The sequence below is a fragment of the Vombatus ursinus genome, unplaced genomic scaffold, assembly GCF_900497805.2.
Source record: "Vombatus ursinus unplaced genomic scaffold, bare-nosed wombat genome assembly UNPS02014818.1, whole genome shotgun sequence".
Taxonomy (NCBI): Eukaryota; Metazoa; Chordata; class Mammalia; order Diprotodontia; family Vombatidae; genus Vombatus; species Vombatus ursinus.
The window spans coordinates 6430248-6574426 of NW_020954596.1; the positions used below are offsets into that span (position 1 = coordinate 6430248).

Sequence of the window (144179 nt, forward strand, 5' to 3'; positions counted from 1 at the left end):
GGAGGTAGGTGCTGTTACTATCTCCATTTTAACATTGAGGAAACTGAAGCCAACAAAGGTAAGGTGACTTGCCGAGGGTCACACAGCTAGTAAGTGTCTGAGGCTGCATTTGAACTCAGGTCTTCCACTGTTTTATCCACTACTATTTATAATTTTTTTATCCCTACTATTTATAAGTATGCTTGGGTGTCCTGCTTCCTTAAAAACAAAACAAACAAACATACAAAATCCATCCCTCCAAGCAATGGTCTAAAACTCCTTTCCTTAACCGGTCAACTCCCAGAAAAAGTTGTCTACGCTTCCTGCCTCCCCTTCCTCTCTTTCCCACCACCTTTCAGCCCTCTGCTCTGTGGCTTCCCATCCCTCCACCAGAATGAAACTTTTCTCTCAGCTTGCCATTGACCTCTTAGCTCCTAAATTTCAAGTCCCATCCTCTTTGACCTCTCAGCTACTTCTTGGGGGCAGGGGTTGACCACTTGGATACTCTCTCTTTGTTCCTTGGTTTTTACAATCCTGCTCTCTCCTGATCGTCCTCTTCTGATCACTACTTCTCTACCTCTTCTGCTGTCTCAGCATACATCTTCCTTTCTCTTTATACTGGGTGTCTTCCAAGGCTCAGTCTTTCACTTACTCTTTTCTCTTTGTCTAAATTCTCCCTTGGTTGACCCATCTACTCCTGTTGGTTCAATGATCATCTCTGCTCATATGATTATCATATTTATACATCCAGCCCTAACCTCCCTCATGAGCTCAGTCTTGCACTGCCAACTACCTACCAGATACCCCACTGGAACTTCAAATACAACCTGTCCAAAATGGAATTCTCCATCTTACCCCCTAGACCTGCCCCTTTTCCAAACCAAGTCAGTCAGTCAGTCTATAAGCATTTATTAAACAACATGTGCTAAGCAATGGGGATACAAAGAAAGGCAAATTCATGGTACCTGCCCTCAAAGAGCTTACATTCTAATGGGAGAGACACATACACAACTATACATACACAACAGAATAGATGGAAAGTAATTTCAGAGGGAAGGCATACCCTTAAAGGGAGGCTGAGAAAAGCTGCAGAATATGGAATTTGAGATGTCTTGAAGGATGCCAGGGAAGCCAGGAGGTAAAGCTGAGAAGGGTGAGCATTCCAGACCTAGGGGACAGCCAGCCAATGAAAAGGCATGGAAATGGGAAATTGTCGTGTCCAAGGAACAGTGGGAAGGCCAGGATCGCTGGATCACAAGACTGCTGGTGGTACAATGGATATACCACTAGACCTGGAGTGAGGAATACCTGAAGTCAAACCCAGCCTCAGATACTTACTAGCTGGGCAAGTTATTTAAGCTCAGTTTCTTCAACTGTAAAATGGAACTTCCTCATTGTAAATCTACCTTCCGGGGTTGTTGTGAGGATCAAATGAGACAAGGTTTGTAAAAATCCTTTAGCACAGTTCTAGGCACAACATAAGTGCTTATCACCTTCCTTTCGTACTGGGGGGGAGTAAAGTTGGGAACAGAAGAATATTTGGGGTGCAGCGGTAGGGGGAATAATGAGTTCTATTCTGGACATGATGAGTTGGAGATGCCTACAGGGCGTTCTACTTCAAGATCTCCAAAAAGCAGTTGTTAATGAGAGCAGGGGTGTTAATGGAGCTCTGGAGAGAGGTTAGCGCTGGATCTTCAAATCATTTACATTGTGATGATAATTGAACTTATAGGAGCTAAGATAACCAAGTGAGACACTATAGAAGGAGATGAAAACTGGTCCCAGGACCATCTTAGACTGTAGTCATGGTTGGGAGATACGACCGGGATGAAGATCTAGCAAAGACATCTGAAAAGGAGTAGACAAGTCAAATAGCTAATAATAGCTAGGATTTATATTGCACCTACTATGTGTCAGGTCCTGTGCTAACTACTTTACAAATATAATCTCATTGGATTAGGAGAGTGCAGTATCGTGAAAACCTAGAGAAAATATTCAGCCCAGATTTCAAGGAGTAGGATTGAGAAAAGGCCATTAGATTTGGCAATGAAAGAATCATTGGTGACTCTGGAAGGGGAAGCTTCTGTGGAATGATGAAGTCAGAAGTAGGTTTTGGAGAAGGTAGAAATGAGAGGATTTGGAACCGATCAGGTATGTGAAGGCAAGGAGGAGTCAAGAACTACACTAAGATTATGAACCTGAGACACTGGAAGGATGGAAATAGGAAAGTTTGGAGGAAGAGTGGGTTTGGGAGCGAACCCATCCATGCCTGCTCATCCTGTGCTACTCACTCTTTCACAGTGAAAAATGAAAAGTGTATACGGGGTGGGGGAGGAAGGAAGGCTTATTCCCAGGCACAGGGGTGGCAGTTGAGGGGTGCCTGCTGCAGGCTCAAGGTGAAGCAGAGAGATGGGGGGAGGGTGTAAGGACGTTGGGGAGTAGAGGGGCTGCAGGGTACCTTGCCTCCCACAGCTGCTGCAGGTGTCATGGTTGGGGGTAGTTATAACTGCCCTGAGAAGCCCACATCCTTAACCTCCAGAAAGCCAGCAGTGGAAGGGGAATCGGGGAATTGGGGAATCTATCAGAAGACTAGCCTATGCAGGGAGGGCGGAATTCAATGCATGTTCCCACCCTCCCACTGGTTGATCACACACACTCCTTGTGGGTGAAACCATGGCCTCAACTTTGGAGACCACCATCCAATGGTACTTTCTCTGCATCTATTTGCCTCTATCCCATTTTACGTGTGTGTTGTATCCAGCCAGCTCTGCCCTCTTAAAAGAGGGAGTCATTTAAAAAAAATATTTTTATTCCAAGCATTCCAGCAACATGTCTTATAGATTGAGTCAAGGCAACAAGCATTTACTGAATGCCTACAATGTGCCAGGCATTCTGCTAAGTTACAGGTCATGAACGTTTGTTGAATTGTCAGGTCACCCTCCCACCTCCCAGGATACAGGGCTCTGTGGCTCCGGAGGACCTCCAAAGGCTTTTTACAGGCAGGTGGCATCCTCAGGTGCAAACATGACCTAGATGGGGCCTCCGTGAAATTTTCAAAAGCTGCTGAGCTCCAGGCTAGCAAACCCAGCTGGCTTCCGGTTTCAGGGATGATTTATACAAGTATCATGAGGTTTCCAGTAACAGGCGATAGAGAAGCAGGACAATAGCTGTTTTCATTTCTAATTATAATGTGCCATACTTCCAAATTGGAGAACTAGTGAGAGAGAACCAGGTTGCTTTATGAACTGGTACTGGAATGAGCTTTTGTTCAGCATTTTCAATCTAGGCTCCTACTCCTGAACGTCAACAAAACTTTGTCGTAGCTAATTTATATTTTCTTGTGCTGGGGCTAATTGTGTCCCACAGCTAAAGCTTCATTCAATGTCATTTATGCAGCAATCACTAGGCTCCTATTGTATGTAAAGAGCCATGCAAATTTATTTCAATTTGCATTTATTAAGCACTTACAGTGTGCAAGATGCTGTGCTGTGGGCCATGGGAATACAAGGACAAAAAAAAGAAAAGAAAAAAGAAAAGAAAGAATGAGTCTCTCTGCTCTCAAACAGCTTACATTCTACTACCGACCTACCAGTCAAACAATTACTAAGTCAGTCCTAATGCCGTGCACTAGGGGTACAATGTAGATAATCCTTGCACTGGCATTCCATAAATTAATGATTGCTGACCATGCCTAATTAAGGTGTTTGTGTGGAAGGATTTACCATTTTTCCAAGTTGCAATGGCAGAAAAGTTCATTTGTCATTTCGAACTTCCTACTTCTCCACCAGGGGTTTAAAAAATTAAAAAAAAAAAAAAAAGACAGCCAAGTGCTCTCTCTTTGGATTTCTCCCATGCATTTGGATTACGGTTGTGTACTTTGTTCCCTGGGTTCCAGATTGTAAATTCCTTGAGTGCAGAGACTGACAATTTTTTTGCCTTTGTATTTTTTGTATGTGCATTACTTACAGGAAGGGGCTTAACACATGGTAGGGGCTTAATACTTGTTGGTTTGGATTGCTGGGGTGGGGGGCAGGGAATAAAGCTCTCTAACAAAAGATTCTCCAGGCAAAGATCTAAGAGCTATTCAAAAACCTTTCCAGCCACCTTCCCAAGGGAGAGCTGTCATGGATGGCCTAGAAACAAAGGTGTGGAATTGTCATGGATGGGATTTTCATGACTTCGGGAAGGTAGTAGACCAGATGATGGCGGGGGTACCTTGACGTTGTAAGTCAATCAATGAGAGTTTTGTTTTGTCTTTTTTTTTTTTTTTTTAGGATCAAATGAGTTACTATGGGTAAATTGCTTTCCAAATCTGAAAGTGCTACATAAATGCTACCTAAAATCATTATTTCTCAATGACAGGAGGGGAAGGAGGGAGAAAAAAATAATGTTAATTGAAAAAAATTAAAAAACTATAATCTATGATTCTATGATCTTCTTTGCAAAGTTAGCAAGAAAGAGAGCTGTGGTTAATAAAGAGTAATTACAAACAAATAGACAGTATGAAGCTATGTACTCATCTATGTGCCTTTCAAACCTCTTTGTCTACATTTCCCCTATGTTCTTACCATATTGCTTATCGGTTCCTGGTTGGTCAGTCAATAAGCATTTATTCATCCTACCATGTGTCTGGCACTGCATTAAGCAACAGAGATACAAAGAAACAACTATGTACACGCAATATACAATTTACATGATAAACTGGAGATATTCAATAGAGAGAAGGGAGATCAGGAAAGGCTTCTCAAAGAAAATGGGATTTTGGCTGGGACTTAAAAAGGAAGCCAGCAAGAGGCAGAGATGAGGAGGGAGAGAATTTCATCCATGGGAGACAACAGGTGAAAATGTCCAAAAGAGGGAGACTGAGTGTCTTGTGTGATGAACACCAAGGAGGCCAGGGCACTGGATCACAGAGTATGGGAGAGAGGAAGGTATAAAGAAGATGTAAGAAGACTGGAAAGGTTGGGGAGGGGGGAAGGAAGGTACAGTTTATACAGTTTATAAAGGGCTTTGAATGCCAGAGGACTTTATATTTGAGCCTGGAGGTGACAGGGAGCCACTGGAGGTTACTTTTGAGATGGCAGATGATATGGTCAGGACTTTGCTTTAGGAAAATCATTTTGGCTTCTTAATGGAGGATGGAAGTGGGGGTGAGACTTGGGGCAGGACAACCCATTAACGGGCTATTACAACAGATACGGTGTGAGTTGAGGCCTGCACCATGCTGGTGGCAGTGGCCAAGGAGAAAAGGGGGGCTATTCAAGAGATTTTCAGAAGGCAATGTCAACAAGACTTGGCAATGCACTGGATGGGGGTGTGCGTGAGAGTAAGGAGTTGAGGATGACACCTAGATTGTGAGCCCGAGTGACTGGGAGGATGGTGATGCCTTCAACAGGAATAGGAAGGCTAGGGAAACGGGCGAGTTTGGGGAGAAAGACGAGTTTGGTTTGGGATAGAGAGTCTAAAATGTCTACGGGACACTCAGTTCAAGATGAAGATGAAACTGATGGATTGATAAACTCCTATCTGTATCTCTTTCAAGTCTAAGCAAGGGTCCTTAATATGACTGTTGATTGAATGAAAGGGAGGCAGAATTGTTATCATTCACGCTTTTGTGACACTACCAGAACTTGCTGTTTCTAAGACCAATATTAAGGTCAAAATGGCAGAAAATCAAGATGGCAGAATTATGCATGATGTAATTCAAAGTATCATTGCTAAAAGGGGCTTTAGATACTATCATCTGGTACAATCATTCCTTTCCAAGAGGAGGAACAAAATCAAGTGGATTTTAAGCGTTCCATAAAAACAGAAGATAACACTGATCTATGAAAGTCCTACTGGAACTCCTAGCCTGGAGGTTCCATAGCAAATTGAGGCAAATAGCTAGACACTGCCTGGGGAGTGTATTAGAATGAAAAGCATAGAAATGTGTCACTCTCAAAAATGCATACAAGCTGATAACATACAGCTAAAGCTTTATCAGTGTTTTAAGGTTTACAAAACAGAATCTCATTTGAGTCTCCCAACAACTCAGAGAAAGAGATATTACAAGTATTATCCCCATTGCGAAATGAAATTCAGGGAGCTAAAAGCTAAGTAGCTAACAGTGTGAGAGAGGATTAGAACCCAATCCCACGCCCAGCAATGTCCCCCCCATTCCTTGTGGGTAACTCTGTGAAGTTTACATAGTGCTTATAGTCTATGGCACCAGAGGTAGAACCGAAACCAATGAATAGAAATTATTGGGAGGTAGAGGAATTTATAATGAAAAAAAAAATCACTAAAAATTGGAAATGGTCAATAATTAGAGGGGCTAACCACCAACCCTTCATTCAAGTGCTGTGGCAGAGGAAAGAAAACATTTGCAGAATACAAAAAAGGATGCTAGATTTGGGGGGCTCAGATCTGATCCTTGCTTTCTTACCTGCATAACTCTGAAGTTACTTTATCTCTCCGGGCCTCAGTTTCTTCACCTGTAAAACGAAGAGGGTTGAATTAAACGGCCTCTGAGAGCCAGCAAGAATCTTCCCTCTGGTAATCCTTTCACCAGGTCCCTTTCCAGCTCTAAATCTATAATCCTACAACCTCTGAAGTCCGTAAAGAGGGGTCATACACCGAGGGGTTAGAGGAGATGCTCTTGGAGGTCTCTTTCCAACTCTAGGATGGGGAGGTGGGGGAATGAAGTAGAAGGAGAGTTCTAATGGAAATGGAACTTTATGGATAAAATGGTAATCATTTCATTTCTTTTCCCTTGGAGGAGAAAAAGAACCAAAACTAGAATGTAGGATATATCCAAATGTCCTTTTTTGGAAAACAAAATGAAACTGTAGGCTGGGGGTTCTTATGGATTCTTTTTCAGAATTTTTTTTTAGTTCATAAGTCAAAGAAATGCTAAATTTCAGCTAGAGATTAGTGAAAACAAAGATGTAACTTTTTTTCCCCATTCAAATTCATGGGCCCCCTAAAATCTATCCACAGACCCCTGCTTAAGAACCCGTTATGATATTTGTTGTTGGTTTACTATACCTCCAGAGGAGATTATACACTCCTCTCCTAGAGGTGGTAAGAGAAAGTGCTTTATTTGCAAGAAAAATTAAATGAACACAAAAAATTCATTTATTTAAGTCCAAAAATATGTCAAATAATCAAGAAAAGTCAAGAGAAGTAATCAAGTGATTTTAGGGCAACAGTCACCCATCAGCTAGACGAACTGAAAATCAGGCTCGAAACCAGGCCTCAGATACACAGTAGTATGGAAATACCATTAGATGTGACACAGATGAAGCAACTTAACTGGGGGGTGGGGGGAGGAGGGAGGCAAGCTCAGTGGCATTGAAGAGTCCAGCTCCTATGGTCAAGCTTTTGTGCGATGCCAAGCGTGTATTTTTGTTCCATGTCATTTATAGTGAGCAATTTCCCTCATCAGCTTCCCTTAAAAGCTGAGTTATTCGTTCCACCCAATAGGTGATTTTTCTGATTTTAATCCATTAGCAGATACAAAGCTTCTGGTTCTGACCTAATAATTGTGTTAAAATCTTGGTGTATAAATAAGTGCTTCTTCTCTTCTTCTTCTTCAAAACAGGAAGGAAGTCTTGTGTGGTAGACTGAATTAGAAATTAAGTCACGAGTACTTCTAACCTTCCCACCCATTTTAACACCACTGAAGCCTCAACCAAGTTAAAGACCCCCTTTCAAGGGAGGGGTCATTTAACACCTTCACTACATTTACATCTTGGCCTAGCTGAGTTAATAAAAATACATGTCAACGATGACACTTCACATTTTCTTTCGATAACCAAGAAATATTTTCCAGAGATTTTTCAGAGATGTTGTTAAAATGGTCTAGACACCCCCACCAACAAGCCTCTCTACCCTCAAACTCCACCCCATTTCCCCTCCTCCCATCATTGCCCCCAATTTCATAGTCTTCAGAGACTTTTGGGCTCAGCTCAAGGGCTGTCTAGGGCAGGGCCCTGTTCTAAATGTGAAAATAAAAATACATGCTTTGTTCTTAGGTTGAACAAAGCCCAGGCAAGGTCAAGTAATCTTACTGGGGACTTTTAAAAGAAGTACCATTTAAACCAAATTAATAAGCAGAAAGCCACATATGCAAAGCAAAAAGTCTTTTATTGAATTCAAGGACTAGGTTCCGTCTAGTATTGCTCAAGGGATCACCTCCTGGGGAACTGGTCATTGCATTACAAAGACCCCGTCTAAAAGTTCAAGTGCTCTTTGTCATACATTCTTCGGAAGCACACAAAACATAACATTGACCACCAAGCAGGGAAGCTACTTGAATTTTTAACCCGACTGAATTAGCATGGCTTCAGGCTAGAAAAGATCCAAGTAGTGAAAGCTGGGGGAACATTAAACCTGTAAGGTCACCACTACATTCTGATCAAAAAGTCTGAATGTAGGGGGAAAAATTGTCTCGGCTCAAGAGGTTTTGTAACCACTTGAAGTAATGATGGACAAGCACTTCTGACCAAGTGTCAACCAGAGACTTGAAGAGTTCTGATCACCAGATAACTGATGTTTGTTACCAATTACATTACACAACTCAGTTTTTCCCAGTAAGCATTTGAACAAAAGGAACGGATACCTGCACTAGAATCACTGTAGGCAGATTGACTTTAATAAAATGCCCTTCAGAAAATTCATTTCAAAATAGAGAAGCTTTCTCCACAACTGTAAAAGCCATAAAAATGCAAAATACTTTTGTTAGGAAAATTTTAATCAAAATTACTCCTTAATGTTCAAAATAACATTTAACCTATTTTTGTTCTGTCCATATACTGATTAACAGACTATAAACAGGTGATACCACTTCATTTCCCATTCCCCCCACCTGAATTTTTTTTTTGGCTTTTTTTTCTTTTTTTTAAACACAGCCCCTCAACAATGGCCACTACAGACGTTCGAGGACATGGATTACACATGGCAAAGGCAATCCACTATCGCTGGAAATTGAGAAGAACTCATAGATTCTAACCCCAAATCTAGGACTGACTCAGTTGTTCTCAATTTGCTCGAGATCTAGGTCCCCACAGTCCAGAGGAAATATGCCCTCCTCGGCGCTCTCACAATCACTGGGGTCTTCTTCATCGCTTTCACATCCTGCAGCTGCTTTCGTACAATCCCTTGTGCTGAAGCCAATTTGGCATGGTCCGTGATGTCTAACTTCATCCAGCTGCTCTTTCACTGGACTGGAACCAGGGGTGATGATGCTCATGAGGTCATTTGAGTCACATGGGGAGGACACAATTGTCTTCATTTGGGTATCATCTTCATCATCATCTTCATAATCAAGGGAGCAAAGACTTTTTGAATTTTTTAGAGTCTGCAATAAAACAAAACACAAAAATTGATATGTTTTGCTGCACATACAGAACAACAGGTGGCTAGTTTTCTTGATCTGTCAAATTTTCCACTTTGACCTTCCCTAGTGCTCAGCAGTGTACAACGGGTGCTGGTTTAAGTGAGTTTTCAGTTTTCTTACTCATATTTCCATAAGCTCATATCTTAACGAAAGCTCTGAATAGCCAATCTTGTTTATTCACACCCCCCTCCCCCCCTTTTTTTAACATTGTTTAGGATCGGCGATTTAGAACTTAAAGATTTTCTAATCCAACTCACTCTTTTTACAGATGAGGAAAACAGAATCAGAGAGTTGATCACATATGCCCAGTATCATACATGTACTAAATGGCAGAAACAGATTTGAACCCAGGTCCTAGGATTTAAAATCCAGTGTGCCTTTTTGACTACACCAAGCTGCTAGTGTAAGAATGAAGGGATGATGGTGTAGGCTTTACTTGGAAACCCAGGAAACAAAATGAGAAAGAAATGTGTTTATTTTAGAATTAGCAACACTGACCACTTAAAACTGGGAATATCTGAAAAAAAACTGTCAAGAACCAAAATCAGTGAGGTCCTTACAATTTAAGAGGTTTATTCCCTCCCAACCCTAATTCCTCAACAAAGGGTTTGATGCCTAGAATATAAAGATTCCCCTCTGGTTACAAAATATCTCATCCTGCTAGAAAATAAGGAGCCTATTAATCGGGGTCAATTCCATGAGGATGACAAGTGAATGAGCCCGAATGTCTGATGGCCTTTTACCCCAATCAAAGATCAATCCACTGCTATTTTCAGATAAAATTCTATTTTGCAAAAGGAAGATCAAATCCTATTTGAGTCAATAGGACACACATAGTCCATAAAATGTCCTCTGTTTTTTCATCCACATTTTCTAGTCACAAAATTGGGACATATCCAAAGGAATACATCCTTCATTCAAATACGGCAAAGGAGACTAGAAATCCTACATTATCTCTTGAAGTTCATGAAGCTACATACATACTTAAGGAACAAGATTTTACCCTTTCCTTTTCCAATTCTTTAAAAATCAGATGATAAATTTGTTTTATATTTAAGCTTACGTTTTGACCAGCAGTTAAGACATGACTATACACACAAAAATAAGACACATACATAGGATTTAAAATGAGTATGTATAGGTGGAACCCAAGTTTAGCATATTAATGAATTATCTTGTAAATATATGCATATAAATTATTTCTTGTATGTTTTAATATATTTAAAATTCCTCCTTCTAATACTCTATAATTAAATAATTGTATCTTTTACTATAACTCTGTAGATTCAAAAGACACTGGACTCAACCTTTTATGCATGTATGTACCTACTTGACAGATGGTACCAATGACAACTGCTGAGATGTCATTGTAACACATACCAAATTCACAGATTGCAACTGTGCAGCTTAAGCACTACAAACAGCAGGCTCCTTAATGACTTCCAGTTTATGTAATTTATAGAAGGTGTTCTTGTAATAGTTACCATGTCATTAATACTAGTAAAGGAAAAATGGAATACAGCTAAAAATCCAATAAAAAACTCAACACAGAACTAAGGATCCAAAGCTTCCAGAGACTTGAAAAATAAATTACTTTCTCTTCTTGCTGAATTTAAACAATACATACAATTTAAAATCCTGCCTGATGGAAGCTGATGTTTTTTTCTCCCTACAATATGCTTATATAGATTAACAAGGAACATTTGTTTCCTTTGAAACATGAAATCACAATTCAACAAACATTTATTCAGTATTCAGCTAGGCACCAAGTATACAAACAGAAAATGAGATAGCCCCTGACCTCAAGGAGCTTCCCTTCTACAATGTTAGAGCTGGAATTTCCTAGGGACCATTTAGTGTAAACCCTTCTCTCATCAAGGAACAGAGAAGGAAATGTGAAACCTAAAGATGTTTAATGGCATGTCCTCGGTCACTGGGCTGCTATGTGGCAAAGGAGGGACTGCTAGCGCCCTATGTGCACATAAATAGGCAAGTTTAAAACTTCATATATAACAGGTAAATTTAAGAGTCTCTAAATTATTAAGCCGATTTGAATAACTTTACCCCCTGGAGACGAAGCACATTTTTAAAGGATGTTTATAAGTAAAGTAGAAAATAGCGTGCTAGCCACACTGCACTGAGTGAGCTCACTGGCCTCAGTCTAGTTCTCCACCACCCACTTGTCCCAGCTACTCCAGACTAAACACTGGTGTACTCTCGGAAGCTCAATCACACACTGAGCAGGGAAGGCAAGAGCAACCTGTTCAATCACCAGTCTTCATACAAGATGCTAGATCAGACAATAGGAGAATCTAAGGCTAGCAGTGGCTAGAACTCAAAGCACTCAACATATGTCTTTGTATGTTAAGATACATAAAGAAGCCCAACAAGTTTCCAAAAGGAGTGGGATGGTAAAATGGCTGAATATTCGACTTTCTCCTGGAAACAAGGACAGTGAGGGGAAAAGAAAATCTCCCCAAAGCCTTCTTTTCCAATCAAACAAGTCAGGCTCACATTTAACTGAAAGCAAGATAATGTCTTAAGTGTTCTACCAAACTTGTGGCTCAGAAATTCACAATGAAATCACTGTATGGACCCGGGAGGCACAACAACTCTCCCAGGAATTCCACGGGTATATTTGCCACAGAAGGTCTTAATCACATACTGTCCACTATAAAATATGGATTATCTGCTGGTCACCAGCATCATCAAGAAGCTTTTGTGAAGGTTTATTTCTTTCAGGAGAAACCCACCAAGGACACAGTCACCGAAGCTCAAAAAAGAGCACATTAACCTTGCAACGATCTATATGAAAGCGAAGCATCTTGTCCAAGCCAACTTTTCATAACCAGAATGCTTACTTCTCAAAGTTAAAATCCTGAGGTTCCACATATCCATGAACTGAACTTCAAAGAAATCCCCAAACCTAAATGAATGACTGTGCAAAACATTTCAAAGGAAAAAGAAAACTGGTCAAGGACTGTCTGCTCAGATTTGTCACCAAGTACACGAAGGACCTGGGTCTATGCCTAGAAAAGCCAAAGAAGTTTTTCTGCATTTAAGGACAAAAGTGTGGCTCCAGCTCTGAAGAGGAAGTCAGAAAGGTGTAAGAATTCTGACAGAGACTCTGCTACACAAAGAAAGTCAGTCTGGCTTCCTTTCAGAACATTTTCATTGTTGCTGAGGGGAAAAGTAAACTTTGGTAATCAGCATACTAAAGAGAGAAATACTAGCATAAATAGCTCCAATTAGAACTTTCTATGGAGTAAACACATTTTCTCCCCATCAAACAAAACTCATACTCTAGAATCTAACCTCTTGTCTGCCCACCTCATGAAACTCACTGAAAAAATATTCATAGTTAAGCTTCCTGAAAAATCTAGTTAGTGGAAAAAAGACGAGGTTAATAGCTGCAAAGATATATTTTCTAAAAAGCTATATTTTTTGATTAATAGAATTACGAGCACTTCTTCTCAGGGATGGTACTTTCCAGGGCACCTTATGCTGCTAGAGGAAAAAAATTTTTTAAAACATATGGCCAACAATTACCCAAACTCTACTAACTAATGTTCTTTCTTGGTATCTTGAAGGGTTTTTTCTTTCCCTTTTTGGGGGGGAGGAAGGGAGATGGTAGCGGTGGGGGACACAAAAAAAAAAACCTATCCCAAATGCCAAAATAAAACAAACACAGGGAAAAGTCTGAATTGTATTCCAGCTGACTCTTTTGGTGGGAGGACAGCATTGTCCTCCTTGAATAAATAAAGGTTCCTAATAAATCTTCATATTATGTCAAGACACAACGAACCTGAAGATCTGAGTGCAATTTAATTACACTCACTTCCTGCTTTAATTTGGCACAGATTCCTTCCGGTGCTACAATCACTGCTAACAAAGAAATTAATTACCATCTTAAAGAACGCTTTTTTTCTTTCTTTTTTTTTTTTTTTTTGCTGGCCCTGTTACAATATCCTAATTAATTCATAGTATCATTCTTTATTTAAGCCTATGAATGCTTTATTCATATCCTCTACAACCCTGAAGCAGACTGCTTCAATGCAGTTCTATTTCTATATAAAGCATCTGAATGTCGGTTTCAAGGAAGAGGAAAAATTAGGTACCTGGACATTTAAAACAGTTTAGGGAAATTAGCTACTCCCCCCCAAGAATTCAAACTTCAAAGAAGGAAAATAACACATAAGTCCTCATGCTCATATTGCACTTTATGATCATAAAATGTATAAAAATCAATGTCCTCCCTCCCTTCTATCCTTCCCACTTCCCAAATCAAATGATAGAGACTCTGCTCCCATAAGATGTGAAAGTATCATATCCAAGTTTTTTTTTGACATTTTCCAGAATAGAAAAGCTGTTAGTTAATAAAACTCGGAATAAAAGCCAGGTGCTGGCCTAGTTGATTGACCACAGCTGATCTGAGGGTTGCATTTTTGTATCCAGGAAATCCTGAGGCATGCTCTTCTCAAGACAGGAGCTAAAACAAGCTGTGATGGTGATCGTGAATGTGGCAGAATGAGAAAGATAAAAGGCAGAGATGAGAGGTCTGGAAGAGAAAGAGGGTGCAAGCAAGCTGTCTGCAGACGCTGTCTAATTCTCCTTCCTGCTGCCATGACACATTTTATCTCAACTGCTCCAGAGGGATCAGGACACTACTTCCCTCAGTAGCAGCAAGAGAACCTTTTTCCTCCCTTAAGGGCCCAGACTCATACACCAAAATAAACCAAAAACACCCACCTCAAACCCCAAGAGTATGTAAGAAAAAAGCAACTTTTCCCCTTGGAGAAATGTGAGAAGTCAAGCTCATAAGCTTTTTAATACCAGGTAACATAATGTCTCATTTAATATATTTAAACATATACCACCACCACCCACGGCAAAAGATTGATACTTTACTTCCCCATTAAGATTAATCAAAAGAGGAAGATTGGTAGGAAAATGGGATGGGCAAAAATGAAGAGAAGGGGGAGAAAAATGGAAGAGAAAGAGGGACAAACTAAAGATGAGGAAGAAAGATGGAAAAGAAGAGGCCCACAGGGTCGGGGCAAGGAAGAGCAGGACCAAGCCAGACACAGGGGTGTGTCATGGTTTTTGAAATGGAGATGAGAAGATAAACTGCCTTTTGTCACATACTCAGTTAATCTAGGGTCAGTTTCACCACTCTTTCAAATAGTAATGAAATGAGCCACTACTTAAAAGAAATACAATTCAAGGTCCCAGTCTAACCAAAATCTTACAAATTACCAAAAATGGCTTTTCTGCAATCTGTTTTGGTATAGTCTATTCTAGTAGAGCATATACTAGTGTTTTCCATCACCGAACCTGAATCTGTCAATAAATTCATCCAGACCTCCTATGTTTCTCTGTGCAGACTTATAAACATCAACAGGACCAGGTGCCCAGTCCCTAGCCCCTAGGTATTTTAGTTTCAAGGAAGAGATGAGATCTGAATAGTCTCTGCTAATAAAAGTTTATTATTTTAAAAACATCTTGGTTTATATATCATCTTCATTTCTGAATATATCCCCTGCCCTTTCCCCTATCCAGAGAACCATCCTTTGTAGGGGAAAGTTTGGAAGAACTAACCAGCACAGCAACCAAATATGAACATGTATGTGATGCTGCATTCCCCAGCCTCTCCACCTCTGCAAAGAAGGGAAGGAGGTACATTTCCCCAGGTCTACTCTGGGGCCAAGCTTGGACATCCCAATTCAATGGTGTGGTCTGTTTGTTTTTAAATCTCTCCCTTTATGCTGCTGCAGTCACTGTGCACACTGTTTCCTGACCCTGCTTTCACTCTGCATCAGTTAATCTATCTTCTGATGATTCTCTAATGCCATCACATTTAGGTACCACAATTTATCTAGCCGCTTCCGAGTCAAGAAGCATCTTCCTTTGTTTCCAGTCCGTCCTTACCACAAAAAGTGTTGCTCTGCCTGCCCTTGATCCTTACTATCTGCATGACCCAGACCTCAGGGGTCATCAAATCCTCCTACCCCTGTCAGAGAGGCATACTGCCACCTCTGTCCATAGGAACTTAAGCAAGCTCTCCAGTCTTTCAGTTAGAATGTACTGTCTACTCTGGTTGGGCTCTGGTCATGCTCCTTCAATTCTTTCCTCCCCTCCCACAAACTCTTCTTCCTTCTCCCTCCTTTTCTAAATTCAGCTCAGCCTACATTCCACTTCTAAGCTCTCCTAGACCTGGGCTTCTTAAACTTTTTCCACTCAAGACCCCTTCCAAACTTTTTTTTTTTTTAAGGCAATTGGGGTTAAGTGACTTGCCCAGGGTCACACAGCTAGTAAGTGTCAAGTGTTTAGTCTGAGGCTGGATTTGAACTCAGGTCCTCCTGACTTCAGGGCCGGTACTCTATCCACTGCGTCACTGAGCTGCCCCCAAACTTCTTAAACTGTGCATTGCGACCCTATATGGGGTTAGACCATACCCTGGCCTAGTCTTCTCTTGGCTAAGTGGAAGATAAAACAGTAGCATCTGATCAGTTCAGCACTGGACCTTTCACGTGGGCTCATCTTTTCTCTCCAGGGAGACTGTGCTTGAGACAGGGGAGATAACTCTACACTTCTATCGGACCGCAACAACACTCAACTTGTCAGATTGGCAAGACAGGGAAAGGGCTATATTCTTTCTGCAGAACATGAGATTCTGTGATTGTCTTCACAAGAAGTAGGTCCTTAAGTGGTATGGACTCTTGAAGGGTGTGTGGAAAGAAAGCCATGACCTGGATTCCAATCACTTCTCTGCCATTTACTAGCTGTGTGACCTTGGCGAAGGCATTTAACCTCAATGGGCCTCAGTTTTCCTCTGGATAGCCTAGCTTTTTTAAATTAAACATTTTACTAAAAAACACTGACCATCAATACAAACTTGCTTAGTAACAACTACATTTCATTTCCAAGTAAAAAATATCACAGTATTGGGGCAGCTAGGTGGCACAGTGGACAGAGCACTGGCCCTGGAGTCAGAAGGACCTGAGTTCAAATCCGGCCTCAGACACATAACACTTACTAGCTGTGTGACCCTGGGCAAGTCCTTGAACCCCAACTGCCTCACAAACAAACAAAAATATCACAGTATTAATTTACAAGCTCCGAGAAATATCATGAGAGGCAGCATGGCATATTGGTTAGAGAGCTGGCCTCAAAGCCAAGAAGATCTGGGTTCAAGTCCCACCTCAGCTACATATTGACTGTGTGACTTCAAGCAACTCACTCAGAAGAGGTGATGATCTACATTGGTAGGAGTTTCCTTCTGTAAATTTCCTGTATCAATGAAATCACAGGTTCACTCCCTATCCCTAATGTTATCATAATGTTTTTCCATTTACTCTCTCTAGGATCTTATTGGATTCTTTGTCCATTCATTTTCATTCACTGATCTTCTTCTTGTTCCAATTAATGTGGATTCTTTGCACAGTTTCCTCATATGTGCTGGACTTAATTATAAATTCTCTAACATGATGTACCATAATTTACTAAACAATTACCCCATTTGTAGAACATTTATTATTATTTAGTTTTTTGAAATTATGTTACTATGAAAATCTCTGAACAGGTAGATCTTTTTTGTGTTTTTGGTAACACCTGAGGCTTTATTTCCCAATAGTAGAAATATCAGGTCAAAGACTATGTTTCTTGTTTTTTTTTTTGGTAACTTACAATTATCATTTTTTTATTTGGATGACATGATCTCTAAGGTCCCTTCCAATTCTAAATCCTATGATCCTACAAAGTAATCACCCCAGAGGACTGCTCTGTGTCTCCCGTGTCTTCATTTAAAACAGTGACAACAAAAACCCTTCAATATGTTGGATGACGAATTACTGAATTGAAGCATTCAAGTCCTTCAGAATGGAAAGAGGAATGGACTTGAAGTCAGAGGATTTGGGTTCAAATACTGCCTCTGACGCTTACTCCTTCACTTAACATCTCTGCGACTTGGTTTCCACATCTGTAAGAGGGGAACGATGACCTCCGAATTCTCAATCCATCGATGTCTTGGCTCAAAGTGTTTTTCTCGAAAGGGACTTACTGTTTCCACATGTTCATGCTGGGAATTTTGTCAACAACAACAATAACAACGACAACACGCCATGATCAGCAGTCACTAAGTGCCAAATATTTCCCATAGTAATTGGTCTTGATTTAATGATTCTCTCCAGTTCTGCTCATAGGCAAACAGATTAACAAAGCAGATAGAAAGCCATTCAAGCCTCAGGGACATTATAATTTTCACCAAGTCATTATAATTTAATTATAATTCCTAAACAGAGAAGAGGTGGTGATGGTAGCTATAATAATTAAGAAAATTCATTCCTATACATTAAAGCAGCTCTGATTTGGAGGCCAGAACTTGAGAGCAAGAAGGGGCCCTAGAGGGGCAGCTAGGTGGTGCAGTAGATACAGCTCCAGCCTTGGAGTCAGGAGGCCTTGAGTTCAAACTTGCCCTCAGACACTTGACACTAGCTGTGTGATCCTGGGCAAGTCACTTAACCCCGACTGCCTCACCAGAAAGAAAAAAAATTAAATTAAAAAAAAAAAAAGAAGAAAAGAAGGGGCCCTAGAGATCATCCGGTAGCAACTCCCTCATTTTTATTTATTTACTTTTATTTTATTTTATTTATTATTATTATTATTATTGTTTATTTTTGCAACTCCCTCATTTTAATGGTAAAGAAACTAGGCTACAGAGTTCATAGCAGAGCTGAGACTGAAGCCCTACCTCCTGATTCTCAGGCCAGACTCTTTCTAGTGTGGCTGAGTCCTGTTTAGAGAAGAGGCAGCAGAACTGGTGATGAATGAGTCTGGTTCCTGCAGAAATAAATTCAACAAGTCTAACGATTACTACTCCAACTGCCATTTGGCCTCAGAAATGGATAAACTGAGAGACTACAATACATTATTACTTAAAATTTTAGTGGACATATTGGAGTTTTACAAATGTTTGTAGTCTAAAACAATGGTGGTAAAATTAAATTTTGGTTACTTTCTGTTGTGGAAATTTAAAACGTTGCAACATAAATCAATCTATAATTCGACACAGTAATTCTTTAAGTAGGTCTATAAATGTGAGCAATTATTAACAATGATTAAACTACTTTCAATGATTATGGAAAGTAATAGCTTGTTTTTTGCTACCTATATTCAAAAATAATTACACAAAACACGCTTGTTGACCTAAGCAAGACAAGGAAAGTCCAGAAAAGGTCCACTCTGCACATTTTCATTCCTGAAGTAAACCATTAAAAAAAAAAAAATCCTACTACCATTAAAGTAGATTAGAGAATATAGTAACTTGATAAATTTTCCCTCATCCTTACTTATGAAGCCTTTTTTTAAAAGTTAACAAAAAGTTGTTGATGGAAAGCATACTGGAAAAATAAAAAACATTCAGATTCCAAAATTTGATTTTTTTTCCAGTTTAGTACTTTCAAATATATTTAAGTCCATGGATACTTTGTCCCAAACATCAGATCTTAACACAATGTGCTATCCAGTTACAGTAATCTGTCAATTTAAAAACTATCTGCCTTTTAAATTTACGCATTTTCCCCTTAACTTATTTTTCCCTTTTCCTAAGTAAACAGAAATCAATAGATTTTTTTTTGACTTAATGGAAAATGACTGCTTTAATACTTTATAAAACTACTTTAAACTGTTTTAATGGGGCCTTCCTTTCCCCACCCCCGACCCTGATTCAAGGCCATTGCACACCCTTCCCCCTCACTGTAAGGACACATCTGGTCTTACACCCATGACAGCTGGTTATATTCTGTCATCTACAGACTGAGTCCTCAAAAATAGGACAGAATGAAAGGAACAGGAGAAGTGTCTTTCAAAATTAAAACTTCAACTTTTCCATCTGTTTTGAAACCTATGCTTGGGTGAATTTGTAGAGAAATAAATCTTTCATTATGTGAACATATTGAACCACATAACAGTCAGTGAAGTAGCCAGGTCACCAGATAATGGAAAGGCTTATTTCAGAGAGAAATATTTGCATTTATTCAGCTTTGATACAGTGAGTTCTATCAACCAAGAATATCATCTAAAGACCAGCTGTTACCCTGAAGTGTCTTTAATGATTAACATACTGATTATAACTCCAATTCCCTTAAAGACCAACAAGATAAAATGTTCGTGGGGAGGGAACTATTGGGAGAAGGAGAAAATATGGAGGGAAAAATTTTGTTAGTTGGTATTTTGCTCAACTTTTAATTTACATTATAAGATGGTGCTACAAGGTTTTAAATAGTATAAGTAGTAGAAACATCTGCCTGATTATTACAAAACTGACTCATCTTGTTTATCTGTAATTGCTTAAAAGTCAACTCCTCTTTCTAACTCAAAACAAAAGGGCTACTTTTTCTAGTCATTAGGACGGGAATAATAGCTATAGGTTTCAATGAGGCTACATATAAAACAAATTTTTTTTTGGTTCTTTTTAATAAAATAAGCTCAATGACTGTCTTTATCTATAAGTATCCTATGAGAAATAACCTAATCTATAGCTTTTTGAACTAAAAGAAATCAGTCAATGAAATTAGTCTCTATTAGTCAGAACACGCTTTGCACTTCTCTACTATACTACCCTACTGCCCCATCAAAAGCAGGAAAAATGGATTACACAGAAATGGTCTGTTCTTAGCAGAGGTCCAGAACTAATAAAAAGGATCCTGAGGATGGCCACCATAGGATTAAACCTCTTATGACAATAAAATTATGCCTATGTTTCAATGCTTTGTATGTAATATATATTCAAATATTTGTTGAATTTTTTTAAAAAAAGGGTTCTTTGGCTATTTCCCCATTTATCCTGGACTTCATGGATTCTTCATGGAGGTAGAAATTCCAGTCTTGGGCTTGAATGTCAGTTTGGATAATTATTACCTACAGAAATTTGGCCAAGTCACTCTCCAACTTGAGGCTTCAGTCTCATGGGTAAAATGAGGGCACCAGAGAAGATCCCTTTCAGCTCTGAACTCTTTGATTCTGGGGACAATCCTCACCTGCAAAGGATGGGCCATCCTTCTTTAAGTAGCTAGGTTTTCTCTGCCTTCTGTCTCAAGCAGAGCCTTTCATTTTTATTTTAACAAATACAGTCAACATTGACCTTCCTATTTTTCTAAGTCTCTGCTCATTCTGGGTTTTATACTTGCTGGCACAATTCTTGCAGAATGGTGTCACTCTCTTTTTCTTTGGGTCACCTACCTCTCCTTACACCTTTTGTATGTGACCTTTTTAAGGTCTAAGCTGATTGGTTTAATCATTTAATCAGATTGCTTTTTTCATAACACTTAGATCAGCTGTAAAACAGGAACAGCAATGGGGGTGGGGGGAGGTAATTTGGGGGCATGAAACATTCGAAGGGGAATAGAGAACCAATGTGGGTGACATAAGAGACTAAGTGGGGGTGGGGAGTAACCCAGAGGAGAAGGGCATCAGAAGGTTGAGAAAAATACAAAGTACAAGGGAGAGGCTGACACATTTCACTGAAATTTTGCCTCAGAACTGTCCTGCACCCAGGAAAGGATGAAGAAACTTTCCTTTGTCCACTGTCCTCTGTTCCCAGAATTGAGGCATGTGCTAGTTGATAGCATAAGTCAGTTATATTATGGGCGGAAACACAAGTTAACTTAGGAACCTCACCACTTACCTATCATTTCTGTGGGAGAATGTGTTCCGAGACCCAAACAACTTACTCAAAATTTGTTTTTTTAACTTGTATATTTCTCTTTATAGCAATTTACTCTTATTTAGAACAATGTTAAATATTAATTTCCCTCCTTCTCAACAAGTCCCTAAAAGTTCATTAAAACAGCAGTCAGTTTTCATAGCACATCATCTACTAAAAAACACATGCAATTTGTATGTTTCCTAGGTAGGGTTAACTTGCAGTGACAGAAATTTATCTTCATAAAGTTTCATAGTCTTGGCAAGGATAAATCTTCAAACCTAACATGCCTTCAAAACAAGACAATGGTCAAGAAAACAGTAAAGTTACCCTTCCTAATACTGATCTGACACTGGCACCACTGATTGAAAAGGGATAAACAAAGTTTATAACAAAACACACTTTGACGCTGGAAAGAATTCCAGAGATGGATCTTTTAGCCCAAATCCCTTATTTTACAGGTCAAGTAACTTTTTTTTTAAAACCATACACACAAATTCATATGTGTAGTAACATCTGATTAATTTGCATTATGCTGATGTTGAATGTTTTTTACTGTGATGCTTTATAATCATGGCATGGAGGGGATCCACAGCTGGGGTCAGCCAGAGGAACATAACCTCCATTAAGTGCTCCTCAGCTGTCAAGTTTAAGCCCAGGGTCTGATGGCAGTGTGTACCCGAAGCAGGGCCTGGCTAAATATAAGGAGGCTTGTCACCAGAAGGCTGGCCACTATTGATTAATTCATTCATATATTTATCTACCATAGTCACTCAAACAGACCATTTCTAACAACTTTCATTGATTTAAATACAATAGAACAAAAGACAGACTGAATTCTAAGTCAACAAACTACAGTTCCTTGAGGATTCCCTATCTGCACCCACAAAATCAATCCTTGCAACACTTTTCCTGGCAGATTTGCTCAAAGTGGAAAGTCGCACATTCCCAGCTGAGGTCGAACGCTTGAAGGCCTTCTTGTTTCAGTTCTCACACCACCCCCATCAGTGCCATGTTTTTCATTTTTTTTTCACATTTTTTGTGCTTTCTGTTGGTGATGTTGCTATTTGAAACGCCTCCCAGCCAAATCAACCAATAAATGAAATGGTCCCCAACCATTCCTCAGCACAAGAATGCTGTAAGGGGCCCAGATAAGCTTCTTTCAGGCACATCCAGAATAAAGAAAAAGAAATTCAGCTACCTGTTAAGTGAGGCTGGCTCAGGAAAATATAAAATGCTCAAGTAGATGTTGCGACCAGGTACCTAAACCTGGATCTTCCCCAAGGAGCACTGGTTCAGTATTCATTAGTTCATGGTTCATGGTGACTTTGTAAAAACATAACTACCACAAATGGCAAGAATCAGCCTACTATTATGTGCAAGAATCCATATTAACATCCATTTAAGCAATAATTAGAAAGAACAGATCTGATCTACCAAAGAAAAAGCGATAGGAAATTACTAAATTGTCTAAAAAACAAACTTACGGCACCCTCAAGAATTCTAGAAATACTCACTGGGAAACAATACAAATGATAACTATGCTCTCAATCACAATTCAAATTCCCTTAGGACACCTCATTTTTTCCCCCTTAAACTAGTTCATGTTACACTGTAAAGGAAAACAATGACTGCTTTTCTTTAAAAAAGTTCTATAATTCTATAAGACTCAATGCCCCTCTCACCTAATGATCAGATTTGTTGTTGAGCTTTGTTTTGTTGGGGGTGAGGGGGCATGAAAAGCTGTACTTTGCAACTATATTTATAAAATATATTTCCGAGCTGATCAAAAAAGTTTAGACATGTTTAGGAAAAATGAAAGTAAGTACTGAGCAAATGAGACATTCACATACATTTAATTTCATTAGTATGCCTATTCCGGCCAAACCTAGGCAATGACCTAGGGCTAATTCATTTGTCTTTCCCAGAAATACTAAAATATGTGAACTTGAATGACACTTGTAAGAATGGCAAAGAATCATAAAGTCACTAAATGATTATATTTTAGAACGCTTGGGTAAAGAGGACCTTTATAAAGTAGATCATAAAAACCTGGTCTCAGTTTTTAAAAAACACATTTATGCCTGTGAGCCACTTTGTCCCTCATTTGTAAGATTTTGCTTTGTAGTTTTTATAGTATACAGCCTCTAAAAAATGAGAAAGATGAGCTCAGGTGAGTATGTCAACCACAATCAATTAATAAATATTTCTTAAGTGCTTACTATGTGCCAAGCACTGCCCTAAGTGCCCAAGACAGAAAACAGAATGAACAACCAGTCCCTGGCCCTAGTGGAGGAGATAACTGGCGCATAAATTGGCATGGCAGAAGATGAAGAGAACCTTCAGGGAAGGCTGCAAGGACTGGGAAAGGCCTCTGGTTGGAGGAGGGATTCTAATTATGTAGAATTAAAATCTCAGTTTTGATCAGGATAAATAACGTGCAAGAACCTTTAGAAGACGGCAGCGTTAAACCAGTAGAAAATGTGGGAGGGTCAAGAATGAGGACACAGGTCTGAGCCCAAGCTCTGCCACACACTTCCTGTCTATGGACAAATCATTAGCATCTCTAACCCTCAGCTTTCATATGGCAAAAAATATCAATCTGCCTTGTTAATAAATTCATAGGAATACTGTCAGGATCAAACAGGAGCCTATAGAGCGATAAATAAAAGGTATGTATTATCCTATCAAACTGGGGTTCTCCTAACAAAATCTTTCACTGGGATTCTTCACTGTGGCCACTGAATCCAAGGAAAAGAAGAGCAACTGAAAAGTCACAGATGGACCTGACAGATAACATGTCTGCTTCTCAAGGGCCAGTCTAGTTAAGGGCAACAAGAATCACCACTAGAAGACAGGCAGCAAAGTGGTGTAACCTTTTTAGCCAACAATTATTAAGCACCTAATATATTCAAAGTACTGAGACAGGTACCGACTAGCAAAGACCAAAAAAGAAAAAAAGACACTTACCACTGTTGTGATCTTAATGGAGGAAGCAATACCCACACATATGAAATCATGACTCAGTGGAAGACATTTGGTGACTACAAGGCAGAAAGAAGGCTAGGGGCCATTAGAAGGCTTAGTCTGGAGTCCCAACTATGCTGTCAGGCAGCTCCCTGGCTGCACTCAAGTTACCTGGCCTTTAGGAGACTCAATTTCCCTTTCTATAAGACAGGAAAGGCTACTTATACTGCATAATGCTCAAATGAGACATAAATGTCAGTTATTACTTTAAAAAAATTGTGCTTTTGCTTGTTGGTATGCATTAAATTTCTTCTTAAAATGTTAATTATGTATTGATAACCTGGACAATAACTTCACCTTCTATCTTCACACTTGCACGCCCCTTATACCCACCAATGCCAGAAATTTACTCCTTCCTTACTTCAGCTTCCTTCCCAAGATTTAATCTCTTCCCCACTGCTATTAGTGTTGGCTCTCTCCAGAAATTACTTTGGATTTATTTACCGAGGTAACTGTTCAATGTCCCTACTAGAAAGTAAAGGTCTGGAGATGCAAGAATTATTCTGATTGATTGATTGATTGGGTGGAGAAAAAGGGGAGAGAAATCTTTGTGTCCTATGTATCTCAGCACAGAACCTGGGACATAGACACTTGTCCCAAGTGGACTTAGTTAAATAATGAGACCACAATTGTTTTATTCTTAGGTACCAATATGTAAGAACTGAATCATCTTTCAGGCATTCCCCTCTCTTGATATGTTTGAATCTAATACCTGGAATTTTAGTGTGATGCCAACTGAAATGCTTTTTAAAAATCTAAAAATACAGTTTTGCATAACCCAGCACAAACATCTATCAAATTACTCTTCTGAACAAGTTCATATCAAATACCATCTCACACACACATTTAGCATTTTCACTGTTTTGGTGATAACGTGCAACATTCATGCCATAAGCAAAGCTTTGCAACTCTTATATTAAAGGTGATGGGTCATGCTAATGGGAACTCCCATTCTTCACTATCCCATTTTTAGACTGAGTAGATCTGTCAACCCTTCCACAGAACCTCTTTTTTCCCTCCCCTTCTCTCAACAGCCACTATAGTTTAGGTCTGTTAGTACTGATCACTTGGACTAGTTTGATAGGGTCTCTCTGACTCAAATCCCACCCCTCTTCAATCTATGCTCCCCACAGTTGATAAAGTGATAGTCCCAATCCAAGCTGTGAAGACAAGAACTACAAGAACTCACTTTATTTGACAAAAATTGCTAGGAAAACTGGAAAGCAATTTGGCAGAAACTGGACCCAAGATAAGGTTATAAGGTTAAATACATAATTTAAAGTACATAATTTAAACATAAAGGTTGATATCATAAGCAAATTAGGAGAGCATGGAAAATTTTACCTGTCAGATCTATGGATAAAGGAAGAATTTATGATTAAACAAGAAATAAAGAAGATCATGGTAAGTAAAATGGATAACTTTGATTATATTAAGTTTAAAAGGTTTTGCACAAACAAAACTAACGCAGCCACAATTTGAAAGGAATCGGGGGGGGGGGGATTTTTACAACAAGTTTCTCTGAAACTCATCTCTCAAATATTTTGAGAACTGAGTCAAATTTATAAAAAATGAGTCATTCTCCAACTGATAAATGGCCAAAGCATACGAACAGGCAGTTTTCAAAAGAAGAAATCAAAGCTATCTACAATTATATGGGAAAAAATGCACTAAATCACTATCGATTAGAGAAATTAAAACAACTCTGAGGTACCACCTCACACCTGTCAGATTGGCTAATATGACAGAAAAGGAAAATGATAAATATTGGAGGTGATGTAGGAAAACTGGGACACTGATGCATTGTTGGTGAAGCTGTTGGACCAAAATGGTCCAAGGACTCAAGAGAACAATTTGGAATGATACGCAAAGGGCTATAAAACTGTGCATCCCCTCTGACCCAACAGTACCACCACTGGGTCCATATCCCAAAGTGATCAAAGAAAAAGGACCCACATGTACAAAAATATTTATAGCAGTTCTTCACGTGGTGACAAAGAACTGGAAATCTCAGGGATGCCCATCAACTGGGGAATGGCTGAACAAGTTGTGGTATACAATTGTGATGGAATACTACTGTAAATGCCAAGCAGGATGGTTTCAGAAAAATCTGAGAAGATTTATATGAACTGATATAAAGTAAAGTGAACAGAACCATGAGAACATTGTTACAATGACCAACTATGAATGACTTGGTTATTCTGATTAATGCAAGGATCCAAGACAATTTCAAAGGACCCATGTTGAAAAATGCTATTCACTTTCAGAGAAAGAAATGATGGAGTCTGAGGGTAGACTGAAGCATAATTTTTTCACTTTGTTTTTCTTTTCTTTGCAACATGGCTAATATAGAAATATGCTTTGCATGATTTCACATGTATAACTGATATCACGTATCACTTGCCTTCTCAGTGGGTGGAAGGGAAGGGTGGAAGGAAGAGAGAGAATTCAGAACTCAATTAAAAAAAAAGATGTTAAAATAAGTAATAAATTAATAACAACAACAACAAAAGACAGAATGATAGCCCTAAAGCACAGGTCCAATCCGGTCACTTCCCTGCTCAATAATCTCCAATGGCTCCCTATTGACTCTAGGATAAACTACAAAGTTCTTTGGCATTTAAAGCCCTTCACCACCTGGCTCCACCTACCTTTCTAGACTTATTCTACATTATTCCCCTTCATGCACTCTGCACCAGTCAAAGTGGATTTCTTACTTTTCTTCAGCACATGACACTTTGTTTCCATGCCTCTGCCCCTACCCCCTTACCCCCAATACTCTGAGTACACTCCCTTCTCACCCATACCTATATCCCCTAGCTGTTTTTGCCTTCCCCACCTCTAAAATTAGCTTGTATTTACTTTCTACATAGTGTGTAACCTTATACACATGCTAGTTGTTTTCTCTGACAGACCATAGGTTCCTCGAGGGCAAGGACCCTGTCTCAGTTTTGTCTCTGTGTCCCCAATGGCTGACAGACAACAGGTGCTAAAATAACTGCTTGCTGACTGATTTCCCAGAAATATCCAAATGCCCTATCTTCAGGAATGGCAAAGAATTATAATGCGGTCAATTTTTGTTGTTTTGTTTTAAAGAATGGATAAAAAGGGTCATGCTCAAAAGAGAGATTCGGTCACCAGAGTAAAGCACAATTGTGTTTGTTTTTTTAAACTCTGGACAAATTTAAGTTCCTGTGCATGTGGGAAGAGGTGGTAATAAATGACTAGCTAACATTTTCCAAAATGGGAAAGTCCAACTCTGCAATGAGACGGGCATCACCAGCTAACTTGTTCCACTTTGCTAAACGTCAGACATCTGTTTTGCTTTTATCACACCTATGTACCAGTATCTATGTTTAACAGAAACTGGTCTGTGCAACACAAATCTGGCAGAAAGACAGACAGAAGTGACAGTTAAATTGATTCAGCTGTGCAGTGAAAAAGTTTTACCCTAGGCTCTCATAACCTCAGGTTTTTAAAAACCCCTGACAAATATACATAGAACTAAATAAACGGAGAAGTCAAAGCCAAGCAGCACAGAGTAAGTTTGCTTTTAAGTTAGGCAGAATTCACTGCCAATAAGGCTTTAATTTCAATCCTAAAATGTAAAAGCCCTGAATGTACACCCCTTCCTCCACTGCTCCCTGGCCCCTAGCACTTTCAATACCACCATCCTTTGGAAACCTCTTTCCTTGGTGGCTGGCCATCGTGAGAGGGCTGTGGTAGCACCACTAGGTCTAATAGAAATACTGCCTCTAATAATCTGGAGGGGGTAAAAGGCAGTGCACAAATCTATCCAGCTGGCTACAAGTGCGCTTGGGGTGGGTGGGGTTAGGGGTTATTAGACAACCCAACAATGTGAAAAACCTGGTCTGCTCTTGCTTAACTATTCCAACAGTGAGTGTCACTGAAGCTAGATAATCTGCCAAAGAGGTCAAATAAATCTGGAGTTGATATTAAGCTTTCCAGTCTTGCCAGTATGTAGCAGAACAAGAGGAAAAGACACACGTCAGTTCTGAGCTCTGGAGGCGAGGCAATGGTGTGTCTGCAGAGTACTTCTGGAGGGCAGAGTGTCTGTGACAGACCTGACACTGGTAGAGAGAGTGGCAAGAGCAAATGGGGACTGGGGGGGGGGTGACCAGGAGAGGAGGGACCCAGAGAAATTGCCTCAATGAGATTTTCCTTTTCTTGCCTGTCTTGGGGCCTGCTTCTGAGCCCTCTGGCGTCAGAGCATGGGGAGCCTGCCACCCCGAGGCTCACTTCATTAAATGCCATTTTGGGCCTAATTTCACATTGTGATCCCCTCCGCTGAGGCAGGGAAGCAAAGCACCAGATGCTGCCGGGGCACCACCTTCAAGCACCCATTGAGAACTAAGTAGCCCCGGCCTGTTCTCTCCTGTCAAAGGACAAAGTGCAGGCTTGTCTTCAGCCTACTTCGGATGCTTGATTATCATCTCCTAGCCCAGCCTACAGCTATCGCCTTTCCTTCTTCCCAAGCCTGCTGGAATTTGAACTTTAAATGGATGTCCTCCTTGGTAACAATAGATAAAAAGGGGGCCTTTGATTGTTCATGCGTTGCTGAAAAGAAAAGGCCCAAGATTCATCCTGGCTGAGACCTAGCAGGATCTCATCAAGAGCTGCTCTCATTCCATTCCAATGGGACGCTTTAGCCTGTAGCTACTCATTCAAGCTCACTGTGTCTATGTTTCCATTTCAAAAGGGATGAATTCCTCAGGTTTCCCGTTAAGAAATGAAATGTTGATCCTGTGAATGAAGGGCAACACCAAACTTGGAATGCAGCCAAGAGACTCTATAACCCACTGCAGTTTGGAGTTAATTCAATACTTATTGATTGCTGGCAGGATTTATAACCGCATTATTCATAAGGGGAGGGGGGAGTAGCCAGGCAATAGGGCTCAATAAAAAAGGAGTTTGGGGCATTTTTGTATTTCCTGCCTTTCCAAGGTACAAGTTCTTTGTTCTACTTCTCAAGTACCAGCCTAAAACTTTTACAGAGAATAGTTTTAGTTCTTTGTCCATGGAGTGGATGAGGTCAAACAGCCCCAATCAAGGTGAAGCAGTATTCTGGGTTCAATCTTTTTCAAATCCCTTCATCTTTTGATGCTAAAATAAATCTGCCTGATAGAAAAGTGACAATCTGAAGGCATTGCAAATATGCAGAGTCTTCCCTTACAAACTTGAACAGAATTTAATAACCTTTTCACAAAGAGCAATACATTTCATACAAAGAATGTTACTCTGTGGAAAGTAACAAATGCTCATTAACAACGCTAAGCCATCTGAAAAATGCTCACACTCCCTGGCAATGTTTTTCTGGGAGATAGTTGCCAAGTTTCAACCTCATTAAACCCATAGATATTTTGTAACCAGTCCATTCTGCCAGGCCCTCCCGCCACCAGGAGGGAGAGGGGGATGAAAGGGAGGAGCAGCTGCTCCAGGCACCTAGCCCCCCCAGAGGAGCCTTCATGCTGCAGCTGCCACCCAGGCCAAGGGCTCCGAAAAGCCACCAAATTAACTCTTCAAACTCACATTGATATTCTGCTCTTAGCGTGGGACCCAACACTGGTGGCCTCCTCAGCATGACAAGAGGGATAAGCCTGAAGGGCTTGCCGGTTTCTTGAATTCTGATTAAAGTCATGCTTCGGATACCTGCATACTGATTAAGTTCTCAGAAATGCCCTGCATGGCAGAAGTACATTCAGCTTACCCTCATAGGCCACGTCCATGTTTCCTTTATAATCAAAAGAGCAGCCATACATAATACTGAGGAGTGTGTTCTCGGTTAAGAAGTCTGGTGCTTTTCATTTTTTTTTTTTTTAACTGTGTACAAAAATTCATATATTCTGGTAGTTTTTACTATACTTGCTTATGTAATTTAAAATACTAACACTGTGTGTACCTAGATATACACACATGAAATGTTCACATATTTACAAGCTATATAGAAATAAGCACTTGATGCCTGCAGAAGGTCTTTCCCAGAGCTGTCCCAAAACTCAATCTCTGGTACATGCTACTTAGCTAACTATTTAAGGAGGTTCGGCTCTGTTACCCCCAAATCCTTTGAAGGTTTAAGAGCTCATTTTGAAACATTCAATCACTCTCAGGAATCATTCTATAGATACTGACCAGAGAGGTGTGAATGAAAAGTGTCCTCCCTTTCAACAACTATATGAGGGCACTGAAGTGGTCCCATGTCAAGTGAAAAGATTGTCTTGCTTTTCTCACATCGACGGTATGGGGAACTCAGCATTCGAACACAGACAAATCCAACACAATATTGGACTTCTTTTGTTGTTGTCGTCGTCATTGTCGTTCCCAAAATGTAAATTACAGCACAGTCATTTGTGGCTGTTAAATGCTTCTCTTTATAAAAAATTATAATAGAATCCTTTTAAATAGCAAGATCCCTAGTGCATTTATATATATATACATAAATATTTCTATTTATTAAAACAGATGTATTCACAAATCTTGAGATAAAGACACCTAAAGGAAAAAGGTGGATGCTTTCACCATTACCAACATTTAAAAACCAAGGACTGTTGAATTTCTGCTAATATTTAAATCACATGTTCACATATAGCAAGAAGTCACACAACACCTATTTAAAGAAAAATCAAAAAGGTAAGAGATATTTATACGGTCTTGAGTAGTTAGCCAGTATTATGTAGCACCTTTTTCAGCTCCAAAGTTCTCTGGGTCCTATGAAATAGTATTTGGTTTCACACTTAAAATAAGAATCTCTTTCTCAGAAGACCCCTTCTGTCCTACTAGACCCTGAAGTGCAGCAAGACAGGTGTGGCCACCAAAAAGGATTACAGCCCAGAGGTCAGCCAGATAGGCTGATATCACTGAGCTCCTAGTGCCCTAGAAGACATTTAATACAAGTCTGTTAAAAGGAACTGGTGGATAACATAAATCAAGTGGGTCAGGTCCATGTTCCAAGAGGGCAAGGCTGACTCCGGCAGGGAGAAGTAAGCAGATACCAGAGGCCCAGGCAGGCAAGGGTCAAGTCTAGGAAGATTAGCTAAGGCAGGGATCAGGAACCTAGACTGAAGATATGGGAAACCAGGGGTCAGGGAACAAAGCCAAAGAAGCATCTGGGCAACTGACACTGGGGAAACAGATAAGGAGTTGGGTAACAAACAGGCACAGGACACTCAGCATCGAGCATACAGCATGAAACTGAGCCAACAGCTTTGAAAGGCGGCGGATCCTCTTAGATCACCGATTCAGAGTGTAGATGAAGGTAGAGAAACCAGGCTACAGCAGAAAAAAAGAAGGGGGTGGGAGTGGCAGGTGAGAGAGGACACTGTTTCTGACAAATCCACTCTCAATGATTCCCTCTATCTCAAATATGCACCTCCAGTCCTGCCCCTCCAAAGGCTCACTAGATACGTTCATTTGGCAGTCCTGATCGCCACCAAATCTGTACCCCCCACCCAACTCCTCCATTTTTAATGATAATCTTCCAGCCACCCAGGTACCCACAGAAGGGCCCAGAGGGCAGAATGCTGATTTGTACATCTGCATTCTGGCTCAGCCCCTACCTACCCCATGGAGTGCTGGGTCCCTGATCTGTTTCCTCCACTATCAATTGAGAAGGTTATACTAGATGATCCGATGTCTCTGCTGCCTCTCAATCCCGTGGTCCTTCTCATCCTATCTCCTTATTGTGTCTTACATGTACTCCTTCCTTTGCCTTCCAAAAGCCAAAGCACTCCATGATGTCCTTCTGTCCTAACGCATGCCAAATCCAAATTTCCTACCTTCTTCAGTCCCGATAACATCCCGTACATCACTCATTTGGCACTTAATAAAATACCGTTTTCTATTATTATGTTACTTTTCATACAAAATCATCTTCCCGACCAGACTATAAAAGAATAAATGTAAGGATGGCACCTCTTCTTATGTAGAATAGATGTAGAATAACTGTTTACAGAAGCAAAAGAAAAAAAAACACAAGGATTAATAGTAATGTGGCTCTAACATCTTAAATAAGATATATAGTTCATTAAAACAGATACCCAAATTACTATTTTTTGATAACCAACTAGTAAAATTAACATTTAAGAAAAGTAGTATGTAGGCAGGTTTTGAAAGAGCTCCCACAAAGTTAGTAATCTACTACATAGAAAACTCTTATCTATATTTTTGATTCTGACCTGTAACCAAATTATTTAATATATAAATAGGAGGAAACAGGAGGAAAAAAGTGCTCAATCCACTTTTCCCCAACGCTGTGACTAACTTTTCAGCTCTAAGTTTGCATTCCTAAATTTGCAGGACTGTGTTTTGAAGAACAAATGGGGAGCTGGGGAGGTGGGGGGCAAAGAGGGACACAGCAGGAGGCAGAAGGCTGAGAAGCAGGCGCATCTGAGAACATCTGCATTAACCACTTCCAAAGATGTCTAATTATTAGGCTGGGCACATAGCACTTCAATCCAGGCTTAGCCCTGTATCACAAGCTGGAGTTTAAAGTGAGGTCACCTATTTTGATTCATTCAGTTGTTTAGCTACTCCTAATTAAGTTGTGTGCCAGCATTCATTAATGCAGCAACTGATACTAGACATTGGATGGCTGACAACTTATGAATGGCCTTCTAGATATTCAATGTGTACATTAGGGCATCTTATACCATTATTTTGCACCTGCCATGGTCTAGAAATTTTAAATTATTCCCATTTAAGGCCAACACTAGCATGTGCCTGCAACTGATTTAGAAATACACACACACAGCTTTAGAAAGGAACAGGGAATCTAGTGTTCCTATCACCAGAAGACAAGCATTGCAATTCTACAAAGCAATGCACGAAACTGTTAAACCACAAGACACCTGTGATAAATTGATGGTTATAAAACATTTTCTAATACTCTGGCAACTCGGCTAGAAGACTTGCTCTTTTAATACATACAAAGTAATGTCAAACAGAAGTCTGCTAAATTTTTAAAGCCTATTACTACCACCCTGTCCTTTCTACCCCAATCTTAATTTTAATTAATCTACCCTCTCTTAAAAATATATATATATCTATATGTGTGTGTGCATATATATATATGCATACATACATATATATGAAAAACACATTGCAAATTTGTATGTCGCCCTTGCACAGGGGCCATGCTGACCTACTCTGCAGGGAAGGTTCACTGACAGAATATTAAAAAAGAATATTCAAGTGGCCAAAGTAACTTCCTTCAATCAGTACTACTAAACAAAGTATTAGCTTTTTTAAAATAATGCCCTCCATATCACCAAAATATAGAAAGGTAATTTCAGGTACCAAAATGAGAACTGCATTGTCTATTACAATCAATAAAGGAACCGGACTGAAATAAGGAAGCAAGACACAAGGACAATTAGCAACTGTCCCATCTCCAACACAATAACCACCCAAATCTTATGAATTCACCAAAATATATATAGGCATTAGTTTACAGCTAAAATACACATCATTTTTTTTTTAATACTAATCAATGCAAAGTAACTTGGAGTTTTTTTCTCAACATCTTAACTGAATAGTTTCAAAAAGCTCCCATAAAAGTACTTTTTCTTACTCCTCTCAATGTCTAAGCACCGTTTAATAGTTTTCTCCAACTGTCTTTGTCCCCAGTGCCCAGGCAGACTACACTTCATAGAATGGATGCTGGCAAAGTGTACCTTATTTTCCCAATGGTAACCATCACAAAGTAAGAGGTACATTTCCTGGGGCGGGGGGGGGGGAATGTGAGGATGTGAGGGTGGGGAAGGAAACACCACATTCCAAATGGCTGGGCTAAAAGCATTTGAGGTAAAAGAAATCAAGTGGTTACTTAGTATCATGACATATACAACCAGATTTGTCTCCAGAATATAATGCGCAATTCAGTATTCTGACCAATAACTACCTACCATTAACCACCTTATCTTCCCTCCCCCTTCTCTCCTATGCTTTAGGAGGTATTCTGTACACTGCACAGGTCCTCCGAATATAAGGAAAAACATGCCCTCAAGGAAATGCTATTCGAGCAAACAGACAACATGTGCACAGACACATGAACACAAAATATATGCAAGTTAAACAGAAAGTCATTTGGACAGAAGGGAGCACTAGTAACTAAGGGGAATCAAAAAAGGCCTTGTGTGGTAGACTGCACTTGAGCTAAACTCTAACAGAAACTAAGGACTCCAAGAGGTGGAGTCTGGGGGCCTGAGCAAAGGCCTGGAGATGGGAGAAAGGAAATGTTTGGGAGAGCATGAGCAAGAAGGTTAATTTGTGTAGAATGGGGAACGTGCAGGAGGGAGTAATATGTAATTACCCAGAAAAGTAGGAGAAAGCCAGACTGGGAAGTGCTTTAAACGACAAAAAGAAGAGTATTTCACCTCAGAGGCAATGGGGAGCCACTGGAGGTTTTAGAGCTGGGGAGGGACATGCTTTATGAATATCACTGTGGCAGCTCTGTGGAGAATGGATTGGAGAAGGGAAACACTAGATGTAAGGAGATAATTAGGAAGCTATTGCCATAGTTCAGGTGACAGGTAATGAGGATTTAAACCAGGGTGGTTGTGGAATGAGTGGGGAGAAGGGGACAAATGTCAAGGATATTATGGAGACAGAATCCACAAGAAAAACAAGACTACATTTCATCCAAAAACTCCTTTAAGTCTGAATTGAAAGTTACACAAAATGTGTTAGTTTCCCATTTTCTCAAACAGAACTTTTGCATTAAATTTTTTGATCAAGTCAATGGCTTCATTTCTTCTGGGACTTCTGGTTAGTGAAGAAACTGTAAAAAACCTTTGGGCTCCACTTCTAATAAAAGTATTGATTCTTTCCCCCAATAGACAAAATTGACCATAATTTTCAACTTACGGGTAGTCTTATAAATAGAAAGAAGTGTCTTCTATCCTTACTGGCATATGACCAATATGTCATCACTGGCAATCTTTTCAAAGTTAATGAAATTACTAAAGCTAACAGAAGTTAATAGCTGCAGTGTTAATGAAATGATCTTCCACTTTATGAAGGACACAAGATTCATTACTATCTAACTCAACAGATACATGAGTAACGAATATTCAGTTTACATGGAAACTATCTCCTCAATACAAAGCATGACAAGTTTCACTGGAATTTAGTAAACAAATTGTTCTTTTCTCTTCCACTAATACTTATATAACGTTACATATATAATACAGAAGGCCTAAATGGCAGTTTTTGGCAGAAGAGTTATCAATCAGAATCTCCAGGTAGCTACACAGTAAATAAAGAAATATTATCATTACAATGAGATAACCAGTTATTCATTGTATATATGTGGTTCTTTTTCAAAACCTATCTTTATAGGCTAAAAACCTTTTCAAATTTCAGTATGGCTCTATAAAATCACACACGAATTTAACTTAAAACTAATCAATTAAATTAATTAATTTAAAACTCTATAAAATCACATCGCTTCTGATGGCCCTTGTGTCAAGCTCCTTCCCTACACAGGAGAGTGTGAGCTGACCCTCCCTCCCCCCGATAAGTTTGAAATACTGAATAGATGTCGCATTGCTCGGGCCACCTTCTCTTTTACATAGAGGTCCATTAAAACAACTCTCCACTTTAATTGAGCACAGCTGTAATAAGCACAACTCACAGGGGCTCTTCCAAGGGTCTGCCTCTCTTGGACAAGAAAAAGAATTAGGATTATCCTCCTGGGAACCAGAAAGAAAGGTTACACTTGTTCCTTAAAAATAATTATTGTTCCAAAAGCATATCTTGCAAAAATTAAAAGTCATGGAAGTTTCCAAAAGAATTCTGTTTTTAACTTTTGTGTATAAAAGTGTGACTATTAAATGAAGTCCAATAAAAGCTTATTCAAAAAATCTGGTCCAGGTTCACTCATGAATTTCACAGTGTTAGCAAGCAAGCAGCGGGGTGTAAAGGAGAACAAAAGACTCAAAGGCAGAGGCCTCAGACCTCGATGCCCGCTGTATGTACAAGATGATTGCTATGGTCCCTTCCAATTTTAAGTCCTGCAATTCATTATACAAAGTTAGTATTCTTTTCCATTGTAAATAAGTGATGGAACTTGATCTCTTCAGGTACAAGCCTGGCTTTTAAAAACAAGGCAGAAAGAATAATTAAGTAAGTTGGCCCTCAAATTAAAAAAACTTCCAAATTTATTTCTCAAACTGGACGCAGGGAAAACCTTTCAGAGAAAAGACAGACTACAGATTTTTATGAGGTTATTACTTAAAATTCTGAAAATGGGGGCAAAGGGATTTAGATGGAAAGAATGATTTCACTGTATCTAGTGTCACTACAGTGATCCACAGTGTGACTGTGAAAGCTAGAAATTAAGCAGAAGCTATTTGCAGTGCCAACTGGTAACAAAAAAAAAAGTTCAGTAAAACAGGATAAAAATTCATCAAATTAAAAAAAAACTTTTACATAATTATAAAATTAACTGACAAATAGGATATGCAACATTTGCCATTCAATTTAAACTCAAAGTTTTTAAGAATGTCCCTAACAGATTACCAGCCCCCCCCCCCACCAAATCAAGTCTTGAAAGAACTGTTTTGGTTCTTACACGTACTTGTCATGGCAACCAATTTAATTTCCATGGTCCTGATGTATGGTTATAGTTATAGTAACAGATCTCTTGTTTCACCTGTTGGTTAATGGAAATATTCATACTGGTCACTGTTTTGTGTACACAGTTGGTACTTAATGTCTGTGAACCAAAGCTACAGGCATACTCCGTTAGCATATGAAGGAAAGCAAGAATCAAATGTTCCCCCTGGAGCTCTATGCACAGGGCAGACAGCAACCCTATGCCTGGCAGAATTAAGTGTTCAACTCCCCAAGGACCAGGCGCAGCACTCAGACCTCTGGAATACGACGACCACATCCTTAACAACCACCAACCACTCAGTCGTTACTCAAACCTTAAGCTAGCCAAAAGCACTTTGTGGGAAATGTATAATTTAAAACAAAAATCCTACTAAAAAGACAAAACTCAATTACCTAAATTGATCATTTTACTCAGCATGTCAAAACAACTGCCTACTCCACGATTTTCCTTTCATAAACCAAATCAGTTTGCCAAAGCAAAATTTCGCATTCTACAATTCTCTGTTCTAAAATTTCAGTCCTCTGCTAAACACCATCTCTGTTCTTCTCTGCTAAACAAATTTTAAACTTAACTTCTATATTCCAGTGAAGGTACAACAGTACAACAGTGCTATGGCGTGTTTCTTAAGTTTGCTTAGAAGACTGAAGCACCAGCTGAGCCCACGTGGGATCGGGCAGGCAGGAAGGCATTCTGGGAAACCAAGGCTTGGTTCAGTGTCACATTTAAAGATCTGGTTCTGTTGACGGAAATGAACAACAGGCCCATTTGTTCTTTATACGCTGAGAGACATAAATGGCACGCTAAGATTAAAAAGGAGAGCCAAGCAGACCTGGCAAGAGAATATGTTGATTTATAAGAGACACCCAAAACACAAGTTTTGCCTAGAAACTTACTTTCACATTCAAAAAGAGACTAATGACAGTGAGAGAAACTGGACTACTTTGATATATTAATTGTTTTGAGGCAATGGTGAAGCAAGCAGTCTTCATTATTTTAAGTTTCTAATAATGAAAGTATAAACAGCAATAGTAATCCCTTTCCAGAAACAGCTCCTGAAGTGAAAACCTGGGAACTATAGATTCAGGGACAATGCTAACATTAAATACTGAGATCAAGAATGAGGAATAATCAGGTGTTAATTTAAAAAAAAAAACCCATGTTCTTTCTAAATTATCTTAATTGCCTTATTCTTAAATAGTCTGCTTCAGATGGAACGTCTAATATCTACTGGCTTACAAGATGAGCTGTTAACACTGACTGGAACTGGTCTAGGGGTTTACGGAGCAGTAACAAGGAGAGGTCCCTGAAGACAAGATGGATGGATGGATGGATGGATGGATGGACACAGTCTATGTAAATAAACAGCTGAATTTACTTTAAACCCTTAACTGATTATGGGAAAATCAGATATATGATATTAATTTCTAATGCCTTTTTCAACTCTAAAAATTTTACAATTTTATTAAAAACAAGTCATACCAGAAGCATAATTTTTGGTCCTTAGAAATCAAGACATTCCACTCAGGTGGCAGCATTAAGAGTTCTGGTTATTACTAGTTAAAAATCAACAAGCATTTACTGCACTCCAATTATGTGCCAGATAGTGAACTAGGCACTAGAAATACAAAGACAGAAAAATGATCCTTGCCCTCCAGGAAAGATCAGGAAACATACAAAATAAATACAAAATAACTGGAGGACGGGGCGTAGGAGAAGGGAAGAGAGGCCCTAAGGATAACACCAGGTTTAGAAACCTGGGAGACTGAAAAAAATGGCAGTTCCTTTGACAGACACAGGAAGAGGGGTGGGTTTGGAGGAAAAGATAACAAGTTCAGTCTGGACATACGGTTTGACATACAGTCCAGTATATCTTGTTCAAAATTTCCAATAAATAACTGGATGCAGAATTGAAGCTCAGGGGAAAGACTAGCTCTGTGGATCTGTGAGTCATCAGTATGGAGATGATCATGAAACCTATGGGAGCTGATGTGGTCAACAGGAACACGAATAAAGAGAAGAGAAAGGGGGCGCCAGGATAGAGCCAGCCGGGCTAGTGACAAGGATCAAAGAACCAGGCAACTGTGCCACCTTGCCACCCCAGAAAAGAAAAAGTGGATGGGGAAAGAAGGGTGAAGATGGAGAAAAGGCCATCAGATACGGCACTTAAGAGGTCTTTAGTAACTTTGGAATGAGAAGTTTCAATTATATGATGAGGTCAGAAGGGATGAGAATTACTTGAGTAGTGAAGATGTGGAGGTGGTTAGTACAGACGACTCGTTTAAGGAATCTGGCTGAGAAAGGGGGGAGATAGAGGATGGTAGCCTGAAGGGGAAGTCTAGTGAAGGTTTTTTAAGGATGGGAGAGATTTGGCCATGTCTGAAAGGCTCTGTGGTGAAGAGTAAGAGGTATTATTGACTTGTCTTTATGAACTTTGAGTATAGTGCTTTATGATGACAATGCCTTTGACGTGTTATCTTGTCTGATCTGATATTAATCCTGTGAAGTAAATAATACAAGCAGTATTGTCTCCATTTTAGAGATGGGGAAAATGAGTTTAGAAAGGTGAAGTGTTGAGGCTAAGGTCATATGGTGTATCAGGGTCCAAGCCAAAATTCAGGTCACACCAGGATGAGGATGACTTTACATCCAAAACTTTCCCAATTTCACCAAAACGATTCTCTACATAAATAAAAATTATCGATTTGCCAGAATGACCAACTTAAGGAGTTCAAATTTTAAGTAAAACTGAGCAGTTGAGTGCTTTTGGAAGAATAAATGTTAGAACACGTAGTAATTACAGGATTAGAAAGGAAGAGAGATGAGATGGGTTCCTCACTGGTACTCATTAGGATCATATTAAAAAGTAACAATAACAATTTAGTCAAAATCTCATGAAGAGTCTTCGAAAAAGAAATTTGACGAATTAAAATAAAGAACTTTTATAAAATTCAAAGCTCTCCGTTAGAATGACGACTGTTTTTCAGCTTCCTAATGAAGAAGTCTGTCCACATGACTGACCTCTTCAAAAACCTTCTAGGATCTTTCTCTCTTACCTAAGCGCTAAAACAGAGATCCTTGGTCTAGCTTTAAGTCCCTCTGCAATGTGGTTCCGAACTGCCTTGGTAGCCTTATTTCAAAACACTCCATCCCACTACAAATTCTAGTTTCAGGCCAAATGAAACCATGATCTACCCCTCCATCTTATCCTGTCCTCTTCATACATTTGTATTGACCTCTTTTTCCTATCAACCTGCTAAAAAATCCTTTTATTTCATTCAAGGTCCAATTAACTACTGCCTCTTCCATGAGGACTTCTCTGAATTTCGAGCCCTTCTAACCACCCCCATGCCCGCTATGGATCTATCTGTCCTTTATCCTTAACAATCTATATCTCTTACGGCAATAAATCATGCCTGTCAGTATGCTGGGCCAGGGCTGGAAGTTACAGGTGAATTAAGCTCCAATATTAATCTCCATGGCTTGCTCATCCACCTTGGTCAGGCTTACCCAGGGCCTGAGAACAGATTTAAGAACAGCAAAGGTAGCAAGTAAAAGGATCTAAGAAACAATGATGTCTATAGAATACTAGACTGGGATAACAAGAAGTTACCCAGGACATACCTACTCTCTGACTTCTCCACCATGACCCAGAAGCTCCTAATTGGGAAAACTTTATTCCCCTGAAAGATACCATCAGCTTTGGTTACCCTATCTCATCACCATCACCCTCTGTCCTTCCAACAGGAGGGTGCAGCCATGAATGCCAAACCTCTATTTAAGGAGGGTGGTTCACCTCAGAACATCTACGTCCTCATGTCTCACCTGGCTGCACTACTTTGAGACCTCTCCGCCATTTCCACCATGCCCCACTCTCAGGTACTTTCCCTTTGTCTCCCTCCAGTGTTCCTACTTACCCCTTCAGGCTCATCAGAAAGTCAAGGCAACATGCAATGGCTGGATTAAATAAGTTACTAAAGAGGATGAAGAGAGGGCCAGTATTTATCCTCAGCTTCAAAAGCCTGAGCAATAGATAGGTCCTGACTGTGCATGAAGGGTAGGAATGAGAATGAGAGGGAAAGCCAGAAAAGGGAGGAAGAGAGAAGGAAAGGGATATTGGGGGGGGGGGGGAAGAAAAGAGGAAAGAGGAGAAGGAAAAGGAGAGGAAGGAGAGAAGAATTACCTTGCATTCTGGCACACGGAAAAAGTATCCTGAATTTATTTACTCTAACTTACGAAGGAGTAAAAGGTGAAGACTTAATTTTGAGAAAGGCAAAGATAAAAATCTTGAGAGACACTTGAGCACATTTGTATCAGTGTGTGGGGTTAAAAGGGTAACATGGTGGGAAAGGTGTTGACTAGCCCTAAGACATGCAGGCCTGAGCACTCTCACTCCAAGCAAAAGCAACAACATCATTAACAAGAACAATAGACATAAGATGCAATGCAAGTAATAGAAACAGATGGAGTACAGTAGAAGAGTGGAACATTTGGCAAAGTGGCAGCTTCAAATGGAAAAATTCCTTTATCAAGTGGGGGAACTGAAGCTAAAACCAAGGAACAGAGCCAAGGAATGAAAAAGATAACCCAGACTTCACCCTCCACTGGTACTGAGCCATTCCGATGTCCTAAAAAATGTTGTGACCTACTAAAGTGGAATTCTCTAGCAATCTCAAGTTCTTTCCCCTCTCCTTCGGGAAGGGAAGAATTCAAACCCAGCATAGGATTATAAGAACCTTTTATATAGGTCCCTGGGGGGATGGACAGCTTTCTTAATTATCTATGGGCTTAGGTACAAGTCCTTTTCCATTATTTGTTGTGTGTGATAAATTTGTTCTTTGTTCCATGACTTATTAGCTTATGTAATGAGGAAATTAAAGACTACTAAATGGAAGTAAAATGGGCAAATTCTAGATTTCCAAGGAAAACCCAGGATGGAAACAAACCTGCCCCCCACTACCACCAAAAAAAAAAAAAAAAAAAGGTACGAATCCTGAGAAAACCCAAAGATCCTGGATCAGTATAAACATACCACTTCAGTCTGGGTCAGAGGCTATGTATTATTACAAATAAACCATTTTCTTCAACCTAAGCAAAAGCAACAAAATTAACTTCTTATGGGAAAATACTCTTATGAATAACATTTTAAAGACTAAACTAATCATAAAAACATTAAGGAGTAAGTTTTCTCCAATGCTGGAAATGTTAAACGACATTTAGGCTTAGACTAAAAAGATATATGTGCTACATATGTTAGACTTAAAGATACATGTACTTTAAGAGTAACAGTAAGCCATCTAACTAACAAGGCCATTTATACTTAATATTGTGAAATATGGATTTTTCTCCTGAAAAGGCCAAGATTGTATAAGATTAAAAAACAACAACAACAACAATTCTGTAGGATCCTATAAACAGCCAGTTTGATCTACATAATGATCTACAGCAAGTCTGCAATATATATTCACTAAGCTAATTTTGAAAAGCCTCATGAGAAGCATGATTATTAAGAAAATAAGAGATGAATCCAGGAAGAAAGTGGCCCTAGTCATTAAAGTCCACATTCAAATGTCATGTGAATACTATGTCCCTTCCTGTATCAGCTTCTCCATTTGTAATTTTGTTACGGACCACTTCCCACAAATATTAGGAGAAGTAACATGCTTTCTGCCAAGGAGGGTCACAGCAGTTTGCACTTCTAAAAATATATTAAGTATGACTTGTATCATGAAATTTATAGAGCATCTTTCACCCTGAAGTATCCTAAGGCTTCCCTGAAATGTCGTAACACAGCATGCTTAAAACTGTAAATTAATAATAATCCAACTTAGACCTCAGGAATCTAATTAATTAACGTGGCATGTGACATAAGAACTTTACATGAATGGTACCTCGACCTCAATATTACAAGTCGCCACTTGAAAAATAAAATAAACAATACTAGGGAGATTCTTCTCTAAGAAAGATGTCACGGAATAGTGGAAAGAACAATGAACTAAGCGTCTGAAGGACTGGATTCTAATGCCAGCTCCCACAGTCGTCACGCAAACTGATTAACTTCTTTAGGCTTTTGTCATTTTTTCAATCTTTTACAAATAAGAAAAGAAAGAAACCAGTCCTATTAATCACATAGTGTTATTTTTCAGGCTCAAATGAGAAAAATATGGGTAAGTACCCTCAAACCATGAATGACTTATTTGGCTATCCCCTACCCCCACCCACTAGTAACCTCCCCAAGTGGTTTCTTTTATCTTCACTCAGTGCTTTGTGCTCCTTTTATATACATTCTAATTTGTGACATATTCATCAACACATGGTGAATATATATGTATATATGGACACACATACGTGTGTTAAATTTCTTTACTAGCTTATGAGTTCCCTGAAGGAAAGCACTCCTATTTGATATGGTATGGTGGATAGAGGGCAGCTAGGTGGCTCAGTGGATAGAATGCTGGTCCTGAAGTCAGAAGACCCACCTTCATGAATTCAATCTAGCCTCATACACTTACTAGCTGTATGACCCTGGACAAGTCACTTAACTCTGTTTGCCTCAGTTTCCTCATCTGTAAAATGAGCTGGAGAAGGAAATGGCAAATCTCTCTTTGTGATTTTTGTGTGTGATATCTTTGTCAAAAAAACTCCAAATGGGATCAGGAAGAGTCGGACACGACTGAAAAAAACCCAATTCAACAACAAAGTGGATAGAGAGCTGGCTTCTCAGTCAAAAAGACCTGGGTTTAATGCTGTCTGTCACATAATGGCTGTATGACATAGTCACTGGGCAACTAAATTATTTCTTAGTGCCCCAGGAAACCCTATTAAGATTAGAAACTGCAGAAATGATGCCAATATAAAACAGGCAGTCCCTATAACAAATGAGATAATAAATCTGGTTCTCCCCATCATCTTCACTCTCTCTTTAAAAAAAATGATGACATCAGATTGTCTAAGATGACAGAAAAGGGGAAATGACAAATACTGGGGGAGGCTGTGGCAAAAGAGGCACACAAATACACTGTTGCTAGGGCTCTAAACTGGTCCAGCTATCATGGAAAGCAATTTGGAAGTATGCTCAAAAGGCTATTAAACTGTGCACACCCTTTGACCCAGCAATACTGCTACTAGGTCTGTATTTCAAAGAGATCAAAAAAAGAGAAAATGGACCTATATGTACAAAAATATTTATAGCAGCTCTTTTTGTGATAGCAAAGAAGTGGAAAGAGTGGGGTGTCTATCAATTGGAGAATGGCTGAACAAGTTATGGTTTTCAAATGGGATAGAATACTATTGTGTTGTAAGAAATGATAAAAGGGATGGATCGTTTCAGAGAAAACTGGGAAGACTTGTTTGAACTGATACAAAGTGACATGAGTAGAACCAGGAGAATAATTTTCACAACAACATTATAAAGACAAACAACCTTTGCAAGAATTAGGAACTCTGATCAACATGATCAGTCACAATTCCACAAGATTAAAGAAGAAACAAAGTACCCACCACCCAAGATAGGGAGGTGGGGACGCACAGTGCAGACTGAGAATTATTTTTTGGACATATTCAATGTGAGCATTTGTTCTGTTTGACTATACATACACTTGTTAGAAGGGCTTTGTTTTCCTTGCTTTCTCAATTGGAGGTGAGGTGGGGAGGAAAGGCAAGAGTTGGTGGGAGAAAATGCAAACAAAATAAAATCAAATTTTTTGAAAACCAAGAAAGGCAATGGACAAAGAACATGGGTATGAATTCTAGTTCTGCAACTTACTATCTATATGGATCACTTCACCTCCCTAGCCTGAGTTCCTAATCTATGAAGTGAGGGAGGGGAAAGAGCTCTCTGTCTTATCACTTGACCTTTGTATTTCCTACAGGATCTAGCACAGGGCACAGTACAGTAGACACAATAAAAGTTTTTGTTGAATGGACTCTGGTGAAACTTAAGAGTCTATGAAACTTTGTAAAAGAAGCTTTTGGAAAAAAAACATTGGAATTACAAAATTATAAATTTCCTCACAACTAAGTGTTGAACAGAACTGAGTTAATGCAATAATTTCTCTTATCTTTTCTGTACCAAGGAGTCAGAAGCAGGCTGAGCACATCTTCAGCTGCTGAAGGCTTCATACTTTGATTTTAACCTGGTTTTAATTTATTTAAATACTTTGTGATTTCATAAGACCTGATTCCCATTTAACATTGAGAAATCAGTCTCGGCACATACTTTCATGAACTAACAGTTCTGATCTACACTACAGTCTCATGTCCTATAGGCTAAAACATAAAGTTTGATTTTTTTTCTCATTTCCGAAATCAGTATTTATTCCTTGGTCAGGTAGAGGTACATACACTAAGAACTACCATTACTGTGGATCTAATAGCTCAATAAATGCTTGATAAACATACAAATAACTATAGCAATAACTACTCTGAAATCAGTCAAGATTCTATATAATAATCAGGAGTCCAACCACAACATTTGAACACATCTACTTTGATAAGCATAAGGCAAGAAATCTTTTTTTACTTTAATGAACAGGCACAGAATGTGGCCCATGTTGGAGGGACAGGCGGAAGAGGGTTGTAATGTAAGAATTCTCTGTATAATCCTGATATTTTCTCTTCTAAAATTTTACTATAAAGCAGTATCAAGGAACAGGAAAATGAACATTTCAGTAAATATAAAATCTTGCCTTTTTAAAAAGAGCCAACAAATTATCTAAACAATGCGCAAGAAAATGAAAGGGATGAGAAAATAAAAACTAAGCAGAATTCCCTGTAAAGCACGCATGTGCCAGAGTGTGAGAGTGTGTGTGTGTGTGCATGTGTGTGTGCAAACTAATCTTACCTTTACCCCTCAGTCTTGGCTCCCAACATACCTGTCAGTCCAAGGCCCCAGAATAGAAACAGGGACACTTCTTGCCACAGAAGCAGATCACCAAGAAGTCAAAGATTCCCAAAGGGCATTCCTGTTCTATACAGTTTATTTCCCCTCTACATAGCTGACCTTAGAAACTCTTGGTTTAACTGTATAATAGTATAAAAAGTAATTTATGTAACTTGCTTAACATTTATACTTAGCTGCCATCAGCATAACATTAACATATGTGATTAAATGTGTCAAATTAACATTGCTGTAAGTTACATTTGATCACAATGCAAAACTGTTCACATATTTGATCTCGATAGATTCTTGCTAAAGTGACACTCATTTGCTTAAAACTGTTTTTTTAAATGAGAGGGAACACAGCAGAAGGTAGATGAAAAGCAAACATACGAGCCAAGCACTAAAGAAAAACCTAGCGATGTTTTTTTTTAATTTACTTTCAAAGTTCCAATAAAAATCTGTTTCTTAAACCTCTAATATCCTATAGTTCAAAGATAGTCTCCGTGAAGCCTAAAGTTTTTCTCCTAACTGGGTCAAAATTTCTACTTCTCTCACATAAATTACTAAGGTATCCCAATCAATCTGGTGAAGAAAAGTTCCTTTCATCCTTGGTCCAGCTGGACGGCTGAATGTCCAAACAGAAAGCAGCAGAGCTGAGCACCCCAGCAGCTGTTCTCCCGACTGCTGAAAAGAAAGGCTTGAACAATCCCACCTTCATACTCACAAGGAGCCACTGCTTTTCTTACAGTTTCACAGTAATTCATTCAAGAAATATTTACTGAGCACCTACTATGTGCTGTGCTGTGACTCAGTGCTGTGAGAAATGCAAAGATCAACAAAATATCATCCTTATATTATGACACTCAAAAGTTTTTCAACTGATTAAAGAATGTGAACAAATAGTTCTCAAAAGAATTGCAAACTACTAATGATCACATGAAAGAATGTTCCAGATCAATAATAATAAAAGAACTGCAAATGAAAACAAGTGAGCTCTTATCTCACACCCAACAAATTGGCAGATGACAAAAGATGGAAGTCAGTACTGGTGAGGTTACAGAGAAAGACAGACAGACTATCATACTTTTGTTGGTGGAGCTATAAACTGGTATGACCATTCTGGAAAGCAATTTAGAATTACATAAAGAAGGTGACTAGAATGTCCATATCCTTTGACCTAGAGATTCTACTGCTAGGCATACAACCCAAGGAGGTCAATAATAAAAAGAAAGGTCTCATATACAGCCAAATTTTATAACACAGAAATGAAGACAAGTAGATGCCCACCGACCAGGGATTAGATAATCAAACTGTGGTACATGAATGTGATTCTTACTAGGCCACAAAAAAGGATAAATATTATGAATGTAAAGAAGCATGGAAGGGTTTATATGAATGGATACAAAGCAAAATAAACAATCAGGAAAACAACAATGACAACAGTATAAAAGAACAACAACTAAACAACTGAAATTGAACACTATAGAAACATAACTATTAAACTGGTTCCCTATGGAGAGATAAGAGAAGACACAGTTGCTTCTTTGCACAATGGGGAGACCTATGTGGCATGCAACACTGCACATAACATGTGACTCTGGATATGTTAATTATATTTGCTGAACTTTTTGCTCCTTCCTTTTTAAAAATAATCATTTATTAATTGAGAGGAGGTGAGGGAAGGTCATAGTGGGAAATGTAGGTAATATTAAAGCAAAAAAAAAAATCAATAACATTTAAAAAAGTAAATGACCACAAAAAACCTGCTGTGTTTTCCCTTAAGAAGTATTTAATAAAACAAAAAACCTAGGTGGAAAAGGCATATGGTCCTGTTCCTCCAAATATAAAACTAATAATTGTATTTATTAGCATAGATAGCATTCAGCAGACAGTGGCTACTGAAGTAAAAGTCATTAACTAAACCAAGTGCTTTTAACAAATATATTTCTAGGAGGAGAATGTATAGAGTTATAAAGACAAGAAAAAAATATCACAGGCATTTAACCCACATCTAATATGCAGAGTAATCCAAAACAAATCATAAGTACCCACATCCCCAAACTGCAAGGAGGAAATTTGTTGTCACACAGCTCCAGAACTACACATACAAGTCACAATAACATAACTATTCAACATTCTGATGAAAGCAGTTGGACAAATTGCCTCAAATCCTTAAATGCACCCAAGTGGTACACAGATAACTATAATTCAGGGATCCACATTCATGAATATTTGACCAAAGGCTTGATAATTGTCTTCATACAATAAAAAGAAAACAGCTTCCTTTGAACTTCCAAACCACCATACTTAACATCATTACCCTTGCAAAGAACTCTTAGATTGTGTAGAAACTGGAAATTTCAGCAACTGGCAGAGAAAACTTAGTTATTTCTGATAAGTGAGCCCCAAACAGGCATCCATGAACCACTAGCATTAATCACTGAAGATCACAGAACAGGGAGTCCTTCCTACGCTGGCTTCACAAGATTACTAACAAAAACAAGTTCTCTTCAACAGGCCCCAGACCCACTTCATACACATTTTCGAATTTGTTATATTTTCACATACATTATAGGTAAGAACGAAAGAAAAAAGTTAGCTGTTCGTGTCTCTTGGTTAAGTCAAAAAATACTACAGTATAACAGGAAATGTGATATACATCACTACCCTGATGGTACAAGTCATTAAAGATGTTTCTAATTCAACAATCCTTTGTTTAATGTCTGTGCTAATACCATGGGCTTTTTCCTTTGGTTCCTGTGTCCATCAGAAAGAAAAATTAAGAATCATAATGTTTTGAATGAGAAAGATGACATAGTCTAGTTTTATTTAATTCTATAATTTCTCCACTGAAACGTCTGAATAGGAATCTGCTAGTTGCATCAAAAGAAGAGTATGTAAAATCTGGCTATCTTCTTTTGCTGAGGTACGGAAGATATCTATGTTTTCAGAATGAGTGACTGGTCTTAACAAAGCCAGCAATTGTAATTAGAATGAATTAAAAATTACTTAAAAGTTCTATTCTTGAGAATTCTTGTTAGGTCCATGAGCAATCTACAATCTAGAGAACAATCTACTGAGAACAGCTTTCTTATAACCGACTAAGGAAATTAATTGATTCAATATTTTTCTAACAATAAAAACATTTTGATGTGGTACCATTCATGTTAATGTTTTTAAAGCTTAGGAATTACAGAACTTACCTGGAAAAGACACCTAGATTAATAATACCTTACATTTATATAGCATTTTAAAGTTAGCAAAGCACTTTTTCATACATTATCTCAATAATCCTGTTACATACATTTTACAGATGAGGAAACTGAGATTAAGAAAGGCATGCCCCCTGGATATAGTTGGTAACTATCAAATCTAGGTATCTCTTGCTTTCAAGTCCTGCTCCTTTCTACAACACCTTTACTGCCCCCCCTATGCAAAATATCATTAAAAAAAAAAAAAAAACTAAACAGTTTCAATACCCAGGGCATGACTTGTAAACTCCTGTGAACTTCTTTTTAAAGCACAGTGATGCAATCATCTCATTTAAAGAGAAAAACCACCAACTTTTGTTTTACATTTCAAACTCAGGAGACAGGGGAAGTGTGTGGGACATTAAAAAATAACATGGATTTTAAAAATAGCTATGTTCTTTTAACATCAACACACCAAACTTCCTCTATTTTAAGGAAGCAAAGGGAAAGAGTCTTCTAAAGACAAAAGAAATATTCATCTGTTGTTGATAGGACAGGATTTAAACCTGGAAGGGTCCTTAGGAATTACCCAGTCCACTTCATCATTTTGCAGATAGGAAATCTGAGACTGGTAAAGATCAAGCAATTTGTCCAAGGTTACAGAGGTAGTTAGTAAGCAGGAGATAGGATTGATTAAAAACCAGGTCTTCAGACTCCAAACTGAGTACTTAAACAACCAAACATGGATACTGTGGAGTTGATATTCTGACAATTCACTTAAAATAAGTTTTGAGGTATCATCCTAAGAGAGTTTACGTTTACACAGCAATTTTACAGAGATTTCCTCATTTGCAGCTATATCACAGCATTTCATTGTTCATAACTAAAAATGAAATTAATTGACAATAAGCAGAACTGAACATTCAATGACAATATGTAGTCTTTTTCCCAATTATAATGTGACAGTAGCAAGTGAATGGTAAATATGACCTCATAAAGGTCAATGAATAATATCAAAGGCCTAGGAAAAATACAGCATGAATGACTTTTATTCATTTATCTGCCAAAATGATTTTTACTTAAACTTTATAGTGCCAAGCAGAATGCAATATAGCACCGCATCTTTTATTCAGGTTATTGACATCTGAAATGGATCATTTGTTTAGCTAAGCAGATTTAGATACACAGACAGAAGGATGGATGTCAACATTCTTTTTTTTTAAACTGAGTTCCGAATTATCTTCCTCCCTCCAGTCCCTCCTCCACCCACTGAAAAGGCAAGCAATATGTTGTCAATTAGACATGTGAAATCATGCAAAACACATTTCTGTATTAGATAAGCAAAATTTGTCAAAACTGCAAACACCCTTCTCTTACTATCAAGTCAAGGGCACGAAGCAAATTTGGCCAACTTTGGTAAATACAGTGAAACATTTTGGTTTGCCCCACAACTCAGAACTAAAAGCCAGGTAAACAAATAAACTGAAGATCAAAAAAGAAAGTCTACTTACATCCCAATTTAACTTAGCATCTGAAAAAAGGCTTGTAGAACTCAAGCCATATCCAGTAGTTCATTAGGGCTTTATCTTGTTATAATTACATAAAAATAGAATTAATTATAATAAATCCACAAATACTTTCTTAAGCACTTACTATCTGTCAGCAGGAATACAAAGGTAAAGCAAAAACAGGCCCTGTCCTCAAGGAGCTCACATCCAATGGGAAAAACACCATGTACATCTAGGTATGTTATATAAAAAGCAAAGTAACTTCAAGACAGCCTTAGAGAGGAAAGCTACCAGCAACTAAGGGAGAGGGACATGAGGTGGAAGAAGCAGGAAAGGCCTAGGCCTATACAAGGTTGTGCTTCAAACGAGTCTTGAAGAAAGCAGGGATTCCACGATGGAGATCAGGAAGGCAACAACAGCACAAAAGGCATGGAGGAGATGGGGAAAACAAAACAAAACATCATGTATGAGACTGAAACAAGCAGGCCACTAGGGCTGTACCCGCAATGCATGGAGGGGGAGAACATGTTATGAGACTGCAAAGATGGAAAGAGCTTTCTATGACAGAGAGACAGTTTCTATTTGATCCTAATGGTAGTAATAGGGAACCACTGAAATTTGTTGGAGATGGAATAACGTGAAACGGTGAGACTTGTGCTTTAGAAAAGTCACTCTGGCAGGTATGTGGAAGACAAACTAGAGTTCAGGGAGATTCAAAGCCAAGACACTGATCAGGAGGCTGACACAATACTCCAAACAAAAGAAGACTAGGGCCTGAACCAAGAAGGCAGAGAAGGGAGACATCCCATGGAGACAGAAACGACAAGTTCTGGCATCTGATTCAACAGGTGAGATGCAGGAAAGTAAGAAGGATGACACGAGGGTCAGTGAGTTTGGGGGAAAAGATAAAGATTTCTGTTTCAAACATGCCAAGTCTGAGATGCATATGGGACACCCAGCTCAAAATGCTTAGCAGGCAGTTGGTAAAGTGGGACTGAAGTTCAGAAGACCAGAGCTGGGCATAATCTGCATAGAGACGATGACCCAGTGGGACCTGTAGAGATCACCAACTGAGAGACTTCAGAGAAGAAAAAAAGGTCCCAGTATAGAATTTGGGGGTATGCCCACAGCACAGGAGACTAAGAAGGAATGAACAGAAAGGAGAAGAGCCAAGAAAGAGAAGTGAAAAGCCAGAGGTGAGAGGAGTGTGAAAGAAAAGGCAGTTTTGTCAGATGCCATAGAGAAGCCAAGAAGGAAGAAGACTGAGGAAAAAAGGCCGTTAGAGTTTATAGTCAACCCCAATTGCCTCACTAAAAACCAAAAAACAAAAACCAAAAAAACCAAAATCTTATGGAAGTGAATGTTGAAAACTAAAATAAATAAATTAAAAAATAAATAAAAAATCAAGTAAGAGCAGTAGAGGAAAAATTGAGAAAAGAAATGACAGCAAGAAAATGAAAAGAGGGGGCAGCTTGATGGCGCAGTGGATAGAGCACTGGCCCTGGAGTCAGGAGGACCTGAGTTCAAATGCGGCCTCAGACCAGACACTTGACACTTACTAGCTGTGTGACCCTGGGCAAGTCACTTAACCCACAATTGCCTCAAAAAAAAAAAAAGCCTAGAAATTATATTTCAAGAAACTATAAAGGAAAATTGCTCAGATAGCTTAGAACCAGAAAGCAAAGTAGAAACTGAAAAAATCCACCAATCATCTCCTGAAAGAGAACCTAAAATGAAAACTCCCAGAAATACTATAGCCAAATTCCAGAGCTCTCACGTCAAGGAGATAATACTGCAAAAAAAGAAAATACTGCAAGAAAAAAATCATTCAAATAATGTGAAGCCACAGTCAGGATCGCACAAGATTTAGCAGCTACCCAAAGAATTGGAAATTGAGAGGATGCCCATCAATTGGGGAATGGCTGAATAAGTTGTGGCATATGAATGTAATGGAATACTATTGTGCTATAAGAAATGATGAGCAGGTGGACTTCAGAAAAACCTGGAAAGACTTGTATGGTCTGATGCTGAGTGAAGTGAGCAGAACCAAGAGAACGTTGTACACAAAGACAGCCATGTTGTGCGATGACTAATGCTGATAGACTTAGCCCTTCTCAGCAGTGCAAGGATCTAAGACATCTCCAAAAGTCTCATGATGGAAAACGCTATCCACATCCAAAGAAAGAACTATATGTACATTGAAGCATACCATTTGCTCTTTTTTTCCTTTTGTTTTGTTTTCTCTTTCTTGTGGTTCCTCCTATTGGTTCTAATTCTTACTTACAATATGACTAATGTGAAAATATGTTTAATAGGAATGTGTATGTATAGCCTGTATCAGATTCTGCACTGTCTTGGGGAGGGAAGTGGGGAGGGAGGGCGAGAAAAATTTAAAACTCAAAAGCTTATGGCAGTGATTGTTGATAAATCAAAACAAATTAATAAAAAAAAAAATAAAAAGATTTAGCAGCTACCAATATAAAGGGGTGGAAGGCTTGGAATGATGTTTCAGAAGACAAAGGAGCTAAGATTACAACCAAGAATAACCTACCCAGCAAAACTGAGTATGATGAGGTAGGAGGGGGAGGTGAAGAATGGCTACTGAATGAAATATAGGACTTTCAAGCATTCTTGATGAAAAAAAAAAAGATCAGACGAGAATAGATAATCTGACATTCAAATGCAAGACTCAAGAGAAGCATAAAAAGGTAAACATGAAAGAGTAATCATAAGGACGCAATAAAGTTAAAACTGTTTACATTCCTATATGGGAAGAAGATACATGTATGTCCTAGAGCAGTTAAACAGAGTTTACATAGACAGAGGGCATGAGTATAATGCAAGTATTTCCCCAAATTTACAGAAGATGAAACCAGGACTCACTGATGGAGCTGGGACAGAAACCTAGCTCTTTCTGAGGCAGTACATACAGTGTAGGAGAAAAAAATAAATGCTGGAATTAGAATCAAAAGATGATTCTGGGGTTTGAATCCATACGCAGCTACTTCCCATGTGATTTGGGGCAATTCATTTGCCTTCAGTAGTCCTCAGTTTTCTCATCTGTAAAACATGGAGGTTGGACCAAATCATCTTTCCTGTCCGTAGTAGCATTAAATCTTATGACTCTATGATTCTTTTGTTTCCCCTCCTACTAAGTCAGAGTCTTAAGAATTATGCAAAGGGTGAGCTTCAGGCAGTACAGACAAGATTTAACCTGTAGTGCTGCTTGACAGGGGAGAGGAGGCAGCAACTTTGGAATGATTGCAGGACAGCACCTCTCCTTTTTTCTTAAAACATCAATCCTAAATCGAGTCTATCACAAGGCAGGGCATTCACTACATGGGTTTTTATTACCATTTTCAAGCAGATGCCACATTTACGGCCATTTTCTAGTTTTATTCTGTTACACACAGCCCAAAATTTTTTTTCTGGAAATTGATGCTGGGCCTGGGGTAGGTATCTATCCTAGAGAGCATAACACAATTAAAGAGAAAGTCTATTCATTGCTTTTTATTTCCAAAATGTTTCTTTTATCCTATACAGCTGTTTACTTCCTAGAAACAAATGGCTCATTAGAGTTTTCAAACATTTTTCTCAGGAAAGGGTCAGGATTATTAACTGAAACAATGTATTTTAAGAATAAAGTAACAAGCATTGTAGACAAGTTAGTTACTTGATACTGTTTTCTAGACTTCTGAAGAAGATGCTCTGTGCCATAGAGCTCTGTGACATAACAGGGAAAACCACGTACTGAACACCATAACAAAAACATTCAATAACAATAATGATAATAACAACAGTAGCTAAAAGTTATATAGTACTTTATGGTTTACAAAGTACATAATATAATACAAAGCATGAGGCAGATTTTCTCATTTGGTCCTCACAACAACCCTGTGAGGTAGACATAATTATTATTATTATAATATTATTATTATAATATTATTATTACTATTCCTATTCCTATTTTACAGATAAAGAAACTGAGGTTGTGACTCATCCAGGGTTACAGAGCTAGGAAATATCTGAGACAGGTTTTGAGCTCAGGTCTTTGTGACCTCAAGTTCAGGGCTCTAGCCATTGCAACAAAAATACAATTTCCAAGTTCCTGGAAAAGGCCAACTTATTGAACAGCATTTCACCTGATGAAAATTCTGGTGAGAAAAAGTATGTGGCAACCCCTTCAAGTTTATTTTCTTGATAGTTCAACTTTTCACAGCCTGATAATCGATAGTTATTTATTAAATTACCTACTATGCAAGAGGTACCAGGCTAGTTGCTGGGGTTACAGTCTCTGCCTTCAATGGCCTTTGGGAGGTCGGGCTGAAAGGACACAAGAGGCAGTAAAGTCTGTACAAAATACAAGGTAACTAGGGGGAGGCCACTAGCAGTTGAGGGGAGTGGGGACGATGAAGAAAGGCTCATGTAGAAGGTGGCGGGGCAAGACGGAATGCCCTCCAGGAGTAGGGGAAGAGGAACAGCAAGAAGGCCCCTGTGGATGGACCGAAGAAGCAAGGCAAAGGAATTCTGAATGACAAGGCCAGAAAGTCCTGCTGAAGCCTCCTGACAGTGGAAGGCTTTAAAATTCCAAAAGGGTAGTTTAAATCTGATCCTCAAGGCAATACCACTGGAGATGATATTCTATTTTATGGTATGGGGGAAGCTCAGAGAAAGAAGAAGGGACGGGGGGGGTGGGTTCTAACACTAGATTATAATCACGGAACAATTCCAAGTCCACACTTGTCTTTGATAATCTGCTCAAACCCAAGCCTGCCTCTGGAGAAAATGCACCTCCCAAAGGTAGGGGACAAGGGGACAGATCACTATACTGTACAATCACACTGAGCTGATAAGGTTAGTTTTCCTGAGATGTCTTCCCCCTCTTCTTTTTATTTTGTTACAAGGAGGGGTGGCTCTTTTGGTTCAAAAAGAGGGGCAGGACACATTTGGAAATGCAGCTGTTGCAAAAATCAATTGCTTCAAATTCCCCAAATATTCTAAATCAGTAATTATTGCCACCAAGAAACAGCAATTTTACAAAAGTACATGTAACAAATCGGCTCACCAGGATACATAGGATGTGGGGAGTTGGAAGGAACCTTAAAGATCACATCATCCAAGTCCCTAAAATTTACAGGGGAGGAAATTTAACACCCCTCCCCAAATTAATTAACAAGTCTCTATTAAAAATCTCCTGTGTGCCAGGTACCGTGCTAGGTGCCAGGAATACGAAGGCAAAAAAGAAGCCTTTCCCTCGACTCCCAGTTACATTCTTCTGGGGAAGGGGTGGGGAGGCTGCAGCCTGGAGGCCCCAAGCGGCCCTCTTAGGTCCTCAAGTGCAGTCTTTTGACTGAATCCGAACTTCACAGAACAAATCCCCTTCATGAGAAGGATTTGTTCTGTAAAAGTTGGTCTCAGTCAAAAGGCGAACCCAAGGACCTAGAGGGCCACAGGTTCCTCGCTGCTGTACTGGGGTAAACAGCATACGTGTACATTAGCATACTAGAAATAAATACCAGGTCACTGAGAACAGAGATGGCAAGTGGGGAGGAATTCAGAAAAGAAGTGAAGTGACCTGACTCAAGTCACACAGTAAATGGAGAAGCTAGGATTAGAGCCCCAGCCTTGTGAGGTTGAACTGAACACTCTTCTCAGTGAGCAAAACAAGCCCCCAGACAATACTTGGTCGGTGCATTTGTTTCAATGATAAGCTCTCTCCCAAGTCTCAATATCACTAGAAAGAGCACTCCACAGTCCCCCCAATCTCACATGGAAAGATGTGGCTTCCTTCTCACATCAGATAGTTTAATTCTGTTGAAAGGAAACTGTATACCAAAGGGAGTTTGTTGCTTTGACAAATGATCTACATAAATTTCATTCTTCCACATATACAGACGTAATATGATTGTGATGGAATACTATATTGTGATGTAAGAAATGACAGAGGGGGATGGTTTCAAAAAAAACTGGTAAGACTTACATGAACTGATGCAAAGTAAAGTGAGCAGAACCAGGAAAACACTATACAGAGTAACAGCAATATTGTCATGATGATCAACTGTGAGACTTAGCTACTACTCTAATCAATACAAGGATCCACGACAATTCCAAAGGACCCGTAACGAAAAATGCTCTTCACCTCCAGAGAGAAAACCGATCAACTAGGGGCAGATTGAAACATACTTTTTTAAACTTTCTTCATTTTTCTTGAGGTTTTTTGTGTTTTCTTTTGCAACATGGATAATAGGGAAATACATTTTGTATGACTTCACATGTATAATTGATATAATTTTCTGCCTTCTTAAGGGACAGGAGAGAGGGAAAGAATTTGGAACTCTTAAAAAAAAAAGAAGTTAAAAAAATTTTTTACACATAATTGGGAAATATTTAATGAAATAAAAATATATTTAAAAAAACATAAGCAGACATAGAGATATAATGAAGTACTGAGCCCAATTGGACAAACATAAGAAAGCCCTAATATTCACTTTCCTAGAAGCCCACAAGCTGCAATGGATTTGTTTGGATCAGACATAAAGAATGCCTGTGGTTAAAAAGCACATTTGCCCCCCTTTACTGGTTATTTTGAGAGATACTCAATTACCCGGTTTTCTTTCATAATGGTCACTGCTAATTTTACAATGTGACATTACATCTCCAAGTTAAATGGGAGACTCTTCAATGTGGGATGAATGAATGTCCCACCCGGTTACAGGAGTTCACTCGTACTGTCAGAATGCAGACCCCATTCCTCTGTGGATGTCAATGAAAAAAGGAATTTTGGAAGAGTGAATGTGCTTTTAGCCATGCCTATTTATGTGGTTAGGTACCTAGTGACAGGAAATGTACCTCCTGAGACACATCTAAATGGCCAGAGAATTTTAAAACATTGACCATGAGAAGGGTTTTAGAACCACATAGCCTAAAGCCACTCATTCTACAGATGAAAGAACTGCGGCCAAGACCAGGGAGACGGCTTTCCCAAGATGTCATCACTGCTCCGGACAGCATGGAACTGAATAGGAAGAAGACGAAACAGGAAAGACGCAACCAAACAAGTTAACGTATGTCACACAGCTATAATTATTATCATCGTTATTACTATTTTTACCTAGGTTTGCATCCCACCTCTGACCCTTAACCTCACTGTGAAATCATAGGTAAGTTAACTAAACTCTTTCAGCCTCGGTTTCCTTGTCAGTGACATCCTATGCCCAAAGTGCCTACCTCACAGTATGGTTTTGGAAGATGACAATGGGATCATCAAAGTCGAGAACTCTGCCAGCCTGAAAAGTGACAGATCGCCTCCATGGAAGGCCCTTGCTTCCAGACTGTACTCCTTCCAACAACGCAGATAAGAACACATCCACGCATTACGATCCTGAGAGACTCTTGGCCCGTTCCTGCCAGTGTGCTTCTACATCTCTGGCCACTGTATGCATGCCAATGAAACCTACAGACGGTCTATCTGTGAGCTGTCACCGCTCATGACATGAAGAGTTTTGGTTTTTTTTTCCCTTTCTAGTCAGGTACTTCTCTTGATGCCATCCATTATTATTATTATTATCATTATTATTATTATTATTAAAGCCAGTCCTTAGGAGAACCAGGTCTACCAATCACCCTTATTTCCTTTGTCCAGGGTTCTTTCTTTCCACTGTATCAAATTTTTTTTTTTCTGCTTTTTTTGGTGAGGCAATTGGAGTTAAGTGACTTGCCCAGGGTCACACAGCTAAGTGGCAAGTGTCTGATGCCGGATTTGAACTCAGGTCTATCAATTCAATTTTTAAAAAATTATTAAGTAACTGCTATTGTGCAAGACACTGTGCTATATGCTGGGGATACAAAGACAAAAAAAGACAAAAAAAGAAAAGAAAAGAAAAAAAGAAACAGTCCCTGCCCTCAAGAAGCATACACTCTACTGCAGGAAAACTTGAAACAGATTCCATGTAGCTTCTTAAAAAACTAATAATTAAGCCTATCAGAGGGCACCTGGACTGGAGAAACATTCAGGAAGGTAAATCTTTGGGCCTGTTGGTTTTCTTGAAGGCCAAAATGGAGCAGTGAAAGGGAAACTAAGGCGAGCCCCACCTCCCTGGATGTGTCCTTGCCAGAAAGAGTAATAAAAGAATCTTTGCCACTCTTGTTAACATTAATCTCACTTTGTGGGTCTGGCTATACTAATGCCTAAGAAACTCCATCATCCAGCGCATCCCCACCCATTTTTGCTAATGCTATTGTACAAACATTATTGTAAAACTTGGGCCCTAATCCTGACTATCCTGAACCAAAAACCAGCCATCTGACTTCAGGAAATATTTCTCAGTTTCCTCATTTGAAAAATAGCCCGTGTTTTCCTACTACTTTCTTCCCAGTATCCCAGAGAAGTGTTTATGCTGCCATGTATGAACATGTTACAGGGATAGCTATCAGTCAGGTCAGGCACTATATACCAGTATCATAAGACTTTTTCAATAACCTGTCACTTTTCCTCTAAAAAAGATTGGCCTATGCCTTATTTTGGTTTGAAGATTTTCTTAGATATTAATTGTTTTGTAAGGGTGGGAAGGGAATGAAGTTTGTTTTTTTCATCTTAGAAGACGAAAAGATGCTTTTAGAAAGTCGCAAGTGAGGGTGTGTTACACTAAACCAAAATGCTACATTCATTCCCCAAAATGTAACAACACGGAGACTGAACGCTCACATTCAGGTCAGCCGAGTATCCTTAGGACAACTTGACACAGTAGAAAAAGTACCTGACTTGGAAGCCGAAGATCTAGCAGGTTCAGATTCCGGCTCTGGCACTTACCACCTACCTGTGTGACCTTGAACAAGCCGTTAAGGTCCCAGTTTCCTTCTCTATAAAATGAATAGGTTGGACTCAGTGACCTTCAAAAGATTTCTTTCAACTCTAAATCTACAATCCTATAACATCTTACTTATTCCATTCTCACACACGACCATACATAGTTATGAGACAGAGATCTTTACAGATGTCTGCTGCATCAAGGAACGGCATGAGGCTCTAGGCCAATTTTTCAATACTCAGCTATTCCCCTCCTATTCCCTAACACAGATTAAAGCTCCCCTAAGATGACGGAGGAAGGTGGGGAACAAAACTACTGGCTTGTCATTTCAGACAAATGCCTTTCTTGCTAGACTTGATTCTTTGGCATCCAATTACATCTACCATACAGTAAAAGGATTTTGAACTGGACGGGGCCTTATAAGTCCCTTGTCCAACCTCCTCCCTTTCACAGATGAGGAACAGGTCCAAGCTGATGCGTCTGTCCAGTCGAGGTAGGAGTCAAAAGCTAGTCTTTCAACTCCAGATCCAGTGTTACTTCCACTATATCACAGCTGTCTCCTTCTCTACTGTGAAAGGGACAATTTTAGTGATATCAAAAAACTAAATCTATCTCCAAAAAGATGAAGGATATTCAAAAGTAGGTGCTATTTCTGAAGGCAATTTCCAACGAGAATATTCAGGTATTTTGAGTTATGGTGGCATCACTGAAATAAGCAGAACTGCCTTTAAGGAGGCTTCTTGGAAGGGGACAATCATCATTTAGATATGTAATTCCTGGTTACTTGTTTCAGAAAACTACATCTCCCATGCCACTCAAACGGATTCTCATTTGTTCTTCAAGGCCCCCATTCTCTCTCACAAGCCAATTCTCTTATCTCCTCTCTCTCAACAATCCATCTATCCACCAATGTGTGAGCACACACTATCTGCCTGTATGGGGCTGCTTTTCTAGTGGCTCAGTATTCTTTCTTTCTTCTCCTCTAACCTGCTTTCTCTAAACAGCTTCTTTAGAAACACAAAAGGCTGCTTGGGAGCCGCTCAGCCGGCTGGCTACTCTAACACTCCGTGAAACTCCGGTGAAGAAAGGGATAAGTAACAATGTACTCTGAAAAATTTAAAGGCTTTCATGCCACAGATTTGAGAAAGGCACGAGAAATCATTTTGTTCCGATAACTGTTTCCCTCGCCAAAATGACTGCCAAAGTTATGAGGGCACTCCTCTGACACAAACTAGAACCACGTACTAAGTAATAAAATCTATTTAAAGTTGGGTACAGATACATTTAAGAAAAAAAAAAAGCTGAGCTATTCACTTGTGAACTCAAGCTATCACACTGGGCATACATACTACCTAAGCTAAAGATTCACCACAGATTCCTGTAAGTCAAGCCCCGAAGTGCATTTTAAAAGATTTAATTTACTGACACCTTTTCAGGACCCCATCTACTGTACACAAAGAGAGTAAAACATCCACTCCATCAAACACTACCCATCAAAATTCAGGAATAAAGAAGTGTGATACCAAGAAAATAGACAAATTCTTCAAAGAAAATGGCATGCTTTGATGCCAATCACGCTACTGGATACACCACCTTTGTACAGCATTTAAAAACAAATGCACTCACTTCTGACACAAGAATTTTGGGGCACCTCTCCACTACCCAAAGCAAAATTATTAATGTACTTTAAACTTAGAATGGTGTTATTAAGCAATTTATGAATTCAGCTTGTCCTGTTGAGATTATTAGGGGTCCTAGCTTCTAATCCTGACTTGGAAGCTAACTGGCTGTGTGACTTTACTTCCTTGGATCTCATTTGAAGATCCTCATCTTATAGTGAGAAAACTAAAGCTCAGCAGGGTCAAATGAACTGCCCATGATCACGAATTGTGTGTCAAGCCTGGAATTTGTATCTTTCAAATGAGATACGGTATTGACTGTTATCAACTTTCAAGGCTTTTCAAGTTCTCATTCTAAAACTCCAGGTCACAGGTACCATCGTAATCAAACAGAGACAACCACCTTTGACAACTGAAGTTCAAACCACATAAAATTCACTGCTCACTGAAAATGACTTCAGGCTACTCTTATGATGCCCACAAACTAAATTTAAGAATTATACAAAGATTTTAGGATCTGAGCAAATCTTTTAAATAAACTGGAAAATATATCTTACAATAGGAACTTAAAAAAATTAGAACAACTCATTAACTTTTATGCTATTATTTCTACTCCAATTTCAACATAGCAACCATACACTATCCCTGATTGACAGCTGGGTGATGACAAATAGTACCTTTTGTCAAGCTTCCAGTTTACTTGAAAAAGAGAAGTCTCCAATGACCCGCCCACTAGGAACCACAGAATTTGAAAAGAAGGTGAAAAACAAACTCAATTTATCCCCAGATAACATCACTGTGGGGGCAGGGAAAGCCATAAATGTGTTGGTAAACACACAGGCTCCAATTTAAGTTGTCACCAAAGAAAGAAGCACTCATGACATGGAAAACACCTTTATAAGAATTTGATACCAACCAACAAACAAACAGCAACCAAACCCAATGGTCACACTAATTTAATTCAATTCAAAATAATATTTACTGGTCCCTCCTATGTGCAAAGCATTGGGGCTATGCTGACAAACGCAAAACAATCCTTGCCCTGAAGTTCACACTGACCAATTAAAACAGCTGACTCCTCCTTCCAGGAGGCATGAGCTCCTCCAGAAGTAGACTCTCTTCTCTAATTACCAGGGTCCTTTTTACCTCTTTGTGAGTCCCATTTTACACTGACTTAAAAGCTGTACTGAAATAACTGACTTGCCTTCTAGACTATAACACCTCCAGGAAGGCCAAGTCTGTGCCTTATTCTTCCATGTATTCAACCCTAGCAGCATTTTGTATACAACAGATACCCAATAAATACTGAATGTATAAACTGGTGCAATAAGCCTGTCAGTGGTGATTTATCCCAATCAATTTAAACAACGGTTTACAGGATAGACCAACATGGAGACCCTGCACACTTAAATGGCAATAGATTAGCCCTGACGTGGATAAAAGTACTGTATTAATCCTACAGAGAAAGGAATGTGTTTCCAAAAGCCTTCCAAGCCTTCCTGGTATATGGATCTCTTAGCATCAAAAACTCCAAGTCATCAACTAGTACTACTTTTACAAGTCTCTGAACACCACGTTACAGATGAGTTATCCTACCACCTTTTAAGTTTCAAAAATCCTACTTGGCTCCAGATCTGTAATTATTTGCACTAGGAACTCAGAAATCAACCAGAGCTCAGTGTGAGGATGGAAAGGGGGAAAACACCTTCAACTAGAAAGGTAGAACTCTCCCTTCACCATTATGCCTTAGAGAAATGGAAAATTTGATAGCTACCTTCTGGGATCAGAGGGAAAGAGTTGATACATTCCTCCCCACCCCCAACATTTGATTCCCAAAAGAAACATTTGGCATTCAAACATGCACACAACACACACACACACACACACACACACACACACACACACACACGCAAATATATATGGTTTGCAAAGTGTTTTACATACATGATCTCATTTGTTCACAATCTCTGGACCTCAATTTTCTCATCTCTAAAAGCAGGGGTTAGAAAAAAAGGAAGAAGAGGAGAAGAGCTGAATGACAGCAGGAACTCACTTCATCACTGTGTTCAATGCCAAGCACAAGGACTTGTACGTTTTACTTAGTTGTTCGTTTCAACTGAGCTTCCAAAGAGCTTACAAGCAAATCAGGAGGACAAGACACGTACAAACCTATCTAAAATACAAGGCAAGAATATGAGAAATTCAAAGGAGAAGCTTGGATGAAGTACTATAAGAAATCTGTAGAGGGAAGGATTACTTTCAGGAGAAGGGAGAGAACTGCCTAAGCTGGGCCTTAAAGGGAGGGAGGCGAGGGAGGGAGGGAGGAAGGGATTTCAAAAGGTAGAGTCACCATAGGAGGAGAGAAGCAAAGTGTTTATTTCAGAAACCTAAGACTACTTAAGCAAGGAGTATGAAGACAAGAGGAAGCACAACAGGATTGGGGGTGGTGGGTGATAAGTAGTTCCGTTTGACTGCAATGAAGAGTAGGATGGGAGGGTGAGAAAAGGCCAGAAAGGCAGGCTGGACCCAAAGCACAGACAGCCTCGAATGCCTGGATATGGCATTCATACTCGACGTCGCAGACAGTGGGAAGCCAATGACAATTTCTGGGTCAAGCAGTAATGTGGTTAACACTGTACATTAGAAAGATTACTCAGGCAGTAACATGGAGGGTAGACTTGAGAGGGGAAAGAAAAACTAACAGTCCCAATGAAAGGAGAGCAGTGAACAGCAGAGTAGAGGCAGTATAGAGGTAGAGTAGAGACAGAATAGAGGCAGAGTAGAGGCAGATATTTTACTGCTAGAATCAAAAGGACTTGGAAACAGATTGAATGTGGGGGATTAGAGCCAAATAAGAAGCAAAGAAGACTAAAATTTTGAGCCTGGGTGATTGAGGAGATGGTGTTATCAACAGAAATGAAGACATTAGGAAAGTAAAACAAAGGATAGAGGAAAGGAAGTTATGTCATAAAAGCTTAGACATATTTTAACATATTTTAATGAAACCAATGTAAATCAGATGAGTTTATACAAGATATGATTACGATTCAAGTAACCAGTACATTATTAAAATAAAAAGCAAAGCATGAAATAAGTGCATAAAGGTAAGAAAGGTAGTGACTTTCAACTCTTCGATTTAAAGGAAAAGTCATGTTTCTTAAATTTAATTCTTCAGGCTTTAATAAAGATTTTAATTTTACCAATAGCCTCTGTCTTTCATGCAAAGGGGCAATATTATAGTTAAATCACCTTAATTACTGTTTAAAAATAAACATTTTAAAATAATCCTTCATTTGGAAGATCGGTTTTGTAATACTATATTTGATCAAAGAATACTAATACTTAGATGGAGCTATTCTTTGCTTAATGAAAAGACAAATTTTAATAGGAAAATTTTGATGTGACAGTAGAAGCTACATTATCTGAAACTTTACCAATAGGTGAACTGTAGGGTACCCAATTTAGTAACCAAACCAAAACAACTGCAATATGAGCACAATTTGAAAAAAGCCTGAGAGAAATGTAAGGCAAGTCCTCTCTAACTTGAGAAAAATATTCTATTCTTTATACAAATGTTAAGTAGTCTTTAACAGATTACATATGGCCCATGGTCATTTCAATTCAACAAATGTTAAGGCCCACATGTAAGTGAGACACTGGGCTAAGTGCTAAGAACACAACGATGAAAAGTGGGACTGCCTTCCCCACAAGGAGTTGATCCTCTATTAAGAGGGAGAGACACAGCATATACATGTTAGAATTCAATGATAACAAAAGTGACATCCAGACTAAGCACCATAAGAAAATGTGAGAAAAAGACAGCTCCCTTTAGTCAGGAAAGTCTTCTAAGAGACAAAGACGTGGAATGATTTAAGGATCTGAGGAGCAGTGGAAGGCTCAAAGAGGGAGGACTTCAGAACAGAGACAGAGGAGACTGCAGGACAGGATCTGAGAAGAGCCAGCTAGTCTAGTGTGGCTGAAACATACCCCCAGTGCTGCTTAGCAAAGCGACTGAAACAATCGGCACTTCATAAGTACTTGTTCAATTATCTGTTCATTCATATAGTATGTCTAAAGACAAGTACTAGAAAATAAAGTTGGGAATATAGGTGGAAGCCAGACTACAGAAGGCAATAAATGCAGAGTTAAGAAATTTGTATTTTATGCTCCAGACAATGGGGAGCTAGGAAACTTTTTGGTTAGGGAGGGAGTGTGAAGATTAATTTGGCAGCTGTGTGAAAGGAAGACAAACTAGAAGTAGAGACAACAGGTCAGGGACTATTACAAGAGGCCAAGGGAGGGCTTGAACTATGCTGACAGCAGGGTTAAGTGGAAAGTTAGGGAACAACACCAAAGACACTGTGGAGGTAAAAATGGAGAGGCCTTGGTAACTGAATGGACTGGGTGGCTGGGTGAAAGAAGAGTCAAAAGGTTTTGAGCCTGGATGAGTCTGGGAAGATGTCAACAGATCTCAAAACAATGAGGCTAGAAGGCAAGCCAGTTTGGTTTGGGATAGCTAAATTTGTGGTGCTGGTACGGGGCGGGGGGAAGGGAAAAGGAAGGGAAGGGAAGGGAATGAGCATTTATATGGCACCTAGTATGTGGCAGGCACTGTGCTAAGCACTTCAAAGCTATTACTTTGTTTGGTTCACAACAACCCTGGAAGGTAGGTGCTGGTTTTAATTCCCATTTTATAGATGAGGAACCTGAGGCAAACAGAGGTGAAGCGACTGCCCATTGTCACACAGCTAGTCAGTGTCTAGGACCAAATTTGAACTCAGGTCTTCTGACTCCAGGCCCACTGTGCCACCTGGCTTCCAGGTCTAGCAAGCAGCTCAGAATTCAGGGGCAAGGCTCAGGTAAGAAGTCAGGGTCACATATATAGACTGGGGAGTCATATGCATAGAGGATAATTAAAGCCATGGGGCTAGATGAGGTTACCAAAGGGAAAAGTCGTTTCTATAAAAAGCTCATAGGATTTAAATAGAAACAGGCCCTTAGAGAGCATCTAAGTTCATTTCCCCCCCCACCCCCCGTTTCAAGATGAGAAAACTTGATGCCCAGAGAGGAGGCGATCAAATGTCTTCACGTCTATAAAACACTGGGCAAACCTTCAAATACTTTATCCATCTCAGTAATTATGAAGTGATTTGCCGGCTGATCAGCAGGGCCAGAATGTGCATTCAGGTCACGACTCCAGAGCCAAAGCTCTTTCCATCACCCCACAGTCTTGATCAGGAACAAGTCTCAATGTAACTTTTGTCTATGAGAAAATCAGATTCTAGTTATATCACTAAGAGCACCATTTCTGTGAATGTACCTGTACATACACCTGTACTAAAATGAAGGTTTTCTGTTTAAGCAGTCTATTTCTCAACTTTGCCACTAAAGTACGAGTGAATCTTGAACAAGAAAGATTTCAGTATTTAATACAGACTCAAACTACAAAGACTTTACTCCCATGGGATTGTTCTCTAAAGTCTGAGGCAATGTGATTTGTGTGTTCCTCGCAGCACTTCCCAATCCAGCACCTTACACATTTTTATTACATGCAGGAATGAGAAATCTTTGGGTTTCAAAAAGCTGTCCAAGAACAGCAAAGTTTGCCAGGACTATTTTTCTTCAAAGTAGTGCAAACAAATGCCTGCTCCTAAGGGCCAATAATTAAGCAATTTCTTAAAATATCAAAGTCAAATGTCCTTGGATTACATAAGGTCACAAATTTAGAGCTAGAAAGCACCCTGGGAGTCACCTAATCTAACCCTCACATCACATGAAAGAAGAAACTAAGTCCCCAAAGAGGGGATTCTACTGGCTCATGGTCAAAAAGCAACTAAGTAGCAGAGTCAGAACTGACCCTGGGTCCTCAAGCTAGTATGCTTTCATTTAAAACAAAAAATAAAAAACTTCCACTAACTTGGGAATCAGTTGACACTGAATTGAGTTCAAATCCTGACTCAGACACTTACTATGTCAACTTGGACAAGCTGCTTCACCTCTCAGCCTCAGTTTCCTCACCTGTAAAATAGGGAAAATAACTGCACCTACCTCTCAGTGTTGTTGTGAGGACCAAATGAGAGAATATATGTAAAGCACTTCACAAACCTTAAAGCACTATATAATACTAGCTATTGTTGTTATTAAAACCTATGTTACTAGGGGAAAATAATCTCATTCATTTATACAAGAATATATCTTAAAAATTAGCATATCTTCAAAAGTTATTTGAGATGAATGGTATCAAGATACTCTACCAACCACACCAACCAATCACAGGAAACTTTCTTCTAAAATTAGCTATTGGCGTAGTTTTTGATCCACTGGAACTCAGCTAAGGAGATACATATTTGGTGGCAGTCCAGAGAAGCCAGACTAGAGAATACTATAAATGGGAGCACATGAGATACATATTATGTGTTCTTATTTTTAGAACTATGATTTTTATATAAATCTGTAACTATTCTATACAAGAATAGGGTATCAAATGGAAAAACCTGAAGGAAATTAAGCAATAAGGCAATCTGACTTTTTTAGAACTCCAGACTTTTAATATGAGAGAGTATAAAAGGTACTGTAAATCGAGGTGCTGTGAATGTAACCTTATTTTTATTATTAGCTTTATTGTCTAACAAAGTTGACTTTTACTATAATTACCATGTTTCTTTTTACCACGGTGCCACAATAAAAATCTGTATAACCCATGTAGTAGGGCATTGTACCAAACGTCTAAGTTCATTGCACCAAACCTCTAAGTCCTATCTGCCCCAAAATAGTAACAGTTTGCTTTCTGAAATTACTGCACACATATGACTGCTCTTGACAATCCCATTTAAAATGACATGCAATTGATCACAGACCAATCTGAAGAGTTCCCAAAATGTCTTGACTTACAGAATTCAACAAACTTTGATCAGGGACTTACTATTATGTTGTCAGAAACAGAATGGAAAAGTAGGACTGAATTCTAGTGTCTACTTAGACAATGTGCTAATGATACACTGATTTGACAGAGAAAGAGAACCTAATTTTACTCACATGTCTATTAATCTCCTTGCATACTTAAGCACAGCCAAACTAGCATTTTTTGTTATTCTCCTAACTACCTACCTGCATGGAAAGAAAACAATGGACAAGACAGAGCAATGGGAAAAACAGTAACAAGAACCAACAGATCTAGTAGGAAATAATGTAGTTACTTGGCCATTTTTCTTTTCCCTTGAAAAATCCTATGTCCTTTCTCTCTGGACCATGGCAACAGCCCTTTCGTTAAGGAATGTCCCTCTCTCCGGCATAACCTCCCCAACCCAGGCTCCCTTAGGCCCAGCCCCTCCTTATGCCAGGGCTACTCTCTATTTCTATTTCCAAAAGAGAATGAGTCCAAAGCCAGGCAGGTAGATAGTATAACGTATCCTTTTTTTTTCTTTTTTTTTGCTATTTTTATACAATCATAGAATTTCAGAGCTAAAAAGCAGCTTAGAGATTATGTCTGCTCTATTTAAATCACAATCTTCCAGGAAATAATTTATTTTGTATTTGGTGCAATCATACACTTCTTGTTCAATTTATCATAATATATGCATTACAAAACTACTTGGGCTGGAAAGCACTGATGCCTCAGCAATTCAGCCCATTAGACTTTGGCTAAATATTTCAATATACCTACTTAATCTCCTACACTTGGTTATCCAGTCTAGACATCAAGGTTTCCAATAACAATTCATCGTTTGCTCTTTTTGCATAATTGATACTAAAGCCGTCACAATTAAGGTTATATGTGGACTACTGGGCTCTTTTACTCATTTTTATCTTGGGGAGAATGCTATCTTTCTGAATTGAAATGTTAGATACTTGATCCTAGCCTACATTTAACTCCACAGAATTTTTCTAACAATGTCATTAACACTTAATTTGCTAAAAGCAAGAGGAATCATCATGATTTTCCAAAGAAATTCAATTTCTATAGCCAGAACTCTCAGTTGGTCCCCAAAGATCTCATTGGTGCTCTAGAGATATCTCATAAAAACAACATCCAAAAAACTTAATATTTACGTTTTTCCATAATGCTAGATGTTGCACAAACTAGGTCTTACCCATCAAAGCTCACAATCAACAATGACTGTGTAGATAAGGCACAAATAAAGGACAAAGACAGCTACAAGAATGTGGTCACCTGAGAAGTCAGGAATACACAGAATACTGTCAGGCAAGGGTGTCCTAAGCATGCAGTCTTGTCTTTCCACAAGCATTCCAAACCCCCCACTACAATCTGTTCGACTATATGAATTACCTGCAGAAAGCAAGGCTGAGTAAGGATTTAGGAGACAATCTGATCCAGTGGCATATGTAACATAGAGAGTTACTTGTATTATAGAAGATGCCTACTTCCCAAGGAAGGAATAGCATCTTTTCTGCAAACAATTCAAATATATTTCATTTTATGCAATAGATGTGTTATGGAAGTTAAATATTTAAGATTAATATTTATAATTTGACTGAAACTTGCCTTTTTAGTTAAGCTTTTACTACCATGAATCACATTTTCTGGCTAATTATCAATTAAAAAGTATTTATTTAAAGGGCATATTACTAACATCAGGCACTGTGATAAGTGCTAAAGATCCCATAACACAAATAAAACAGTCTGGGCCCTCAAGAAACTTACATTCTAATGGGGGAGATGTATATAAATGTGTGTATACATACAGCTGAGATATAGGTATATACATAATGTGCAAAGATTTGCACATTAACATGTTTACATATTATTTGATCTCTATGTGTGGATAGGTATGTGTGGATATGTGTGCACGTATATGAAAAAGCAAGGTGGTTTTGTAAAGGAGGGCACTAATAGCTGAGAAAGCAGGTGTTGCTTGAGCTGGGTTGAAGGAAACCAGGGTTTCCTATCTAGCGAAGGAGGTGAGAAGGGAGAGGATTCCAGGAATCCTTATACAGGAAAGGCCTGTAGGCAGAATATGGTGCCTCAAGGGTGAGAGCCAGCAAGGGTGCTAATAGGGCTACAAGTAGGCAAGGGCCAAGTTGTGAAGGGCTTTAAAATGTCAAACAGAGGAGTTTATACAAGGTGGCCCAAAAGTCTTAGAACTATTTTAAACTACAATAACTTTAGAAGTATAAATGCTACAAACTTATAAGAAAACCTGAAAACTTTTTAAAAAAATTTTAATTGATGTGTTTTCCTAAAAGTCAACATGGCCACCATCTTGTGCTCTACATCTCTCTGGCTGGTTTTTGAACTTTCCTGGTAAAAACTTTTAGCAGCTGCTGTCCAGTACCTGAAGGATTGCCCAGGCAATCCTTCCCTAGGTAATTCCCCTTTATGTATCTGCCCCCCTGTCTCTCTCAGTGCCCCTGTCTGTATCCCATTCAATGAGGTGAGGGATACTTACCCTCACCTCGGCCTTTCAGAATCCCTACTTTCGTGTGAGGCCTGGCTCAGGTGCCACCTCCTCTGCAAAGGCTTTCCTGATCCCCTATGTCAGGGCTGTCTTCCTCATGAAATTTCTGCTTTGCTTGATCTGTGTAAATGTTTTATTCTCCACCCCCAGGAGAATGTTGGCTTCTTGAGGACAGGGATTATTTCATGTGTGTCTTCATATCTTCTTAGTGCCTAGCACAATACCTTGCATATACAGTAGGCTGGTAAATAGCTGAGGGACTGTTCAATTATTTGATAGGCAGCACACTCTTCTCCATTCAAGATAAAGTCATTATGAAGCTAGACAAAACTACGCAGGCAAAGAAAGGCTGAGAGCATGAGCATTCTCAATACAACTTTTCCCCTTTTCAGAGCTCTTGGAGAGTACCATGGACTAACATCCTCAAAATTTATTCAGAAAACCAACATTTAGTATAAATACATTTAGTATAAAACTCTAGGGGTTTGTTTTTTTGCTAAGCTGAACAGCTGGTATTAAAGACAGCGTGTCATTTTCCAAAGTTCTGTTCTTTACCATAAATTAATATTCCCTATTACGACTGTTGTGGTCTAATAAGCAATGGAGATATTCCTTTTTTTCCCCTTCCAGCTTTGAGGCTAGTGCACCTTTGTGTTTGAGAAAAAGAGAAAATTTTTAGGAAAGAACTTGTATTACTCTAACCAATGATGGTATTTTTCTAGAAAAAATAAAATTAGAATACTCTATTCTAAATTAATATCTTGATTTCAACAGGTAGAATGCAAATCCTTTAGACTTAGCTACAGCCAATCAATGGTATGTTTTCAGTAGAATCCAAATATAGCCACAACAAGGACAAAAAACAACTCTAGATAAGTGAGCCCCTTCCTCAGCAGTAAATAGGTGATTGGAGACGTCTGGTTCAAAGACTTCTACCACAATCTTATCTACTTACAAAGATAATGAAAAATATTTCAAAATAATTTTAATCTTGTTTAATTTAGGATTTCTTCTTCTCCAACAATTTTCTCTTATAACCAACTTAAAAGCAACACACTTAACAAGACCTCCTAACAGCATAACAGCATATGTCAAATAAGTGTGTCCAAAGACTTACTGGTCCAGATGCAGGCATAAGACAGCAGCAAACATGGTGTTTTTAGTTCATCTGATGCTAGAAGAGGCAGTACAGTATAGTAGTGGACCAGATCTGGAGTCAGGAAGATGTGATTTCGAGTTCTGACTCTGACATACACTACCTATATCACCATGGGCAAGTTCATCTCTGCATCCCAGGTGACTCTCTTAAGATTATGAGCTGCTGATCTGCTTGGGCAGAACCAGTTCCCAGGAGTTTCCTCAATGAAATCAGAGATCTAGGTTCTCCAAAAAAGTGTATCCCAATAGAATGATCCTAAGGACTGAACTTAGTGAAGGAAAAGAATGAAACCTACCAATCTTAGCTTTTATTGACTTAAAAAAAAAAAAGTCATCAGGGACATGAGAGAGAAGAGGAGGCTAACAACTTGCAATCAGGATGCAAAATCTCACCTAGATCTATTAGTAAACAACCACTACTTTTGAACACCCTGAAATGAAAGAATTTCAACATCTGGGTTCTCTAAACACAAGTACTAAATAAGGATCTGCTACAAAAGAGAAATATGAAAGAATGGGATGGATCCTCCAAAGTTTTACCCCCCAAGATCTAAGCTGCACAGCCCAGCTAAAGAGTTCACCCTCTGCTGAGGCAACATGACACCCCACACCAGAAGGGTTTTCAAGCCCTACTGAACAAAGTAAAAATCTCACCCGTGTCATTTTAAAAAAGTCTAAAGATGGGCGATTCCACCGCACGTCTTCCTCTCGTCTGCGCTTTAGCCGGCTTTTCTTTTCGTTCAGTACACAAGGCTGTGAGCGGCATCTCAACAAGCCTTGGCGCCGGCTAAGCTCTGGTGTGGACGTGGGAGTGCTATTAGCTGAAGGCAAGAGGTTCCCCACCTCGGGAATGTGCTCCTGGGAGAGAGAGAGGCGACGCCTGGGGTTAAAATCACAAGGTCCGGCAGAATTCCAGCGGATGCTGGAACTGGTGCTGCCCTCGCTGCTGTCCACAAAGCCGCTGCTGGCTGAGGAGGGCCTGGGCACCGGAGACGTGTGGAAGCTGGTGATAGGGAACACATTCTGGAGCGACAAGACGCTCTGGGGCAGGCTAATGCTGGTGCTTCTCTGCAGGGTGGCGCTGCCGCCACTGTTGCAGCGCTGCAAGGTGGTGCTGCCGCCACTGTTGCATCGTCTTTTGGAGACCGGAGTCCAGACCTTGGAACTGCCAGGTTTCCATGGTGACCGGCAGCGAGCCAGCTCATCGGGCTCCGACAAGGATCGACAGTGTCGCTTGGGAGGCGGGGCCAGCGGCTGCCCAGAGTTTTCATTCAGGTTGAGTTCACTGATCCATCCTGACACCATCGATGGGCTGGGGGATTCTTTCTGCCACTGGAGACACATGTTTGCTGAACTAAATGGGCATGATGGGAAAGGGAAAGCCGAAACCTTGGTCACTTCGGTTCGGATTGGACATCCTCCATTCAACACTTTCCAAGGATTTTCTTCTACTGAAGGAAACAGGGAAGGACAGAGATCAGCAAGGAAGAGGGACAAGGGGAAAAAGCCAATTAGCAGGAAACAAGATACCACTGCAAAATGAATTCAACAACTGACCAATGCAGACCAGGCCTTTGGGCTTTTTACTAAAAGTTAAAAAGTTTACAGCAATCTAGCTTTTCCTCCCCATTAGTTTTGAGTTATTCATTGGAATTACCATCTTAAACTGAACTTATTATATCAGCTACCAAGAAAATTCCTGTACATAGGGCATAAGCAACAATAGATCTGTAAAATACTTCAGAAAAGACATTTAGCCCACCTACATTTAACCACAATCTTTCAGACAGTGACTCGGGCTTCTTAGTAGCTTTAGTTATCAAGACAACATTTTTACTCCTAAAAATACTAACACATATATATTCCAAAATAGGTTATTTCCTGTCTATTTAGGTCAGACTTCTAGAAATTAATCTGTTTTTTAGTAGCTCCATGAAATGAAACCAATCTTATTTTCAGTTACCTGCAATAAATACCTATTTTTTTTTTTCATTTTTTAACTAGTCTACTTCAAATAAAAATTTTTCCTTAAAGTTGCATGAGTAGGTTTGGAAATCTTAAACAGTCACAGATCATAGATTTAGAGCTATACAAAATCTCTGAAGTCATCATTTAGTTATTTTACAGAGGAGGAGACTGAGGACTAGAAAGCTAAATGACCTGCCCAAAGTCATGCAGGCAGTAATTCTCAAGAGCTGGGATTAAAACCCACATATTCCAGTTCCAGGGCTCTTTCCCCAATGCCATGTGGGATTTCATTCAGATGCTCAAGGTGACTGACTACCATAGGATATACATAATAAAAATTTCATTAAAACCCTAGAAAGGTCTGCTGTTATTAGATCTATCATCATTTATAACGAAATGAAGGGCAACTTATATTTTTTTCTCATTAAGCTAACAATTACCTAACACAAACTAAGATATCTAAAATACATTCCTTTTTTGTTCAATTTTACCAAGATTTTACTGTTATCCCATTTTTATTACTCTGCTTACAAGTCAAATAATTTTTATTAACTTTCTAAAAGTATTTATACTAACATGTAAGTAACACTATTCTTTCCCATTCTTAAAGGAAGCTAAAACTTTAATACAGATGACTGCATCTCCCCCCTGACATTGTTATACCACATCATGTACTCAAAAGTAAAAACAATCCCCTTGTTTTTAGTTGTTTAAACAAAGCCTTTACTTATTAGCTCGAGTATTTTTAACTGCCAGACAAAGCTTTAAGAACTTCAGAGGTATTGTCCACTGTGAAGGCAGGGGCTGGGAATCATTAAAGCTATTGGCCAAACCTCAGACTCCTATATCAAACTGCTTTTTCCAACTACATTCAGCATAATCTACAATTGTTCTGAAACACTGTATAATGATGGATAAAGATAACTGACAAACCTAAGATAAAAATTAAGAGGAAAACCTCTCTCGTGTTAAACAGCTTTTCAAGCTTGGCTGCAAAACTGACAAGTTAAACCAAATGGAGTCAAGTTGAAATGTCTCTCATCTTCTAAATTAGGCAAAACTAAATAACTTGGATACTGAGAAATTCTCAGGTTATCTAAGAATTATAACGTAAGCAAAACCCTGACTTCATTCTCTGTGTACAAGATGATGCAGCGGGCTCCTTCTCCTGGAGCTGCGCATGACGCCATGTGCTGACATCGAGGGACAAAATCCAACTATGTCCAGCCAGTGTTCATACCAACATTTTAAACAGTAGGATTTCTGTTCCTTTCATTTAAAAATAAATCAAAAGATATTTCTTTCCCAAGTATTTCCTTCATTCTTACCTCCTTTTAAATCAGATTAGGAAAAAAAAAAAGTCTGCTAAAAGGCACCCTCTGCCACATGGGACTAGAACATGATCATGGCACCCAAAGATGCGAGTCATGCTTGTCATTTTCCTAACAGCTACCTCAAGACAAAGTCTCAAAAGGGGATGGGGATGTGAAGAGAGCATTTAGACATACCAAATGATATTGAACAAAAACATCTCTCAAGAGCTTTTACTATGCAAAGCAGATCACAAGCAGAAAACTAATAACCAGTGATTCTTGGTATTGTCCCAAGGCCAGCTCAAACCAGCAGGCTCTGCAGCAGCAGGTCCCAGCCCCCATTTCACCTGATTTGCAACAGAAAGGCTGCTGAGCGCCCCAATTACCTCAGTGTCTCACAGCCAGGGCTTTTAGAAGAACTTACCATTGATTTCGAAAGGGAACAAGCTGCCACTTTTGTTCAGCTCCTCAGATGAGTACTGAAATTAATCAGAGAAAGAGGTTTCAACACCACACAACTACACATGGTGTGAAAGAAAAGCACAAAACTATGTGTCCGAAAATAGTTAAATGTTTTAGAACCCAATTCTGTTTCTTACCAAACTTTTTTGCTTCAAAATTTTAAAAGGAAAACTTGGACCTCTTGGATGTCCATTTGGGCACCTGGTCTCTTAATGAGAAGCTAAAAACAAAACATCTGACTGCCTGATGGTCTGATTCCAGAGGAATCAGTCTGATGCTTACTTTTCTCCTTAAATCTGTTCCCCCTTCTTCCCCTGCACCGAGTCACTCTCAGGTTTCTTCTAGCCACTGGGCGGGGGGGGGGGGGGGGTGTCAGAGACAGCTGAAATAACTTTGCCTCTTACCTCCAATGACATCAGAAAAGGGAAACCTGTTCAGATCTGCAGATTGGGGGGGGGGGGGGAGGGGAAAGTGCAGTCTCACATTAAGGCTTCAGAAGGAACTCAAGGTTCCAAAGTAACAACATATGGCTAGTATGGGGGAAGGGAATAGTTCAAATCTGAAATTTCACCTGGGTGGAACTCCAAGTAAGGAAATTCTCTCCAGTGACATCCATCAGAAACTGCTCTGTCTGAGGGATCAGAGTGGACCTGGGGCATGCAGCCAGGAGGGTCAGGGGCAGCAGTGGCAGGGAGGAAAGAACACTCTATTTGGAGTCCAAACCTGGGAGTTCAAGTCCAGGCTCTGCCAGACCAACCTCAGCAACTCTGGGAGACTCACCCCACTTGTCTGGGTCTGCTTCCTCCTCAGTAAAATGAGGGGTGTGGACCTGGTGAGACCCAATGACCCTTCGAGCTCTCACAGTCTAAAATCCTGTCTTTCACTACTGCCTTGCAAATCTGACCCTGGAGTTAATTGAGATTTAGGAGTAAAATCTCAATTTTGAAAAATCCTGACCTTTCATTTGTCCAAGATTAATGGATTTTCTATGAGCTTAATTTTACCTCTGTTTAAAAAAAAAAAAGAATTAAAATGTTAAGTTACATTAACTCATTAATCAAGTATGTAATTGTTGCCTTAGAGATATCTCCGGTGGCATTATCTGAGATTAAAAATTCACGATGAATTCTAATTCCAAGACTCTCACAACTTTGTAAATTAATTGGCAGGATCATAAAATATCTACTAAGCCATACATAAATATATCATACTGGAGACTGTTACTTCTCCTGACTTAAATAGAGAAGGGATCTAGAAGGGTCTATCCACTGGCTTTCCCCCTTTATCTACAAGTGCCTCATCCTCCACAAAGCCTCCTTGAGACCTCAGGTTCACTATTTTAATATGCACCTCTATGCCAAATTGCATTATCTTTATCTATGTGTACGTTTATTCCATCCCTCCTCACTGAACTGTAACCTTCTTAAGGGAAGGGAAGCACAGCCCATTTGTCTGAGTGTTTTCCTCGGGCACTTCACAAATACTTAATGTTGTGGAATACCTACCATAGTCATCTTAATCATAAAGCTATCTCAACATATGCAAACTTAAGAATAAGTTTACAGTGAGTTAGCCAATTTCAATTCATCAGTGGCATCAGCTCAATGATGGACAGACGGAGGACAAACAGGCACGGGGAAGGATCAGATCATACCACGAGAGGTTGAAGGAACTGGGGATATTTGGCCTGGAAAAGAGAAGGCTTTGGGAGACACAAAACAGCTATTCTAAACACTAAGCAGATAAATAGATTTTATGATTGTTGCTTTATATGCACTTCTGTGGGGCATATATGCTCATTTAAAAAAATCATATTAAAAAGGAATTTTAACACTAATAGCTTTTTTTTCACGCCAACATTCTGAACTAATCCTCTAGAATGCCTCCATGACTTTATATTCATTCTTTCCTATCAGTCCACATCTGAAAAAAAATGAGAGGCGTGTATGTTTTCAAGACAGAAAAAAGGTTTGGTTATTTTAACAGGCCTCCTCCTTTACAAGCTTTTTTTTGGATCCTGGGTTTTGTTTTGTGTACATGTGTTTTATTATTATTAAACCAAAAAGAAGATAGTATTGTTCTAAGACTTCCTTTCAAGATACACGTTCATTTTTTAAGTAAACATCCTTGAGCAATGAAAAATTTATAATGTTTATTAATACAAAGTTCTGCCCATGTTAAGACCTTGAACTGAGGTTATAGCAAAAATGCTTAATATAGTATTGTAAGAAATACTTAAGGAAATTAAGACTACCTGTTCCCAGACAAAACCTGCTAGAAATACTTTTAAGTATTTTTCAAGTTAATGAGCCCTTAGAGATGCTTCATTTCCTTACCTGGATGAAGAAAAAGAGCAAAAGTCTTTGCTAATAAATAGCTAAAGGATTTGGGAATCTAAGACTGTAAATGAGGATTCAAATCATAATCACAAATTAAGGATGAAAGGTGGTGTTATGAACTAGTTAATTTAGTAAATGTTTCATTAAGATTAAGCATCTTAGTTTTGTCCAGTCGTTAACATTAATACAGCTGGTATGTGGACAAGACACTTTGTACACTTCCTTTAAAAGGCAAATATTTCACTATAATCCCTGGCTCTTATTATAAGAATGGAGAAAAACGAAAACATTCTGTGGTAAAACAGAAATCTGGCAGTTTAAATTTGACTATATTTGATAAAAACAGATTGGGCTACTCATGATAAAATATTTTCCAAGATCCCTGATCTGGCCCTGGGAGCCCATAAGCAAGTCAAAATCACTTCACTTTCTCAACCCTCCATTTTCTCCTCGGCAAAATGAGATCAGCAAACACTGCAACGACCCACACCTCAACAGACCGCTCTTTGTCAGCTTGCCATTATTATCCAAAATCAATTTCCTGAAGTTTTGAGGCTTCCTAAAAATGAATCTTGGCGGGGAGGGGGAAAGGGGCTGAAATTAATTTTGAATAAGGTGATGCATTTGAAATTCTCATTTCACTAAATACTAACTAAGGTACCAACACATTATGTTATGATCAAGAACCAAAGAGAACAATCATTTTCCTCTTATTCTACATCCAACAATTCTAGGATAATTATAGACCCCTTCTGCCTTAGTTAGGCACCATGATAATTCAATGTAGGGCAGGAATGGGACAGAGGATGACTGTGCACACCAAAGGTCTGAGGGGACAAGAAGCATGCTCAGTGGCGCCTCACTGACCCTTGCAAACACCACCACCCCATCCTAACAACCACCCTAGGAGGGTGCTAAATGCAAGTACTGTCACTTCTCTGCTACTTGCCCATGACCATACAGCTAGGGTCAGAGTCAGGTTTGAACCTGGGGCACTTGACTTCACAGCAATCCTCCTTCTCCTGCATATGCTGCCCATCACTAAAAACAACAAAACTTTGGAAATTTTCTCAAGATTACACAGCTTCAAACACTAACCTTTCCATAACTTTAGGAATGAGGCATGTTTTCACTGAAACTGATATCCAACCTAATCGATTAATAATAAAACATTTAAAAAGCAAACAAGGACGCAACAGAAACATGCTACGATCTTAAATATCTATAAATACACTGTGGCTACCATTAATCTTTATGGTCTTTGGGGCAAATCTTCAACACTCTCCAACGCACAATAAATATTAAACATTTACCAATCACTTCTTTGATCATCAACCTTTGAAACTACAAATCAGCCATGGAAAAACATAGCCAAAAGAAATGGCCTAGAATAATCCTACTGTCAGTAAAAAGTAATAATTCTATGGCTGAGAAACTAGCCTAACATTTCTAATTCCCATGCTTTTGGATTTCTAGATAACAAACTGCCTTTTTTTTTTTTCTCCCACAAGTGTTATCTAACTCACAGAACAGTCTTTGGATCCTGATTTACCATAAACACCAAACACTTAAAGGCAATTGGCCTATGACACTCACTCAGAACAGCTACTGGAAAGAGATCCAGAATCTCAAAGCACATCACTTCTGTGGCTTAAATACAAAAGTATACACTGGATTGAAGAAATGGTATAAGCTAAAATTCCAAATAAGTCCAATTATATTATCGTAAAATAGTTTGACTTCTACCAATTTTCTAAAATCCATATGTAAATATGAATCTCAAGAAAGGGGACAAAGTAAGTGAGGAAAAAGATGAGCTTTCAGGAATCCTGTCTCAAAGGAAAACCAAATCTATCTGTAAATGAACTAGGAATATCTGAGAATATTACTGAAGTACATGGACACTCTCATGACCTGGCACCATTCCACCATGAATAAAAATAGCAAAGCAGGCAGAGTGAATGAGTTGGGAATCGTATTAAGAGGGTACATCCACCTCCACAATATCATTGATCCCTTGGAGTCTAGACAAAACCCACAGGAGCTTCTTGGCTGAAGGCCTGTTACACACACCTTTGTACTGGCTTTCCTAAAAACAACCATTACACCATCATCCATCTCGTCATTCACATCGCTCTGTACTTACAGCCCGAGGTCTGCAGGTTGTTCAGGCCTGCTGTAAATCCTCAAGATCTACAAAGTACTTTCCTCTCGACAATACTGGAAAGGGTTGGTACCACTGAAATTCAAGAAGGATAAATGTACAGTCTTGCATTTGAGTCCAAAAAAAAAATTAAATCTGGAGGCCTGATTAGATAACAGTTCTGAAAAAGATCTGGATGTCTAAGTGGACTGCAAGTTCAAGGTAAGTTCAAGCAGTAAGTGACTTGGCAGTCAAAAAAAAGTTAAGAGGGCTTTTGGGTTGCAATAAGGAGGGCCCAGCTTCCAGAAATAGGGAGGTGAGAGTTCCACTGCACTTTGCTTTCAAACATCACCTGGAATACTGTGTTTACTTCTGGGCATCACGATTTAAAGACACTGATAAACTGTACAGCGTCCAGAGAAGGACAACCCAGATGAGGAAGGATCTGGTCAAATGAGGATCTGTTGAAGGAAAAGGGCAATTTTAGCCATGAAGAGAAAACTCAATTTGGCCTTGATGGGAGGAGAAACTTCCTGCTGACGAGAGCTGCTGCTAGTAGTGGTGGGCTCCCTCTCCTTGACTCTACAACCACTTATTATCCAGAGGGTCACTGTGAGGACAAGGTGGCCTCTGCAGAGGGCCTGCTCCCTCCAACTCCCAAAATCTGAGACTCCCTGAAGCACCACCCCCATTTCAGACCAGAAAAAGAAGCTTAGGTGAAATGGCTTGCCTGAGATCACACAACTGAGAAGCATCAGAGCTGGGACTTGATCTCAAGTACTCTTGACTGTCATCATGCCACTTCCATTAAAGAGATGAACACACACATACAGCCTATTCAGATTTTTTAATTCTCCATGCAGAACTGAAGTTAAGGGGTTCAGCAAGTATGAGACAAGTTAATTCTGAATCAGGAAAAAGTTACATTTCATTATTATTGAACTGGAACTAAAAAGGTTCATTTTCTTCTTTTCTTTAAGGTAGGATAAGAGTTCAAGTCTTAACAAGTCCTGTGGAAATTTCCCTACACTCGCTGAAATTAAATTACACAAACCCATTTACATCCCTAGAGGCTGAGCCAATTCAATGACTCTTTGTACTAGTGCGTTTTACAATAAAGTAGAAAAGAATGAGGCAGAAGGGCCAAATCAAAGACCTACATTTTAGTTTTAGATATATCCACTTACAAGCATTTACTAAGCGCCCACGGGCTAAGCTGAGGACCCAAAGAGAAAAAGCAAAATGATCCCTGCTCTCAAGAAGCTTACACTCTCTCAGGAGAGGCAATGATACACAGAAGGACGCACAAAGGAAGTACGTGCATACTGAATAAATGAAAAGTAATTTGGTCAGAAGTCCCAGGTTGCTGGGGCAGAGGGAGGATCAAGAAAGCCTCATATAGGAGTCTTTAAGGATATGAAGGACTATAAGGAGTAGAGGTGAAGAGAGAGGGCTTCCCAACCATGGGACATAGCCTACAAAGGCAGCAGATAGGATTTGTGTGAAGAACAGCAAGAAAGCCAATTTAAGTAGACCAGGTTTCTTAGCCTACAGTCCAGGCACTTCTTTTTAAAATATTTTAATAATTATTTCAATGTAAATCATTTCATTCTTGTATATTTTATATGATGCACTTAAGAACACTTGTGAGGAGGCTCCAGGTTTCCCCAGACCACCCAAGGGGCCAATTACAAGAAAGAGTGAAGGAGACGTGGGCTGGACAAAAGAGCAAATGAAGTACCATACAGTAAGTCTGGAAAGTTAGGTCAGGCCCAGGCCGTGAAAGGCTTTAAAGTATGTGCCCCTAGTAGTAGTATAGAGACACCAGTCAACCAAGCTGGAGATCCCAGAGTTAAGAAAATGGGAAACATGGGCAATAAAAAAAGAAAAGATATCAATAAAACTCATGTTCTAAAAAGAAAGATCACTGGTTAACTCCAGAGAGAATAGTTTCAATGGAGGGATAAGCACAGAATTAAACCAATCCAACAAAGCCTTTAGAACCAAAGAATCAAACTATCAGCTACACGAAACATATCATGGAGCCACGTAGCTTCACTGTAACACACACACACACATACACACACACACACACACACACACACACACACACGCTAGACTCAACAATTTTTACATCAAAGTATTTCTGTACAATGGTATTTTTCCTGTAGTTTCCACCTAAGGCAGAAGGAGGATCCTTTCAAAACTGCACAGAAGAAGATTAGTCTCTGTGAATGGCAAGGTAATGTTGTGAAGCAGAAAACAGTCTTCCTGTGTAGAGCTAAAAGCCTGTTTCAAGTCCCAAATTTATTACTTTACTGGTGACGTCTTGGACCATACCCAGCCACAGGCCAGTGCTGTGAATCTGGAGAGGACTGTGACCTCTATTCAGAGGTCAGGCCAGTCACCTTTCAAAAGAGTCCAAACCACACCAACTATATCTGGAAAACTTTAGGACTGTCCAGAAAAGTAAGGTGCCCTGAGAGATTTCTATTGACTATTTATGGGCTATTCGGCAATCTTTGTGTTTTCTGAATTTATTTACAGGCTCCTATGAATCTATTGAATTTTCTAAATTATCTATGAAATGAAATAAAGGTCCTTCTGTAAACAAGTCCCCTCCAAAAGCTGCCTACTCTTGTCTCTGCTTTCTCATCTCTCCCCCACCTGGGAATGTACCCTAACCCAAGGTTCTGACTCGAGCCATCTTCCAACCCTATCCTTTCTTTTGATGACCTCACTAGCACTAATGAGTACAATTATCATTTATTCAGCCCGAATTTCTTTCCCAAGCTTTCTTTCATCACTAAATGGCATTCTAATGGTATCACTAAGCAGGTATTCTATAGCCATCTTGAACTCAACATGTCCAAAATGGTTTTCATTCTGTTTCCCTCCAAATCCACTGCTCCTCAAAGTTTCCCTTTTTCTGCTGAAGGCATAATCTCCCCTTCAAGTCAACCAGGTTCACAATCCCAGGATCATTCTTGATCTGCGCTCGTCCACCCCACACATCCAAACAGTTACCCAATCTTGACATCTCTACCTCCACCACATGTCTGCCTAAATAAATCCCCTTCCTACATTGAGAAGCATCATCCATCTAGCTCAGGCCCTTAGCAGCTCTTGCTGGACTACTGCAAGGAACTCCTAATTGGCCTCCCCCCACCGCAAACAGTTCCCTCAGACTCAGCATCTCGGATCCCATTTCTATGCTTTTCCTGTCCAGCATGCACTCATCTTGAGATCTCCATGCTGCTTAAGATTCCTGGCTCTCCTGCCTCATGACCCTGCACAATTTGGTCAGGTGGGGGAATCCATCTCTCCACCCCCACCCCACCCCCTCCACACACACACACACACACACACACACACACACCATAAGCTCCTCAAAGGCAGCACTCTTTCTGTCTCTGTAGTCCCAGGCTCTGCACACAGCTGGCACAGGCTATGTATGTTAAACTGATATTCAAATTTTAGCAGCATGAGAGCAGAGACTCTCTTCCTGCTCAGTACTTGTCACATTAAGTTTGTTGAACTGATCCAAATTTTAATAACTGGTCCATTTAAAAAAAAAAAAAACCTACTCCAATGTTTATTATACTAAGTGTTGTTCATTAATAATGGTTACAACTATCAGACTGTGTCAGAGCATATCAACCCTGGTGTAAATGGAGAACCTTCATGAACAAACTCAATTCTCACACCCTTTCACATCTTGCCCACCGATAACTACCTCCCAGGCCCCAAAGCTCAGAGGTCACTAACCAGACAAAACTCAATTCTGACAAGCTGAAGAGAGGAAAGAATAATTTGTGAGATGAACAGTGATGTTCATCTGATTAAGGACAGTGGCATCCCTCCTTGGCAGAGCCATGTTTTGTGGCACCCGCTCAAGATCCTGCATGGAACTCATTTGTGAAGAACAATGACAAGGTCAGCACACACAGTCAGCAGCTGGGCCACTTCAGCGTCAAAATGCTACACAAAGCATTCACCACCTTTGAATACCCCAAAAAAGGAGTCAAAAGTTACCTGACCACCATTCCCCAACTCAAAAGAGGGCTAATAGAAGGTCCAGCCTTTACTGTACAACTACATGCATTTCCTATTTGTCAATAAAGTATCTACAGGATAAAGTTAAGAGAGAGGCAAAAGAAAAGGCAGTTCTGTTTCTTTTTCATTTTTTCCTCACATCACTTTTTTTCCATTTACTTCTTTAATGGCACAGAAGCCACAGAAGTCTCGTCATGCCTGTCTTACAGAAAAATTCTGCTAACTCAAACAGTGTACTTAAACTGCTGTAATCAGTCATTTCAGAGCTTCCACAAAGGTCTTCTGGCTCCAAGCACCATTCGGCTTTTTGAAGGAGCATCCAGAGACAAAGATCCTCTTCCTCCTCCTCTTCAACTCCACATATCAAACATAGCTCAAAATTATTTCCAAATAACGGTAAGCACAGATTCAAACAACAGTATAACTGTGTTTGGTCATAAAAGGCAGGAGGCTGTGTATGTGGAACGACAAAGTAATAAGCATGGATTTTTTTCAAGTATACTAGAACTTCTCTACGCCAATGAACAGTGACCTTCAATGTGCTGCCTGAGGCCTGCTCCTTGGGAGGCTGCCACTGCTCCAACATATTTTTGGAGCTCTTCTCTTGGAACAGCTTTTCAGAGACAGTTTACAAGCCACCCAGAAAGTCTGTAACATTATTTTACAGTTACAACTTGTATTTTACGAAACAGTGTTGAATGGGCTATATCATAAGACCTAGGTTTTATTCTGAGCCTCACGATGAACCACAATGCTTGGTAATTCTCAAGAACTCTATGCTTTAATTTATAAAAAATGGCCCAACTGCTACTCACCTCTACCTGTCTCACAAGGATTGTAAAAAACATTATGGCACAAAATGTTTCAACTTGTGAGGCTTAATGTATTTATACAGAATCTCTTTTGACTATCAGAATATCTTTTGTACAAAACTCAAGGCATCACAAAATCACTTCATTTTAGACCTGAAAGGGAGCTTAGAGATAATCTAGCCCAACCTTTTCATTTTACAGATGAGGAAACTCAAGCCAAGACATTAAGCAACTTTTCTAAGGTGGAATCCAGAGCTAATTAGCAGGAGAGTCAGAACTAGGAGATGGGTCTGAATTCCCAGGCCAACAGTCCTCCCTCCTAAGCTCCATGACTTCATTATTTTTAACAATTTGCTCCACCGCTCTCCACTTTACAAGGCAGTGATGTTGTCCTCATTCTATAAATGAGAACAAAGCTCACAGTCTGACTTTCCCAGGGTCACACTGCTAACAAACATCAGTAGCAAGCCTTAAAGGCAGGTTTCCCCAGCACCAAACCCAGAGTTCACTCCACTGAAAGGCTACACAGCCCTTGTACTCAGAGAAGAATAAGAAGCTCTCTTCAGACAAGAACTCAACAGCCTAGCTGATCAGTGCGCAATAAGAGCCACTGTCCTGAGGCTGACGCTGGGCCGGCGTCATCTTCTGTCAGAAGACACAATCCTAGAGGAACATCAGGTCACTAGGCAGAAGACCTTCGAACTACAGCTGGAAAGGACCTCAGAAGTCATGAGTCCAAACCCCTCCCCACCCTCTTCTAGAGTCTCCAGCCTCTACTCAGAGACACCCCACCCCCACCCCACCCCCATCCAGGTGCACTAGAAACTCCCGCCAAGTACCATAGCTTTCTACTTTGGCCAACATTTATTGTCATGTCAAATTTCTAACAAATGTTGAAGTCGGTGTAGAAACAACTTCATCAGAGGTAGAAGAGAAAATAAAGTATTATATATTTATGTATTTCAGGTTTTCAAAACACTGGAGTCCTTTACAAACTTAGAGTCGCTTTCTAATAAAGCCTCAGGGACTTTTCTCTCTCTCCCCAGCGCCAGTGGGAAGACTTGTTTTACTATTTCCTTCAAAAAGGTGAGACGCTCTACAGAGAGAAACAGAGCAAGCATGAGGATGGACAGATGGATGACGGATGGCGGCCACTGCTTTTGATTTCCCCCAAACCACCAAAGGAACAACAAACTGTACGAGGCAGCTAAACTCCATCCTAGGAGTAAACAGCTGCAGGGAGAACACTAGAATCATTAGTCCCGGTGAGACTCCGTGAGACAGGAATAATCATATCTGTCCTGCCTGGCCCACGTCGAGGGAGGCAACAAGAGCGCAACACAAATTCGAGCTGTCATTTAATCAACCATCTTGTGTGGTCTGACTTCATGCAGATACTTCTCAATAGTGTCTCACCTTCTGGCCTGACACTCCCACCCCAGAACCCATGGAGGGGAGAACCCCCCACCCCAGGGGGGAACCCTAGCCCTTCACTTGGGCTGCTGGACATCAACAAGTCATTTTTTTCTTGAATGAAAGAGGAAGAAGGGAGTTTAAGTACGTATTCATATAGCATCTACTACATGCTTTAAACTAAATGCTAAATGTTTTCCAAATACGATCTCACTGGATCCTCACGACAACTCTGCAAGGTGGGCTTTATTATTAACCCCAGATGAGGAAACCGAGGCACAGCAGTTCAGTGCCTGAGGCTGTACTTGAGCTCAGAGCTTCCTGACTACAGGCCAGGTGGAGAACCTCCAGGCCTTATGATCTGCCCTGCACCTGTACTGTGCAGTGTCCCCGCCAGCACAAGCCTCAGGGTCTGGCCATCACCAATCTCTCTCTGCATCCCGCCAGACTTTCTTTGATGTGTTCTCTCCTCCAACTTGAGGACAAGCTTCTGCAGAGCACGCACCCAAGTCTTTTCCACTTGCTTCGTACAGACTAGGCACTTAATGAATACTCTGCCCCCACTCACTGGGTAGACTCTTTAGCATAAAATACTACTAAAAACAAGCCAGTCCTTATTCCTATTCTGCAGAAGGATGACAGGTCAGTTTTCTTCCTCTGTTTCTAGGGTTTCTGGCACGTACCTTAGTTGAGCAACTTAGAAGTCTAATGAGAGAGGTGATAAAAACCTGCACAGGATGGGGGGAGGGGGTGGAGTAAATCACTGACGACAATAGAGTGGAAAGAGTTTTGCTACAGTCTGAAATGACTAAGGGGGATGTATATGGTGCCCATACTTAACAGGGGGAGGCATTATCCCCGATGATCTCCAAATGACCTGTATTAGGCTTTGGTGTATAAATAATCCTTCCACATACTGACTTGTCTATTTTTTTTTAGGCTAAGGATGAAATTTCTTTGTGGTCTAAGAATGTGCTAGGTGGAAGAAAGAGGTCCATCTGGTTATTAAAAATTTTAAAACAGATTAATTCACAAAATAGATTCTACTTGGGGAAAAAAATTAAATAATGGTCCTTCTCTCTGCCTGTGACCCTGTGGCTTTGCAAATCCCATACTTTGAGGCCTTTAATCCGAGTCAGTGCCAAGGAGGTCTTGGTCACCCAGCGACCTTGATCAAGTACCTTGAGAAAAGAAGACAAATATTATATCATTCTCCATGTTTCCTTATTCTCCATTGGGGAAAAAAAACGGAGTGCGCAAATACATGTGTATGTGTGTGTACCTATATCTATACATACATACACACACACACACACACACACACACACCCCTATGTACTTTAACAGCTTATATTAATCTATAAGTATCACATTCTTCGTTGAGTAACTGTTCAAATTACAAGATTTCACTGAAGATACAGTGAGAAGTTTAAATAAAGTTGTTGCTGGAGGCAGCTAGGTGACGCAATGGATAGAGCAATGGCCCTGGAGTCAGGAGAACCTGAGTTCAAATCCAGCCTCAGACACATAACACTCACTAGCTGTGTGACCCTGGGCAAGTCATTTAACCCTACTGCTTAGCAAACCCCCCCCCCCCAAAAAAAATAAGTTGTTGCTGAAAGATGTGACAGCACCAATATACTTTTCCTGCATTTGAAGGTCTCTATTAGTGGGAAGGAGGCTGCTCTGAAAGCTCTTTGTGCTCCCAATGGCTCAATGGTTTGACTGGATACCTGCACCAGATCTCTACTCTCCACAGCTCCTTCTTCCTTCATAGAGTGGCCTTTATGGAACAAAAGTCCTGGGGCCCACTTTCTACACTATAGTTTCCTTCTCTGACAATCACAGTTCCTGGTTTAATCGATTCAAACAGCATTTTTAAGCACCTGTTCTGTACAAGGCACCTTATGACACAGGAGAGACAGATAACACGAACAAGTCCCTGCCCTCAAGGGCATTCCATTCTGCTAGAGGATAAATCAGAAATTTTAAAAAAAAAAGATAAACTGATGAGGGAGAAGGTACAAGAATTAAGTGACCCTTCACCTGAGCCTTAAAGGAAGTAAGAATCTTTGAGGTGAGAAGGGAGTATTCTGGCTCTGAGGGAACAGCAAGGAGGGTAGACTAATGTAAAATAAATCTTGAAAGGAGAGGCCAAGCTGAAGAGTCTGTATGTAGCCCTTGCAACATCAGGGAGTCCCTGGAGGTTGCTGAATGGGGGAACAAGATGGCCAGACCTATGCCTTCAAAAGGTGACTGGGGGAAGGGCCACCATCTTTGAGTTGGGAGAGAACTGCATTCGAATCCTGCTAGTGACCATGGGCAAGTCACTTAATCTAAGTCTTAATCTTTTCTTCTTTAAAATGATGATGATACCACCACAGAAACAGTGACACAGGTGACAAAATGCCACCTTTAATTAAATGCCTGTGCTAAGGAAACAAAGACAAAAAGTAAACAGCATGTAGACATTCAAAAATGTTCTGAGTTGATGTTTAACAATCTTCTGATGAAAACCTGTACTTTTCAGGACCTTTCCTTCCCTCTTTATTCAATAGTTTTCTTAATTTAAAAGAAAAAAATGGCAATTCTCATTTGAAAGCAGTCAACGCTGAAAAATGAAATACTTCATTATTAACATTATATATCTCAAATTCTTAATTTCTGAACATCCAAAATCCATGTAAATTTCCCACTCTTACTTTACAATTCAGATTAGATTATCTCTATTCCATTCAATCACCTAGTGTATCTTATACCTCTGATGCCATTAAAAAAAAATCTCAATTTATTTTTGCATTTAGTTTTGGGGAGCCAAAGTCATTTACATATTTCGAGATGTTTCTAGAACAAAGGGATCCTCTACCTCACTTAGAGCAAAAAGAAATCTGCCCTGGGAGAGAGGCACATAAACCTATCCTCCAAAATCAGTATCTAAGCTCACCAAATGTTAAAACTCCAAGTAATTTTAGGAGATCATCTGTTCCAAACTTTTTACTATTAAGGAAACTGTGGGTCCAAAGAGTGAAATGACTTGCTCCAAGTCTCTCAACTAATAACAAGCAGCAGAGCCCAGACTTCAGAAAAAACCAAAATCTACCAAAAAGATGTGGGATGTTATGTAGCTTCACTCCCACAATTTCAGTCTGGAGGCTACTGTCCCAAATGCCAGTCAGTCAGTCAGTCAATCATTAAGCACTTACTATGTTCTAGGTACCAGGGTAAGCTCTAGGGATACAAAAAAAGGCCAAAGACAAATTCTGCTCTCAAAGAGCTCACAGCCTAATGGGAAAGGAGACAACCATGAAAACACCATGTACAAACAAGATGCATACAGCATAAATTGGAGATAATCAAATGACGGAAAGCACTAGCATTTTAGATAGATAAATAGCTAGAGATGATAGAGATATATGTAGTAGATACTTACCAGGTTAATATTGTATGTTTTACAGGTGAGATCATCCAAGCTCTGGTTCTGTAGCTTTTCTGTTATTAGTGTTACCATGGTAGGGGTCCCTTTTCCACTGCTCACGCTGACAAGCATCGGTGCTCCTCCTTGTCCCACTTCACAAATTTTGGGCCATTGCTGGATCTACACTAGTCAGTCTCAAGACTTACACTTTCATTTTACAGATGAAGAGTTTACGTTGAAGATACTTTCAGGGTTTCATGCCTACTTTTCTGTAAAGAGAAATTATCACATATAACTACAGACATCATCATCATCTTATATCATTTAGTTATTAGAAACACAGCATCATATTGATAAAATGCTTTTAAACATAATTTTTAGTTGTTTAGTTTAAATATCCTATGATTTGGGATAGCCTCTTCTCATTTTTTTAATGGAGAAATTAAGGCATTAGTTGAAAAAGCTTAAATTGACAATTTAACATAGGGAGCAAATGGCATGATGACCAGAATTACTCACTTAACCCACAAAACTACATAGCGTCACTTATTACAAGTTAAAATTTATACCAATTTTACTATCCTTTGCTATTTAAGATTTTCAGATTCTACATCAGTGATAGATATAACCCCCCAAAATATATTAATTCCTCTTTCTTCCAAGAAAGGCTATTCTTAAAATCACCAGTTCAGCAACTATCTTCTTTCAAAAGATGCAAGGGCAAAGATATTTCCTAAGTTCCCTTCTTCCCTTTAATTTTGTGCATTTTTCAAAGCCATCTATAGCTAAGATGTTAGGAGGTGAGGTAGCACTTAAATCATCCTGTGTATATGAAGAGGTAGCATCATTTGTATCATAGAAGATTGGTTTCTAAGGATCTCGAAAGAGGTTCCCCTTCTAAAAAGCTAGTGAAGGCTGTGGAACTCCTTTCAATCAGAAGTCAAGATGTTAGGACATAGGTGAGCAAGTTTCCATCTTTCAATTCTCTTCAATAGTGAAAATCTAAATCATGATATTAAAAAAATATATCAATAAAAACTTTAAAAAAATTTTTTAAGAGTGCAAATGTACTTCATGACTGAAATCTCAGCTTCTCTCAGTGAAGAACAAATATCACAAGGAAATGCTGAGTGGCTGGATAGACCAAAATAAATTCTAGTTCAATAACTCTGATTATATTTCCTGCCATAGATTTAAACTAAACCTCTAAAGTGCTAACCTCTATTGTGTATCTTTCTCACTTGTAAAATTGCTGAACATTCTTTCTACTCCACCAAAATCAGTGATATAAAATAAGAACACCACCCTATGCTTGGTCCCTGCCAAAACTTCATACTCTGTGCTACCATCTCATGTAACATTCTATTTGGATGGTACCTGAAAACTCACTTGGTCTAATGCCCCATCCAACACAGAAATCCAAACCTGGCTCCTAGTCATCTAGCTTCTGTTCCCCCAGCAACAGTTAAGTTTGCAATTACAGATAAAATTATCGAGTTTTCAAATTGGGTTGCTTTACAACAATAGCACCAATAAAAATCAATTTTGTCACCATTTATTTGTTTATTTATGTATGTATATGTCCATCCAAGTACACGCTGATAACAAGAAAGTCAAAATTTTGTTAAGAGTGGGCAACAGATAGGACTGTTCCCATAGGCAAACATACTCCAGAAGGTTCCAGAGGAAGGTGAGAGATCTATTTAATGGAATCAAGGTTGTATGTAAAAGCCCTATTTTATAGCTTTCTGCTTACTGATAATTTTCTTGTGCTTTGTTTTGTTTCTGAAGAGGGGTAAAAGAGGCTCTAAAATTAAATACTCCCTAGTACTGGCTAAGGTCAAAGGGTTATTACTGATGGGACTCCTAGACTGGGTGGAGGACTGAAAAAGTTGACCTAATTCATGAAATGTTGGGAAAAACTTTGGAGTTCATAACATACTATTGAATGAATATACCTGCATATAGAAAACATTTATTCTGAGATAGAAGAAGTGAGCCCTAAAATCGCAAATCTACATGATCTAGTAAGTAATGGTTTACCATGTTTGTAAATATGTCTAAAAGGTTCTTTGGCAAAATGTTAAATGTATATTTGTTCAATTTCTTGTTTTGTTTTCTTAACTCTAGTTTCAAGTTTGCATTTTAATGAGCTTTAATATATTTTCAGCACATTCACCAACTATGAGAAGCTATTTTAAAAACTGATGATATAAATGGTTAATTCCTCAAATAACCGTCTAAAAATTTTAAACCATTACAACTAACACAGATTAGATTCACAAGATATACTTCTAGATGGTGAATCTAAAAGAAAATAATATATTCCTAGTTCCCCTAATTTGAGTTTTAGCCAATTTTCAAAGACCCTACCCAACAGACCTTAAATTTAAGTTACTCAAAATACACAAGTATGGTTACTCTACCTACACCTCTAACTCTTCCCTCAAATCATTAAATACAATTTTAGAATAAACTTCCAAAAATGTATGGATTCCACAAAACTCTACTGACCTATTTGTATCTGTTTCCTGCCTCAAACACATTCCACTGGAAATGGCAAAGTCCATAGTCAGGTGAGTATGATAACAAAAAGACTTCGCCAGGGTGAACTTGATTTTTCTTTTTGGTACTGCTATATAAATGTAAGCAAGCTTTAAAAAACAATATCAATTCAATGAGAAGCACTGTGTCATCGTGGATAAAGGCTGTGTCTTGGAATCAATTCGAAAGACCTGGATTTACCTGAATCACCTGAAGGGAATGCACACTCACTGCATGACCATGGAGATGCCCCCTAAACAATTCTAAGACCAAGTCCAGGACAAGCTAGTAATTTGCTCCAGTGAAGGGAGTTTCCACACTGGAAACTCCCCACCTGATGACATCCTAGATCCCAACAAAATGAGAGATAATTCAAAAAATAAATCTATTGTAAAAGGCAGCTGATTCTATACTTCACTTTGCAACAAGTTAGAGTTGCAGGGAAGAAAACAAATGAACACAGAAAGATCAAAACAAGGAGCAAAAAACTTTTTTTGTTGTTCTCATCAAGTACATGCTCAGAAGCAGTAATGATAGGTAGTAATTCTGCAGTTCTGATTTGCTTGTGCAACCAAAAGGCGGCAGAGAAAGAAACAGATAATGAAACAGACTTCTCTCCTTTTGTTAAAGAGACAGGAGATTATATACAGGTGCAGAATGTTGCACATGCCATCAGAAACTCTAGTTTTGTGGGTGTTTTGTTGGTGTTGCTATTCTGTAACATGGAAAGGTAGATCAGGAAATAACTCTGGTGTAAAATACTTTAAAAGGGGCAGAGGAGGAAGGAGGGGGGATTCCTAGGAGTTTCCCATGAGGCTAAACTGAAAAGTCACTCTGGATTCTATCCCTCAGGAAGCCAGGAAGCCATAAGCACTCTGACCAAGTATTGGAGCTGACGAAAGGATAGGACACAAATTCCAATCTATGGTACAGGTTAAAAGATGTATGAAGGTCAAAACTATTGAAAAAATTAATAAGACAAACAAAATGCCTGGTTCTCTTGTGCTACCCCAAAGATCATCCTCAGATTCAGCCTATCAAAAAAAATATATATATACACACACACACACACACACACACACACACACACTCATTTTTACTCTGTGAATCAAACCAGTGGAAAAACTAGAAGACAAGTTTAAAGTCATGAAAAATAAAACTCCCTTCTCAGATGCATTCTAGAAACTATCCTTATACTCCACTCCTAGCTGTGGTCTGGTTTATAAATTATAAAATCCTAGAATTAGAGACCAAGTTCAGATGCCAACACGTACATCCTAATGGCAAGAAGAAGGGGAAAAGCTGATTCCAAATAAGCCTGACCTTTAGGCTGAGCACCAAAAAGGAGAAAAAGAGTCAGAAAAAAGGCAACAGAAAATATCTTCCCCTCTCCCTTTAAAACACACTACTCTACCCTAAAATTCACACACCCTTAAACTGGGACCAAAAGTATTCACGTGAAAGATTTCTTCCAGAAACAGACTATAGCAATTAATTTGTATACAAGAAATTCTAGCACCTCAGAGAAGATCCCAATGCCACTTGTCCAGCGTTTCCGGGTTCCTCTCTATTGTACTATCTCCATGGTCTATCAAAGTCATTTCTTCTAGCCTAGGCCAAGGCCAAGACTCCCAGACTCTTGATCCCAGGAGTTTTTGCCTGTGTTCAACCTTAAGGTCTGGTCCCTGGCAGACCGGGGTACTTGAGGAATTGTGCAAAGACTTGAACAATAACTTTCAAGAAGAAATAGTGAGCTATGATTCTATGGTCATTTATATGTCGTCTTGCCTAGAGGCAAAAGGATGGATGAGATTACCTCATCTCTCAGCCTACAAATACAGAACAAATCAAGTTTTTCAAAATTATTTTCAAAAAGAAATTTTGTTTCTTGCCCACCAGGCTCCCCTTCTCCCTAGCTTTTCAATAAATATGATCCTGTTTCAAAGACATGTCACTTTTAGCTTCCCTTATGTTTTTAGTTACTGGGATCGATCAGAGACCCAAGTTAATGACTTTCCTCATGCTCTTTGCACGAAAAGCAGAATCAGAAGGTTTTATTAACTTTTAAGAGACTTCTCAAAGCCCATAGACTTCATAATCAGCATCCTTCTAAAGCAGTAATTAAATATCAAAATTTTCTGTGAAAGAACTTTAAATACTCAAAGGGTACCACCTGAAATTCGGGGCACCCCACACAGAAGGTATTTAGCTCCCAAAAAGTAGCCAACATACCCCAATTCAAACAGGCCATTACTTTTTACTTTTAATTCATTTGACTCTGTCCTCATTCCTATATAACATGTGTTATATAGGACCCACTATCCCCACTGTGGTTTAAAAACTTCTTTAAATGTAAAACAATATACAAAAAAGTTTGTATTTTATATTGCTATTAACTATTTTTCACATCCAACTTAGCTATTCCCTTTTAACAGAGTAATGAATATGTATGTAAAGAAATTAAAGGGGAAATAAAAGTCTGTAATGTTAAAAAAAAAAAGGCTCGTTTACAGAATGACTACACAAAACATGAATTTACAGAACTAAAAAATAAGCAACACAAAACAACACAACCAAAGACACTAACACAACTTCTTACTTTCCTCTCTCATTCAAAAAGTATCCCAAGGTGTGAGGTTCTCACAGACATACCTACCACTGGCACTCAAAATCTACCCCGCTCAGGAAAAGCAGTGCTTTGAAAGGAGCCCTTTCCTCATTCCAACCCCCAAGTCACTGCCTTACACAGTAAGTCAATAAGTAGGTGTCTGACCTGGCAACAAGATACAGTCTGACCAAGTATTCGCTGTGGGTTCACATCCTGGATCCCATTCTTGCTAAGCATCTGACTGACCTGTTTCCAGATCTATGGGATGGGGAGAAGGGACACCTTACTAACCAATATATTATTTATTACATATAGGTAAGGCCTTTCCCAGGATAGCCTTGATTGGGCCCTGGAAACTCCTCTCACTCCAGGCATGGAGCAAATGAAAGCCTCCACACTTGGAGTAATAAGCCTTTTGCTGAGAGAAAGGTCAGAAATCTAATCTTCATTTACAAATCCAGGTGATTTATTCATTTAAATATTTATCAAACACCTATTCACCTACTAGGGGCTTAAGAAACTGGGTTCAATCTGCCACTTACTATGTTTATGACTATTATTAAGTTACTTCCCCTCTGGACCTCAGTTTCCTTTTCTGTAAGATGGGGATAGAGATAGATGAGATGACCTATAAGGCCAAGCCTATTTCTAAATATGTGATGCTATGATCCCTAAAATAAGAGTCTACCCCTTTCCTCACTGAAACTTACATACATCATATAGTTTCTTTTTTGGGGGGGGAGGGGGTGTTGTTAGGCAATGAGGTTAAGTGACTTGCCCAGAGTCACACAGCTAGTGTTATGTGTCTAAGGCTGAATTTGAACTCAGGTCCTCCTGAATCCAGGGCCAGTGCTTTATCCACTGTGCCACCTACCTGCCCCCTAGAGTTTCTTAAACACCTTATTCTAACTGGGGTAATATAAAGAAACAGTTACATTCATGAGGGGAGCGGATGGGGGACAGGGTGGTGGAGAGAAGGGAATTAGCATTTATTAACCACCTACTATGTGCCAGGCACTAGTCCAGGATCAAGCTACTGAGTATCTGAGGCCAAATTTGAACTCAGGTCTTCCTGACTCCAGGCTCAGGGTGCTCTCCACTGTGCTACCTCACTGCTTAAGATAACAAATTTTTATCAACTTCAGAAATTAAATTATTACCACATAATAATAAGTAACATTTTAGACAGGGCTTACTACCTGTCAAGCACTACACTGTTGTTGTTCAGTCATTTCAGTCGTGTCTGACTCTTCATGACCCAATCTGGGGTTTTCTTAGCAAAGATACTGGAGTGGTTTGCCACTTTCTTCCCCAGCTCATTTTACAGATGAGGAAACTGAGACAAACAGGGTAAAGTGACCTGCCCAGGGGCACAGAGCTATTAAGTGTCTGAGGCTGGATTTGAACTCAGGGCTTCCTGACTCCAGGCCCAACTCCATCCACTGTGCCACCCTTAAATAGTTTTCAACCACAGAAATTAAATTATTATCAGATAAAAAACGATAACCTACTAACAAATACAATGGTTAAATTATTATCATATAAAAAATGATAACCTGCTAATAAATACAATGATACACAAACAGTAAAACATAATAAAACAAGAACATGGCAACTTTGTCCAGCTGTTTCAGAAAAAATTCCTCCAATTTCTCAGACTTGGTGACAGGCATTTCAAACATGGAAATTCTATGGAAGATATAAAGCCCTTCTGCTTTTTGGTGCTCTAGGTAAAGAGCATAATATGAAACAACTGAGAGCTTCAAAGGCACACCAAGACTTTGGGGCACCAAGTATCTTCAAGGAAAGTAGGTTTTCCTTTGGATGAAGTACTAACACATGAGCAGCAGCCATCATACTGGGAGGACAGTAATGGCGCACCAACTCTCAGTGTTTCAACATTACCTTTCAATGCTAACAGATAGCAGATGACAAGTTATACTGATTCATCCAAGGCAGCAAAGAGTCTGCTCAAAGAATTTAACTTTCTGGAATTCACTGCTATAAGCAATGGAGGTTAAGTTGGAACCTTAGAAGCTGGGGCCACTTCCCCCTAGACTTCTACCTTCAGGGACTTTTGTTCTTACCTAACATTCTACTCACTTCATTCAACAACAAATAAAGACTTCCACAAAATCCCACATCCACTGAACCTAGCTGCCCCGTATCTGTTCTAATTGAAAAGGTTCAAGTTGTCTTATATGCAACAATTTGAAGACAGTGAAGTTTAAGTCCTACTAAGCTAACAACAAAGAAAGAAGGTCATCTCTCATACCAAAACAGTTACCTCGGTATCCATAAAGCCTAGAGTCAAAACTACCCCAAACTCATCTTCCCATACACATGGAAGCTGAAGAGCTCTATGCTCATTAATGCACTGAGGTTTAGCCAGTCCCTAACCTCACAGAGCTTTCAATCCAATGAGGAGATAACAGTTACCTCCAATATCTCTAAAATGTTGCCTAAGGACCACGAGAGAGATGTAAAAAAAACCAAATGACTCCTGTGCTAGATGGGAGGGAGTGATTATGGCCTGAGCTGACAGGAAAGGCTTCAGGAAGCTGGCATGTGAGGTGGGTCAACAGGGACAGTCATGAGGCCTGAAGAGGTAGCAGCAGTGAATTAGGCCCAATGTGAACAAAGGCAAAGAAGGCACACTGAGCATTTGGGAGGCAGATCAGGGCCCACTTTGGTCCAAGTGTGGTGTACATAGAGGTGATATGAGAAAAATATGAGAAAACATTAATAGTTACTGAATTAAGGTTTGACCTGACCTGACCTCTTGGCAATGAAGAGCAGCACTTTGTCTGGCTTCTGTGAAAGAGCAGAAACAAAAAAGGGGCTGGAGTCAAAGGATCTGGGTTCTTGTCCCACCCATTGTGGCTTTGGGTAAGTCACTTCCCCTCATTAGCTGCCTGTTTCCTCATCTGTAAAAAAGTGGGGGGGATTTATGGAGGCCAAATCAGATTATCTCTATGGTCCCTTCCAGCTCTAAATCCCGTTATTCGTAAGGAGGTTATTGCAATAGTCTAATCCTACAGTCTCCAAAGTTCGGTGAGCTATGGTCTGACCCTAAGGAGTGTGGAACCAGTCATCAAACCTTGGGAAGATGGGACACATTTCACTCTCTCTCCAATCCTGGCTCAGATTTACGGTGGAACAGTGTCGCAGAAGATAAACTTCATCATCAGTCTCAATACATTCTCTTTCCCCAAAAACCCACTCCAGTTTTGAAACTTCCTATTACTGCTGGAGGCACCACTATCCTCCCAGTGATCCAGATTCAAAACCCCAGTATCATCTTCAACTCCTCACTCCCCCTTACCTCACGTATCCAGTTGCCAAATCTTATCTCTTCTATCACATTATCACTTGCATCTGTTCTGTTCTCTCGACTTATGGAACCACTACCCTAGTTCAGGCCCCTTTCACCTCTCACCTTGACTACTGCAGCACCTCCTACCTGGGTCTCCCTATCTCAAATCTCTCACCTTTCCAATCTATTCTCCGTGCAACTTCCAAAGTGATTTTCCTCAAACGCAGGTCTCACCATGTTATTTTCCTACTCAAACTCCAGTGGAGCCCTACTGCCTCTAGGATCAAATATTTCATCTTTATCTCATCCTTTAAAATATCTATTTTGTATAAGTTTTACAATATGTAATTAGTGAAGTGTTACATGTATATATGTAAATAAATATGTACATATTATATGCTCAAAACTTTTTTTTTACCGACGGGGTACATGATCAAAAAAGTTTACAGACCTCTCATCTAAACCTATATTAAGATGGAGGCAAGGGGAATGAAGGAGGGAAGAGATGGGAGAAATGCTATAAAGAAAATATGACATGCATGATCTGACAGATGACAAGAAATGAAAAGTGAGGAGGAGAAAAAGGTCAAAGATAAGCCCAAGTTACAAACAACACAGCAAAAGATGGGGTACAAAGTGAACAGTGGTGCCACACAAAGAAACAATCAAGTCAGAAGAAGCTAGTTTCAGAGGAGAGATAATGAGTTCCATTTGATACCCACAGAATTGAGAAAACATACACAATGTCAATGGATAATACTAAACACTGAAGCGCTAAAATATTCTCAACAACTTAGGCTATTTAAGGAGAAAATAAAAGCAATGGCTCCCTAACAAGAAGCTCCGCTCTGAATGCTGGCCCCCGAGGTTATGTGGTCATTTCCCTTCAGAAGGGTTCCAGAACAGTAAGGTAAGAATTGCTAACATCTGGCTAAGAAACAATGGAGAGGACACACAAAAATACAAATGTACATTTACAGGTGTACGTGTTCAGAATGAGAAAAGCAAAGTGCTGGAACATACAGAAAATAGATTTCATTAGAGGCAAATAAAATTCATTTTCGCAATTCTAGTTCTATCAAACCAGTCTGTTCCCATTGATAACTTTTCCATTTTATACTAGGCTCTTCATGCATGCAAAATAAACCAGTATACTTCTCTTTAAAAGGAGGGATTTAAAAATTGGATTTTTCCTATGAAGTTACCAAGTTAATTTCCTACCACATATTCTCCTGCAAGGACAAATAGTGGTGCAGCAGAAAAACAGAAACTGTAGTGGTAAGAGAAGTGAACCAGGAGAGACTTGTATCGAGTCCTAGCCCTCTACAAAATCAATGAATAACCTTGGTCAGGCATTTCCCTTCTCTGGGCTTTAGTTTCTTCATTTTTAAAAAGTAGATGGTCCCGTAGAACACATTGTTTCTGTGATCAATTCAATTCAACACTTGTTAAGTTCCTACTACAAACAAATTGAGGATTCAAAGACAAAAATGAAATATTCCCACTCTTAAGGATGGGAGTGGCCAGAACGTGCACACAGCAAAGGTTAACTGGAGCACAGAGATACCGTTAATAGTTCAGAATATCTGGGAACACCAAGAACTATAGAGAAGACTCAAGGAAGAAAAGGCATCTATCTGTACTAATCTTTGAACCTAAGATTTTTTACATGTGAGGAAAACACCAGTATTTGCAATGACAGACAACATGTGTAAAGGGAGAGAGGGATATGGATTGTAGAGTGTAGGGAATGGCTACTATTCTAGTTGGGCTAGAAAAGAGTAATGCTGGAGATGGGAGACTAAATCTGTGATTTCACAGGCAAAGGGAACTCCTGAATGCAGAAATTCCTTCTACCAACGCAAGTTGGTACCTTCTCTGAACCTTAGAAGATAAATATCTACAGCATTAAATTACCAATGTCATGAGAGATCACAATGTCACTTGCTGAGGGTCACAGAACCAGTATGTCAGAGGTAAGACTTGAACCCGTGATTCATCCTGGCTCTAAGGCTAAGCTAACTCTTTGTTGACTATGCCATCCTGTGCCGCCTCTCACAAGGGGATAGTAAGTTTGGATGGGTGTTTTGAAGCCAGATCTTTGTGACAGCAAAAACCTGGAAACTGAGGAGATGCGCATAAACCAAGAAATGGCTGAACAAGTTATGATATATGAGTGTGTGGAATACTACTGGGCTGTAAGAAATGATGAAGGTGATGGTTTCAAAAAACCTGGAAAGACTTATATGAACTGCTAAAAAGTGAAACAAGCAGAACCAGGAGAACAATTTATACAATAACCACAATATTGTGAAGATAAATTACCTTTAAAGACTTAGTAACTCTGATTAACACAATGACCAATCACAATTCCAAAGGAATCATGATGAAATCTGGTATGCACTTTCAGAAAGAAAACTGCTAGACTCAGTGCAGACCAAAACATATTTTCTTCTTTCATTCTTTTCTCTATTTTTTGTGGGGAGGGTGGAGTAGACCAGGGAACATGGCTAAGGCAGGAATTTGTTTTGTATATGTATATGACTGTATATATTCATAATGGATTTTGTTTTTCTTGCCTTTTCAATGGGGGGAGGAGGAGAAAGACAATTTGAAACTGAAATAAAATAAAACTAAATTTAAAAATAAAATGAATAAAATGTCAAAAAAGAAGTGGGGGAAGAAAGAAAATACATTTTTTCTAAAAGCTAGAGAAAGGCTTGTATGAACTGATGCAGACTGAAGTGAGCAGACCCAGAAGAATAATTTATACTATAACATCAATATTGCAAAAATAAACAATGAATGATTTTTTTAAATTCATGAAAAATGAAATGAGCAGAATGAGCAGGAGAACAGTTTATATAATAATAGCACTCTAAAGACATACAACTGTGAAATGTGTAAAAACTCTGATGAATGCAATGACCATCCATGATTCTACAGGATCTATGATGAAGTGTGCTCTCCATTACAGAAAGGCAATGAATTTGATTTAAGAGAGCAAATGAGACTTTTTTAAAAACGGTCAGTGGGGTAATTTGTTTTGCTTGACTATTCATTTTTGTCACAGTTTTCTTTTTTCAATGAGGTAAAGGACTGGAGGGAAAGAAAATAAATTTTGATTCATTTTTTTAAAACTTTAATGAAAAAATGACAGCAGCTGAATGAATAGAGGTTAAAAAAAAAAGGGAGCAAAGTGTTAAGAATGACTATGGGTCTGAAAACCTCAATAACTGGGAGGATGGGGATGCCACCAGTAGAAATCACAAAGCTTAGGAAGGAAGAGAGAGTTCCATTTAATGATCTTACACTCTGGTCTGACTTCAAGCCCTTGCATCTTTTTTCCTAATCACCCACTCTTCCATATCCATACAATTTCAAATAGTTTTTCTTCAACTACTTAGAGCAGTCAATACAGGAGAAGCCAAACATACTCACATAACATGAATATTTGTACAAAGGAGTTTCTGCTGTATCATTTCTCTTGAAAGCACACTAAATAGACACAAGGTATAATATGCTAAAGTCGGTAGCTCCTATTTGTAACCCTAACCTGCTTCCAAGCCAAACTGAACATCTATAATTTGTTACAAAAGCTAAGAAATTTGCAAGTAAAATTATCAGGCTCAAAGAAAATAAAATTTGTTTCTAAATTACTACAATTATATAAAAGCCAAGTTGTTTCCTAGAAAGCAAGGAGGTCACAAGTCCTTTGCAGAACACAGAAGTGCCTGGCACAACACTGAGCAGACAGTAAGAACTCCATCAATCTGTTAGTCGAGTGACTGACTGACTTACTCTAAATACAAGATATACACACACACTTTCTATCATAAAGCAACAGAGCCAAGCCATAATCAAATTCAGACATCTAAGCGTCTCCCACAAAAAATTGCAAAAAGGTCCCCTGTACTCCTCTATCTCTTACGGATAGAGGCCTAAGCTATGTACAGAAATAATTAATACAAAGCAGAATATAATGTATGTAGTAGAGGCATGAAGTGTTGGGTAACAGTTTGTAGGCAGGTGTGTGGATAGTGAGTGGACAAGAAAAAAATCCACTTTCTTGGAGGGGCTAGTATTGAGTCAGGCCGTGAAGAGCACAACTGTAGAAACGTGGGGAGAGAACTCCTGGTACAAGAAATATCCTAAGCGAAGGTACACGGGAAGGAAGAAAGAACACACGTTCAAGGAACAGAAAGGAGTATAGATTATATTTAGTAGGCAAGAGGTAACTAATAAAGTTTTATTTTTTAAACGGGGGAGGAAGTGGTTGTGATCAAAACTGTGAGACAGGGAGATTAATCAGGCAGCAATGTTCAAGATGAACTGGAGATGGAGGAAGGGACCAATTAGAAAGGTACTTCAATAGCCAAGGCAGTGGTAACACAGGCCTGAAGTCAGAAAGACCCAAGTTCAAATATGGTCTTCTTAGACACTTCACTGTGGGACCCTGGGCAAGTTATTTAACCTCTGTTTGCCTCAGTTTCTTCAACTGTAAAGTGGCAATAATAATAGCACCTACCTCCCAGAGGTAGTGGTTGTGAAGATCAAACACGATAATTCTTGTAAAGTGCTTAGCACAGTGCCTGGTACTCACACATATATATGTTGAAGTCATCTACTTGGAGATAACTGAAGCCACAGGAGTGGAAATGGTCATCCAGGGAGAATGCATTTGAAAAAAAAACACTCCAGGGCAGAAACCTTGGCAGGACAGCTTTATATTAGAAGTGGGAGGACAGCAGGGGAAACAGAGAAGATAGAGATGCATGACAGGAGTGTCATGAAAGCAGGTAAGCAGAAGAGGAGGTGATCCGCAGGGTCAAATGCTACACAGATTCAATAATAAGGACATCACCAGTGACCCTGGAAACATTATTTCATGGCCTAATATGTCAACTCTAACTACCAGTAACACTCCTCTACAAAATACAATAGTCAGATACTGCATTTAGCAGTAGATCTAATATAGACCCATAAATTTTTATCCTCCAGAACGTGAACAGATCCTGCCCTTAAGGAACATTATCATGAGAAAGCCAAGAAGCCAATCAGACACCGCTAAAATGAAGTTCTTTCAGTATTTAGCTTTGCTGACCTCTCTCCTACTGATCTAGTCCTTACCTTTTTCCTTCTCTCTATCATGTATCTAAGAACTGATTTCTAGAGCTCTTTCAGGTTATGTGATCTCCTTGGATCTTCACAACAACCCTGGAAGGTAGGCACTATTATCCTCATCTTATAGATGAGTAAACTGAGGCTGGCAGAAGTTGTCTCTTTGCCCAGGGTCACACCACTAGTCTAAAGCAGAATTTGAACCCAGGTCTCCCTGACTCCAACTCCAGCATTCTATCTATTCAACCACTCCAGCTGCTTTTCCCCTCTTCTTTCTTAAGTGGACTGAAGCCACGGACCACATCTTAGAAAAAAATAAGTAACCTCCATTTTAAAATCCACTTAAATTTGAATTATCTAATCAAATTAAATCTGCAAGAAGAGAATAACCAGAAATAAAAACTTCTCTTCTCATAGAGCCCACTGATATACATTTATGAAAATAACTATCATATGCAACACACTATATTAGGTGCTAAGTGGATAAAAGGCAAATAATATGCAATATCTAACTTTAAGGACATAGATAAAGCACTTAAGGGCTTACTATGTTCTAGGTACTATGCTAAGAGCTGTGAATACAAATACAACCAAGAAAAAAAAAACCCAGACAGTTCTTGCCCTCAAGGAGCTTACATTCTAATGGGTGAAGGCAGCTGAGAAAGGGGAGGAAGGGGGAGAGGAAGATGGAAAATGAGCATCTAACCAGGGGCGAAGCGGGTTAGAAGACCAGCACTTGGACAGCTCTGTATCTCACTGATTTAGGTTTTCCCTCTACCATACGCAGGTCCCAATTCTCATCCTGAAAGAATTGCTTCTACACCTTCCTCTAAATTTTCCACAAAAGGTTCCCTCAACATGGCCCTCCCCCACCCCATAGCTACAGACATCTCAGGAGTAACAGTGGAGCAATACACTGTCTAAATCTACATGTATCGGTTACCCCCTTTGCCCCGTACTATATGACCAATACCTCCTTTTCTGTTCATACATTACTTTGATATCACACAACCAGTATGTGTCAAGTCAGAACCTGAACCCAAATCATCACTGGGCTGCTGTCGGGCTGGCTCTATCCTACACTATACGTATACAGCTAATACATATATACAATGAATGCAGAGCTGATGTGCACACATTAAAAATCAATTGGGGAGATGGGAAAGGAGGGAGAAGGAGAAATCTGGACCTCTGATCTCAATTTCTGAAAAGGAAGCTTCTTCTCCCAATGAAGATAAGAAAATGTGGTATAATTTTTCCTGTTTTAAGTTGCCTAGGGCATTCAGAGTGACTTACCTAGGATTACATAGTCTAAGGACACTTCCAAGTAAGAATCTATGATCTTAGCTACATTATCCTTTCCATTTTGAACCCAGGTTCCTCCTGACCCCAAAGCAAGTCTCACCACTAGGAAAGTTGTCTCCTATAAAGTAGAATAAAAGAATAGAGCCTCTACAAGATGTGGTAAGGGAAATCACTTCCTACAGGGAGATGCAGGAAATCCCAGAAGAGTCAAAGAAGCACACATTGGTAAAGTATAAAATTATACAGCATTCAGGCTAGGCCTTGAAAGATGGAATAGAGATGGGAAGTGGGGGAGAAGAGTCAGGATGAGAAAAAAGGCAAGTCATTCCAAGAGAAGAAGTAGCAAAATGGACAAATAGCAAAGAGTAAAGAACAGTAAATCATCAAGCACTGGATGAAGATGAGCATTTGGGAGGAAAGAAAGTTCAAGAGGTAGATTCATTAAGAACTTAAATCAATTAATCTCAACTACATTTTTGACTTATTTTATATAATTAACTGAAGGTTTATACATAAATCAAGCTTTTATAAACAAAGAAATTTAAAATGCATTAGAAAACGTCTTACTTAGAAAAATCTAGCAGAGAATGCCTTAGTAGACAGTATGCTCCCTAAGGACAGAGATAGTATCTTATCTAAAGTTTGTATTTGAGCCCCCTAAAAAAGTTTGTTCAACATAACTACCCCATTTCATAACTTCAGACATTCCTAAGATGTCTCTGACCCACAGCATATTGTACTTCAAAACAGGGAGGGGTTTAAATTTAAATATAAAAGTTGGCTCTAAAAATGTTTTAAAATTTTCCCCAGACAAGATGGCCAACTGCTACATGAGCATCTCTCCTTCTCTCTGAGACACTGAGAAGAACATTAGATGTGGAACAGGAGCAGTCCTGGCTTTCAATCCTACCTTTACCACTTACCTGGGGGATAGGATAAGATGAAGGGAAATATACTTAGTTTTTTACAACAGGACTACTATGGAAGTGTTTTGCATGACCACACACCTATAACCTGCACCGAGATGCTTGCCTTTTCAATGAGGGTGGGTGGGGAGGGAGGAAGGGAAAAAATTTGTAACAATTTATAACAAGTCATTTGGCCTTTCTGGGCCTCAGTTCTTCCATCTATAAAATAACGGAGATGGACTAGGTGACCTTTAAGGTCCTTTACAAATGAAAAATCTATATTCTGATGACTTTACACACTTTCCACCAAATAGAAACAGTCACATATAGTATTTGGTGAGCTACCTTTAAAGTCTCTTGCTCTATCTGCAGAAGTAGGTTGTCTTCCCCAAACAAATGGTCCACCTTTGAAGGTGAATGAATAAAGCACCTACACAAACAGACACTTGTACCCCATGACTCCGGTATACCCCTGACCTGGGCAGGACCACCCTGCAGTCTCCCTAAGACACCACAACAATTTGGGGGCCAGAAACTCACAGTGCAGACCCTCGAGCAAGAGCCTGACTTCCCCTTCCAGCTCTCAAATTCTATTACATCATTTACCCAAAGAGAAAGGAAAATACTTATTTAACTATCCAAGAAGAAAAGTAGAAACTGCCTCCTGGTTCCTCTCCTCTCTTCCCTTCCTCATGATTAGGCTATTTCTACCCACCTCACCTTTCAAGCCCTCCATGAAACAAAAGAATATTAGGCAGCTGTTACCGAAAACGGGTAAATACCCAGGTAATATATCCACAACATACAGTAATTGAAGTAGACGAGTACTGTCTACTACTTTAAAACTGAGCAACTTATTCAACCTGTAGACTAAACAATATTTACAAGCTAAATAAAAATACTGAATATATGTATTGTTAACATTTTAAATGCAGACGTTATTACTAGCAAACAAGTAAATTCCATAAAGGCAGGGACTGTCTCTCAACTCTGTTATCTTCACCAGCACTTTGTTTTCTAACAATTTCTGTGTGGCTGTTTGTCAAGATTAGCTGGCCTCAGATTTGGCTTCTCCACATTTGACAGTGACTATCAGGCTTACCAATATTCCCTACAGGGTAGACACTTAATATGTTGCTGAATAAGACTGTTGTAACACAGTACCATTCTATCTCTTCCCTCCTTTCCTCATATAACATTTTAAAAAACTTATATAGAAAGATTAATCTTATAGCACTTTTTTCCCCTCAGAAATGCCAAGGCCATTTTTTATTGGAAGAAAAAAAAAAAGCTCAGTGGGTAAAAATATGAAAAATATCATCACAATTCATATTTTAATTGGTTTTTCTATAACTTTTGAAAAATTAAAAAGTTTAAGAACACAAATTGATGGAAGTGGGCTGTACACTTTAAAACCTTTTTTCTCTATAATTCGTGCCTTGTCAGGAACAGAACAACAAAAACAGCAGTTCACATTTACATAGTGATCTTAGCTTTTGCAGAGCTCTTATTCACTGTAACCTCTCACTTGATACTCACAACACCCCTGTAATGCAGGGCCTATTATCCCCATTTAATAGATGAGAAAACTCTGGCTCTGAGGGGGATGGATAAATGTGAGAGACTAGATTTGAAGTTAAGGCTTCCTGACCCTGAATCTAGCACTCCAGCCAATACTGGATGAAATACTAAGTTTAACACCTGAAACTTTTAACTAATTTTAAACTACCATGAGTCTTGCCTTAAAAAGCAGTCTCCTAGGTATCATTATACTGAAGGAAAGCTTAATAAGTGGCCAATTCCTCAATTAATAAATGGTCAAAGGATATGAAGTGTTGATTTCAGAGGAAGAAATCAAAGCTCTCAATAACCATATAAAAAATTCTTTGAATCACTAATAATTAGAGAAATACAAATTAAAACAACTCTGAGGTTCTACCTCATACCCATCAGATTGGCAAAGTTGACCCCAAAAAAAACCCAAAACCCTGAACATGACAGCTGCTGGAGGGGCTGTAGAGAAACAGGTACATTAAATGCACTGCTGATAGAACTATGAACAGGCTCAGCTATTCGGAATTTGGAACTATGACCCAAACGCTATGAAACTGTGCATATCCTTTGACCCAGTAATACCACATACACAAAAAAAAAGAGGAAATAAACATACGTACAAAAATATTTATAGGGGGGTGGAGCCAAGATGGCGGAGTAAAAGCAGTGACTTGCTTGAGTTCTCCCCCAAACCCTTCCAAATACCTATTAAAAAATGACTCTAAACAAATTCTAAAGCAGCAGAACCCACAAAAAGACAGAGTGAAACAAATTTCCAGCCCAAGACAGCCTGAATGGTTGATCAGAAAGGTATATCGCACCACAGTTTGGCGTGGGCACACAGGCCGCAGCGACCCTGGAGCAGGCCTCAGAGGACTGAATCGCGGACAGCCGTGGAGGTTTCCAGACTTCCCAACCCATGAACACCAAAGACAACTTAGAAGGTCAGTGGGAAAAGTCTGTAACTGTGGTGAGAGAAGGAGCTAGGTCTCAGCCTCAAGTCCAGACCGTGCCCTCCGGGCAGCAGCTGCCTCCTGAGCTCCAGGCCCACAGACTGAGGGGGAATTGAGTGGCTGATCAGAGGGAGATTGCAGGGATCTCACTGCTGGTGCAGGATTCTCTTGCTTTGCCCGTGCTTGGATCTGGGTCACAGTTCTGGGTGACAGTCCTGGGGTGAGAAGGAGTGCTGGTGTGGTGGAGCTTGTAGTGGCTGTGAAGAGGAAACCCTCCTCATAGTTCCAAGACAGAAAAGAGTGCTCATAGACCAGAGCACAGGCCAGCAAAGGAGTAAACACCTTACCCTTGATCATAGCACCTTGGAAGAACTGAAAATTTACAGGTCCCTAGAAAAATCTCTGAAAATAGCTGCACAAAACCCCTGAAGCCTGGGACAGTACATTCTCCACACTGGAAACAGACTCCTACCTTAACAAAGAGTTTATAACTCAAGTAATTGGCTGGGATCATGAGCAAGCAGTGCAAAAAGAGTCAGACTATATTATCTTACTTTGATGACAAAGAAGATCAAAACATACAGAAGACAACAAAGAAGTTCCTACATCCAAAGCCTCCAAGAAAAATATGAATTGGTCACAGGCCATGGAAAAGCTCAAAAAGGATTTTGAGAAGCAAGTAAGAGAAGTAGAGGAAAAACTGAGAGTGATGCTAAAGGAGACCCAAAAAAATACGGAAGAAAATAACACCTTAAAAAATAGCCTAACCCAAATGGCAAAAGAGGTCCAAAAAGCCAATGAGGAGAAGAATGCCCTAAAAACTAAAATTGGACAAATGGAAAAAGAAGTCCAAAAGCTTACTGAAGAAAATACTTCCTTAAAAATTAGAAAGAAATTGGAAGAGAGGGACAATTTGAGAAATCAAGGCACTGTAACACTAATCAAAAGGAATGAAAAAAATAGAAGAGAATGTGAAATATCTCATTGGAAAAACAACTGACCTGGAAAATAGATCCAGGAGAGAGAACTTAAAAATTATTGGACTATCTGAAAGCCATGATCAAAAAAAGAGCCTAGACATCATCTTTCAAGAAATGATCAAGGAAAACTGCCCTGATATTTTAGAACCAGAGGGCAAAATAGAAATTCAAAGAATCCACCGATCACCTCCTAAAAGAGATCCCCAAAGGAAAACTCCTAGAAATGTTGTAGCCAAATTCCAGAATTCCCAGGTCAAGGAGAAGATATTGCAAGCAGCCAGAAGGAAACAATTCAAGTATTGTGGAAATACAATCAGGATAACACAAGATTAAGCGGCTTCTACATTAAGGGTCCAGAGGGCATGGAGTATGATATTCCGGAGGGCAAAGGAATTAGGACCACAACCTAGAATCACTTACCCAGCAAAACTGAGTATAATCCTGCAGGGGAAAAAAATGGTCATTCAGTGAAATAGAGGACTTTCAAGCATTCCTGTGGAAAAGACCAGAGCTGAATAGAAAATCTGACCTTCCAATATAAGACTCAAGTGAAACATGGAAGAGGTAAACAGGAAAGAGAAATCATAAGAGACTTATTAAGGTTGAACTGTTTACATTCCTGCAGGGAAAGATGATATTTGCAACTCATGAGTCCTTTGTCAGTATTAGGGTAGTGGGAGGGAAAAAATTGTATGTTTGTATGGATAGATAGATAGAGAGAGGGCACAGAGTGAGTTGAAGATGAAGGGGTGATATCTGGAAAATAAAATTAAGGGGTGGGAGAAGATTATACTGGGAGAAGGAGAAAGGGAGAAGTGGAATGAGGTAAAATATCTCACATGAAACAGACAAGAAAAGGCTTTTACAGTGGAAGGGAAATGAGGGAAGGTGAGAGGGAATGAATAAATCTTATTCTCATAGGATTTGGCTTAAGGAGGGAATAACATACACAATGGGGTATGGAAATCTATCTTACTCTACAGGAAAATAAGGGAGGAAGAGGACAAGAGAGCAGGGGGTTGTTAGAGGGGAGGGCAGATTGAAGGAGGGGATAATCAAAAGCAAACACCATTGAGGAGGGACAGGGTCAAAAGAGAGAATAGAATAAATGGGGGATAGCATAGGATGAAGGGAAATATACTTAGTTTTTCACAACCGGACTACTATGGAAGTGTTTTGCGTAACTACACATCTATAACTTGCATCGAGATGCTTGCCTTTTCAATGAGGGTAGGTGGGGAGGAAGGAAGGCAGAAAATTTGTAAAACAAAGTTTTAAAAACACTTGTTAAAAATAAAAAAATTTAAAAATTAAAAAAAATATATAGGAGCTCTTTTTGTGGTGGCAAAGACATGGAAACTGAAGGGATGGCCATGAACTAGGCTGAAGATTTATGGTATATGAATGTGATGGAATATCATTGTACTGCAAGAAATGATGAAGGGGGTGGTTTCTGAGCAACCTGAGAATACTTGCATGAACCTGAAAACAAAATAAAATTGAATTTTAAAAAATTAACTGGTTAGGATACTGGACCAAACTCTCAATAACTCACTAACTTACCTTTTGGAATAGAATCTGAAACCTGACCTCATTAGTTAGGTCACAAATCCACCTTAAGAAAGAGTAATCCAGTGGATAGAGTACCAGCCCTGAAGTCAGGAGGACCCGAGTTCAAATCCAGCCTCAGACCAAACACTTGTCACATACTAGGTGTGTGACCTTGGGCAAGTCACTTAACCCCAATTGCCTCACTAAAAAAAAACAAAAAAAGAGTAATCCTAAGGTTACAGAATGAAGAGGAGGTGTGCTGCCATCTTATATCTACTATGGCAGTTGGTTATTTAAAGTACTGAACTTTTCCTGTTTTGGTCAAATCTCAACTAACTGCAGGTACCTGAATGTAATGTGCTAACATCTTCTAATGTAATTAAGCTGTTGTTATTTAACTTTTCGATCAGACTACAAGTTCCTTGAGGCCATATTTTCTAACCTTTGCAAAGCTAATGAATAATAACCTTTGACATAGTAGGAATTCATTTTATTTGTTTCCTTGAAATCATGGATCTGGAAAAATATGGGAACCATTTACTGATTACTGCTAGACATCTCTCATCATCCACTTCGTAGACACTCAAATAAGCACCATCACCAGCCTGTTGGCAAACTTCAGAATTTTTTATTCTATCTCTTTCTGTCTAAAGATATCTATACAAGTGTCACAGGTATTATTGGGTGACATTATCTGGCCAATGAAATAAACATCTAAATAACAGGAAAAAGAGTAAACTAATTAAAATAAACCTCATTAACATAAATTGATGGCTCCTTAAGAGTGGGATTGTTCCATTTTTTGTCTTTATAGCCCTACCCTCTAGCACACAGTAGGCACTTCTAATAAATGTTAAGAAGACCAGGCTCAATCTTGATATATGAAAAACTAAACAATCCAGAAAAGGTTCAGAGGCCTTCTTTAGCAGAAGAGAGAGGCTGAAGAGGTTTGAAATGAAAGAAGAAAAAATCTGCAGCACACATAAAGCTCCACAGTAGTCAGCATTCCTGGAGTCAAGAGTCCACTTTCAGAGCCTTTTTGCTATGGCCCTGAGCAAGCCTCCGAGCTGTCTTCACACCTGTTTCTCCATCCATAAGTGAAAGTAATATCTGCACTACCAACATTTTGTAAACTTTAGGACACCACAAAAATATGGGAGATTATATTATTAATACTCTACCAAAATAGCATCACATGGTAGGTAGGACCATGGCCTTACTTAGGACAAGTAATCTACATAGGGAAGTAAATAAAATCACTATAAGAGGCAGATGGGCAGGGACCTATTATCAGTTGGAAAGAAAGTTAGGTATAAAAGCAGCGGAGAGAGGCCAATTAAAATAAGACCCATCTCTAAGACTTCAGAATTACTACCCCTTCATGAGGACAATTCATCTAACAGAGTAAAGCCATCATAATGCCAGTACACAGATGTAGCAAAATTTGAATCAGCTGAAATTCCTCCTTTTGTTCCAAAGTCTGATTATCCTCTTCCCCTAGAACAACATTTACAAGTTCCATTATTATTTTTCAAACTTAAAAGTGTTACAGCAGGCCAAATTCATTTGGGAAATAAATGCTGCTCTAGACTTTGTGGTAGCAGCTGCTACAATCACTTGAGATTGCAGAATTTCAAGTGTAGGTTGAGAATTGGAAACCAAGTTCCAACACAAAGTTTTAACTTAAAAATCAAACACAAGAATAAAAGCCAGTTTGTGCCTTGAGCATAGTAGGTACCTAATGAACACTGTTAAATAAATTAAGAAAGCTATGGACAAAGTTAGGAGTCTTTGCATCTACCCAACACCATATACAAATCATCTTTAAAAGTTAAATTAAAAACTAAGGCCAGGATTTTGTAGGTACCAAAGATACCCCAAAACCGGTGTTATTTTTTTTCAGCTTATCCTGTTTAATCTTTTTCAATTAAAAAATAAGATGAAACACGTTAAAAGTACTGCTAAAATCTATTGAAATCTTCACAGAAAAAATTTAATTCTACACTAGACATAGAGAATACACCAACGCAAGTTTACAAGGAGTGTGCATCTCTCTGGTAATGCCAGCTGGGGCTTAGTAAGGTTTACCTCTGAGCAGTGGCAACAAATCCCTTACTCCTACAGAGCCTTCAGGTTTCCAGAGGCCTTTTGCTGGTGATGACCCTGGGAGGCAATTCAAACATTAACCATATTCTACAGATGACCAAAATGTGACCCAAGGCCATAAAGTGACTTGCCCAAGGTTCTTCTGCAAAAATCAGACCCAGTGCCCTACTATCTCTCGACTAGATGGTAATTTAAATCCTGGCACTTGTCTTTTATAACATGGTTACTTCCCCATATGCCTGACCCCACCTGACCTCCCTACAGTCCCTTGTAACGAACACAGCAAAGTCAAGCCAATGAATACTCTAATTGCATTCAGTGTGCCATTGCTACCAAAAGGAGGGAAGCGTTTCATTATCTCTCCTATGGAATCAAAAGGAGTAAGGGCATTTAATCTGAGTTCAGATCCTTCTAGTGTAGCTTTCATTTACGTTATAGACATGCTTTACATTGTTCTGCTGGCTTTGCTTTCTTCCCCACTAAGTCCATAAAGGTCTTCCCAGGTTTCTCTGAAATCCTCACAGTAGTTATAATGTTACAATATAACAATTTGTTTTGCCATTCTGCCATCAACGGCAGCCAGTGGCAGCTAGGAGGCACAGCAGATAAGGTGCTGTCACTGCACTGAGGAACATCTGAGTTCAAATCCCGCCTCTACACTTTCAAGCTCTCTCCCTGGGAAAGTCACTTAATCTCTGTTTCAGTTTCCTCATCTATCAAATGGGGATAATAATAGCACTTACCTGCCAGGGTTGTTTTGAGGATCAAAAGGCAGACTATTTGTAAAGCCCTTAGCCCAGTCTCTGGCACACAGCAACAACTTAATAAATGCTTGCTTTCTTCCTTCTAATGGGCACCCACTTTGCTTCCTGTTTTTTTGCTACCCACAAAAAAATGCACTTTGAATACTTAGCATAAGCAGAGTTTAGCATTACTAGATCTCAGATTATATAAAGTAGTTATCAAAACTATCTGGTACCAGGTAAAAAATTTTGAAGTGTGTTAGAACAACAGAAAAGATAAGCAATGAATTAAAAGTAGTCAGACACAGCAGCCCAATGGTCAATAAATCCCAAAACACAAGCTACTGAGTAAAGAACTTCAAATTAGAAAAGAACTGCCCAGAAACTAGAAAGCAGTCAGGCAAAAAGCAACTTCAGACAAGCATCTTAAACTATTTATCACAGTGGGTGAGCAACTTAAACATAAAAGGCCTCATTAAAAAAAAAAAAAGCTATCTTTCACAACTATATTTAGAGGAAGAATTCATAACCAAATATGGAACAGCAGTGGTCACAAGACAAAATAGATAATTTTGATTATGTAAAAATCAAAGGTTTTTCAACAAATTCAACTACAATAACTAGCAACCAGAATAAGACAAGCTCTTGAGTAGGGGAAAAAATATATCTTTGGATCAAACATCTGTGATAAAAGTCTAATATCCAAGAGTTAATGGGAATTGCAAAATACATAAAATTAATAATCATTCCACAAGAAAGGCAAAGGATATGAATAGTTTTTAAAAGTGAAAGTAACAAATCAATAAAAAAAAATGCAAATTAAAATGCCCTGGATTCACATCACACTTAAAGTGGCTTGGGTGATAAAAGGCTATTTCCACATTGGAGGTGCTACAAAAGCCAGACACACTAAGACACTGCTGGTGAAGCTATGAATTGGTCCAACCATTCTGGAAAATCATTTTAGAAAAATTACTAAAGTGTTATACTCTGTGACTCTGTGATCCCACAACTGGGTCTACAACCCGAGAAGGTCAAAGGTGGAAGATAACAGAGAATACAGACCATTTACTATTTCCTCTGGATCCCCACCTTAGATCCACCTTGGCAATCTGCAAAGTAGTCCAAAACTGACTATATACGAAGCCATCACCATTTTATAACAATACATTTGGGATACTTTCCAATCGTATTTCACATGACTGTGTTCAGGCAGGATGAATAGATAATGAGCTGATCTCTAGAGCAGGGAAGACCTGGGTTCAGTCCTGCCTCAGACACATGCTGGCTGTGTGACCCCGGGCAAGTCACGCAAGCACCTGTTGGAGACTATAAATTGCAAAGCTGCACAATTAAAATGGCTTTGCTCCCCTAAGTGTTCCCTATACCAATGACATCACAGGTCCTAACTCTATCCTCTTCAAAAGCATTCTCTCTTCCAAACAAACTGGTCCACACTAGCTCAGTCTTCAACATCCCATCTCCTCCCTCTCCCCCTCATTTGCCCCTGCTGTAAACCCTAGCTGCCTCCTAGGCACAGCCCAGAGGTGTCCGACACAAGACTTCTGCTGATGCACCATCTGCTAAGGGCACTCTTCCCCTTGCATTTTGTGTGTGCTTAAGCAACTTGAGGACAGAGACCATTTCATCTTTGTCTTTGTATTGCCAAAGCCAACATAATGTTTTTGCACATTGTAGATGCTTAATGTTAAATCAAATTGAAAATAGTGTAGCTGAAAGGGAAAATGAACACTTACTAATTGCTGGTCTCTTCTACCATCTTAAAAAGGTTCAAAATTTTTGCTCTACATTCAGCCAGATGAATACTGATTTGGGAACTGTCTAAAGAATTCAATGAATTAAAAAAAAATCACAAAATTCTGTGAATATTTTCTTATAATTTTTCCCAAAAGGCACTTTATCAAAACCTTTAAATATAAATACAATTTGCTTTGTTAGAAAAAATGTCATGGTCTTTAAATTTAAAAAAAGAAAAAAAGGCCAAAATAGACTAGATGACCTCTGACATCCTTCTAGCTCTGAATCTAAGAAATTCTGTCCCGTCTCTCATGGGTTTTTAAGAGCTGGAAGGAAACTGAAGAAATCATCTGATCTAACTCCTACATTTCATAGATTAAGAAAACAGGGAGCCAAGAGGCTGCTTCAGAAAACTTGCCCCAGGTTACCTGATAGCAGCAGAGACCTGATTGAACACAGGTCCTCCACAAGCCAGTGATCCAGCCAGTACACCCCAGATTCCTGGGGGACCAATTGACACAATTTCCTTAATGCCACAAATGTTCGAACTGATTGACAATCTAAGTGTTAACTGGCAAAAGCTTCAAGGGAAATAGTATTACAAATAGAAAAATACAAGCTTTCAGGAAATGCTAGTTTCCTTAATATTTAAAATTAATTTAGAGCCCTTAAGGCTAACATCATTGAATATGCTGATAATTCTCAGCTATGGAGCATTTCACCACATGGTCAGTTTCAATACAGGTTCTATTTCTGAGACATCACATTTATTTTTACTATGGTATGCTTACACCAATGATTACAGGAAAAGACTCAGATAAAACTGGCACTAATGTTGATAAAGTATGAAGATAGCTAAAACGTTGTTGGTCAGTTGCATCTGACTTTTCATGACCCCGTTTGGGGTTTTCTTGGCAAAGATACTAGGGAGTAGTTTGCCATTTCCTTCTCTGGCTCATACTACATATGAGGAAACTGAGGCAAACAATGTTAAGTGACTTTGCCTAAGGTCACATAGCTATTAAGAGTCTGATGCCAAATTTGAACTCAGGTTTCCCTAACTTCAGACCCTGTGCTCTATCCACTGCGCCATCTAGCTGCCCTATAAAACACTGGCCTTTTCCAATAATCTGCAGTGTTCTAGAACTAAAATCTGGGTTTCAAAAAGTCCTTGTAATAGATGCAACAGGTACAAATACAGACTGGAGGAAAATAGTTTGCAAGAAATGAGAAAAAGGCATGTGGCAATAGGAAAAGAAAAAAAATGCTCCATAAGACTTTCTGGGTTATATCTTCACCTTTGTATGTAAGTGTGATTAAAAAGGACTTGACTGATAAAGCAGAAATAATGACAAAAAGACTCAACTCTAATGATATCAAGTTTCTGACAAATCTACCAAAATAATCCAGCAATACTTGTACTTTTATCTTCTGCACAGTCAGAATTCACTCTTATGATTTCTTCCCCTCCTAAGAGAGGTACTGTATTTGGCTATAGGCCACATCAAAAGCTTCAGCTAAATGCTTGGCAGGTAGTAAGTACCTGATCCTCTGAAAACCTTTCCTCTTGTCACTGAACATGGTTAAAGTGTTAAACAGGATCATAAAGTTATACTCTTACCTAGCTCTTGGTTTCTCCCATTTTTAGGACCTTCTGCATTTAAAGTCATTTTCCCTTAAAATCTTTAGGAAGAGCCCCTTGGGATAGACAATAAGGAAATTGTTTTACTCTTCTTGGCTTAGTTTTTTAAAACGAGTTACCATTTACTTCTCAAGGACATCTAGCCTTTAGTTCAGTTTCCATAAAACCATTAAAAAAAATGAAGCTAATTTCATCTAGTTGTTTCAGAGGTTATAAAAAAATAAAATTGAACCATGGGAGATCAACATTTTGTATAAGGAAAAAACAGTATATTTTAAAAGGGGCATCAAGAATACTCTTACATTTATCTCTTCAAGGAATCAAATTGGACAATACTTCTTACCTGAAACTTCCTGTTACCTTTTGAAAAAATTCTACACTAGACATTAAAAACACTAAAAAAAATTCTACATGAAAAATAAAGTCATATATTCAGAATGTGACGGTTAAAAAAAATTCTTGTAAAAAATGTGCATTTGAGGAAATTGCATTACTGCAGGAAATAAAGAGCCAAGACTATCTGTCTAAATTATTTCTCATTTGCCTTCTGAGGTATAATTTGGCAAATCCTGTATGAATGCATAAGTGAAAATTTAGCACCTAAAGGCTATGCTGCAAAATGTGAAATTCAGATTAAGACAGATGTACATGAGTCTAACTATAAAAACCAGAAAAGAGTCCCAGCATACCCTCTAAAAATGGGAGAAATAGAAACTGTCCAGTAAATTATTTTAAATGCCACTGAAAGAGAAAGCAATTTTTAAGAAATTAATGTCAGCTTTCAAAGAGGCATCATAAAATTTATTGCAGGAACAAAGATCAGGAGAGGAAAGTTTTAAGTACACGTGTTTATAAAGGGAATAATCTATCAAACCACAGGAGGTGGCAAATCTGCCACCGTTATAGCTGTTAGCACAAAGGAATGCTTGGGTAAAAAACAATGGCTGCCAGACTCCAAGGGAATTCCTATGAAAAAGAAAAAGATATGAAATAAGGTACATTAATCTCCCAAAAGAATGAATTATTTCCTAACACTCAGGTTAAGTACCCCAACTTTAAGATAAACAACTGCTAAAACGTATGGATTCACATCTTAAGTTCTGGGCAAAATACAAGACCATCAAGCACAGACCAAAGCCAGACTCCTTCACCCTTATTACTTTGAGATACTTCGATTTGTAAATTTCTTCAAGTACTCTGGTTAGGCACTGAATAAACTGCTTTCTTTATATAACACATCTCAATTACAGTAGAACTGAAGAACCGAGTAAACGTTTGTTAATTCTATTAGCATAGGTCCCCATACCTGAAGTATATTCAGAAAAAAGCCAGAGTAAGAGTTTTAAATACAGTCAACCCACTGAACATCAAGGCAAGCCAAGCAGAAGTCCATGTTTCTATAAAGTATTTTAAGTCATTGTGAATTGAGCTCCAAGAACAGAAACAGGTACCCTATTTTAAGCCTGAAATTATTTATCTACAATATGCTTTAAAGTTAAATGGTAAACTTATCCAACCAGCTATTATACTTAGACTTCAATAATTTAATTAAACAAAAAAGAGGTGATAGAAAACAAGAAAGTGAAATCTATTGCAAGGACTCAAATTATTTTCTTTCTAGAAAGTAATTAAGTTCTTAGAATTTAACCCGATCTTCCCTGCCTACCAAAGGGGCAAACTTCCAACTATCTGTTCACTTAAGAACTATTTAAAGCAAAGAGTCTTATTATTAAGGAGTTCTACATCGAAAATATTTCATTACCTATTCAATTCACTGTTACATGATTTAAAACCCTTTCAAACAAAATTTCCACCCACGTATACTTAAAGCAATGTAACAGCAACGACTGGAATTAACAGTTCTTAGTAGCTAACTTTAAAGGAGGTGTAGGGAACCGGAAAAGAGATTCAAGCAGCCAGTTCAACTCATCCTGAGGCCTACGACTTCATATGCACATTAAAAATCCCTAATCTCTGATCTACTCTGACTCATTCAGAATACTAGTTCCATCTCTGTTGTCACCCTTAAGTACCGTTATTACTACTACAAAGATCAATTTCGAACCATCTTCCATTAGGACTGGACAGAACTGCTCATTACCTCAGTTTCAGTCAAAACACTGAAATCAAAATTTCCTCTCTTCTTAAAAGTTAAAGTGGCTAAAATGTTTATCAGGCCAACAATAAAAAAAAACCACGTTAATTTTAATACTTTTTATTAAACACCCAGAAAAAAAGATCACATTTTCTCGTTGGAATGGTTTAAAAAAAAGTTTTTTCTTCTTTCAAGGCCAAATACTGAATGGTCCAGACGTTTCTTTCTATGAGGTTGCTTATCAATGATTAGTAAAGGGTTTCGAGTTGTTCAACCACTTTGCCCTCTTAAAGAGCTGCCAAGAAGAGCCCAAAAGAAAGTCTTCCAAAAAAAAAAAAAAACCCACAAAATTCCCACAACTGTCTCAAACTAATTTGCGGAAACCTATTTTGTTCATTTTTCAGACGGTGTCACTCGAGGTGCAAGGCAACGGACCGGCCCGTGACAGATCGCCGCTGCCCATCCAGCCTGTGAGCTGGGCATGCAGCGCTCCGAGAGGCTCCTGCTGCCTCAAGGTTGCAAGGCTCCCGGCAACCACCAGCCAACTCTCCTCCGCACGAGCTTTCCTTTTCCTTTAAAGCGAACACCCCCACCCACCTCCCTCGGGACTCTCCCGGAGCAAGGGCAGCCCTTCTGGGAGAGCCTCGGTTTCTCCATCTGAGAAGCGAGGGGTCGGCCCCTCCGGCATCTCTCCAAAGTCTTTCCTGTCCACCTCCCCGCACCCCCGACCTCCTGCTGCATCAGCCCCTGAGTGAGACTTAGTAAGTCGAGAGAGAAGCTAAGCCGACCAGGGACGGACACGAGAGCGGGAGAAGGGGGCTAAAGTTGGGGGGCGGGGAGGAAGAGAGAGAAAGAAAGAGAGAGAAAATGAAAGAGAGAAGAAGAAAGAGAGAGAAGGAGAGAGAGAAGTGCACGAAGAAATTAAACTTAATTTGTTGTTTTAAATGGAAACCAAGCCCTCCCGGGGCTCAGGAACGGGAGAGGCTGCCACGCGCGGCTCGCGGGACGACGGATGCGGGGCGCTCCGCAGCGGATACCTGTGGCTCGGACACGGCCGCCGGCAGCGGGAGCAGCGGGAGCAGCGGCGGCAGCGGCAGCCGGGTCCTCGGCGCTGGAGCCGGGCTCTCGGCGCTGGAGCCGGGCTCGCGCCCCGGAGAGGCAGACCAGGGGAGCCGGGAGCCGGGGGCGGCCGCGGCCGTCGGGGGGCCCGGAAGCGGCGGGTGCTGCACAGGGTGCGGGGGTGCGGGCGGCCCGCGCTCGCCTCCGCCGCCGAGGATCCCGCCGCCGCCGCAGCCCAGGCCCGGAGCTGAAGCCGCCCTGGCCGCCAGCCCTCCTGCATATGAACGACGACGCTTCTCCTCAGCGGCCGCGGGACAAAATAGACGGCGACGCCCCGCCCCCTCCGGCCGCCCTCATTGGCCGCCCCCCTTCGCCCTCCGCCGCTGCCATCAGCCCGTCGGGACCCGGCCGGGGCCCTGCTGCCCTTCTTCCTTCTCCTCCTTCTGCCCTCCTCTTCCTCCTCTTCCTCCTCCTCCTCCTCCCCCCCCCGCCACTCCCGTCTCCGCTCCCCGCACGCACGCCATCGGGGAAGGGGGCGGGGCTCCTGAGTTCCGCCCCCTTTCACCTTGCTGCGTCACGCCCCTCCCCCGCCCACCCGGCAACGTGCCGGCGACCAGCCTTTCCAACCGTGCGGTCATGAGCGCGTGCGCGCCTCTCCTCCCCTTCGTGCCCGCCCTGGGCCCCGCCCCCTTCTCCTCCCCCAGTGCCAACTTCCTAGTCAACGCCCACCTCTTTCTCTTTCTTTCTGGAGCTGCTCGCCCCGCCCCTTAGTGGCGTCATCCGACAACGGTCTCCCTGAGCCGGGATACGCACGCGCCCGACTTCTCCCCGCCCCCTTAGTCCCTTCCTGGGAATAGCAGGCAAGCACGCCCCAATTTGGAACTCTTCCTGCAGGTCCTGGGAAAGGAGGGGGAAGGAATAGGAGGAGGGAAGGGCACCTGAGGGGCGGGGCCTCCCGGGCGCGTGCCGGGCGGGCTTGCGTTCCTCGTACGGCACGTGACCCCCTCCCTCCTTCCTCACCCTGCTGCCTCCCACGCGAGACACACACCACTACCACCACGTTCACCACCACCCCCTTGGGGACGCATGCGTGTGGCTGGCCGCTGGGTGAGAAGGCTGGAGTGACCGTTGGGAGGGCTGGAGCTGGGGCGGGGAAGTTTCAGGCACCGCGTGGACGGTACAACGTGGCGTTCACCTCCCCTCCCCCCCCCCCCCCCCCCCTTCGAGGTGAGAAGTCGAGGGTCCTAGTAGCCTCCAGTCGTCTTCTGTGACTTCTCAGGGCTCCACACGCACGCTTGTGGGGGTGGGATGGGGGGCCGGAAACCAGATGAATGTGTGTAACCCACGTGTGCCTTTACAGATTATCCCAGTTTTCTGCATTTAGATCGTAAGCTCCTTGAGGGCAGGGAGTGTCTCTGGCCTCCTTATGTATCTGCAGTGTCTTTTTGCACATTACCTGGCATATAGTAGGCGCATAATAAATGTTCACTGAATTAGATTGATCCCCTCTCCCCCACCTCCAGACTGTAAACTCCGTGAGAGCGGGAGCCAGGTGGTAAATGTCACATTACACAGTCCCACAAACAAGTTGAGGAGAATATGGGCATGGATGCTTCTTAGAGGGCAGAATGTGTTTATTTGGGGGGGGAGGGGACATGTAGTACAATACCTCCACATAGTAGGTGCATAATAAGTGCTGTTTGAACTGAAACATTTGTATAAAGTGCCTGCTCAGCAGATCACACGTATAGGGAATGTGACATGAAGTTGATGACTGTTAATTACGTTATATAATATTGCATCTAATAAAAGGCAGGATAGGGTAGTGGCTAGAGAGCCGCGGGGGGGGGGGGGCCCAGTCCTGCTTCTCCCAGAGCATCTAAGCACCTCCCTAAGACTAAAAGTTGGGAGTGTTGAGTGTCTACATTAGTGGAAGGACTAATTCACTGTCAGTTACCTGCACCAATGAAATCTAAACATATGAAGTCACAGGTCCCCATGAGGAGAAAGACCCACTCCCACCCCCACCCCCCAAGATAAAATACAAAGCCTTCTTATGGCATTTATAGCCCTCCACAAGCTGGCTCCACTGATCACTTCGTTCCACCCCAACTAGCTTACTTCCTGTTTCCCTTACAAGCCATAACATCTCCCTTCTATGTTGCTCTGAAGCCCTAGCTCCTCATCACCTCCACATCCTGGAATCCAATCAAGGCTCAACTCAAGTGTGGCTCCCACTGGAGGCCCTCTCCCCATCACCCACATATTGGCACTTTCCCCAGTGGTTTGCATTTGCTTATTTGGGATCTCCCCCAGTAGAGAGAGCTCCTTGAGGGCAGAGGCTGTTTTCATTGCTGTGTTTGGGGGCCCAGCAGCACTTAGCCCAGTGCCTCCTACCAAATACATGCTTAATAAAATATTGACTTGGCAATTCAGCTGAGAGGTGTGAGAAAAGTGAGATCTGATAAGGGAAGCGTCAGTCCCTAACAAGTATCAGGACCAGAGTCCTGGAAGAGCTGGCCTTGGAGGTGACTCTGAAGAAAGGGGTGGGAGTTCACCAGGAGGATGGGGAAGGGACCTTAGAAGCACAAGGAAGAAAGTGTAGGGGTACTGGAGCATAGAATACTATGAAATAAGGCAGAAAAGGAAGGGTGGTGTTAGGATGGATCTGGAGTAGTAATAAAAGCTAATATTTATATGACATTTTAAAGTTTGCCATGGGATTTATCTGCTTTATGTAATTTGATCCCCACAACAACCCTGGGAGGAAAATTATATTATCCTCATTTTACAGATGAGGAAACTGAGTCTAAAAGAAAAGTGAAGTGACTTATTCAGGGTCATGCCAAGTTAAAGAGTTTACTTTACGTTCAGTAGCTGTTGAGTTTTGAGCAAAGAAGAGACATGGTCAGGTTGATAACACATGTCTGATTATTTCACATGATAGTTACATGTCATGTCTCCCTCTCAAACTCTAAGCTCCATTAGGGCAGAGGACGGTGTCTTTGAAAAACTTTGCCTCCCTCAGTGCCATGGCACCAAGGATCCAGACCTGAGAGGTGGGAGAAATGTCGATGCCACTGACAAAAGGAGGGAATGAATCTAACGGGGCAGAGGATGGAGGATCATGCAGGGTCCTGTGGAGTTGTGGCTGCTGCAGCAGATGAATGGTGTGGATTACAGAAACGCTTTAGGGAAATCCTTGAGGGCTGGCAAAGTCAGGGGAGAGCCTTCTCTCTCATAGAAGCAACACCTGAGCCATTCTACAAGAAACCGTAGGATGTGAATTGATGCAGAAGAGAGAGTTGGGCATGCCAGGTAAGAGCTAGATTGTCAGCTCCTAAAGCAGAGGTCCTTGTGTGTGTATCTGTGTCCTAGACCCCTTTGTGGCAGTATAGCCTCTGGACCCCTGCTCAGATTCATGGGGTTTTGTCAATTCTGAATTGAAAAAAGTGCTAAATTTTGGTTAGAGGTTTATAAAAATAAAAAGGCAGTGTTTTCCAATGCAAGTTCATAGATTACCCTGAAATCTATCCATGGGCTCCCAAAGGAACTTGACTTAAGAACTCTGTCCTGGAAGATAAGGACTTACATTGTCCCTCTAAAGTTGTATGTGTCCTAACCAACCCGTGGCACTCACAACGCCTGGTAGTCATCTCAAAATTGGAGGGAATCTGAGAAGTCATCTAGTGCCTTCACCCCCAACCCTTCCCATGTAAGGGAAAAAAAAAACCACCACACACAAATACCATGTTTTGCATTGCATACACTGGGACAGCTTGGTGACAGTAGATAGAGCATTGGACCTGGAATCTGGAAGACCTGAGTTCAAATCCAGCCTCTAACACTAGCTTTGTGACCTTGGGCAAATCACTTAAGCTCTGTCTGCCTCAGTTTCCTCATCAGCAAAATGGGGATAATAATAGCATTTACCTCCCAGGGTTGTTGTGAGGATCAAATGAGATATTAATTATAAAGCACTTAGCAGTGCCTGGCACATAGTGAAAAATGTACCATTTTGTACCTTATTATGTCAGTAAGCTGTTATCTCCTGATGGAATGTAAGCTCCTTGAGGGCAGTAACTATTTCATTTTTGTCTTTGTATTCCCAGTGATTGGACTGTGCCTGGCACGTACTAGATGCTTAATAATTATTGGATTGAGTGATCTAATTAAACATGTACCCGAATAGGAATCCCATCATAGTATACAGTGGCAGTGAGCCTACCATTTCTGAGATACTCGGTTCCACTTTTGGACAGCTTTAATTATTTTTTCTTGTATTGAGTGAAAAGATGGCTCTTTGTTACTGCCACCCATTACTTTTGGTTCTGCCCCCTGGATCCAAGCAGAATAAGTCTTATCCTTTCCTCATTTGAGTCAGTCATTGACATGAATCAATAACACCCCAACTTCCCCAGTTCAATTCTTATTGTTGCTCACTGTACCATTCGCTCATATTTTCCCTTTTCTTGTCTCCTTGCCTTTGCTCATGCTACTTACCTCCTGTGCCTGGAAGGAAACCTCCAGCCACATCTCCTCTAGTTAAAACCCTTCTTTACTTTCAAGGCCAGATGCCACCTCTTCCATAAAGCTACCTCTGCCCCCCCCCCCCCATCCGCTCCAGCTGGAAGTAATCTATCTCTCCTTACTTTTTTTTATTGCATTTTGCCTGGACATTTCTTTTGTACTTAGCACATTCTGTCTCATGTCGTAGTTATACGTACTGAATCCCCCTTATTTGTTTGTGATCCCCTTGAGCACAAAGAAACATGTCTGATTTCATGTCCATCCACAGTGACAAGCACAGAACCTGGTCCTTAACTTAAATACTTTCAAACTTCTGACTTCTCCTTCTAGGTGCTTCTTTCACTGATATCAATCATAACCCATTTGTCTCTGCACCACTCCCCCATCTCCTTCATTCTTTTTATGATTTTTTTTTTTTTGGTGAGGCAATTGGGGTTAAATGACTTGCCCAGAGTCACACACTTAGTGAGTGTTATGTGTGTGAGACCGGATTTGAACTCAGGTCCTCCTGATTCCAGGGCCAGTGCTCTATCCACTGTGCCACCTAGCTGCCTCTGTCCTTCATTCTTTAGAATACGGTTTCATATGTTTTTGTGTACACAGAGTTCATAACCTCCTTTCTGGTGATGAACTTCTGGATTTAGCCAGACTGGCCCTCATGAGGTAAACCCAGAGGCCATCCCTGGGTCATTCAGATAGCAGGTGCTTAAAACATTATTATTAAGCTAAATTTAATTCCTTATATATTCCTAAAAAGGCTTTTGAGGTACCTTCCCATTTTATTTTATGTTTATATTTTGCCTTTTACTTCCTTTAGGTGTTCCTTTCTTAATATTTGCTCATTTTCTTTTGTTTGTTTTCATTTTTCTTTTTCATTCAGACTTTTAGGAAGCTTGATTGTTTAAATGAATTATGAAATGCCTTTAATATTCTTATCTTCCTCCTTACTTTTTTCTGGGTCATTTGATGGCAAAAATGAGTTACTTTAAATATGTTTTGAGTGAAGGACTTTAAATCCAGCCCATGGAACTGAATCTTTTTTTTAAATTTTCATTCTAAATGTAATAATTCATAATAAAAAATCAAATGAAAAAGATCATATAAACCCACAAATTCTACATTCATAGTTTCATAAAAATTATATGCTATCTAACAAAAGTATCTTAATTCTGTTATCCTTAGTTAATCTCTTTTGTATGTGTGTAACTGGAGTGCAGTGTTGTTGCTATTATTTTTACACAGTCATAGGAAATACATTGTGAAGAATCTGCTTTCTTTACTCTGCATAACTCCATAGAAGTCTTTTCATTTCTTTGTATTTTCCATACCTGTTATTTCTTATGGTACAAAAGGCCTTTAAGAGGGATGGATAAAGAAAAAAATGAGTATATACATGGTGTCCCAAAGGTTTCAGTGTTGTTGTAAGTTTTAAGCTGTAAATTTAGAAATTTTAGATCATTAAAGAGATAGTTGGTGAATCTACAGAAAGAAAAATGGTAGTTATAAAGAGCCAGCATGGCTTCGTCAAGAATAGGTAATGACAAACTAACCTCAATTCTTTTTTTTTTTTTAAATAATTACCAAACTGATAGGTGAAGGGAATGATGAAGATATAGCTTACCTGATTTTAGCAGGATTTTTGATAAAGTATTTCATACTGTCCTTTTGGAGAAGATAGAAAGATGTAGAGTAGATGATGATACAATTAGACAGATTTGGAGCTGGCTGTTTGGCCAGACTCAAAGTGTAGTTGTTAATGATTCTGGAATGATGTTCCAGTGGAGTATCCCAGGGATCTGTGTTTATCCCTGTTCAGTTTAACATTTTTTATCAGTGAGATGGATAAAGTTATAATGGCATGCTTAACAGATATTCAGATGCCACAAAACTGGGTGAGATAGTTATCAAGGTAAGGCAGAGACTGGATCCAAAAGAATCTTGATATGTTCAAGCATAGGTTCAAGAGTCTGATAAAATGAAATTCATATCTATAAGTAAAGTCTTATAGTTGGCTTCAAAAAGTCAATTTCATGAACATGAGATAAGGGAGATATGGTTAGATAGTAACTTATATGAAAAAGATCTGGGGGTTTTAGTGGGCTGCAACACAGTATGAGTTAGCAGTGTGATATGAAAGCCAGAAAAGTTAATGAGATCTTGGGCTGCATTAAAAGAATCATAATTTACAGGCATATAGTCCCACTATATTCTGCACTCATCAGACCTCATTTGAAGTATTATGTTCAGTTGAGATCTAAGCACCACAGTCGATAATCTGAAGAGTGTCCAAAGGAGGGCAGCCAGTGAAGGACCTTGAGTCTATGTCATGTGGGGATCAGTTGAAAGAGATGGTTATGTTTAGCCTGGAGAAGACTTACAGGGAACATGATAATTGTCTTCAAATAGTTAAAGAGGTGACACATAGAAGAATTAGATCTGGTTTGTTTGGCCCCAGAAGGCAGAACCAGTAAGTTGTAAGGAGGCCAATTGAGTCTTGATGTCAGGACAAAACTTCCAAATAATTAGGGCTGTCCCAAAGTGGAATGGTCTGATTTAGGAGGCGGTGCATTCCCTGTCCTTGAACGGGTTCAGGTAGAAGCTGGATGACCACTTGTTGGATATGTTAGGTCATTGATTAGATGTAAGTCCTTTGAGAATAGAGATTATTTCGTTTTTTGTCGTTGTATTTCAAATGCCTAGCATAATACCTGACACACATTTAAAACTTAATAAATGCTTGTTGATTCACTAATTATTACAGTGAGTGGACTATATGGCTCCAGCAGTCCCTTCTAACTCTAATTTACTAATCATATTCCATTAAGTTCCAATTACACAAATTGTTTGGCTGTTGCTTAGTCATTGGATATATGGATTTATAGTTTTGTTAGTTTTTTGTGATTTCAAATAAAGTTTTTGAGCAGATAAGCATTTTTGCCCCTCTTATAATATTCTTAGTATATTAGTCCTAGTCCACTAAGATCAGTGGAATAAAATAGCTTTGTAATTCTTATTGGGTATCATTACATTGCTTTATCTGGATTTTTAAAATTAGATTTTATACCTGGATTCTTTTCTCCTGTAAAATCACCCAAAAAAGATCATATAGTGATTCCTGCTTTCAAGTTATGACCTAAATTTTTGGATTCTTTCTCTTTTTTCAAGGTTTTCTTCATTCAGGTAAATCTGGAAAGGACTTTGGGGAAATTATTATTTCTTAATTTTTCCTTTAAGAAAATGGACTTTAATATGCTTCCATAAATCCTAACCAATAGTTCAGTGTCCTATAATATAACCTTTCAAATAATTCCCCAAAAGGCGCCACTATGCCCTATTTTGAAAAAGAATAAGAGTAGTAGTATTTCACAGACATTTATTAAGCACCTGTTACATACAGAGCACTGTACCGTGTTTAGAAAGACACAAAAATTATATGACATGGTCTCTGCCCTCATGAGGTTTACTTACAACTATCATGTAACTCATATATACAGCATGTCCCAACAGTCATCAAGTCATTTTAAGCTATTAAGGCTTAAAATTGCACAAAGACTTTTAGTATACCTTGTATTGCAATTTGAGCTTTACAGAGTGCTTTCTTTCACAACTCTGTGAGATGGGTAATGCAAGAATTATTACCCCCATTTTGCAGATGGAAGGGGCTCACAAGAGTTAAAGGACTAACTTGCCTTCAGCCATATAGCCAGTAAGTGAAGGATCTAGGGCCATAACATACATGATCAGTGAGGAAGACAGATGCAAACAGAGTGATAAGTAAAGCCGAAAGAGAACAATAGTCCATACTAACTATGGAGGATCTAGCCAAAGCTTCCAGGAGGAGACGGCATCTGAGTTAGTTTTTAAAAATAGGATTTCAACAGATCGATAAAAGTGCCGGGAGCATTTTAGGCAGAGGGAACAAGTGTGAGCAAAAGCAACGAGGGGGGAAAGTAAGGTGTGTATATCACGGGTGTATTCCAGTTTAGTTGAAACATCAAACACATGGAAGTAGTGTGATGTAAGGTCAAAAAATAGGGTGACTGGTAGCAAAGCACTAGAAACAAAGTAAATTCCTTTCAACAACTTGTGTAATATAAATGTAATGGACTCCTACTGCATGATGAGAAATGATGACTAGAGACTATAGAGAAGCATGACAAGATATCAGAACTGATGAAAAATGAAGTCAACAGAACCAGGAAACCAATAGAGACAATGACTACAATAATGTTAAGTGAAAAGAATGACAAAACAGAAAACAAAACCTATGTCATTATGATAACCAAACTTGGTTCTGAAGAAGAGAAATGAGAATATACCACTCTCTTCTTTGCAGAAGTGAATGACTATGGTTATAGAGTACTGCCTATCCCATCAGACAAACTGATGTGTTGGCTAGCTTTGCTGAATGTTTTTTTCTTTTATATGCATTAGTATGAGGGCTGGCTCTCTGAGTAGAGGAAGGGAAAGATATATATTGGGAAATAAAGATGATTTAAAAACAAAAATATCAATAAGTTATTTATGACAGATTTTTATTTTTCAAATTTTACACATTTTTGACAGATTCTTGAACTGGTGGCTCGTATCCTCTCATTCTTTCAACTTTTGTGCCTGTTTTATCCCCAGAATTTTAAAGAGCCACCATCTTCACCATGCAGTTCCATCAGTTTTCCCAGTTTGAACTTGAGTTTCTTGAGCATCTTGACTTTTTTGGACAAACATCTATTATAGATGGTAAATATACTGGGAAGCTTTATCTTTGTCTTTTCCAGTGCTTTGTGGAATCAGTTTGTTGAAAGATTCTTTGAAGTCATTTGTCTACCCCTCCTGGGTCATCATCTTCTTGTGAATTTGACAAAGTTGTTGGTGTTGGGCATAAAAACTCTCAAAGATCTAGTTGCTAATGCTTTTTGATAAAAGCAAGCCAGAATGGGTGGAGCAGTTAGTCATTGGTGTTTTTAATATCAACATGAAGTCCAATCCTAATCTGTCCTTTTTTGACCATGGAACACATCTTATCCTGGGTGAGGCGAAGTCCATGGGAATTAGTTAAATAGTTTTTACCCTGAACATCTTTAGTAATCAACTTGAATTTTAAAAAAGCAACTTCATCATTCAGATCAGGAAGGCTCACTTCAAAAACACAACCTTGAGACCATTAGAGGCAGTTTTTCCTCTTGAGTCCTTGTGACCACTCTCTTGACAACATTGCATGTAAAGAGCATTCCCTAGTGCCTTGACATCACATCAATCCTCCCAAAATGATACAACCACTTTTTTTTGAGCTCTTTTTTTAAAAATCACCTTTGATCAGCCATCTTGCCAACCACCATGATCCTCCTCCGAAATCCAAAAGCAATAGAAAAAAATTTAAGAGAAAAGATAAAGCAACACCAAGTGATGAAGCCCTTGAGTGCCAGGGTGAGGAATTCAAATTTTATTCAGTGGTTCGTGGGGAGCCATGGAGTGATTTTGAGGAGAAGAAATGCATAAGAAATCATTCAATATATGAAAAATGGGTCGGAGGAGGGGGAAGAGTGGAAGTGGGAAGGATGAATGCAGTCAGCGTTCTTTCTAACTTGTACAACCTAGTCATTACTTGGCCTGGGTGGTTGGGCAAATAGCTGTTTGCAAAACCACTTAATAGATCAGCATTCAGCCCTCACCCAGCAGGTTCCTAACCACACTTGCACCTGCAGTCACAGTGCTGGTAAGAAAGATGCAAAGTCTCTGTATCATCACATTTCAGCATTCAGAATCCCAAACAGACTTCCTGCTCTAGAAAAACCAAGATGCTCAAGAAACCCAGGTTCAAATTGGGAGCGGGTCTGAGAGATGAAGAACCTAAAACCTAAGAAAAGGGCACAGTTTATTCTAGGTTAAACAAAAAAATGGCCAGGTGCAGAAGGGGATGAGGAAAGTGGTGGGAGGAGGGGCAGAGATGTTCAGGTTCCTTAGGGACAGAGGAAATCCAACATGGAAAAGGTTTTGATTTCTGCAGTGACAGAAAAAAAAAAAACCATCTAATCTGCATCTGCCTGTCATTTAATCCTCCCCAAACAATTATTTTTACCCACACTCACAAAATCTATGTGAATCTATACTCAGGTGACCGTCCTTGACAGTTGGATTCGACATAGACAAATGACAGAAAGTTGCCTATATCCTCGTTTCCTAATTTCTAGTTGATTTTTTTCCTGTGTCTGCTTGGACACCCAAGAGATAAGATTATATGCTGCCATTGCTTCTTTTCACTGAAATCAGTTGATCCTTTGCGCCAACCCACCGTTACTTTCTTCCCGTAGGGGAACTTGGTGGACTCTTTGCTACATTTCTGCCTGTTCTTAATCCTTGACAGACATGGCTCCACACCTCACAGTTACCAAGTTCACCTTTTGTGAATGTTTGTCCAAGACCTTTAGAAAGTCTGATTAAAGGATATCCACCTGTCCCCTTATGCCACCATTCAGCTTATTCTTTTAAAGAATTCAATGGGTTGAAGACATGTTCCCTTCTTTAAAAAACAAATGACCTTTCATTTAGTTTGAACGTCTTATATATTTAGGAACATTAAAATAATCACTAGTAACATAATGTTAATTGAAGATTGTCATTTGATTTTACTTTTCAGAGCAAACATTTGTCCCATTGGAAGCTGTTCTATGACAGACCTGGAAATCCTCCACCAAACAACTGATCCTAATTGAAGTTGCCTTTTAAGAATTTAAAGAGAAGTTAGGGCCGTGTATCTCTGAGTATGACTGGACTAACTCCCTCGGTTATATTAGGGCCACTGGGAGTATTATATCTCACTACTTCTTTACAACTTTATAGATGTCTTAAATTCATGATGGAATGGAAAATGAACTGATGTGATATCCCAGCACCTCCTGCTGAGATCTCCTTCTCTAGAGACAACTGAGCACAGTTGCTGAGGATCAAATGTGCTGCTCTACACCAAATCTAAGACATATATTATCACATGGATCCCTTTGTCAAAGGGATCTCAGTCCAGTCTTTAGAGTAGCATAAAGTCACACCACAAATCTACATGTAGACCCAGGAAACACAAAAATGCCACATGAATGCCACCTCTATTAGAGCACTAGCAAACAGGGCCACACTAACTAAACATGGGTAGATGTGGGGGAATTGTAAAGGCTTACCAGACAACAGCCAAGCTAAGCTGAGCCAAAGTTGTGCTCCCAATGTCCTGACCTCGCTATTTGCTCCTACGCTTCCTATGCATAGTGAACATCACCAAAGGTTAGCTGGTGTGACGTCTACACACTGGCACTGATTGCAATGTGGATCTCACAAAATTTTTTTGTCTTCTCTAACCTTGGCGGGAGCAGGGCTGTCATCCTTAGTGCATGGCCCAAGCTATGTGCCCCAGGTTCTGCACACTTAACAGGGAATCAGGAAGTCTGAATCCCAGCTTTGTCTCTGCCAACATTTTCTCTTCCACTGTGTGACTTTGGGCAAGACCCTTCCAAGATCTCAATTTGTCCATCTGTCAAGTTAGAAACTTAATAAATGCTTCTTGAGCTAAACTGAACTGATGATTTCTGAAGGCCCTTCCATCTCTGACATTTTATGTTATTCTGAGGTCCCTTCTAGCCCTGACATTCTTTGTTCAATGTTCCAAAGGCGCTTCTAACTCTAACATTCTGTGATTTTCCCCATTCACATGTTCCCATCCTGAATCAACTATTCACTGCTCTATAATTCAGATAATGTTTCCCATATGCTTCCAGCTATGTTATCCAGAGCCTGTCTCTTGTTTCCCCAACTCCTCTGGCTTCCCTCAACTGATTTGGGAATGCTGTTCCTACTGTCAGCTGTATTCCAGGGCTTCAGCTCCCATTGTGCTAAGCAAGAGGGAGAGACTGAAGTGAGAAAGTAGCAGTACCCTCTGCTTGCCACTCTGAAACACAGAAGATGGCTCCTGGTCCTACTCCCATCACAAAAGCATGGGAAGAATCACAAAGAAGGTGACCAGCTGCTTACTACATGGGCTCTCCTCCTCTGAATTCCAGTTTAGCCAGAGATCCCTAGAATTCATGCCAATGTGGAACAAGCCCTGAGGGTACAGTATGATCCCAGGCAGGACATCCTGGAAAAGAAGAGATAGGGGAAGCTGATTGCTATCTTCAAGAATATGAAAGGCTGCCCTGGGGAAGAAAGATAAGACTTGTTATGCTTGACTCCGAGGACAGCACTAGGAACAAGGGGGGAAGGCAGTTGTGGAGAGGCAGGTTTCAGCTCAACAGAAGGAAAAACTTGCTAAAAATTGGAGCTGTCCAAAGTGAATGAATGAACTGCCCCAAGAGGTAATGTGTTCATCACCACTGAAGGTTTCCAGTAGAGATTGGTTGTCCACTTGTCAGAGATGTTGAAGAGAGATTCTTGCTCAGGTACAGATGAACTCAATGACCTATTATTAGTCTTCCAACTTTTAAGCATCTGTGATGCAGGAGTTCATGCTCAATTGTGTTTGGTTGAATCCCCAGAATACCACTGTCCTAAATTAGACCCCAGTCTCCACAGCCTATCTGATCTTTTCTGTGTCCACCAGACTGAAAATCACCCAAAGGCAAGCGACATCTCCCAGACCTAGCCCAGGGTGGATCCCAAAACACTAGACCAAATAAGTACTAGCCTCTAAGAGTACAGGAGTCACCACCAACATGGGAAGGATGATTGTCTTGCTTCTTTCTCTAAGTGTCTGCCTTCCTTTTTACAAGTATGCTGTAAAGATGAATGATTTGGTATCTCTCTGCCCTTTCAAACCTGATCACATATAAATACATAAGGAGTGCATCCAATTTAAAAATGGGTTCCAAGATGAATGATTTGGTATCCCTCAGCCCCTTCAAACCTGATCACATATAAATACATAAGGACTGCATCCAATTTAAAAATGGGTTCCAAGCCTAGCCTATGTATCTGCAAGTTTACCCCTTTAAAATTTAAAAAAAGCCATCAATTCTTAACCACAAGGTGATAAGAGAGAGTCGGGGCAGTAGGTTATCATACTTTCGATCTGAAGTTCCTTCTTAAGAAGCAGCTTAAGAGCACGGTCCCTGGGGCAGCTAGGTGGCACACTGGATAGAGCACCAGCCCTGGATTCAGGAGGACCTGAGTTCAAATCCGGCCTCAGACACATCACACTCACTAGCAGTGTGACCCTGGGCAAGTCACTTAACCCCATTGCCTAGCCAAGAAAAAAAAAAAAGAGCAAGGGCCCTGTGGAGGGAGCACTATCCCAATACTTCACCTCCATGCTTATTAAGCTAGTTTTCCTTCATTGTCAAGACTTAATTGACTCAAAGGATAAAAGGCTCCAGCTATTGACATCGTTTCCTATCCACCTGAATACAACACAACCATGAGAAGTTACAGACATTTAGTGATGCTTATCCAGAGGACCACAGTGGGCAACTGAGGCAGAGGGGCTCCATTCAGCCGAATCATCTCAGACTGGCCTCCATGTCTGACTATCCTGCTGTGGCTAAGTAAATATCCTTTTGTTAATTGTCCAATGATCTATGAGAATTTCATTTCATTCCAGTATCCAACATCAGCTACCAGAACTGACCTGAGTCAAGGCCATCCTAGAAACACAGTGTTATGTAGCTCCTAGAGGGTCACAACTGAAGGTTCACCAAACTCTATTATGGGACAAGGGATTGTTATCCCTCCCCTCCCTCCTGCCCTCTGTAGACCCTGGAGGTAAAGGGGAACAAGGAAGACTCCCAGCCAAAACCCTTTGCCTTCAACCATAAGCCCATCTCTTCCCTACCCAGCACCTGCAACTAATGCCTTCTCTCAAAAGTATGAATAGGGATACCTCACTGCTTCAAAAGAGGTAATCATTAGGCCTCTTTGAAAAGGTTAATTCAGTTCAGCAAGTACTTCCTCTCTACCCACTCACTTTCCATTCCCTGGCAGTCTGGTTCTTGCCATCAGCACCCTAGTGAAAATATTGTCTCAAAGGTCACCAGTGAGCCATGCAACTTCCATAGCCATCAGTTTACTCATTTGCAAAACGAGGGTGTCATTACAAATTTATCCCCAAGGGGCCTTCCATTTCTAACAGCTTATGGTTTCATAACTTCTTAATGGCCAAATCTCAGTCCTTATCCTCCTTCACCTCCCTTGATTGTTTCATGGTGCTGACTACCCACTCCTTCCTTGAATTCTGTAAATGAAACCTGCCCTGGCTCTCCCCCTAATTAGATCCATTCCTCTGTCACCTTCATTAACTTGTCTTCCTCTACTCACTTCCCCAGGATAGATGTTCCTCTTGAGGCAGCTAGGTAGCACAGTGGTTTGAGCACCAGCCCTGGAGTCAAGAGGACCTGAGTTCAAATGTGGCCTCAGACACATAACACTCACTAGCTGTGTGACTCTGGGCAACCCCAACTGTCTCACTTGAAAAAAAAAAAAGGATAGATGTTCCCCAAAGCTTTCTTCTCATCCCTTAATCTCTCTATTACTTTCTTCCATGATAATCTCACCTATTTCCATAACTCCAATTGTTACCTCTGTGAGGCTTACTCCCAAATTAACATATAAAGTACTCTTCAAACCTTAAGGTGCTATATAAATATTACTATCAAATCTGCATAACCTCATCCTTTCTTTTAAGCTGATCCCTCCTTTCCAGCTGCCCACTGAACATCTTCACTTAGATGTCATGACAGCCATTGAAAATTCAACACGTCTAAAACCAGCCACCTCAGCTTCCCTTCAAAGTGGCTTCTCCCCTCCCTTCCACCCCTGACCTGATTGTTGTAAAAGAGATTCTTTTGCTGAGTATGGATTGGAGTAGGTGGCTTCTGGGATTCCCTCCAATTCTGAAATTCGTTGACTCTTTTTCTGTTATGGCATTGTGAAGAAGTGACCCAAGCAGAAGAGAGAGCCTTGCCTTCCTTATTCTCTCACTGACCCAAACCACTAGGCCTCTCTGGCATAGCTACCACTAGTTCCTGCCTTGGCCCCTGGGAAGTACCCAATACTTCTCAATTCTCCTGGCCTAAGCAAAGGACCAAAACAAACAAACAAAACCCCAGCAATAATAACCCTTCTTCCTTTAAATGAACCACGACACAGTAGGGTTGAAAGTAAACCTTGAGATATCAAGGGGAAGTGTGATATGGTAGAAAGAGAGCCCATTAGGAATTGAGAGGCCTATGCTCAAGCACTGGTTCTGCCATTTTTTTTTCCTGGACACATTAACAAGTCTTTTAGCCTCTCTGACCTTCAGCTTCCTTATCTGTAAAATGGGAAGAATATTTTAATTCTCTACATTAAAGAGTGTTTATGAGGAAAAAACTTGGTAAATTTTAAAGAATTTTAGTAGAAATGGGAGGTGATAATAGCATTCATTATTCAGCCTGGCACCTCAGGCTCTTGCTTACGTGTGGGCAAGTCAGTTAAATTCTCAGAGCCTCTCTTTCCTTATCTGTAAAGTGGAGATAATGATATTTGTACTCCCTGCTTCCCAGTTGTGGTGAGCATAATGCCCACCTCTGGCTCACTCTCTCAAGCCAGGCTGCGAAGGATTCTGGATGGGCACCCGAGGTGTTACAGTGTTTCTTCTCTACTGCCCTTGGCCACTCACCCCTGTTGTCAGGGGGCCAGTGACTAGCACCCCATTTCCTATTACTTTAACATCACTCAGCTTCACAAAAGAATATTTACTTCAAAGGTATTATAACAAGAACAAATATACAGGCATTTTTCCCAGACACATAGCACGGTCCCAACAAATTCATGTCCAGTTGCAACACAGATGCCAGGTGGGCCTTCTGCCGGGCTGGGGTCCTGAAGGCCACCGCAGAAGACTGAATCTTGCTCCCTTGGACCATTGGTGCTGCACTGGCTGCAAAACCCAGCGTGGATGATGACTCCTAGATTCCCGTAACCTGTTCTTCCAACCGTTGCAACTCCCAAGCCTAGAGATTCCATTCCCTTCACCTCTAATGGAAAAGCACAAAGTCAAAGGCCAAGGACCAAGGGCTGTTTCTTAGGGGCCATATGGCCTCAGTGAGTGAAAAGGGCCCTAAAGACCTTCCCCCTTATCACATGGTCTCTCACTGGGCACCATGAGCAAAGGGTCACTGAATGAAGGAGAAGGAAACCAAAACTGACAGGCCTTTTTGAATGCTTCCGAAGCCAATCCGAGAGACTCTTTCACCATGTTATAAAATGCCTACCCACACTCTTTAAGGCGCTTCATTCACATCATGACTTCATGAAGCCAGCTCCTCAGCATCCCCCTTAGGGAGAGGTTGCATCAGCCAAGCAAGCTGATAGGGTCTGTGCATGTGCCAGACTCCATTACATGAGGAAAGTACTGTGCATACTTTAAAGCCCTATATAAATATGAGTAATTATTATCATATGGTTGCATCCCCCAAAAAGGGTATGAACAGTGATTGTGATAGATCAGAGACATGAGATATCAGTATATGCTGAAAGAATTAAGGAAGGATTGTAGGAAAAGGTAAAAAAATTACTTGGGCCCTACAGATAGCTATTGGCTAGGCAGAGAGGACTAGGGTGGAGCATTCCAAGAAGGGAGAACAACATAACTAAAATCAAGGCCAGGGATGCAAGGGACAGGGAGGAGATATGAACCCTGAAGGCTCTACTTTACAGAAGTGGAAGTCAAAGGATTCCCAAGGTGGTTTGAGTGCTGGAAGGTTGTCCATAGAGTTCAGGTGACATCAAACTGGGATTCCTCTGTTCAATAAGGCATTCCCTCATGATTATAGGATACGAGTCTAAAACCTTATGTCAGGTAATCTCTTCTGGACCTATTCTTCTTGTCTGACTTTGTTCCTGCTAAAATATCACCTTCAAAACACTGAAGTACTACAATGGGAGATGCCAAATAAAGAAATAAGAGAGAACTCGGCCTCCTGGCAGCAATGTGTACCTAGAAATCAGGCTCAGCAGCCATGACACCAACGCCCTGGGTGAAGCCTCCCAAAGAGAAATTCAACGGAGACCCTGTAGTGGGTCAGAGTTATATAGAGTAAGGCAAGAGGCAGGTTGGGAGGTCTTTGAAGCATTTCTTTTCCCTTATCCCCAGTGTGTGGCAGGATAAAAGAACTGGCCCAACAATCCTTATTAGGGGTTTGCTCTTGGTAACCATGCAAAGTTCTTGACTAATCGTCCAGCAGGAGAGAGATCAGATTCCAAGCACACCCACCACATGTTCAAGTGGTCAGCATCGGTTCACCCAACTGTGTTCCTTCAGTAAGTGCCATCTGCTTCTAGTGAAGCAGTGGTTTGGGAAATGTAAGCAAAAGGCCCTTTTAAATGAAAAGGATCCATAAACTTAACATGGAAGCTTCTTTGAACAAAAAAGCCACGGAAGAAATAAAAAGCATTAATGAACTGGAGTGACACTTGAGGGCTGTTTTGTTTCTTGAAAGTTATGATAAAGATATTTTGCAGTAACATCTAAAGGCAATTATTGGTAACCACAGCTATTGAATTTCACAATACAGTATACTACAAGTACTGAATTAAAATGAATTATATTTTTAAAATCATACTTTCCAAGCCAACCATATTCCCACACTATATTTACTGTACTTACAGAAAGAAGTTAAATAGAGGTATTGTGCCTTCCCTGCAGCAGGATGTTTTTTTTTCTCAATTGTAAATATTCTATGTATTTTGCTTAGATGTAAAGGAAGAAAGAAAAAAAATCAAATACTGTGTTATGCCAGCTTGCCCCCTGGGTCTTATTATTCTGGGTAATAGAACATGGTAGGGATGGATGGAACTCAACAAAGGGCATAGGGAGAGGAGGAGGGCATATGCCCATAGTTCTGGAAAATGATCCTGGATACCATTTATGTTTTCAGTCCTCTTTGGACAGGTTACAGCTCTGGTCAACTTCCCAGCGTGGTCTTGAGAGGCAACTGTCTTTCAATTTGATTCAACAAATATGTATTAAGCATCTAAGGGAGGTATCTTGACTTTTATCTTGCCACTCTGGAAGAGAGAATAAGGCTGAAGACTTTGCACAACTCTGCCTCTGTTAAATTCAACTCATTCACAAGTCAAGACATCATTCCATTGATGTCATTGGTTTTCTTCAAAAATGAAGGAGGAACAACAATTCTGTGCAAGGCACCTTGCTGAGGACTAGAGATACAAAAACAAAAATGATCCTTGGAGTCACGAAGAGGAATGTATGTGATCAGCTCCACTCCCTCAGGGTCAGATTGCTACAGCATCCCCTCAGGGCACCTACAGACTTAGAGGAGGTGGAGAGCTTCTCTCTAATGCATTAGCTAGAGCCCCCATTGTTAGGGGGCCAGTAACTCCAGTGACATTTAACCATTTAACATTCATTAGCCTTTACAAATGGGCAGCTAGGTGGCACAGTGTATCGTTCCAGAATTATCTTCCCGAATTCAAATCTGGCCTCAGATAACTTACTAGCCGTGTGATCTTGGGCAAGTCACTTAATCCTGTTTGCCTCAGTTTCCTCCTCTGTAAAATGAGCTGGAGAAGAAATGGCAAATCACTCCAGTATCTTTGCCAAAAAAAAAAATCCAAACAGGGTCACAAAGAGTCGAACACGACTGAAAATGACTGAACAACTAAAGCTTTTACAAAAGAGTATTTGCTTCAAAGACATAAACTAAAACAAACATGTACACGTTCCCCCAACACCTCTGGGGCCCTTTCCCCCTATAGCACCTTAGTCAGGGGTAAGAAGATGAGTTGCTTAATTTAGCTCAGTTCCTACAGAGCCTTGATCTCGCTAAATTCATGTACAAAGTCGGCCCCTCTGCTTGATGACCTCTTGCCCCCGTTTCAGAAAGGAACTCGGGTTCCCTGGGGGTATCAGTGTTATGCTGGTTGAAAAACTCAGCCTGGCCTCAGACTCCAAAATTCCTGTGGCTCTCTCCCAACCTTTTGAAACTGCCAAGGTTGGCAGCTCCACTCCCTTCACCAAGATCCCCTAAAAGAAAATAAGGCAAAGAGACCATAGTTAAAGATGACAGACTTTTTCGAATGCCTCTACAAAGACTCCTCTTCAATACATGGCCAGCCAACTGGAACCAGTTACAGAATATCCGCATATGCCCTACAGTGCCTCCAAGGCCCTTCCCTGACATGGCACTGTGATAATCCCAGAAACAGGTTCACCAGGGAGAGAGTGCCATCCCAGGTGCTCTGCATATGCCCAGACCTCCATTACAGTACTTTGTTTTTCCTGGAAAGGATACAACACTATACAGAAAAGCAAACACATTTGAAGAATAAGAGAGCAGTAAGAGAACAAGAGGGAGTTTTAGGAAAGGCTTCATGGAGGAGATAGCACCTGAACATGAACCTTGAAGGATAAAAAAATAGTTCTGAAAGGCAGAGATGAAAAGGGACTGCATTCCAGGTATGGGTACAGCCGGTGTAAATGTGCAGAGGGAGGATATAAAGGAATAGAAAGTGGAGGAAATAGCTAGTAGTCCAGAGGACAAAGAGTACACGTAGGAGAACAAGTAAGTCTAGAGAGACTTGAGAGCCAGATCGATGAGGAGCTTAGATATCGGTTTGAGAATTTTCTATTGAATCCCAGTAGGCAATAGGGAACCACTGACGTTTTTTGAGCAGGGGAGTGATAGTCAAACCTCTACCTTAGAAAGATTATTTGGTCATCTTTGTGCTGGAAAGATTAGAGGGGACAGAGGCTGGAGGCAAGGGAACAATTCAGTGAAGACACTATTGAAATACTACAGGCAAAAGATAATGAGGAGGGGGTAGCTAGGTGGCACAGTGGATAGAGCATGGGCCCTGAAGTCAGGAGGACCTGAGTTCAAATCCGGCCTCAGACCAAACACTTGACTCTTACTAGCTGTGTGACCCTGGACAAGTCACTTAACCCCAATTGCCTAAAAATAAAAAAAATTTTAAAAAAAGAATGAGGAGGCCTTGAGCTAAGTGGTGGTCACATGGGTAGAAGAGGGGATAAATTCAAGAGACTGCAGAAAGAAAATTGACAGGACTTGGCTATGGAGGTGAGGGAGAATGAAAAGCTGAGGAGTCATCCAGGTTTGTGAACCTGTGTGGCTGGGAGGATGGGGAGGATGGTGGTGTTTCCAACAAAAATAGTGAAGTTTTGAGAAGGGGGAGTTTAAAGGAAAGATGAGGAGTTCTACTGTGTTAAATTTGAGATGCCGAAGGGACGCTGGGATTGGACCTTAGACACATGCCCCCAGGTGACAATGTAGGACCAAAGTTCATCATAGAAATCAGGGGAGGGCACATCTGGGCATAATGAGATGACCAAGGTAGAGAGTAGGAAAGGACAGAGCCTAGGACTGAGCCTTGAGGGCACTGCTTTGAGGGGGCAGGAGAATCATGGAAGACTGAACAGGAGTGGCCAGACAGATGGCTCTCTGGGATCCAGCCAGAGTGGCCACCTCTCTGCTCCTCACACACACAACATTCCTCCCTGTCCCCTGCCTCCACACTCCCCAACCACCATGCCTAGAATGTGTACTCTGCCTTATAGAGGGCTCTTCTCTTTGAGCTACAACTCCAGTACTACCTTCTCCCTTAAGTCTTTCCTGATTCCTCCCAAAGTACCTGGTATTTCACTACTTCGTATATATTCATGTTTATTAACGGTATATTTATCCTGAATATATTTTACATGTCTTTGTTGTCTCCCTCTTTCCCCAACCTTAGAATGTAAGCTCATTGTCAGTAGGGATTGTTTCATTCTTTTAATTTGTATACCCTGTGCCTGGCACATAGTAGGTACATAATAAATGTTTATTCTCTTGCCTTTTAGATATCTCAAACTCAGTATATCCATTACCTTCCCATCTCCATTCCCCCAAACCAATACTTCCTAAATTTCTCTATATCTTGTTGAGGGTTCTCTCATTCTCCCAATCGCCTTGAAGCCATTCTTGATTTCTCCTTCGCCATCGCCACTTCTCTCATATCCAACAAGTTTTGTTGTTGTTGTCGTTCAGTTGTGTCTGACTTTCCGTGACCCCATTTAGGATTTTCTTGGCAATGATACTGGAGTGGTTTGCCATTTTCTTCTTCAGCTCATTTTATAGATGAAGAAATTGAGGCAAACAGAGTTAAGTGACTTGCCCAGGGTCACGTAGCTAGTAAGTAAGTATCTGAGCATCTGGATTTGAAATCAGGTCTTCTTGACTCTAGGCCTAGTGCTCTTTTCACTACACCACCTAGCTGCCCCATCCAAAGAGTAAGCGAATCTCATTGATTCTGCCTCAGTGACATCTATCACATCTACCTGCTTTTGTGTGCTCATAGTAAGTATTTATTAAGTGCCTACTGTGTGCTAGACATTGTGCCAAGTGCTGGGGATACAAAGAAGAGCAAAAGATGGTCCCTGCCCTCAAGGAGCTCACATCCTCAGGGGAAAAGAGGATAAGGAGCAAACAAATATGTGCAAACAAGCTATATACAAAGAAAATAGGAAATCATTAAAAGAAGGAAAGCACTAGAATCAAGAGGGATGGAAGCATCTCACCCCCTCGGACTATCAGTCCTGAAGGCCTGCAGGCACAAACCTGACCATACCACACACCTGCTCAAAAACTTTCCTATTATTTCTAGGATAAAATGCAGCCGACTTAGCCTGACCCTGAAGCTCTTCCACAATCTGGCTCCCATAGATCTTTCTAGTCTTACTCTGTTCTAGTCCACTTCACAAGTTCTTTGTTCCAGCCAAAATGTATTACTTGATTTTCCCTGAATTGGACATGTCATCTCCTACCTCCTTGCATTTGCAAAGAGCCACCGCCACCACCACCACCACCACCATCCCTGGAATTCTCTTCTCGCCTCCATCTCTTAAAATCCTCATCTTTCTTCAAGGCTCAACTCTTCCCTAGTTACCCCAGCTGTTACTGTGCTGTCTCTCCTCCATGTCTATGCACCCCACTTCTAGATTTCTTGCATTCTCCCAACAGAATATTCCTGGGGGAATGGGACAGGTTTGGTTTTCTTCCGGGTCCCAGTGCCTTTCACATAGAGGGCACTTGACTCAGTTCCATTCAATAAGCATTTATTAGCCACCTGCTGTATTCCAAATGCAGGTCTAGAGCTGAGGATAAAAGACAAAACTAAGAATCCTTCACACAGAGAGAGAAAGAGAGAGAGAGAGAGAGAGAGAGAGAGAGAGAGAGAGAGAGAGAGAGAGAGAGATACAAACACAAGGTAATTTCCAACAGGTAGGAAAACACTAAGAACTGAGATAATAGAATCATAGACTTAGAGCCACCTGTAGTCAATTGGTTTTCAAAGTTTGGTCTTAGGATCCTGGAGGTCCTCAAAACCCTTTCAAGGGTCCATTTCCTAAAGGTCTGCAAGATCAAAACAATTTTCATAATAATGATATGTTTTAATTTCTAATATGATAAATATTGATAGATATAACCCACATAAACAAAAACTCTTTGGATTGGAAGGGGTGGGCCTTCAATAATTTTTAAGAGTACAGAGAGTACAACTAGGTGGTGCAGTGGATAGAGTGCTGGGCCTGTAGTCAGGAAAAAGTGAGCGCGAATCCAACCTCACTTAATAACTGTGTGAACCTTGGCAAGTCCTTTAACCCCTTTTGCTTCCAGTTTCCTCATCTATAAAATGGGGATGAAGAATAGCACTTACCTCACAGGGTAGTCATGAGGACCAAATGAGGTAATAATAGGAAAGTGCTTAGCACTGAGCCTGGCACATAGTAAGTGCTATATAAATGTTAGTATGAGACCATTCTGAGATCAAAAGTTTTGAAAACCACTGTTCTCACCCTACCTCATTTTTTATGTAACTTATGACCCAGTCTCCCCGGGCTCTGGGGTCACGCAGACCAGGTCCAGTCTTGAGCAAACGTAAAAGGTCAGTCATTTTTTGATCATTATGCTCCTACTCAGAGTTTACTCTGAATATTAGGAAATATTAGTTGAATTATTGAAGGACAAGAACATCTTTGCATCTAGCCCCTAACCCCCACCAAGCAGCTATCATCGGACCCTCCACATTAGACACAAAAATTCCAAGAATCTGTGATTTTGTACGCATGGGTCACTCTGGGTGTGGTTACTCATTCATCTCCTGTCTACGACTGTGACCGCTATCTCGACCAGTTGAGACCCACATGGGTCCAGCAGATAAATTCTAGATTTGTGGGAGGCACTGAGAGATGAAGTGAGTCGCCAAGGGTCACAGAGCTAACAAATATCAGGATTGGCGGTCAGGTCTTCCTGACTAAAGCCCCTTACTCTATTCTCTGGGCCAGCTTGGCTCTCAGTAATCAAGCATTTCACAAATATGTGCTGGATACAGATGGATTAAAAGATCCTGTGCACGATATGTGCACGCTATGTGGTCGATGCTAATTTTGCATTTGATGTGTCCTATCGCAATATGACACATGCTGCTGCTTCCTTTCTGCACCATCTTTTTATGGGCATCCCTCCCTTTATACTGCTATTTCAAGCCGTGTCAGTTTTGAGCACAGCCATGTGACCCGTCTGGTATCTCTCTATCTAGATCTATATATGTATGTAAATATATACTAATGCATACACACATACATGCACATGTGCCTTAAATTCTTCAAAAGATATATGATTTTGTCAGTTCAGATGCTCTCTCCACTAATGCAGATCACAGCTACTTCAAGGCAGATGGATGGTGCAGTGGTTAGAACAGCTGGTGGTTCAGTGGACAGAGTGCCCAGGCATGGAATCAGGAAAACACTGAGTCCAAATCTGGCCTCAGATATGCAAGAGCTTTGGGACCCTTGGCAAGTCACTTAAACTTTGTTTGCCTCAGTTTCTTCATCTGTAAAATGGGAGTAGTAATAGCACCTACCTCCCAGGGTTGTTGTGAGGATCAAATGATATGATATTTGTAAAGAACTTAGTGCAGTGCCTGGCACTTAACAAATGCTTGTTCTGTCCCCCTTGGTAGACATGCCTTCATCACCTCATGCCTGGACTATTGTTTATTAATACCCTGCGGATGGGTCTGCCTGCCTCAAGTTTCCCCCTACTCCAATCCACCCTCCATTCAGCCACTAAGTGATGTGCAAGTTCAGGTCATGTCCCTGCTCAGTAAACTCCAATGACTCCCTATTTCCTGCAGGAGTGGATACAAGATAC

General features: G+C 40.0%; 1 protein-coding gene and 1 pseudogene across 4 annotated transcripts; both read right to left on the minus strand.

Annotated features, from left to right (window-relative positions):
• Nucleotides 1–8090: 8090 nt before the first annotated feature.
• Nucleotides 8091–119496, minus strand: FAM53A (family with sequence similarity 53 member A). 4 transcript variants are annotated; one of them, XM_027836142.1, is made up of 5 exons: nucleotides 119442–119496; nucleotides 89236–89489; nucleotides 75006–75060; nucleotides 71955–72748; nucleotides 8091–9322 (listed from the first exon to the last, which is right to left on the minus strand). In XM_027836142.1, the coding sequence occupies exons 2-5, from the start codon at nucleotides 89350–89352 to the stop codon at nucleotides 8993–8995; spliced, it is 1296 nt and encodes a 431-aa protein (XP_027691943.1). In that variant the 5' UTR covers nucleotides 89353–89489; nucleotides 119442–119496; the 3' UTR covers nucleotides 8091–8992. The 4 variants fall into 4 exon arrangements, with proteins under 4 accessions (XP_027691943.1, XP_027691942.1, XP_027691945.1 ...); XM_027836141.1 differs by having other exon boundaries at nucleotides 71955–72751; XM_027836144.1 differs by lacking the exons at nucleotides 89236–89489; nucleotides 119442–119496 and adding an exon at nucleotides 76549–76699.
• Nucleotides 119497–128542: 9046 nt separating this feature from the next.
• On the minus strand, nucleotides 128543–130047 carry LOC114023575 (annotated as a pseudogene).
• Nucleotides 130048–144179: the final 14132 nt, after the last annotated feature.

Excerpts from the sequence above, each read along its gene's own strand:
- FAM53A (XM_027836141.1), bottom strand. The coding sequence starts at position 89,352 with ATGCTTGTCAGCGTGAGCAGTGGAAAAGGGACCCCTACCATGGTAACA. Across the intron at positions 72,752-75,005 it reads GTTCCCTTTCGAAATCAATG|TAGAAGAAAATCCTTGGAAA; the intron begins GTAAGTTCTTCT and ends TGTTTCCTTCAG. Across the intron at positions 9,323-71,954 it reads ACTTTTTTAAAATGACACGG|ACTCTAAAAAATTCAAAAAG; the intron begins GTGAGATTTTTA and ends GTTTTATTGCAG.